The following is a 144179-nucleotide window of genomic DNA, read 5'->3' as shown; positions in this document are numbered from 1 at the left end:
GCTGAGAGATGTTTAGCCTAGAGAAGAGGAGGTCACTCTCTACAACTGCCTGAAAAGAGACTGTAGTGAGGTGGGGGTCAATCTCTTTTCGCAAGTAATGAATGAAGAGGTAAGAGGAAATGGCCCAAAGTTCACCAGGAAAGGTTCAGATTGGATGTCAGGAAAAATGTATTCCCCAAAAGGGTTGTTAGGCATTGTAACAGGCTGCCCAGGGAAGTGATTGTGTCATCATTCCTGCAGATATTTTAAAGCTGCATGGATGTGACACTCAGGGACATGGTTTAGTGGTAGATATGGCCGTGCTTGTTTAATAGTTAAACTCAATCATCTTGAAGGTTTTTCCAACCTAAACAGTTCTATGATTTTATGATTTAAACTGGGAATAAATAGGGAATTTGAAAAGAACTAAGTGGGGAAATGGACATCAAAAGCCCAATTGAATTTCCAGCATTCATGGGAAAGGAATGCTCAGCAATAGTTGGAGCCTAGGCTGAGGCTGAAAAATATATAGGACCTATTAAACACAATGCATGTTCATGGAGAGAGAAACAAATGTGAAGGCTGATAGCTAATGAAATTTCCAGTATATGAAATGACAGGACGATTCAGCATGGAGAAGAGAAGCCAGACTGAGCTATACTATTTACTGCTCTGAGCTGCTCCCAGGAACTTTCCCCTCTAACCACGCTGAAAATAGAAAAAGCTGACCAGGGAAGTAGAAGGGGCTTCCAGACAGAGCATTACATGGGCACTCCTAAGGACAGGTAAAGATGAAGGTGCAGAACACTCCTCTGTACTGCAATGTGCAGGCCACATCTGGAGACAGAGCAGTGTGGAAGGCATCACAGCTGGGAGGTGAGATAAGACTACACAGCCCCTTGGCCATCATAGCACAGCCAGTTGGCCAGGACTAATCCTAACAGCTGAGTTACAGAAAAGGAATTGAGATGAAGCTGAAACACCAGGAAGTCTCATGAGAGCCTGCTATTCCTAGGTCTACCTGGAGGCATAGAAAGAAAAAAGCTTTCCCAAGAAATTAATTTATTGAGGTTTTAAACTGTGCATAGGCAAGGATCCAATCTACATAGAGAAAACATGCAAGATTCATGCCAAATACATGCTGAGTTAAAAGACACTATGTGCTGGAGCTCCTCCAATCTTCAATATACTAGACCTGAAGGGTCCAGGCAGCACTCGTGGTAGAAGTCTCCTCACTCCTGCCTGAAGGCTGGTCTTGTCCAAGTGCCATTCTTTGAAGAGAAAAGGCTGCATTCCCTCTCACTCCCTCAAAGCAGATGAATCCAGGATTTCCTGGTTAGGAAGGACTAGACGTTCTTCAAGACAAGCAAAAGTCTTTGGACAAGTTTAAAAGCCAAATCAGTTCTTAACTTCTTCTAGTAGTCTCCTGGGTTCCTTAGAGTTACTATTCTGTATAAATATATGCTTTAATTAACTGGACTGATTGCCCAAACATATATTTACTGCTGCAATGCCAGCAAGCTTCCTAAAGAAAAGCCACAATCTGCTCCTGAATTGTAGTTCAGTGATTTACATTATATTTATGCTCTAAGATCAATGTCTCTACTCCATTTTTTCCATTAAATCATTCTTGGCTTTTGCATATAACTGACTCTTGCAACAGATCTTACTCAGCACTGACTAGAGCCACTCAGGACATTTTTACTTAAATAATATTTCCTTCACAAGATTGAAGTCAACTTGGGTTGTTTTGTAGTGATGATGACTTTTCTCACCAACATTTTAAATGCTTTTCAGCAGAAAAAAATAAATATTGTGCATTTTCTCTTCTCTGTTTTTCAGCTGTTTGTTGACATATCATTCAGTCTTCCAGCTGGCCTTTCATAACCTATTGTAGAAGCTGTGTGGCAGTTGCATTTTAAGATGAAAAAAGTAGGTTCATAAGGCAATGAAGCAAACGGCAAAGTGGACACAAGCACACAGTGCAGTCATCAAGAGAGATGACATATGACACAACAGATGGCACAGGATGTGATAGTTGTTTTACAATACCTGCTATAACAGCCATTATTTTTATCAACTATTATTTTATTTCTAAATAAATAAAGGCAGCTACTACTCAGCAATGATTGAAACATCCTGTCTTTTCTGGATTATGTTTCCTATCCATGTTAGTATATTGTAACATTTGGAACAAAATAGTACTCATAAGTTGGATGAACAGCTTTTGTTTAAATATTTTAACATTCTCAGTGAAGTCAAGAATGGCTGTGTCTCAAAAAATGATGTAAAACTAATAAAAGCAACATAAGGATAAATGTATGTGAGAACTTCTCTTTTTTTTTTTTCCCAAAAAAGATGTTTTTTTCTGAATGTATAGATCACAGAAGAAAATACTCAGAGCTTCTTTTCACTCTGGCTCAGAATGAAAGGAGAGTTTTCGATTTTGCACTGGTGATGAAAACTAATAGTTGTACCTATATATAGAACTGCCATGTTCATACAGAAGTGCAATGTTTTGTTGCTACTGGATGACTTGTCCTATTTATGTATCCAAGGGACTGATGCAGCCCCTAGACTGAGGTAGACCTGTTATGATTGAAGTTTGTGTCCTCAGGAACAGCCAGCACCTACTTCTCTTTTCAGTAGTTAAGGTTCATCTTTAACTTAGTTTCTTTAGGGCTGAATGTTCCTTTCAAAATACATGTTATTAATATCCATTATAGGTTTGAGTATTGCTGTTATTTCTGTAAAATCTACTGTTTCTGAGTTTTGTCCCACAATGACATTGCCTGGCAACAAATTACATAACACAAAAATAAAGCTAAAATGCAAAGCATGTCCTTTTACTGGCTTTAAATTTGTTTCGTTGAACTGTCTTGTTTGCTTTTTTGGGATGGTTTTTTTTTCACATTATGAGCCAAGGGAGCCAAATCTCTCTGTCTCCCTTCCCTGACACTTTCGTTGCTCATACAGTTTTATCATACTTGCCCCCTTCCTGAAAAAAAAAATGATGTTAAACAGTCTCATCTCAGTGATCTCTTTTCTAGTTCCTTTGTTATTTCAATTACCATTCTACAGGCTCAGTGTATGAAGGATGCTTCTGAGATAAGTAATCAGGAATGCACATTAGATCTGGCTGGAAATCTGCTGTATTTTCATCAGAATGATGAAAATTATTTATGCTGGAACAACTTTTGATGTTGGGACACTGAAAAAATGGTCAGATGCATTTTTTAATTTGGAGTAACTGAAAAAAAAACAATGGAGCTATGTTTTGTTGTTTAAAATTAAATAAGATACTTATTTCATTTAGTAGATACATTGTATTTATATTTGCTATCAAAATTAAACATTTCCAGATGACTAAAAAGTAGGTTTGGGGAATCTAAGGAGGCTTTTTTCTAGATAATCCCTTCAGGATAAAAGTTACATGCCCAATCGCTTGTCCATTTCCGATGGGGAAAATGTCAGTATATAGTTAATTTCTTTCCCGTTTGCCCACATTACAGCATCTAGGTAAGGCAGTACCATTAATTTTATATAGTTGTATTACAATAGTCTTTCGTATTCCATCCTACCTCCAGCTTCATGTATTGTTTGCATTTTGATTTTGTCTATATATTCCTGCCTTTCTATTGATTTTAAGTATTTCTGAAGAAAGTGTCAGCTCAGTAATGAAAATCATAGAATCACAGAATCACAAAATGGTAGGGGTTTGAAGGGACCTCTACAGATCATCTAGCCCAACCCCCTGCTCAAGCAGGTCCACCTAGATCAGGTCACACAGGAACATGTCCAGGCTGGTTTTGAAAGCCTTCAGAGAGGGAAACTCCACAACCTCCTCGGCAGCCTGTGCCAGGGCTCCCTCGCCTGAACAGGAAAGAAGTTTTTCCTTAAGTTTAAGTGGAATATTTGTGTTCCAACTTTTGTCCATTACTCCTAGTCCTATCACTGGATACTACAGAAAAAAGGTACACTCCAGCTCTCTGCTGGAGCATGCTTTGACCTGTTAGGGCAATATGATTTCTATCTGTATTCTTTTGTTTATGTGAGTCTCAGGAAAATTTTACTCTCTGATCCCACAAGTACTTGTTGCTTGTCTTTACTCTTTAGGGTGAGTCACAGGCCATGCACTTTCCCTTACAGGAGTCAAAGACATCTGTTTGCAGTGTTAGTTCCTTAGTCTCACAGAGTTTCCAACCCCTGCCCTGCTGTTTGCCAGTCAGGAGCAATGTCTCCCAGTCCAAATACCTTCCCATGGGTCTATGGTGCCTAGCAGATTGTAAAAAAGGTCTCAAAGCAGACCTCAATCTCAGGTGGTTGGGCTGCAGCTCTCAGACTGTGAGGACCAGCCATTGACCCCGATGGAGGAAACCTGTCCAGTGCTGGGGGCAGCAAGGAGTGGCCATTGCCCGGACAGCAAGCACAATCCTCTCCTAAACCAAGGCAAACCTTTGCCAGTTTATGGCTATTAAGTTGACACTTTGATGTCACAAAACTCAGCAAGTCCACCAAACACCCTGAAATTGAAACTATTGACCTTGCAGAAATTATAATGTTATTAACTTCTTAGGAAGCAATGAGATGTCTTGGTGTGGCAGATAGACAAAGCAACTGATGTGTGGACAAATGCATCATGAATTACAGGAAGAAACCAAGGCCCTAAAGCTATGAAGTGACCAGCATTGAAAGCTCCTATGAGTTTTGGAAGGAGGTAATTTTGTCCAGAGCACAACAGCATTTGACTCATTTGAGTCATTTTAAGAGGTCAGACAGCCCTTGCCAGGCTGTTCTCCTTGAGCTGTCAGACCTGTGGAGTTCTCCAGGTGTTATTAATGCTGAAAGCTTTTTGCTTGGACTAGCATAGAGAGATAGGGATGTCTCCTGGGAAGTTAAAAAGCTGCTTTGCACATAATAAAAGATGCTTTAATACTGTCCCGTGGAGATTCATCTTGTTTCTAATCTATCAAAACTAATTTGTGCCTCAGGGGCCTTTGGACCATTGCCCAAGTTACCTTGCCCATCTCTCATCTTAAAAAAAAGTAAAGTTTGGTACCATCATCATTTCATAAATGAAGCAGATTGATGTAAACAACTCTGTAAGTTTAATGGGGTCCATACGTACAAGCATTAGTCCCATTCTGACCCCATACCCTAGACTCCTACTGACCTGGGGGTTAGGCTTGTCTGAAGATAACATGAGTTTCTACACCAGTCCCCGGATTTATTCAAGCTTGTATTGACTTTCAGCCTGTCTGACTAAAATATATATGGGGAAGGACAGATTGCTTTCTGCACCAAGTGCTGTCTAACGGAAGTGTCTGCTGAGGTTTTGGTTCTGGGCCAAGTTTCCTGCTGTCTAGCATTAGGACTTTGGCAAGGCAGTCTGGGCCCTGTCACAAAGAGAATCTATAAAAACGTTTTTTCCTTGTCATCACACATAATTAAGGACAATGGTTTAATCAGGCTGCTCCCACTTAATTGCACTCCTTTGCGTTAGCAACCCTGGACCTGCTGTTTTAAGTAGATCCAGTGCATTTGTCAGAGTGGGTCAAGCTGGGAAGGTGAAACCTCATTGGAGATATGGAGAAGTCCATTATTTTATAAGGAAGGAATGTGCTCATGTCATAGTGTGTTACAAAATAACCATGGTTAAATGCAGGAGGAATTGATTGCTGTGGTACTGGAAGCAGTCAGCTTTAAACTCTGGTAGCTTGCTGTGGTGGTTTAAGTGACCACGTGCAGAGCTGAAACTTTCAGAACCAACTTTGGGTCTCAATAGGCACTTTTGATTGATTGATGGTTTTATTTTCTTTTAAATAATAGAGAAATAAAAAGCATTTGTAGGTACCTTGCACATGAAAAATATCCCTAAAAACTCAATACCTATTTTTATTTTAAAAATATGCCAAATAAAACCTCAACTGGGAGGCCATGAATGGGAAACCTTTGATCACTCACAGTCCAATTGCTCCAAAAACTTTTTTGCCAAGTACTTTTTCTGCAGCACTCCTTGGAAGTCACCATTTTTGTACCCTGTCAGCTCATGGCATAGGAGATAAGAACATTTTCCAGCATTGTGGAGGCTTAAAATGTGTTTAGTTGATAGCCAGGGGGATCCTACTGAAGCACTCAAGCAAAGCAAACTCATAAAAGGAGACAATCCTTCCATTGCTGAGCCATGGTGATTTCAACAGCTTGCAGTAAGTGCTGCAGAGAAGCCAGTGAGCAGACCCGATATCCTGAGCTCGTTGTGCAATGATCCACTCAATTCAAGATGCATTTTGCTCCAGCTTCAGCTTGTGAAGTACAAGCCAGTACAAGGTTGTTATAGGAAAACCAAGAACAGGTAGGATAGCTGAGAGAAGCACATTGGCTTCCCAGTGCCACTCACCGTGTCCTGTGTTTTTGAAATTCTCAGGAGTGTGTCCTAGAGACATACGGATATAAATTGGCCTTGCACACATGTATGGTCATTGTGGGACACTGAGGGCGTCATTGCAAGCCTGTTAAATTAGTTGCTATGCAAACCTGATCATTGAAAGATTATACTTTGAAGGATGCAGCCAGAGACGTTGGTGCCAGCAGTAGTCGAATGAGATGCTTGCCTGACCATTTTAATAACACCAGTTAGTTGCTTATGATATATTTTAGCTAGCTCAGCCATCAAGAAACACAGGGACTAGTTGGCATCCAGGCATGAGGTGGGCTAAGGCCAAAGTTACCTTCTTTCTTCAAGTATATTGACATTTTGTAGTCTATTAACAGCTGTTGGTGTCTGTTACTGTTCTTTACCTTTATCTGAGAGAGACAAATATGAGGAACTATCGCTTTCAATGAACAACTTCTGAATCCACCTGGAGCCACAGTTCCAGTGTTGACAACACTGTGATAACCAGTGAATCTGATATACAGAAGGTACAGCACAGACATCCTAAGAATCTGGAGCACCAGCTTTACGTCCTAGTGATAATCAACTAGACTTTCTGCTGTCTGAATGAATGGTTGCTTGAAAGACTATCCCAAACCCAACAGGTCTCACATGGAACTCTCAGACCTGTTGAACTAGATGATCTTTTGAGGTTCCTTCCAGCCCTTAAGATTCAGTGATTCTGTGATCTATGTGAATGTCTGCAGCCAAAGAAGCCTCTCTCCAGCAGTGCCCTGTACCAGATTTTGCAGAGAGGTGAAAATAAGACATGTCTGCTTTGCAGGGGTGGTTTTTCATTGTGACACATCCCACTCTTGATTGTCCAGGCTGTCATCTTGTGCATGCAATTAGCAGCTGTGGCATTATTGTGTTCATTTTAGCCAGGTCTGGATTCATAGTGAAAAGGTGGTGGCATGAAGATAGCTTGAGACTCTTGTCCCACTGTTGTCTTTGAATGATCATCAGTGCTTCTCTTCTCACGGGATGGGATGGGCTCTGCTGTGGCACATGTGCAGGTTTCTATCAATTGCAAAGGACTGGTCCTAGCTGTGTTCTTCCCTGTAGTGTCTACTTAGGCCTCAGCAGTTTTTCAAAGGTTGGAGGGCTGGTGGTGAAGAGATGCTAAGCTGACCTGTATGCTACCTGGCTTGGCTGACAGTCTACAGTGTGATTCCAGGCCATGGACCTGTTTCACATGAGCTGGCTCAGAAGAGGTAAACCATATCCAATGTGATGGGACTTACAGATATTTCAGAAATACACTGCTAGCAACAGGACAAGGACGAAGTTGGAACACAAAAAGTTCTATTTAAACATAAGGTAAAACATATTTCATTGTGAGGGTGAGGGAGCCCTGGCACAGGCTGCCCAGGGAGGTTGTGGAGTCTCCTTCCTTGGAAGTCTTCAAAACCCGCCTGGACGTGTTCCTGTGTGACCTGATCTAGGTGACCCTGCTTCTGCAGGGGGGTTGGACTAGATGATCTCTAAAGGTCCCTTCCAACCCTACCATTTTATGTTTCCATGATTCTATGATCCTCATTCTCCCCTTGTTGGTCACATCAAGTTATTAAAAGTCATGCCTGCCAGTGGTGTTGATTTCTTGTCCATGATTTTGGCCATCACCCACTGGAAATCTCTTTCAAATTCCTACCCTAACCACAGATATTCACAGGAGAGGAATAAATAATTGGATTGGCCAGAAATAGGAGCCTGGGAAATCAGCAGTGGAAATCCCCTTTTGGCAACTGCTCTGTCTGTGGATAAATGCTGAAGGAGAACTGTGCAAAGGGAACATCACTGCTGCCAGCATTGACCTCCACTGGACATTCTGTACTGAACCATATTTCAAGGACAACTGTAAACATCAGCCTCCTTCAAGAATGTCAGACACTTGACAGCATCAGAGAGGATTTACATCTAGGCAACATGAGAAGGATCAGCTGAGGAGATGGTCCTCTTCTTATTCCAGGACTGCATTCAGGCTTACTGAAAGGTTACCAGTGTTAAAGTCCAAGTATTCACAATCCCACATTGTCCTGATCTTTTGCAGCATAAAGTCTGGTGCATGCATTTATTTTTGCAATGAAGCACAATGGAAAGCCAAGAGCTGTTATGGTATCTCACCAGCAGTGAAAATAACTCTCCATAGTATTTCCTCAGTAAAAAGAATGAACAGGTGAGCCAGTAAATTCATGTAATTCCAGCTGGATCTTCAAAATTACATGACAGGGCTAAAAGTTTTGGATTTTTTTGGGTCCAAAGAGCAAAGAGAAGTAACTCAATTAGTCACCAGGAGACAGGATGGAAATCCCAAGGTCTGAATTCTCTTCTGCCTCTACTATTATGTGCTCTATAATCTGTGGCAAGTCAATTGATTTGTTCATTTCCAAGTTTATCTTCTGTAAGATGGTAAGCTTTTCTGAGCAAGGATCTGGATCTCATTCAGAGCCTTTAGGTGCTACTAAAATACAAAAATACAGCACTGAAACTCGTCAGAGATCCTGTTCTTGCTCTGTCTGCAGGCAGTCATACCTCATCATAGTACTGTGGATAAGGTTTGGATGTGACAGCAGGGTGTTTAAGAGCCCCAATATATGCATTTAATGAGATGATAATATAATATACACATACTTTATGGCTCTGGACAAAGGTACCTGCACGGACGGTCACAGGAGATATATAAGGTGCAAATCACAGCAGACAGGATTGTGACTGGGACTGGTTGCCCACTTTGCTAGCAGAAGCCTCTGGGAAGCTTAGAAAGCGTCTTTTGCATTTCATGGCTTCTTGAATGAGGAAAGTTTAGAATTATACAATCATAGAATTGTTTTGGTTGCAAAAGACCTTTGACATCTTCAGGTCAAACCACTAACTTCACATTGCCAAGTTCATCATTAAACCATGTCCCTCAGCCTCTCATCTACACAGCTTTTGAATATCTCCAGGGATGGTGACTCCACCATCTTCCTGCGCAGCCTCTGCCAATGTCTACTCTCTCAGTGAAAAAGTTCTTCCTAATGTCCAATCTAAACCTCTTCTGGTTCAACTTGAGGCTGTTTCCTCATATCCTATCACCTGTTACTTGGTAGACCAACCCCTACCACACTACAAACCCCTTCCATGTAGTTGTAGAGAGTGATCATGTCTCCTCACAGCTTCATCTTCTCCAGACTAAACAACCCCAGTTCCCTCAGCTCCTCTTCACAAGGCTTGTGCTCCAGACCCTTCCCCATCTTCATTGCCCGTCTCTGGACACATTCCAGCACCTCAGTGTCCTTCTTGTAGTGAGGAGTCCAGAATTGGACACAGTATTTGAGCTGTGGACTCATCAGTGCCGAGTACAGGAGGACAATCACTTCCCTCATCCTAGTCACACTATTTCTGATACAATCCGGGATGCCATTGGCCTTCCTGGCCACCTTGGGCACACTGCTAGCTCATATTCACAGAATCACAGAATCTCAAGGACTGGAAAAGACCTTGAAAGATCATGTAGTTCAACTTCTCTGCCAGAGCAGGACCTCCTAGAGTAGGTCACACAGGAAGTCACCCAGGAGGATTTTGAATGTCTCTAGGGAAGGAGACTCCACAACTCACCTGAGCAGCCTGTTTCAGTGCTCCATCACTCCCACAGTGAAGAAATTCTTCCCTGTATTTCTCTGGAACCTTTTACATTCCTCAAGCAGATCTACACACCCACCTAGTTTGGTGTCATCGGCAAATTTACTGAGAGTGCATTCGATGCCCTCATCCAGATCATTGATAATTATGTTAAACAGAACAGAACTGATGACAGGTAACCAGATGGGTACAGTTCTATTCATCAATATTCTTCAGGGCTCTCTCTCCTTTGGCCCCTGGAAGGATATGGCTATAGACATAAGTGGTAAAACCAGTCATGTTCTGATGAGGGACAACTGTTTCAATAGATCAGTCCTCTCATGCACATCCGTTGCAGCGTGGTCAGAATTAGTTTTTGCCAACCAGTAAGCTGTAGGCAAAACTGACCCCTGGAGAAGAGCACACATCTGAAAACCACTGGGTACCACCTGGTTTGTATAAAATATGTACATTGCAGGACATGGGTTTATCTGCTGACACTGTGCATTGTGGGAAGGTTTGACTGTATGTTATTTGCCTTATGTTGTTGACATTTCCTGGGGATTCCTCTTTTGTTTGATGAAAACCTGTGCTTTTGAGGAAAGAGAGTCAATTTTATACCTACTAGTCCTAAGAAGGCCTCAATGACTTCAATGGCTAAATTTCATCCTGCCTCAGTGTTTTGGACTCTTCACTTTAGAAAACTCATTTGGTTAAATGCATACAGTTGTGTTACTGTATGTGTGTACTGTTATCATGTGATGGAGAGTAAAATCACAACCCTACTGAGCCACAGAGAACCAAGAGAATCAAATCGAGTCTACACACTTTACAGTATCATTCAGTTCCTGAAGCCAGCAGCCGATTTCTTACCTCTGAAAAGCTCTAAGGTTATTCAATATATGACTATCTCTTCAGATTTGTTTTTCTAATGGCAAGTCAAAACATGGTTTCAATTTTGTCAGAAAAAGTCCTATTTGCACAAGTGTTTGCAGTGGAATTTTATTGTCTTTTCCCAGTTGGATCAGATCATTACATTGCATTATGCCGAAGTTTGTGCTGTGTATGCTGCAGCCAACACTGGTGGGCAATGAATGCACCTTATGTTCCGCACATCGCTCTTCCTTTTTCTGCTTCACAGTCACTGAGGGAAATGATTGGGGAAAAGCCAGGAAGACTTCTTAAGGCACGTTTCCAAGCCAGGACCTGGGATGTGGCCAGGTAGCTTTCAGTAACATGACAGGGAGCCAGTTTCCCACAAACCATTTCAAGAGCTCACCCTCCACCTTCACAGTCCAGTTTCATCACAGATACGGAGGATCCATGTACACATACACCCACACAGAGAACAAAGCAGGACAGCACATGGCAAAGCAATCAAATATAAAATATGGACATTCTTGAATTTCATTTTGCCTCAGTGTTTTGGACTCTTCCCTTTAGAGAATGTATTAGGTTAAATCCATACAGTTGTGTTACTATCATGAACACTCAGTCTATGATCCACACATCGGTCTCTGACTCTTTTTTCTTTCATTTCTTTTCTTTTTATTTTCCCGTGAGTCATAAGAATGGGTTTTTATTTACCCACCAGCTTGTGAGATGAGAATTTGCCTCACAGATCATCAATTACTCCCATCACTTCTCCAGTCCCCTTATCAGCAAATAAAAACAAATCAGAGGATTTAACCACAGTGAGAGAGCCACTGAACGTGCACACACTGTTTTTGTTCGGGGATTTATGAACAGCAATGGTTCTTTCAATGGGAAACCTTTTCCTTCCACCAAAACAGTCCCCATATCTGTAGCACTACTCTAGTGCCTAAGTAACTGCTTTCTGCAAATGCTTTGTCCCAAGTAAATCAAAGAATAGATTTCAAATTGAGAATGACAAATGTATTATGAGAAATTTATTTCTTTAGAAAATAGTGTCCAAAAATAGACCAAAATCTCTTTCATAATCTAACCATAAAGAGCAACTTGCTGATCTTTCCTTCTCAGTGGAACATCAACACTGCACAGCAGAGTGCAAAATTGTGCTTTCACAATTCAGCAGGTTACTTCCTTGGCATGTACTCCCAAGCAAATTATGCTTTAAATTCTATCAGCATCTAGTGAAAATAAAATCAGTTTCTCAGTTGACTGGCCAAACAGAAAAAATACGTTTTCAAATCACCTTGAAATGCTTATGATTATTATTAGTTTTCCCACTAAAAGATAGATATAAAAAAATCTTGTACAATAATGTATTTTTTTAAATTCTCCTGAATTTTTCTTTTATGATAATTTTATTAGCTTTAGGGACTAGTCACAATTTTAAAAAGTAAAAACCTCTATTTTACACTATGTTACTGCAAAATTGTACAATTTCTCAATATTTTCTCTGTCAAAATTTAGTTACTATATGAATTTGTATAGTTTTTGTCATCACAAATAAATGTTTTTCAGTGGAAATTGGTTTGCCTAAGATGATATGTTTTGCTTAGCATCTATGACATGGAGGAAGGAGACAGAATTTTGAGTACTTAATTATTTCAATATTTCAATTAAAAATACTTTTTCATATAGAGATTTTCTAATCAATTTTTCCCAATTTCTCAAATGAATTTGAGGAATCAATTAAGTGTATCCCTCAAAGACAAATTTAACCATGAATTAAACATGTACTCACAAATCCAACCCATTGCTGTGTCTAAATAAACACGAAGTTCAGCAGCACAGCTTTGGTATACACACTGCTCTGAGCCAAAGCTCTCACTAAAATATATTACTCCCTGTATAAATGACAACAGTAAGAATTTTTTAACCTCAGTTACAATGCAAAAACAAAGCAGGAATCCCTTTTCCAGCCCTTACCATGTTAGATTTATGATCAAAAATACGATGTGTCTCTCAACAGGGGGAGGTCACAGAATGGTCTGAACTAATATCGGAGCCTGTGAAAAAATACATTGTTTGGTTAACCAGTGTCACACAATTAGGGAATGCTCAAAAATTAATTAGTCATACACTGTAGCCAAAATGGCATGTTTCTCTAACCATGGTATATTTTATTGCCTCTTGAAGCCCTGATACTAGTTCTAAACAAGATGTTTTTAAGTCCTATATGACTTTAACATGGTGCTTTCTTAGAGAAAAAAAAAAAAAAGAAAGTTTTTCAAATCTGGAAATGATAGAGTTCCTAAAACATCCAGAGCAGCTTTAGAACAATTACTTTTGTCTGCCCTGGTCTGTATTTTCAAAAGCTTTTGGGTCAGTTTATCTTTCTCCTTTTTATTATTTTTTTTTAAATTTAACTAAGATGCAGCTGTGAAAACTGGATTCTTCTTTTGAACTCCTGTATTTACATTTGCTTCTGGCAGCCCTGAGGAAATGTGATTGTTTTAAAGCTTGCTGCAGAGTTTAAAAGGTTTTAATGCAGCAGGCCAAAAGTAACGTGTTCCACAGTTCAGTGGATTTAGAGGTCCATACTGACTTATCTCTGTCTGTGATGATCAGGTGAAGCTGGGGTGCAATTACAGCATTCACATGCTGATGATTCCTAGTGATTAAGGCAGTTAATAAAAAGATTAATGAATGAAATGTTTTTGAGCTTGACCGGACCTTCCCCAAGGTCAGGATTATTTGTCCACAAGACAATGCTTCTGATCAGTCTCAAAGGTTTTGGTAGACACAGCATTTATGTAATTAACCTACATTTCAAGTTAGATGGAAGATAAGACTGTTTTGGTCACGTACCAACTAACACATTGGTCAGCATAACACATGAAAAAACCCCACCTCCTGACACAGATAATTCTTACTGCAGAACTACCATTGCCACAAGGCAAACTGGTCACACTTATGGCATGAATGTCAGCAGCCACTGGTCCCAGGTAAGTGTGTCTCTGGGCAGAAGCAATGTCAGTCTGCCATCTTGTTGCCTTTGGGGGCTGGAGCACTCTTGTAGTTTTCAGCAGAATGTCAAGTCTTATATCTTAAAGTGAAAAATAGTCTCAATCCCAAGCAAAGAAAGGTTTAAATTGAGCTTTAATCTGCTAGTTAATGCAAATCAACACCAGTTCATTTAAACACTATCACCATATGAAAATGAACATACTTTGCTGTTGAACTAAATGCCTTCAGTTTGCTCCAGAGAAATACTTAGGCACGTCCCTTAATGCTACATGTGTAAGTAGTCATACAGTGGAGCTACTCATCCACCAGGAATGTCCCTTTGGTACACTGCTGGATCAAGAAATCAAGTGACTGCTGGTGATAGGTTATATGTTCAGCACAGGTGGTATTACGGGCAAACACCTGTTGCCTTTGGACCACTGAAACTTTGATCCTATTTGACTGTGCCTTGTAATCAGTATCACTCAGCTTCACATGTGCAGGTCCAGCGTCTGCCCTGCTGTGAGGTGGTGGGAAACACTGCCACAGAGTCTACAGCTGCTTCCTGCAGAAGGAAAACCCTTGGGATGACTTTTCAAAAGGTATTAGGCTAGTAATACAGGTGAAGAAGGGCCATAAAATGCTATAAAGATCAACATAATTTCTACAGTGTTCAAATAATTGACTATCTGTGTCCAGATCAGCTTCCTCTTCTGGTTTGCTTTATTGATAGTAGAAAGAGATTACATGCCAGGCTCTCTTTCGTCTTTTTTTGTCTTAATTTTCTTTAGCTGGAGGATCCAAGCAAAATCTGATGGCCAAGACATAAAGATGTGTTGCATCCTACAGCAAGTGACTGCTCTGCATACTCTGGCTTTTGTGGTCCTAGTTACAAGTGGTGTCAAAAGCATGGAAGTTCATAGTGAGGAGCTCTGTCTTAATTCCAACGGCATCTCCTCATATTCAATTCCATGAGCTTCTGAAAAAGTGATATTAACCTTTATTGAAGCAAAGTAAGGTGACTGGCACTTAAATACTCTTTTTTTCTGTGTGTTGATGCAAATCAACTAGATCCAGTGAGGATTCCCCAAAGTTTTCACCAATGTAGCTTTATTAGCTGTGTGAATTGTACAGAGAAGAGTTACTCCAGGTGAAATATACATACAATAGCTCTAAATTTTTTTAGGATTCAAAGTACTTTTCTCTACGTTTTGGTGCTTGGAACAGGAAAAGTGCCTGATTGTTGACAGGATCCATTTTAAGTCTCCTCGGTACAGTATGTGCCTGGCTTAGCTGGCCTTAGTGTCACTGAAGAGGAATGTGTGTGGGCCATGGACTGCTTTCATCAGCAATATTTGCTGATCACTGTGGTGCTTACAGTGGCAGGAGATCACAGCACTGCTGCTTTTGGGGATATGTCAAGGAGCATTTAGGAGGTAACTGTCCAGAACGGCATGCTCTGATGTGTGAAAAGGCAGGGGAGGAAGCTGAGTTATTATCAGCCCCCTTTATTAAAAGAAAAAAAAAAGATTTTCATAAGAAAAGTTGTCCCAGGTAGAGCGATATGAGAAGCCATGGTCTTTCTCTCCTACTATGCTTAGCTTTCTATTCCAAAGACTATCACCCTGTCACAGAGAGGTCCCAATCTATCAGGACTCGGGCTGATCATTTCAGAGGTTAAAATACAATTTCGTTCTCCAATGACGGTGAAGAGCTGAGTAAAATCACTGTAACTCAACAGAAAATGGAGCAAGATCCTGCATTAAGTATGATAGAACTGAGTTCACAGGCAGCCTTTATACTTGAGAATACAAAACAGAAATGTCAATTTAATATTTAAAATGTTTCTTCTTAAAAGACCTTTTTTTAATGTTTGTGTAATCTAAATCTAAGAGGAAATAAGGACACTGGAAAAGAGGAGACACCGCCCCCACCACACAGCTGCCCTCTGTAGCTCATGCTCCCTGTGAGGAGAGCTGCATGCAGCGAGCAGCCATAGCCATGAGGTGCACCACAGCTTGCACCTGAGGAGCAAAGCTCTGGCTCAGCCAGCCTCCTCAAAGTACGCATTTTCCTCACGAATGGAAGCTGTGCAGAGGTCATGGGGATCCCAATCCCTCTCCAAGAGTGGAGTGACTAAATCTTTTCCTTCTAATCAGTATGCAAGAGGCCTGTTTGATCTCTTGTTTGTACATGATTTCCACTCATCCCCTTCCAGAGGAACTTGCTGTCCTGTTGAAGAGAGCCCTCCCTCTCAGGGCACAGCACAGACCCTTGGTGGGTGTTCCTCTGCACATATGTTTCTAGACAGCAAGTTTGCCAAAGAGAAGTACATACTTCCTCCCCCACTACTCTTATGTGTTAGATTGGGGGTTTTGACAGCTGCACTGCAAGTTCCTGTTATTGGCAGGAAGGAGAGACTGACAGAGCATGGAAATCTCCATCTTGGATGTATAACTTCTCTTCCTTTTAAGATATGCAAAACAGACACCTTAAACTAGACATGAGCCAGAGCTGAATGCTTAAGATTCAGATTTAGCTTTCCTTTGGAGTCTAAACCTTTAGTTCAATCTTGTTTGACAGCAAGATTTGACCTGGCTTTAGGACACACAAGCAGCATCCATCCCAGCCCTGGAAAATCTTTGCAATTTCTATGTCAGCAGCTGGGAAATGACTTGTGGGTCTCTTCCAAATTGCTCACGTGTTTTCAGTACCTCCCTGTTGGTTCCTGATATTCTCTTCCCTTTCTACAGTGAAGGATCTCTTGAGTCCTCAATAGGAGGTTTGGAAGACCCTGGAAAATCATGTGGTGGCAATTTCTTATTTTTCCTAATTTCTCCTTATCTCCTCATTAACCTTTAATGTTTTACCCACCACTTATCTTCTGTTTTGGAAGATGTATTTTTGCAGGCTGGTCTTGGAGATAAAAGAGAAATTAGACTTTCTTAATGTTCTGCCTTAACTGTTAGTTATTTGATTTCTTCTATTGCTTCTAATTGGACAACTTGAGAGAGGTCCAAAGAATTTCACTTCCTCTTGCAGTGTCTCCACTTCAGACACCCAGAGATGACTGTCTTACCACTCTGCAGATCACTCCTTCTCCCTTGCGTTTTGGCCAAAATAGAACATGCAATTATTTTGATATAACCCCATATAAATCAGTCTTTCTAGCCACTCCATCATTTTGCTGTGCTTCTCTGAATTCCTTCCAATTTGTTCTCACTACTGTTACTGAGATGTCCAGAACTGAAAGCGATATTAATATTCCACACTGTGTATATAGTGCCTGTCAGGCAAAGATTAGGAGCTTTATGAAGATTGATTATATAAACCTCCCAGTACCACCAGTGATGATGGAGTCAGTGACTATTATTACCTCAAATTTGAACAATTCCACTCATCTACTTATCAAGGTCAATTCATGTTTCTGATGGTTGAGTGAAATGTTAGCTTTTCTTATCATCGCTGCAGTGAAGGGTAAGCCAGTAGACTTTGGCATCCAGCCACAAAAAGCTTCATATCATAATAGTATTACGGTATGTGCAGGCGCCTAACGGAGTTGCTAGCCCCAGGTTCAGTGTGTGCACTGCCTATTCACTGCATAGGAGAGTTTGGCACCTCAGGAGTCAGCTTCAAGCCAGCATGGTGGGAGAGGGGCAGCTAAGCCAGCAGATAAGAAATGATAATGGTAAAGATGGTCTCAAATCCTTCTTCCTGTCTGAGACTGGAATATATGTCTGTCTTTTACTCACCAAAATGGAAATGGGAGATGAGAGAACAAAGTATTTCACACAACCTCCCTGAGGTCAATGATCTTTGTTTTGCGTGTATCAAGCAGTTCAAGACAGCTGCTCCACCTTCCCATGCTGGTGCTTATATCTAAGGAAACATAGCACTTTAGTCTCTAGGTCTTTGGTTCCATTGATAAAGTACTTTGTAAGAAATGGATACAACTAAAATGTCAAAGCTCGATGTTAGAACAAATACTTTTATGTAAACCTTATTGTAATAAAATCAGTATTTTACGGTGGGACATGCTATGTTATACAAATGAACAACTTTTTATAGTTACTACAGACAGGTGGAGAGGAGAACTAGGCTTCAAGTTTGGCTTATATGAAACCTAGAAAGATGCCAGAAGCAAAAATCCCAGATCTGCATTGTGTATGTTGCAATGATTTCAAGGAGGCATAGTTATGTTGTCTCCTTCCCCAGCTGCCTCATGCTAGGCTTCTGAGGGATGTCACTTGGTCACAACATGGAGAGGGGCTCCCATGATGGACCCATACCTCTGTGCAGTAACACAGTGATATCATGCAGGCAGTAGTCAGACTAGTTTTGGCAATAGGAAATGCTGGATGTGTGTCCTATCCCATACATCCTTCTCTTCTGCATGAGATGGGGTAGAGATGGAATGAAAAGTTACAGCATTCTGTTTTCACAAAAAAAACCCCTTCCAACAACAAAAAAACAAGCACTTTTGCATAGAGAATTTTAACAAAACCAAATATTTCTGCACTTCTGCAGAAAGTGGAGTTTATTTTTTAGTGAAATAAACCTGTCTTATCTGTAGGCTTTCTCCAATAAAACCCTGATTCTATCACACACTGGAAGAGATTGATCCCCATCTCTCTACAACCTCCTTTCAGGTAGTTGTAGACAGCAATAACATCTCCCCTCAGCTTCCTCTTCTCCAGACTAAACAATCAGTTTCATCAGACTTTTGCTCTAGACCCTTCACTAGTTTCATTTCCTATCTCTGGACACAGTTCAGAACCAAACACAGTACATGAATGTGGCCTCATCAGTGCTGAGTACAGGGACATAGTCATACCCTGGTGCTGCTGGCAAAGGAGCGTGTACTAGACATTTCCAGTAAGGGGTTGTCGGTGTCTAAAGCTTATTTGTTCCCTTGTCATTGGCAGATGAACGAGATTTTTTTTTAGCTACGACTGTGCTTGGGAGATTCTTCTTCTATCCTCTGCCCATAGACTTAGGCACTATCACAAATTGCTACATAACTGTTGCCACATAGTCTGCTGAGTTGATGAATCTCATTGTGCAATGAGTCATGCTGATACACTGCAGCTTCACAAGTCTGACCCAGTGCTTGAGCTTATAAGACCCTGAATTGTAGAAGGGGGAATGACCAGAAAAAAAAATGTAGATGATTTTCTGAAAATTAGCAGAAAAATGTAGATTTTCTATGACAATGTAAACAAAAAGCAGCTTAACTACTTCTTGGCTTTCCTCAGCATCTTTGTAGATGATGTGTGAAAGTAATGAAAAATAAAGCAATGTGAAGCTGGGGTCCTCATTGCTAGTGTCCACTTGTGAGTACTCAAGACAGTAACCTGTAATACTTAAATGTTACTAGAAGAGACTCTATTTTCAGGGTATCACCTGATTTGAGTTCATATGTTCATGAATTCCACATGAATATTACCACACACACACATTTCTCCCTCATTTCATATGGACATGCACACGTACCTGAAATCAGCCAGACTAGCATGTAAATCTTGTGTCTGAATTCACTGTGAACCATGTGGCCAGCACCTGCATGGAGTAAATGGAGTAGTTTGTGTAGCTTCAGAAGCATGATGATAGATATCTGCATAAACTCACGGTGGAGCCACTGATCGAGTAGGAGGCTGTAAATTAGGATGATGGCTCAAGAGTGTCTGCTCTGAATCTCTGGTGGTGCTGGAGGATGTTTCCTGCTCTGGAGGAAGAGGACTGGTCCAACACAAGTCCAAATTCATAGTCAAGTCTCTGTTCTGAAGGAAGTAATAACTGATAAGGGTGAGATATGAGACTGAAACTGTGGGCTGCTAATGACACTCAAAAGCTTCTAGATTTAGTTCCTGGAATTATCATGGACCAGATGCTCATGCCAGCAAGTTTCCTGTAGAAAATATATCTGTTCTACACATAGTAATGAGGGAGCACTGCAGAATTGCCACAGAAAATCAATAGTTTTTAATGGAGAAAGTCCAGTGGTTTAATTGTACATAGTCCATCACTCCTCTCTGAAAGGTTGCCTGGCTTCATTAAGCTCATGAAAAGCATTAGACCAAGTGGTCCTAGATTGCAGACCTTAAGGTAGGCAGGGGAAATTCCCAGTTGGCCTCTGGTCTGTTTCCAGCCACTATTAATCACAATTCTATCACTAATTTGCTGATTTAATGACTTCTTCAGAACATCTTCTAGAAAGCTGTTGTACATACTGGAAGGAAACTTTGGCTTTGTATGGTCTGTGTATTTTTTTTAGACATGAATAGTGATGCCAACTTGCATCAGATACATAAATTGTAGAAAGAGAAATTGTTAATGTAACTTCACTATTATGAGTTCCAAGAGAGAAAACAACAATATCTCTCAACTTTTCAAAGTCAAGTAACTTGATTTTTCCTACACAGTTCTCATGCTATGAGAGCTAATTAACATTTTCCCAAATAAAAATATTTTTAAGAAAACCCAAGGGAAACTTTGGGGCTTCATTTTTAATCAATTTGTCCTACAGTGGCAATAATACAATCTTGTGTATGGTACTGGCATTTTTTCAGAGGATTCAATCTGTACAGTATCTGTACCAGCTAAGGATTTCTGACATTTTCACATAGTTTCTGCCAAAATGCAGCTGCCTGCCTGCATACATCATTTTTCAGGTAAAACAGCATTTATACGTGTTGGTCTTTAAGTATAAATTGGAAATTAAAGAACGATAGTGGCTAGAAAATGTATCAACAACAGTGTGAAAAGGTCTGCCTTCGGGATATTATTTCTGTACATAGAGCATTAATGTTTGGAGTATTGTGCAATCCATGACTGAGAAACTCTCACCTCACTGGTTAGTTTTTGATATCTCAATGAAGCATGAAGACAGCAAATCCCTTGGTGGTTGGCAGGAGACATTGATTCATTTCACGGGTCTCAAGAGGGCAAAGACCAAACTTAATAACCTGAGAAGTGAATGTTTTGAGAAGTCTGATGTGGAGCCGGGCCTCCTATTTGAGTTCCTGACGCTTACTCAGCTGAAAGTTGTTCACTTTGTGGAAAGTTGTTCACTTTGTGGAAAGTTGTTCACTTTGTGGCCAAAAATAAAAGCATTCTGTTCCTCTTTGGAAATCCTTATTCCCTATCCCCTTCCTTTCCATTTGGGAGTTCAGGATGCTAAATCAAGGGCCCTACCTAACCTCTGCTCCTTCCCTTTCAACCTTTGACTCCATGGAAGGGTGTCAGTAGAGGTGAATTACAAACACAGTGCTAAGGTAGTCTACCATGTGCCTTACTTGTTCCTGGCACATGCCACTAGCTCTCTCCTACCTGTGACCAGTAGAACACAATTTCTGGGGCATTGAGAAGCCACCACTCATAACAGATCATCCTCTTTTTTTGAGGAAAAAGGAGTAGACAGGCAATAGTGGAGTTTTTATTTTCATCTTTAATAAACCAACAAGAAGTTTCAGTGAGAAATAGCAATTAATTACCAAAGAGGACAACCGCAAGTTTCTTACAAGCAAGAATAGGGTGTTTCAGGTTTCTAGTCTACTAAGAGGAAACAGAAAGAGACAAAAACACCAAGGAAAGTAGATATTCTACAAGAATATTTAATCAGAGCTTTCTTCCCCAATTCCACACCATTTTCTCAGCCTGGGGGTTTCTATGGACAAAGCGCTCTAGAAGACACAGAGAAAGCTGGTAGGAAAATCACGAAAACCCAAGGAACCAGATGGAATATGAGCTAGGTGAATCTGAGCTGTAAGGATAAAACTGTGAAAGTGAACTGAGATTTTCTTCTTGTAAAGCTCTGAAAGATAAACCTAAATATTAAGAAATTGTCATGAATTTATGTCTAAACTTTCTCTTAATTTCCAGGGGTTTTTGTTGCTGTTTCTATGATGACTTCAGTTTATATTTGTCAAACTGGACCACCTTAATTTGAATTGGTATGTTTTGTTGTGGTGCAGGTAGGAATTTGTCAGATGCATAGAAAATGTAAGCATACTATGAAAAAAAGCATGTTATGAACAGAAGCCTCTCAAGGTGTTTAAAGTTAGGCTTATGGTGTTTCAATAAAGTTTTGACCAGTGGAGTGAACGACATTAAAGGGTACAGAAAAATATAATGTCCTTCCCATGGGAAAAATGGAATTTCAGCACTAAGGACAAACAAACAGTTGGGACAAGCAGTTGAAATAAAACTTAACAAAGTTTATTTTTTAAAGAAAATCATAGGTTTAGAAATGCTGAAAAGCTGCCTTTGGTTTTAGGTTTGACCTTTTTCTTGGCATATCCTTTTCCCACAAGGGTCTGTGGTGCCCCATGGCCCATGAGGTCTTGTGGCCACCCCTTGCCACCCCTCGTCCCGGAGCACAGGCCAGGCCATGTAACAGGCTGCTGGGCAGGGTTGTGTGTCATGTCCCTGCAAGACTCCCACGGTGCAGCGCAGACACCAGACATCATGTTAGCTCTGAACAAGATGCTATGGGCCTGCTGCACTTTGTTTCATGTCTTCTGTGGAAAATTCCACTGGAAGTGATCCATTTCAATGGAAAATGCTTGTAATATTGAAACAGACCCATATTTGATAAGAGAAAGTGTGGGGGTGGATGAATGGTCTGCTCAAAATATTTCAACTAACTGTACTTAACAGAAGAATTACTCATCTAACAGTCAAAAAACAATGGATTTACTATATTTGTTGTTAAAGAGAGTTCCATGGAACTAAACCCACTAATGAATCGGGAATAAAACTCAGCTTGCTTTTATTTTTCATCCAAAACTAACAAGCAACCGTAACTTTGAAAACAATGAGCTATACTGCTGAACGACCTAATTTTTGATTGGTTTGTTTCAAAACTGTGTGCTGCCAGTTAGTAAAATGACTTGCTTTGGAAAGACTCAGAATAGCTTTTTAAATGCTTCAAGGTGATCAAAATGTTTTAGGTTGATCCACGTTAATTCTTTCAGTATGTCTTGCTCTTCTGAAAAATCCAGAAATGTTTTTGGGCCAAGCAGTGTTAATGCAGCTCTAACAATTACAATTTAATGCAATTTGTAATGTGCTTAAGAAAACAGAGCTTATCAACTTTAATGAGACTTTTCCTTCTCTGGAACAAAAGATCTTAAGTCACACCTGGAAACAAGATTCTTAAATCTCTTGGATGATTCAGAAAATCTTACTTTTCTGCATATATTTCCTGTAAAGTAGGCCGATGACTGTGCACACCCTATTAGAAGTGCATGCCTGATCAGAGCAGGCAAGCTGCAGCAATGGCATATTAAGTTCTCCCAAAAGACCATAATACCAGATCTACTACTCCTGATGACATCAGGCCACAGTACAGAGGTCGTTTATATTCGCCTAGTGACTGACTGAGCAAATGATGTGAAATGATCCATCCGTGCACCCTGACCTCATGGTACTATGAGGGCCCAGAAGGAGACAGAGTTCACCGAGACATCTCTCCAAAGTTTATTTCAGATTTGGTGGAGCATGAGGTCTCCTGTTTAGGATTTTATTATCTAATCTGTTCTCTAACATACTGCATTAAAAACAAACATTTGTCATCTGTTTCCAGACACAGAAACAGTCCTATATTCCCTCCACCTTTATACAATGCATTCCAGCCACAAACATTTCTTTCTCACTATCCCTGAAGTCCTGTTTAGAATGAAGAATGGCTCCCTGTTTGGCCTGGGTACAGTTATTTACAAGTGTTTGTAAAATGTCTAGGACCAAGAAGCAAAGGGGAGAAAGAAGGCCAAAGGGACTGAAGGTGGGAAAGGACCATTAGCAATCGTTTGTTTTATTTAAAGTAAAAGTTCATTCTGGTGTTGTTTTAAAAAAATAAACCCACATATTTTATTGCATATGCTTGGGCCCAGCATGGGCTATTTTGGCCAGAACACTGCAGTGAAAGGTGGGATGTTTTTTCACTAGTAATACGTAGGATCTAAGTGGCACGTTTGCTGAATAATGCTTGTGAGACCCATCACAGCTGAGCCAGCCGAGGCCTGGCATTAATCTTTTGTGTTTCATTCCTGTTTCTTTTAGTGAAATCTCTAAAGGATGTAGCTCATGCATGCACCAGCCCCAGGTGGTACTGTGCTGCAGGCTTTGCCCTGGACAGTGAGTCACAGGCAGCAGTGGATTGGCAAAGCTGGCTCAGGGGCTGCTACTGAGACAGGCCTGACACCTTACTCCAATTGGGAACCTCTCATAGTGTTGCCTAACTCAAGTGTTTGGGCTTTCCCTTGGAGAAGGAGCCACACTGGCAGGGTGGCCACCCCGAGCCCCCATGCCAGGGACAGACCCAAGCCTTGTTACCTGAACCAGATGACCAGAGCCAGGCCAAAAGCCTGTGTCTTTCTTCATTTACTGCTATCCCATTAACATCCTAAGCAAAAATCCCCTCTTGAAATAATTAATTCCTTTAACATTCCTGGCTTTCCTGCAGAAATGTGCACTTGCTTTTCACTGTAGAAGGTGATTTGAAAATAAACATAACTTTTAGATCCACTTAATCAAGAAGTCCACAACTTTTATTTATTTACTCAAATTTGGGACCAGACCAGTCATGAAATTCTCAGTTTTCTGTGGTTTTAGAGGCATTTCAGTCTTTCTGTAACATTTTTGTTTGCTTGGGTCTCTTTGCTCCTTGTCTACTGATGATTTTTTTCTTCAGACACCTCCTCATCTTCCAAATCTCCCTTTCTAGAGAATAATAGGTGTTATTTACTCAGGCTGGGTTTTTTTCCATCTTCACCTCTTTGTACTCCTTAACCTCTTTGGGTGAAGGAGAAGGGAAGGAGGACAATGAAAGTGAGGAGTGGGGTAAGGAGGAAAAGTGAAATCCTGCCTGCTCCAAAGCTTAGCTCCATATAAAGCTCAGATTCCAGATATCAGCCCAGAAAGATGTATGTCTCAGTCAAAAATTGTCACTAATCTGTGTTTCCAACATACAGATTCTCTTCTCAGTTTCCATCTGGCAAATTCAACTTTCCTAAAGTTTGATATCTTCAAAAAGCTTCTGTTTTTGATGAGGTTGGGATTTTCTGTCAGGAGAATTTTTCAGTTAGGTGCGTTAGGTCGAATCCATCATTGCACGTACCCAACTCTGCCACTGTGCCTTGGGCACCTTATGGAAAAACATTCAAAACATCCAAGGGCCCTTTCTAGTTTTCAGCTTATTGTAAGGTAGAGAATTCCTTTATTTTTGACCGAAGGAGGATAGAAGAGCACACATGCCTTGTTCCTGTTAAGTTTTTTCCCAGACATTGATATCTTCTAAACAGTTCAGAAAATATTTCTGTTCATGAGACAATCTTGCACACTCACTCTCAGTCTTGTCATCTTGCTAGATGGCATCTTACTGTTGCCTAGAAATGTGAATGGATAAGTATTTCTTTGTCATTATTCCTATTATTCCTTTGAGGCAGAGGGTTCGTGATCAGTCAGCAAATAGACTTTGTTGAGGGAAAAGAACAGAACCAATGTTACCATAGCAGTTCTGTCAGAAGGACGAGCTGTGGAGTTTACTGAGCCATACCTGTTATAAACCTGCTGCAGCCTGACCAATGTGACTGCTGGTAGGCTTCCAGCTATTCATATTGGCCAAATACATTTAATTTGCAAGACAAAACAAAAGAAGTCAAGAGTTTTGTGTGTGTGGTCTGATTGAGGAGCTCTGTTTTCTGAGTTACTTAATTTGGACAGTGGAAAAATATATTGTGTGCCAGTTTATTTTATCATTTACTACACAGTAAAGAAAAGAAATGCCTTTGGGGCCCCAATTAACGTTCAACAGAATCACTTGGAGATTGCAATGTACAGGACACAAAAGTAAAACATTTCCACTGTAGCAATGAGGAGAGATTCTCTTAAAGGAGGAATACCTGAGCTGGGGGTGGTGTTGGCCACCCCAGGAGGCCTGCATGGGCTTGATTTTCATTTTTTACTACGTGCTGTTCAGAGCATCTTCCATCAGGCTTGTTACATTGGATGAATCAAGATGATTGTGCTTGAGAAGCAAGCAAAGGATTTATAGTATTGATACCTTGTTTGAGACAAATCACTTTCACTGGATTCCTACAGCTCTGTGGGTCTGTGCAGAATGTGCATTTCCTGCAGTGGGCAACAGCTGTCTTTAGCCAAAAAAGGAGAAAATTTGGATGTGCATTTCTAGCTTAGCAGTTTCAACAGACTCACGGGGGAAAACAGGTCACAGGAGTGACAAGAGCATTGAGTCTAACAATGATAACATTTCCCTTGGCTGAAGCCAATGCAGAGGACATCAGTTTTGTTGCTACTTGGCAATGAATTGGGTTTTCAGTGAATCAACTTTTTTTTTTTTTTTTTTTCTGATGCTGAGACTCCAAATTCTTTCAAAAATTACTCTTGGAGGTTTTGTGGTACCATTGCCCCAGTGTGAATGCACCGTGGGGACAGAAAGAACCAGGAATAACGGATGAGGGAGGTAAAGAAAATATCAGTAGAGTTCTTGGAGTTCTTGGAAGATTGCAGTGTCCCCAGAAGAGCTGAGGGCAGTGCAGCCACTCTCTGTCAGGCAGTCACAGCCAGTCCTGTCTCTTGGGTCTGCCATCAGCAGCTGCAGCCAGAGGCAGCAAGCCAAAGCTGGCTGTAAGTTGGGATGGGAATTCTGTATTTATAAGAAGCAGGATTGCTACTAGGGGTGAGTAACTGTTTGACTCAGAAACAAGAGGAAATGCAAACATTTATTGACTTTCTGCACAAGCACTTATAGTTGCTAGTATAGCACATGCATCCCTGTGTTAGCTCAGACACCACTCAGAGTTCACTCAATATGGGCATAAAATTATTCTTGCGTTCATGGCAGAATGGTTTAACCAAAGCTAATGCACAGTGAAATTGTTTTGGTGACTGACTTTCCCAAGAGATTTAGGGATACTGTGATTGCACAGTGATGCTCAGCCAGGTAGTAGAAAATGAATCTGCCTGGGACAGCTCCACTCTCAGTCCCTGCATGCAAAACTACACTGTTTTTGCTTTACTTCTCTACGTGGTACTACCATCTTTGGACAGGAAGTGTATGCTGCTTTCCTTCAATGCTTTCAGGCATGAAAAATACCTTAGGGAAGACACAGTTGGCATTGGAGGGCTTCCTGTCTACAGAGGGCTGGTTTTCCCAAAATGCCTCATTTGTAATGGGTACTTGGGCTCACTGGACTTGTGCACCTTGAAAGGGAAAGGGAATGTAAGGAAGCCTTGTAATGGGCTGCAGTGCCCACCTGTGCTCAGGCAAAAGCCTTGCTTTTCAGGGCTCATAGCATCTGAGGTGCTGCTGATGCTGGAGCTGCAGCCTGGGAACTTCAGCTGGAGAGTAGCGGCACTGCCAGGCACAGGAGAACACAGGAGCAGGAGGGCTGAAGCGTCAGGAGCTGGAGTCTGGCCATGGTGCTATGCTGAGCATTTCTGCACTTGCAGAAGTTGCCATGGTATTTTAATAACCAAGGGTGATTTAATGGCCCATCTGGAAGACAACAGCACTGATACAGTTGGGTTCATGCCATGCACATCATTACCTACAATTCTCTAGTGAGGCAGCTTTCTTTTAGAAACCAAGGGAGAACTTATTTTATGCCTCCGTTTATACCAACACTTTCACACATGTTGGGAGGTGTGTCCTCCTTTTATCCCTGGCTACAAGCACTATGTGTCTTCAGTTTGCAATATTTCTATCAGGGGATTAAGGCAGATATAGAGACAAAGCAACTGTGTACACCTGCAGCACACAGACAAATCGTCCTCTGCCTTTTCCCGTGTCTGTCGTTGAGCTCAGATAGAGCCAGAAACATTGACTTCCATTCATCAGAAGCATCTGTTCTGCTCAACTTTCTGTGCATAGAAGCACAGAATAAGTGACTGTTCCCACTCTTCACTAGGCCTTTGCAATTGCAAGTAGGAAGTCATCAAAAAGTCCTGTTCTAGTGTCCAAAGCCCACTTGATGCATGGTGAAAGTGGTTTCTCTGATTTAATACAAACTTCTCCATTTCAGGTTGGTACAGACTGTACTGAAGAATTCAGTTTCAAAACGCTGCCCTTGCAACTGTTACACAGCTATTTTCTAGTCCTTTCCTCTAATTCTTCTTGTCTTTTGATAGGGACTATCAAGAGACTCAGGAAACAATAAATACAAACGTTGTTTAAGTTTATTTTAGGAGAATATGGGATGTTGGCTCCAGGAACTTTGTGATTATCTTGGCTAGCCTTGGACATTTCCTTTGGCATATGTGTAATTGCTTTAAGAAACATGTTCACACTGAGCCAACTTCTAATACTGTAGATTCAACTACTTGATTTCAGATACATGGCCAAGTTCTGCCCCCTGCCTTACTGGGATTGCCCCAGTATAACAAAAACTTAGTTTGTCCCACAGGTCTCAGGTATTTGATTGCTCCATTATAAAGTACTTATTGCTTTAAGGATGTTTGTGTCTTGCCTGAAATTTTAAACATCTGGGAGAAGTAGTTAATAGGAGGGAGAGGGAGAAAAGGAAATGGGACAATATATCTTATAAATATGTGACATCTAATTTAAAAATCTGCTGTTTTCTTTCAACAAAAGAGGAAGAAAACAATATAGCCATATTCCCTCTTTGCCCAGGATATTGGCACGAGTCCTGGCTCCACTGAAATGTATAAGGAGATGTAATTAATTAACTTCAAATATCAGATTAGCTCATGAATTCAATAGATCTCCATTCTGACATAGATGTAAAAAAGCCTTTGATTCATGCTTACAACCTTGCTCAGGTATTTGAGGGGTTTTACTTACTAATGACAGCTTTTTCTGGGATTCTCTATCATCAGCACACAAAGTGACTTCAAAGTCAGTATCTGTTATTCATTACTGATCCTGCAGATGAAGCCCACAGGCTGCAACCTTGGCCCTGTTAAATAACTTGCAGTTTAATTACTGACTTCAGCAGTATGCAGATTTCATTTTGGTGCTTCCCTTAATACATTTCTTTAATAAACAAACCAACAAAATCTACATGACCAAAGGTTATTGACTGCTCCAAAGAGCTCATGAAGTTAGGTGGAAGGCAGTGTCTTTTCTTAAACACTAATCTGAAGTCCAGAGCTGGAAGAAAGGAGAATGTGAGACTGGTCACAGAGGGAGGGCAGATGTGACTGCAGGAAACTGACAGTGTGTATAAGCTGTCATTGCCACTCTCCAGGCTTTGGGCAGTACGCCATAGCAGTTTTCTCTCTTTCTGATAAAGCCTATCACAGGATGCTCCTACAGTTACAGACCCAATCAGGGATCTTGTTGTCTCAGATGTTGAAGTAGGATAGGTCTGGAGTTCATTTATACTACTGTAAATCCAGGACTTCTACATCTAAATTTATAGCTGACCCTAGACTGCAGTTTAATTCTTTCAAAATACACCTGCTAGATGAAAGACATGATCTAGCCCTATGACCAGAAGCACAGCTATTGCCATCTATCAACAAGCAAAGTAAAACCCAGTTCTCTCTAGCCTAGTCACTCACAACATCTGAGCCAGAGCAGCCCACAGAGGCCATGACTTTGCATTATGCACAGGATGACTCTGGCCATTTGATGATGAACCATTTTGATAGTGGTAAGCCTGTATTGTGCAAATGGATGACACTGTGTCACCCAGTAAAATGTCCTCCAGCAGCTGCATATCAGGAACATCCATCAGTAGGTCAAAGTCTCTTCTGAAGCCAGTTGCAGAGACTTCCCTGGTTTATGCTTTCTGGGAATGAGGTGTTAATACTTTATCTGGAGATAGAAGGAAGAGCTGAGAAGCTCCTAGCTGTGGCAAGTCTGCTTCACTACCCTGACATCGCATGTGGGCAGCTTTTGGTGACAGTCTAGATAACAGTTGATTTGGTCCAGCAACATGAGTCATTTAACTGAAACAAGGTTTGAGCAACCCTGAAAAAGCCCAAACACAGACAATGCTCAATGCCTCTTACTTTAGTTTTGCTATTGAAAATGGAGGCACCTTCTTAGGTTTTGCAATCACACCATCAGGAAGGCAGACCTCATGTGCAGCAGATGCAGTTCAATAAAATAATGCATCTTTGGCAGTTGTAGCTCAGACACGTACAAAAACCTTAGGCTGGTTTCCCTGTTAAGCCTGGTTTCTTTCACGGAACGAAATTAGCTGGTCACGTTCCTGGCTTGTTTTGGGCACAGTGATTGTTTTCGTTTTTTTCCATTGCCACCCAGGGAGTTCAAATATGCTATGGAAACCATAGAGTGTCTCTGCAGAATAGAAGAAAATAGAGCTCCCTGATGAAATTCTCCTCTGAATATTGTACCAGGATTCCAACGCAATATGGTACAGAGAACAGACACTTTATTAGGAAGTCCTTTATTTGTCTAATTGAATCTGCATTTATGATGTGAAAATTGCATATCTGCATTTCTCTGCATTTCTGATGTGAAATCTATATTGTGATCTACTGTCAAGCATGTGAAACATGTTCCCCTTCTGGGTCCAAATGATAGAGTTTGAAAGGCTGTTACAGACAGACTTGTGAAAGTAGGTATTTTTTTCAGTTCAAGCTGCAGTACCAGGGACGGCAATGACTCAGTCTCAGGGGTTGTCCCATTGTACTCGGCGCTGGTGAGGCTTCACCTCCAGTACTGTGTCCAGTTCTGGGCCCGTCACTACAAGAAGGATATTGAGTTGCTGGAGCATGTCCAGAGATGCGTAACAAAGCTAGGGAAGGGTCTGGAGAATAAGTCTGATGAGGAGCAGCTGAGGAAGCTGGGAATGTTTAGCCTAAAGAAGAGAAGGCTGAGAGGAGATATGATCACTCTCTACAAATGCCTGAAAGAGAGCTATAGTTAGGTGGATGTCAATTTCTTCTCACCAGTAAGGAGTAATAGAATACAAAGAAATGGATTTAAGTTGCGCTGATGGAGGTTTAGATTGGACATTAGGAAGAACCTTTTCTCTGAGGGGTTATTAAGCATTGGAATAGGCTGCCCAGGGAGGTGGTGGAGTCATCATCCCTAGAGATATTCAAAAGATGCATAGATGCGACCTGATCTATGGACCTGCTTCTGCAGGGGGCTAGGACTAGATGCTCTCTAAAGATCCCCTCCAACCCCTACCATTCTATGAATCTATGAAGTACTGAGGGACATGGTTTGTTGATGGGCTTGGCAGTGTGAGGTTAGTGGTTGGATTCAATGACCTTAAAGGACTTTTCCAGCTGTAATGATTCTATAATTCTATGATTCTATGGTACTTGGCAAAATGAGCACTATGGTGTAACTGCATTTCTTTTTAACTCCAGGCCTGCATTTCCTTGCATTAACATCGATTTTGCCTCGTAGTTGCTCTGTTTGCTTCCACTGAGATTTTTAAGCAAACCAACTTTTAGGGCTGAACATAGCTGTCAGGTTTCCTGGCTGCTATTAGGAATGAACTGTGTAATTATTTTCTAGGTGTAAATAAACATGGTGTTGGGAGAGCAGTCCCATTAGTCAAATGTGAAGTCCATTTCTGTCACCATGGTCTGGTCTGTCGTGATCTATTTTCCCACTTCAAGGCCTAGCAGCAGCAAAGAGTTTTAGAAAGTTATTGGCAAAATTTGGAGACTCCAGCAAGACTCCAAGGCGAGAGACAGATTCTGTAAATATGCTTTGGGGAACATTTGCAGGAATGTTTATTGAGAAGTTTAGGGCAACGTGGTCTCAAACCACTTCATAAACTGTTTCCATCTTCCAGTCCCATTGCAGACCCCCACCAATCACTCAGATCTATTTCATTTTTAAGGATGATTCAATTTTAAAAATAAAATCTAGCATGTGAGTTGCTTCCAGCATGTGTCAGGAAGAGATAAGTCACTCAAAGTTGTGATGGCCCACCAAGGTGCCTTGAATGGAGTCAAACTCCTGTCTACATAGCCCTTATTAGGATCTTTCTCTCCCTCTCTCTCTCTCTCACTTCCTTTTCTCATTTACACTGTAAACTAAACAGCACCTGAGACAGCATCTTAAACCTCACCAGTGTTTGTGGAGTTCAAATTGAGTTCAGACCTTCTAATTAAAATGTGCCCTTCCTCTCCATCATTAGATGGCTGCAAACATATGACTGGGGTTTCCTGATGGGGAAAGATTGGTCAATGGCCTTGTATCCAAGGGCTGAGACATCTCTGCTGGGAAATAAATCTTGACTTAAGTGGTCTGTGAAAGGACATCTATTAAGTAGGAGCAGTAGCAGCTGCAACAGGATTTCTTCTCACTATGGTCACCATGATTTTGTCCTCTAAAGTTAGTTTTTTGGTCTCTGTCTTCCTTTTCAGACCTGATGTATGTGACCAGCCCTTTGCCTCCAAGCAGCCAGGATGGTGAGCACACATTAACTGTTTCTTGTCTTTCCTTGGAGTGAGATTTGCTCTTCCCATAGAATAATGCTGGGAACTGAAAGTAAAAAATAAGGAAGAGAAGCTTTGTGAACAATTGGCTTTCTGCTACAGCTGCTAAAAGAAAGAGCTGAGGTCATCCCAAAGTGAAAAATATGCCCTTTTTTCAGAAATTATGCTGATCCCAGACATACTACAATTTTTCTGCCCAGAAGCAATGACTCATTACATTTCTGGCACTTTTCTTTCGTTACAGAAACGAAACACAAGTCTCCATGGTCCCAAATTTGTTTTAGAATGCAGAATGAAAACATATCCCCTTGAAAACTTTCTCAGTTAACTTTTTAAGCCAAAACTCAATATAGATCTGCCACTGGCAGCACTTGCCCTAACACAACCGTTTTGAGGAAACTATGGTTGCAGCTGAACATTTTAGCCATTCAGAGTCCACTTCAGCTGGAGCTTGTGCTCTTCTTATTTCCACATTGCTTCCTTTTACAGAGGGTAAATGAACACAAACCTGTCCTATGGATGGGCAAATTTTAGCCCAAGTCCTTCTCAAAATTTAAACTAGAAATGAGAGAGATCTGTTCTCAACAGAAAGCACAGAGGAATTGTTTCCTATCAAATTTTAGAATGTTTCTAATCTCAGGCCTAATTTCCCATTTGCCCCTTAACCAGTGCAACACAATCCCCACCATACCACATATGTCAATTCTAATCAGAGATCTCTAGAGCAACAAGCCTATGCTACTACAAGTTTGCATCTTTATCAGCTATAGTAGGACTGGTCCCACTGCCACTTCTTAATGAGCAAAAGTACAACTGTGCTCAGCAGTAAAACAATGAGGATCTCCTCTTCCCAAGATTCATTCATCCCTTGACAGATCATGTGCTAGATATTTGCTTAGGCTGTGGCTCTATAATCATGTTGACAGAAGCTGGGACTTATACTGAAAGCTTCTTCTTCCTTTCTTATGCCAACATAAGAGGTATAACAACAAAAAACAGAATCATCAAGTCACTGCTATTCTCCTAATCCAGTACAGGGCAGATTTTCTGTGTTTCCTTTGGGAACAGGGCTGCCTGAAAAAGCTGTGGAAGGACATTTCCTTGTCGAAGTTTCCCTTCTAGTTGCTGATGCAACCAGAGAGACTCATTTGACTGTGAAGTTTTTTTTATTGCAGTAGTAACATTGTTCAAGCCATGATGAAAGGATATAGGCCAGTCAAGCTTTGTGGGGAGAGATAACATCTTTTATTAGAGTAGCTATACTGTTGGAAAAAGCAGACACACTTCTGGAAGCAATATTATCCTTTATTATCTCACTTTTCCTCCTCCTTGATGATCCTCTATCATCCTTCATCTGAAACAATAAATACTTATAAAGTGGAAGGAAACTTGACCCTCTGGGGCAGGTAATAGACAAAGGCTTGTCCCCATACTTCTCCCACTGGAATTGGTAAGAAATCTCCTAATGCTCAAGGGCATTGCCTGGCCCTTGGCTGCCCTGCCTTTCTGTGCCAGAAACTACTAGAAATCCTTTCTTGCAGTGGTGTCAGTAATAAGTGTTTCTGATTAGGGTCCCGAGTCTAGCCTCTTTGTGCCCCTCCATCAGCACCCCATGGGTCAGTGAGAACCCATTGATAACTGGAGGTTATAGGCTTGCATTGTGCTTAGCATGCAGTGAAGGAATTTTAGGTTAGCATTGTGCTTAGCATGCAGTGAAGGTATTTTAGGTTAGATATCAGGAAAAATCTTTCTGGGGCATGGTTACAGATGCACCAGAGAGGTTTGTCTGGAGTCACTACAGGATCCCCTTGAGCCAAAGAGCCTCAAGAGGTTAGAGGAACATTTGTCAAAAATTACTTTACCTAAAAATACCTTACCCTGCCTGGGGGCAGGGAGATGCACCAAGCTAAGGTGACATCACCTCCTTTTCTGATAATTCATTTTTATTTCAGGATTGTCCACTTCCATGCCACATCTTTGCAGACTCAGCTCTGCAGTTTTGTTCTGCCAATCTGGCATGAGGACCAAGGATCTAATTTCAGTGCTCTGTGAATTTGGGGCTGCATCTTTCCACCTGGCAGGAAAAGGAGTCACTAAGAACAGCAGGCCTCTGTAACCTAAAAAGGGTGTTTTGTTGGTCTTCTGACGACTGCCACCCAAATGAGGCATCTCTTACTCAGGATGATGTAGCTACCAAGACCTTTCTTAGATAAATGGAGAAGCTTTCTCCACAGATCATGATCCCATCACTCTTGATAAATTGCCAGCAGCTTTTCAGGAGAAGGTCCCAGAGTAGTACCTTGTCAGAAGCAGCAATAACAGGAGGAGGGAGGAAAGGTTTCGGTAACACTTTTCAACACCACCAGAAGAGTATAAAAGAGGCCTGGCCCTGTCCTGCTTTAGCAGGAGAGTTGTACTAGATAATCTTTAGAGATCTCTTCCAACCACTACCATTCTGTGGTTCTGTGATTCTGTAATTTCCTTTAGACTAGGAATAACACCAACAGAGCTGCAGAATCTGGGGTAACTGTTGGATGTCAATAGGCATGCACGTAGTTTAAATTAAATCAATAAAAATATTTTGAGAGTGAGGACAACTTTTGCCTCATATCCATGGGGACAGAGAGGCTGCCTAACCTACTCAGGGCAGGCTTTCAACAGCCTGAATGACCACATGCCATGTTATCTCCAAGTTAGTTCATACTACAGTAATTACCTTTATGCTCTGATTGTTGCCCAGAGAAAATGAAACTCATGAACCCCGCTCAAATCGGGAAATTTTGCCCCATTTCAGGAGTCTGGGACAGTAGAGGACAGGCCATCTGGCTCATTTGTAAATGAAGCTGGACATCATTATAATGTTTTCCTTCTCTAGACACTATCTTGAGCTGTCTGGAAACTTTTTGGCAGAAAAATTCCTAGTTATTTCAATAAAAGGAAGGGTGGAAGGAAGAAAGTGATGGAGAGGTTGTGAAAACATGACAATTTAAACAGAAACTTGTTTTCAGTAGTGTTAGAGTTTCTTTTTAGCCCTTGTTCTGATTCATATCAGCTTTTTGATTATATTAAAAATCTAGATTAATTTCACGTTAGTGGTTTAGGTTGTGTTGATGTTATTTAAGCTGTACAATATTTTACAAAAAGAAAAAAAAGAAAAACAAACCCTAAACAGCTATCTGCCCTCTCTTAGGATGTTATTGTTACCTTGAGTTCTTACAGTCATTGGTTTTAAGTCCTTTTGGGTTAAGTAAAACGTCTGTCTTTTCAGGGCAACAAGTATAGAACAGCTTGATCCCTTACAGTTGCTACTCTTGACACTGTAAAACTCAGGTCCTATTTGGTCCTTCACTTGTGAAGTTTCATAGTGTACCTCTTCATGAAGAAGACGGGTTTCATTGGAGCCTGCTGTCTTGTCTTGCAGATCCCTGAGGGTAAGCAGATGTTTTTCATGAAAGTATTTGAATAAGAGGGTAATCCACAAGATAAAAGTAATGAAACCAAAAAAAGGCAAATTCAAAATGGATCAGAGAAAACACTTTTCTAGCCATTATGTGATCAAGCTACAGAATTAATTTCCCATAATATTGTTAGACAAAAAAAAAAGGTAAGATCCTAAAAGAAATGGATTTTTCTATAGATAATAAGCCTATCCAAGGCTGTAAATAAGGAATGGTAAATTTGTTTTAAAGAGTTATTAAAATCTCTGATCTCACTGTTGAGACTAATCTTTTATAGGATGTGTTAGAAGACCTTCTTAAAAGCTGATAATTTCATTATCTCCTGCTTTGGGGGGTATCGCTCCCAAAAGCACTAGTGCCTGCTAGCTGTTGACATGAAGTTTCTTCTACAATGTAGTCTTGCTGCTGTTCCCTAAAACTGAGTAGACATTGAGATAAAATATTTGGCAATATTTTAAAAGTACTGGATAAATTTTTAGATAACAAAAATATCCTGAACCTCAAGAGCAAGAAGTCAAGATCTCTCTTTTCAGGGCTGAGATTCTGCACTAGATAAATTAAGATCTTCATACACACATATTTTTATGGAGCAAAAGACTCCTTAAGAGGCTCAAAGATGATCTGTACATTTGCAGAGTCCTGTGGCAGTCTATCTTTCAGTTATATAGGCAAAACAATCTCAGCAGGAACATTTTAAGATTAGGACATTGCTGCCTGAAGGGGGATTTTGTTTTTGCATGCACCGCAAACATCTGAAGCTAAAGGAAAGACTAATTTTGACCCCAGAAAAACTTGTGATCAGAATGACTCGCAGGATGCTCCAGCCCAGTCTCCCTGTCAGTGCTGCATGTCCCCTTTCACAGAGCTGATATGCCGACAGGCTTTATATTATTTTACATTATCTCGTCATCTGGCTGATCTAATTGGAGCTGTCTGTGTTTCTGAACTATTGAGATTACACATCTCTGTCTTCACACCTCCCTTGGCCACAGTAGCTGCTAAAAAGAGCCCTAGGGACAACTGACATTCTTGATTGCCAGCCCAAATGTGTCAGCTGGAAGGAAGACTATTTCCCAAATGACATCTCCTCCCCCACAGAGTTCTTGGCAGTTACCTCGCTACCATCTCCAGTCAAGAACATCTGTCTGTCAGATCAGACAAAGACAGAGCTCTCTGTGACCCCTGATCCTGGCTGCCCTGTTCCTACCCCTAAAAGGGGGGGGCTGCCATTGTCTACCAAAGTGGCCAGTGGCCTCAGGCTGATTCCCATGACTGTCCTTCCACCTGGTGCTGGCTGACTAGGGGCCGGCAGCCCTGGCTACAAGGACAGGTACTGGGAGCAGGCACAGAGCCACCCACGAGGCAGCATCCCTTCCAAGATGCTCCAGGGTCCCTTCCCTACATGCTAGTGCAAGCCATATCCAACTGCCTGTGTTGCAGCCTGCTCTGTGCTGTGCTCAGGTGGTCCCAGGCTCTTGTCCTGACTAAAGCATTTGGTAGCTATTTAACACACTCTCAGTCAAACTCTGCTGTTGATGGTGTTGGCAAAAATTCAGATCAGCTGAACTCAAGTCACAGGAGTCCATTCCTGTGTAATCAAGAAGTAGTGTTTGTATGCCTGGACTTGTGTCCTTATCACTGAGAAATTTCTGGCTCTGTGTCTGCACTGAGGAACAGAAGAGACAGAGGAATTAATGCCACTTTTCAGGTGTCTAACAGATAGAAAAAATTGCTAGTGTATCTTAGTTTTCTATCAAGTTGCATTTAAAGAATTGTGCATCAGCAAGAAAAGTCTGATAAGAGTCCTTAGCTGCAAAATTTCCTTCAGATCCCTTTCCATTGTGCATTTGGGGGCTCTAAGCCTTCCCTTTTTCTTTGTCTTCATTAACACTGGAGTCCATCTTCTCTGCCTGCTGCAGTTTGGGGAGTCTCACATAATTTCTGCCTCAGCTAGAGAAGAGACTGAGCCACACGTTTTTGGATAGAGCTGCCTCTGTTTGTTTCCCAGTTGTAGATTTATGGGAGGAGGCAGGGGAATTCTTCTCAACTTTGTCCCAGATCCTTAAAAACAGAAAGCCAGTACAGAAAGACTGCTGTGGCTGTGGATCAGGCCCCATCCCCACTCTCCATAGCGATGGGCTGCTGTGTCATTCCTGGGAAGCTACAACACCATTGGTGCAATGGGTAAATAGGGAGTGATGTTTTCTCACGAAAGGGCAGCTCATGGCAAAGGCATCAGCTCTCCTCCACTGCAGGGCAACCTCTACTGCCTGTACTGCCTGGGCTGTGAAGAGACAAGGAGGACCAGGAGACAGGCAGCTGCCCCTAGCAAACAGCTGAAAAAGCCAAGGTGACAATACATGGATGACCTGAGGTCTCAGCACAAGGGCTGGAGACAGGCCAAGGGGTCAGTGCTCTCCCTAGTTCCACCAGAAACTGTGCCTGCGGCATGGTGAACCCCCCAGACCCCTGTTTCTGGAAGTCTACCTTCTGCCCACTCTGCTAGCCCCTGCTCTGCTAGCCCCTGCTCTTCAGAAGGGCATTAAAACTGAGGGGTAAAACAATCCAAAGAGGGAATGAGTCCGAGAAATTACTTTGAAGCAGATGTCTGGGAATCATTATAAGAACACTCTCAATCTTCCCAGAGCAGCTGAAAGCTTTATTGCCAACAGCACTTGGCTGCCAGTCTCCCATTGCTGTATAAATGATGATAATGGTCTTTGCTACTTCTCCACACGTTTTCCTTCTCTCTGTGGGGGTGGGCTCTCCTTGGCAACTGCAAAGCTCTTGTTATATGTAAGGAGTTGTTGGCAGCATAAACTGTGATTGGACAGAAGAGGGAGAGATGGTAAGGGCCCTTCTCAAGAAAACAACCACGAGTGATGGGCCCCTGCTGCGGCATTTTGTGTTCATTACATAGCTATCCTGGGTGCCTTTAATAGGCACCACTTGTCTATTGACAAGCACTGAGCTTTGATAGGGAGTGAAGGGTCAGAAGTATTCAGTGCTTACAGAAAAAAAAAGCCATTAACCTCTCTCCTTGTGGCAGCATTGACCCGAGTCCATTGACTCAGTCCATGTTACAAAAGCTTGAAGCAGGTGCCAAGCATGGTCCATCACTTATGTTAGCAAGCAGCACATACCTATAGCCCTCTAGTTACTCAAGGCCTGCTCAACTTTGTGCAAAGGGTCCAGAACTTAATGTAGCACTTTCCTCATTTTGTACTTCTTTTGGTGATGCTTGGCTGAGGTTCAAGGATTTTCTCTGCAGCAACTCCAAAGGATCCTTTCTACATAGTACCCTGCTGGTGAAGGGCTGTCTTAGCACTTTGAGATATTCCCAACAGCACACTGAGCAATAGTAACTCAAACTAACCAAGTAAAGCTCTTGTGACCATGAAAATATTCTTTACTTCAGAACAATAAAGCAGAGCTCCCTGTCCTGCAGCACCTCTTTCTCTGAGTGCATGTGGAGTTAGAGAGATCCAACAGGCTTCCTAGAGGTGAATTTCTCCCCACAGCAGTAGTCTTCCTGCACTTGCCTGATGTATGAGAACAGACAGCTTTTCCACCTGTAGGGTTGCAGGCTCTAGTGCTTATGTTTCAGACAAGAAACTTGAAAAATAATAGCAACAAATAATCAATTATACACAGATTAGTGGACACGTTTAGATTGTGCCCTAGACCATATGCCTGGCAGACCTAGACCATTCCAGAGGAAATGCAAATTCACAGATGACACCTCTGAAGATGACGGGATTTGTGTCTAGAGAAGGTATAGAGACACAAGTGTCTTCCTTTGCAGAGGACAGGGAGCTATTCTGATTCCCAGATACAAACTGAAGATATGGATGTTCCAAGTTTGCCGTTTTCTTGGATTAAAAAACCCCAAACTTCTCCAGAAATTTTCAGTGCTCATAGACAGGTCTGTTGAGCACATCTGATAGCTCTAACATTAGCCCTACTGAATAAACAGAAAATTAATATCAGAGCTACTGAGCAGAAAACTAGCAAGTCAAATCATCTCACTGGAATAGCAAGATAAGAGTAAATCAGCAAGCCTTGAAATCACTTTCCACAGTAGCCCTCTCACTGGATCACTGGTGGAGTGTTCTGCATGGATTTTTCTTCATCAGCCACCCAGGCTTGAGCACTGGGCCCCTGGATCCCTGTGGGATGTAGAATTGTTGGATTTCAGTAGGCTCTGACGTCAGTAAGAGGCAAGTGATCGTTCCTTTGACTTACTCAGAAACGAGAAGCAGGCATAAGCAGGCCTGCACCAGCCAAGAAACATTTCTCTGTAAATCTCCCCATGCCTTATTGGTGCGATTGGTAACAGCAACACTGTACTCATGTACTCATTTTGGCAGCTTTGGTGGAAACATGCAGGCAGCTTCATTACTCACGGAGAAAAGCAGGCTCAATACAATTACTGGTCTTTTTTTCAGATCAAAATGGTTCGGTGGAGCAAACAGATAAACCCTGTGCTAGAGCATTTCCTAAAGAAAAGTTTATTAAAGCTAGGCCCCGCTCTCAGAGACCTTTCATGTTCTTTGTATTACAAAGTCATGGACTGAGTTATCCAAAATGACTTCGACTCTAGAACTACACTGCTTTTTTTTTGTTGTTTGATTACAAAACCTCAAGTTTCTCAAATCTCCTTAATAAAAGGGGTTGACTGGAGAAGATAGAAGCCAGCCAAGTGCATTCCAGGACCAGCTCTCCCCTCACACAGGGAAAGACTTAGAAACTGAGGTGAAAGCCAACTGAGTCTGCCAGACACAGAGCTATCTTTGGCTACAGGCCAAAGATCCACCTTGTGTTTCTTTCTCTACACACCCTCTGCTTACGTTCTGCCAAGCCCATCCTTTCCGGATGCTTACAAGGTTCTGAGCAGAGTATGTTTATTCTAAAGGCTCAAAAACCATGTTTTTTACTGAAGCCATGAGAGCAACTCAGTAGTTCATCTTGCACTGGTGTTTGCAGTTAAAGAAAGACCTAAGATTCTTAATGGTGGAAGTGCTGTTTGGAGCACCAGTTCTGGGGTGTTTTCATAGGAATATGTCCAACAAAATGAAAGTTAATCAATAAACATTCCACAGGAAATTTTTCATTAATGATAAAAGGATAAGTCACTTAGCCAAAAGTCAGACCCTTGCTGATCTGAGAAGTCATCATGTTACAGATACACAATTATTTTAGTTAACAACTTAATATCACAATAACTATTTAAGCATTTATTAAGCAGTTGTTAATCACTTAGTAATAGTTCAATCAATTAGCTAAGCACTTGCATATAACTCAATCACCTATTGATTAAGTAAGTATTTATTTGAATCACATAAGGATCAAACTGCAAGAGTTACATACCACACCTGATAAGGACCTGTTAAGACAAGACCCTGGGACCTGTTCAGACAAGACCCTGGTATATGTATTTGTTAGGTTACCTTAGCTGTTACTAAAACAAATATTTTTTTGACCAATCACTATTATATTGGAAATTTTATAATAGTTAGGAACCAATCAAGGTAAAGGGCAAATTAAGAGATGGATATTTTATGCGTGCTTTTGTTGGCAAATGTAGTTCTTTGTTTGAGGTGTATAAAAACCCTGAAAATGGTAACTAACAAGGAAGTTTGGAGGAGCTATCCCCAGTGTTTCCCAGCTCTGCATAATAAAGAAGTGCCTGTTGCTCTGCATTCCTGTGTAGATAAGTTTTTGCCATTGCGGATCCATTACATTCATGAGGCCTCATGAGAGTAGCAGCTGGAATGTTTCTTGCTGGTCACTAGTGGCAAATGTAGTGGTGTTCCATGGGGCTCACTGTTCTGTTTAACATCTTTATCAATGATCTGCATGAGGGGATTGAGAGCACCCTCAGTAACTTTGCTGATGGGGTCATCAAGATGGGTGAATGTGTAGATCTGCTTGAGGGCAGGAAGGCTCTTCAAGAGGGATCTGGATTTGATGGGCTTCTGGGTTCAGACCCACCTCCAGCCCAGCTGGGCCAATCTGGTGCCTCTGCGATCACTATTTAGGGATGGGAATTTGAAGTGCTGGCAGGAGGTGTAAGAGTGATACAAGATGGAGGTGACCACATGGACCCTACAGTCAGAGGAGGAAGGAAGGAGGAGCACCAGAACAGAGACCCCTCTGCAATCTGTGGTGAGAACGCAGCTGTACCCGTGCAACCCATGCAGGGCCATGGCAGGACTGAGAGCCACCAGCAGCTCCGTGTGAGTGCACCCAGACAGGTGAGGGACTGTGTGGGAGGTGGCCATAGTGCAGGCCGTGCTGGAGAGCCTGCAAGCTGCAGAGCAGCCCCACACGAGAGGCAGAGAGGAGCTGCAGCCTTTGGGATAAATGCACGTCAGAGCAGCCCGTGCAGGGCTGCCGTGTGTGTGAGGTACCCCAGAGACTTGCAGGGAGGACTGGTGCTGAGCCCACCTGCCCTGAGGAGGAACAAATGGCAGAAGCCATCAGGAACAGACTGACCAAAACCCCCATTCCCTGCCCCTCTGAGCTGTTCATGCAGGGAGGAGGTAAAAACACTGGCCTCTGAGCCCAGGAAGAGGGGAGGAGGGGGAGAAGGTGGTCTTAAAGGGCTGGTCGGACTCTTTATTGTTGTACCACTCTGTGTTGTGTTGTTTTGGTTATGTTTTGGGGTTTTATGGTTATGTTTTACTTGATGTTGCATTAAATTATTTTCTGTTTTCTTCCTCAAGCCCAGTAGCCTGGTCTGTTTTGTCCTGGACCTTAAGCGGCAATTAAGCTCTCCCTGCCCTTTGGCAATCCTCAGGTCTTTGGTACTTGAGGCTAATCATGGGCTTTTGTTCCTTGATGGGCCTAAACCACACCAGTGATGAATGACAGGACAGGAGAAAATGGATTTACATTGCACCAATGGAGGTTTAGATTAGACATTAGGAAGAATCTTTTCTCTGAGGGGTTTTTAAGCATTGGAACGGGCTGCCCAGGGAGGTGGTGGGGTCATCATCCCTAGAGATATTCAAAAGTTGCATAGATGATGTACTGAGGGACATGGTTTAGTGATGAGCTTGGCAGTGTGAGGTTAGTGGATGGACTCAATGATCTCAAAAGGCCTTTTCCAACTGTAGTGATTCTATGAATCTGTGATTGTAAGTTCTCTCCCTCATGGTCTAAGACACATGGCTGCACCACATCTCTCAGGGTGCAAGGTAACATGGGCTCCTGGCCTCTCTGGTGAAGTTACTCACCCAAACATAAACAGTTGTGCTTGGACTGCTTTCTGAATACTGAAGGGTCATCAAAATGTAGTGATGTCAAAGGAAAGGCAGGTGGGTCACAGGCAGTGGCAATACCACTTTTGTCATTTTATCTTCACATGAAATGCCTGACTTTTGCTAGAACATGGAGTAGCACAGTATAACCCAGGATTAGAAAATAATCTGGTTTTAGATGACTATGTTTTCCTATTGTTTGTCAAAACCCATTTCCCTTCTCTGGCTGCCTCAACCTAAATAAAGCACATTTTAAAAATACAGACAATGCATATTACACATGTTGAAGCTGTATTAGATCATCCCACGTGGTTCTGAAGCAGTAATGCTGCTGTGTCCTCGCCGGTCACCCCTGGCCCTTGCTGCCCCTGCTCACCTGCCTCTCCTTTCCCCTGTAGTGATGTGCAGTGTGGCACAGCCACGTGGGTGCCATGGAAAGCCAGACAAACGCACACAAGGAACAGGAAAGGGGAAAGGAAGCCAGAGGAATACATTGGTGTGCTGAGCTACCTGACAATCTTTCTGGGAGCTTTAAATCTTTTGTTTCAAGTAGGGGCTTTCTTTGAATTACAATGTCTGAGTTTATCTAATACACAGGTGTATGAACCTCAGCATGAACATATAAGGTATAACAGACAACTCCTGTGTCCCCCAGGACTGAAAGTAACAGCTGCTTTTGCAATGCTCTTTGTGACCATGTAAGTCATAAGGCTTTTCTCCTAAGAAACGCTAAAGAAAGTGTCATTTTGTTCAATGAAGAGAATGCTAGAGAGATGGTTTTCTCACACGCTTTCAGGACCCAAGGTAGTACTCACTGATTTGCCTCCCCCAATATGTAAAAAATTCGTCACTAGGAGCACAGCCCTGAGCTGAAAGGCAGTAATCAGCAAAACAGCAGAGAAGACATTTGACCTGCAGACATTGGGACGATTCCTCATGTTGCAGTGTAGCACTGCTTTTCAGCAGTTGTGGGAGCAACAGTGATGTGGGAGGAGGATTTGTGGGTCTCTGTGTTTTTGCTTGAACATTTAGAAGTTTGCATGGTTTACATTTAATGGGAGTGGTGAATAGTCAGATTTGGCTTGATCTTTAATTAAATGGTGTCAAAATTTTCAACAAACTGAAAAGATTAGAAATCCTGTTTTAAAGTATGCTTTCAGTTATTTTTAAAATGAAATTAGTTTTTTCCAAGATGAAAAACTCTTTCCAATTACTTTTTGTTTTGAAAATGCAAAAAAAACCCAATAATCTCTGTTGTGAGTGGTCTTTAGAAGTGACAAATTCTATGAAAACTTTCTGGAAATATTTTGATACTACTAGGTATATTTGTTTTGCAGAATCATGCAGAAACAAGACAAAGATTTTTCCAGTAAAAGGCTAATCTGTGGGTATTTCATAAAGAATTCTTTCACTTGCCAATACTATGGAGAAAGCTGAGCAGCCTGCACAAAGACCTGCTATTGCAGAAGACACAATGTGTTTCAAAACTGCCACTTCTCACATTAGAACAGCCACTGCAGCCTTTTAAGTACTGCCTCTGCATGCAGTGAGCAGGCAATAGCAGCACCTCACTATACCACAAGAGTTTTAGAAAATAACTATGCTTGTTACCCACATGTTGCTTGTAGTTTTTTCTAGCCAGAACATAATTTGTTACACTCAAGCCATGAGCATCTTTATTGCTTCATATTTGTATCTCATTTAACCCTGTTTTTCTCATCTGGGTCCCAGGCTTGGGTGCTGCAGTAGATATGCAAGTGGAAAGTCCCTGTCAGGGAAAGTTGTCAACGAATCTCGCGTTCTTTGTGTCCTCAAAAAGCAGCAGCAGTCCCCATACCTGGCTCTTACAAGCTTTTATCACAGTTTCATCACTCCTGTTTGATCTCTGCATTTATCTCCACCTCCTACACTACTGACCTCATCCCCTATTTGTTACTATAAAACAACAGATCTGCCCATCACATTCAAACGTGCTGAGAACCCTGAAAATGTCCCTGGACCAAAAAAAAGGTTGCCTCCTCTTTCATTAAAGTTACCAGTGTTCTGTTGTGAAGAATTTTTATTTAGAGATATTTGACTCTTTTTTGTTTTGCTTATCCCAGTGCAATTTCTGTTTTCCAGTGAGATTCAAAGTCTTCCTGGAAATAATACCTAGAAATATTTCACAGCTTCCTGCCCACACCCAAACACTTGTGACTCAGATGTTGATTGAACAGAGAGAATGGTTTTTAATTTCTTTTTCAGGGCTGCATTTGTACAGTGAGGAGAACAGTAATTCTCTGGCTAATGGAGAATAATCTGAAATGCATGTTAAGCCTATACAGCCTAGGTCTGCTTTCTTGTACACCCACTCTGTCCTCCCCAATTTACATGTGGTCTTATTAACAACCTGTGTTCGAAATAATATTGTGTGATATTTTTTGCAGCTGGAGTCTGGCCTGACTCATGCTGAAATCAAAGTGTGTTTAGTCCAGCCCTCTTTTTGTCTCTTGCCTTGCTCTGCTTCTGCAGGTTTTGCAGATCAGGCATTTATTTAGAAATGTTTCACCATGTGACCCTCATGCCTGGGTTACTAAAGCATCATGAGCACAGAGATGCCTAATGACAGATTTAGTGGTGGAACACTTGGCATGAGAAGGATTGTCTGATGTGGGGGATACCACCCTGGATTATGAAAACCTGTGTTTAGTTCCTTGCAAAGCAGTCATGGACTTCCTTCCTTCAGCTAAATCACCTCATCTGGCACATGCTTCCATTCCCCATCCATTCAAGGTGGATTACATTTCCCCCTACCTCCAATGAGTGCAGTCAGCTAAATTTTTGCAGGTCCAGGCTAATTTGATATGATAAAGAAGAGGACAAGGACCGGGTCCATAGAACCATAGGTCATTATTAATATTTACAAATATCTAAATGGTGGGTGTCGGGAGCTTGGGACATCCCTTTTTTCTGTTGTAGCTAGTAACAGGACAAGAGGTAATGGGGTGAAGTTGGAACACAAAAAGTTCCATTTAAATATAAGAAAAAACTATTTTACTGTGAGGATGAGGAAGCCCCGGCACAGGCTGCCCAGGGAGGGTGTGGAGTCTCCTTCCTTGGAGGTTATGAAGACCCACCTGGACATATTCCTGTGTGACCTGATCTAGGTGAACCTGCTTCTGCAGGGGGATTGGACTGGATGATCTCTAAAGGTCCCTTCCAACCTCTACCATTCTATGATTCTATGATTTTCATTGAAATATCTGAGTAACCCCTAAAATACAGTTAGTAAATAGCACAAAAGCAAGATGCAACTGATAACTAGGTACATCTGATCACTGTGCACAAGGATCATTTCCTAAGTCTGAGAAATTACTAAATATTGCAATGGGGAGAAAAATTGCTATCAGAAAACAAGGACTTAAGTGAATTTCATGTAATTACTTTCCTGGGAGACATTTAACTTAAATGGATATAAAAGTTCAGTTCTTCCTGCATCTGGGGCTATGTGAAGGCAATGAAAACATACATTAATAGTTAAGGTAATTTTCACATTAACACCTGCCCCTCTCCTAGAGACAGACATCCTGTCTGGCTTGTATACAAAGTCAGTACACATCACTAATTACCACATACTGATGAATTTGTGCTGCTGTGTGAAATGTGGAGTTTCTAAATACTGAGAAGACCTGACACTGGTCTCCTTTGGATCAGAGATCCAACTGTCACCTTACCCTGCAGCTGCCTATGGCAGTGGGATAATTTACTGGGGATAGAGATGCTCAGTACATAGCAAGATGGGATCTAGGAGTCCCTTTCCTAACCAAACTTACCACCCATCATGTAATCTCTGAGTTATTGGTAGGGCTAGTAGTTTTGTAACTCCACATTAATAAATATCTCTCAACTCAGCCTTTTCTCCAGAAAGTATAACAAATTTTTCACAGCTTCAGCTTCTCAGCCATAAAGCCTAATCTTTTGCAGTGACCTGTGTTTCTCCTCATAGTGATATTTCTCCTCTTATTGTTCCTGTCATGGCTTTTTCTGCACAGCCCATCAATTAACAGTGGTGCTTACAAAGACAGGCTTTTATACATAGAGTTAAAACACAGCCACCAGGAATGGGGATTTTAATCTCTCCTTGTATTTCTGTGCAAGTGGCATGAGGTGGAAGTGGCAGGAAAGGATATTCTTGGTGGAGGGTGTGGGAGGTGACAGCCAAGATAAGTCTTCATTTAACACCATTTAAATGTAAGCTGTAGGTGTTAGTGACAGAGGGGAGGTTATGACGGATCAGATAGGATGCTTTGAATAGTTTGCCAAACCAAACTTGTAGGTATTTTCCTTCTTTCTTTTTTTTCATTCTCTTCTCCCCACTTTTGATCAGTGACATATTCAGTGATGGCTGCTGTCAGAGAGTCAGCAAAGGAAGGTGCCCAGAGCAGGATCAGAAATATTGGATACAAAAGGAAATTTTGATATATCAAAGGTATTCAAGCAACCAGAGAACTTCAAAGATTTCCTTCTAGAGATAACAAACAAACTGTTGAAAAGTGCAACTCAAGCTGAAGAAATAAAGTGAAAAAGACCTGAGACTATTTCTACTGGTAAGTAAAAGATCTTTGTTGAATTAAAAAAGGATCAAATAACAATCCTCTTTCACAGTTAAAAAGCAAACCCAAATGATACTGGCATTTTGTTTCTATTCATTTCAGATGCAGACCTTGAGCTCAGAACAAATCTAGAGCTAAATTCTGACAGAAAAACATTCTGGGAATTCACAAAGTGGAGAAGCTCTGTTCTACAAAATTGGATGATATCTTGATGACAGAACAAAGAGTAAAAACATCAGATTTGGAATGTAAGATTCTCAGAAAGTGAAGTTATAAATGTCAGGTTTTGAACAAAATATATCTCACTTTTGCTTTGCTATGTCACTATATATCATATTGATATTAGAAGTAGTATTTTGTTATTAATACCCTCTGGGGAAGTCCAGAAGAAGCCCTTGTTTAAAGTACAAGATTTTTCACAATGAAAATTTTGAAGGGCTCTGCATGTAATGAGTGAGGTCACCTTGCTAATTTGCACAAGTTGCCCTCTAGTTGTCCAGCTGCAGTGAATGAGTTCTGGACTAAGCTAAAATCCTCTGTGTGCTATTAATATTTTTCATGACATTCCCACAAGAGAGATATATTTGAAGAAAAAGCCTTAGCTTAGGAGGTTCATACAGATACAAGGCAATAGTGTAGACCTAGATCTCTATGAACGTAGACATGACTTTCCTAAGTTTAGATCTATTTGTTTGTTTTCACCAAGTCTCATAGGAGAGCAGGTGTGATGGAAAAGAGAGATTAAACATTTGCATGTCACTTGGTCTAAAAAAGCAAAACTAAGGAAAACCTAAATGGCAGCTCTAACTGAGCATCCTAGTGAATGTTGTGAAGGGTTATCCAGACCATTTTGTTGACAGAGAATTGAAATCTCTCTTACAAAATGGAGTAATCATTCAGGCACAACAGATCAGAGAGAGAGATCTTCCAAGATCCAACCTGCTGTCTGTCCTGCTGAGCCACCTAGGCACTTCATGGCTTCTTCCTGTGTTTTCAAAGCCAAGACACAGTGGTGTGATTCAGGAGAATCTGCTTTACCTCATGGATGATGTAAGGTATTCAGAATCCAAAAGTCCTGAATGATAAAGACTCACTTGCTGGTTCCTTGAATACAGATAACTCAGTGCCTCCTAAGTCAGAAGTTGTAACAGAAGTGGTAACCGCCATGCATTCTTAAGTACAGCCTTATGTTCATCTGTGCCAACTGTCCTGAGAAAGACTTAATCACGCAGGATCTGTGTGAAGATGCTGATTTCAGAGTTCTGCAGAGACTGATTTTAGAGTGCTTTGTTTTTTACACATGCAAAACAAAATACACTCCAGGGACAAAATCCACAAGTCATCACACAAACCTATATCAGGAGTCACTAAAATCCATGGATTTTTTCCATATTTCTGTGTGTGTACATAAGATAAGGCACTCTTGGTCCTTGAAGTTACTGAGACATTTAACTGGCATGATTTAATTTCATTTGCCCAGATGCTGCTTGAAGTATTAGATTTCTAAATCCCACATTCACCTATTTTTCTGATGTCTTGAATTTAAAAAGCCACCAAAGCCTTTTTTCCTGGTCTGTGTTTAGTGCATTATCTGTAGCTCAAGCTTGCTCTGAAGGATGGAGGTGCACAGATGTGATACTTGAAATAGATAAAATTCCCGACAGTATCATATATCCACTGTGGACATTCTACTTGCTGAGACCATGATCATAGACATTAAACTAGAGTGGTCTGTTACGGCATTTCTAAAGATCCCACAAAACCTTATGACTGAAAGACTTGCATGAAATTAAAATCTGGTCCCACAGAAAGCTGCTTATGCAAGCAAATACATTTCCTATAGACTTAAAGAGCATCATTTTTTCTAAGGAAGCCATTTTAATGTGACTTCAAATCCTGATCCTAATTGATTGCAAAAATTCTAATCCTGATCAGACATATGTTTATGGGATATTCAGTGAAACGGGATTGTCCCTGAAGAAACCCGTGTGATTCACAGTTACACATGTTACTTCTGAGTTGTGAAAACTTTCAGTGATGGGTTGTGATAAAACATGGTGTAAGTTAATGTTCTGCAGTCAAAACATGGATGCTGGCACAGGACAATGTAAACGCTACCTACTCCATGCAATAATGCTAAAAACACCTTATCAAATTTTGACCCAGAAACACACATGTAGCAAGATAACAAATAACTCATTCTTGGAGAAAGGCCCAACACTGATTTATATCTTGCAACCCAAATAAATATAAAAAGCCTGCCAGAGCTGACCATGTAAATCTTAACCACCTCATATGGTTTCGCTCTATGAAGTGAAAAATATGAGGAAGAAGGTGTTTCTGTGCTGTGAATGAGCTATTCAGGAAAAGTGTTATTTATTGAACTCTATGGGAGGGAAGTTAATTTCAGAAGTTATAAACATGATGAATTATAGCTAATATCTTGGAGGACTTAACTGGAATTGAAAGAAAAAAGGTCCCTGTTTTCATTTAAATAACAATTGGGGTTGAGTCATTTTAAATATAGGCTTACACCTGCCAGGAACTGTCTGATTAGCAATCTTTGAAACAATCATTGAATAATCAGAATGGGAACCATTTCACAAATCAGTGGCACTGGTGTTTTGTGTGTTCAGTTCTCATGGGGACTCACAGGACAGTGATGGGTAATAATTTCAGACTAGGAGTGTTTTGTGACCTATTTGCTTTCTCTCTTTGCTGTTCCTACAGTGTGGATGATCACCTAAGAAACCTGGCAGTGTCGCTGCTCCCAGAGTGAATATTTTCAAGCTAGAATCTGGAAGGAGGTGGGAAAAGAATAATACCTCATTTATTGTCAGGCTCAGTGCAGTGCAGTTTGATTCCCAGAATTTGTGAATAAAGATCCCAGGGTTGTCAGGTTGGGTCACCTAGGGCAAGTCACCTTCAACCCCATTTCTAAAGTTCCCCTCAACTTGGACACTTGGTTTGAGATGCTTTGGGCCTGATTTTCAAGGGGACTGAGTACTTGTAAGGTCCCACAGATACCTCAGGTCTCACACTGTGAGGAGGGCAAAAGGAGATGTGGATATGTGGATGTAGAAGCAAGGATGTTGCATTAGGAAAGTTGACAAGAGACTGTGGTGGTACTGTGTTGTGGTTTAGGCCCATCAGGGAACAAAAGACCATGATTAGCAGGGCAGGGAATGGGTGTTTCAGTAAGTCTATTCTTGATGGCTTCTGCCATTTGTCTCTTCTCAGAGCAGGTGGGCTCCGCACCAGTCCTCCCTGCTCCTCCACGGGATACCTCACATACACGGTGCCCTGCATGGGTAGTTCCAATGTCCATTCATCCCAAAGGCTGCAGCTCCTCTCTGCCTCTTGTGTGGGGCTGCAACAGAAGAGCAGAAAGGTAGAGGCAACTTAGTGTTGAAGAAAGCCACAGAAAGTACCTCCACTCACTGGATTTGTGAGCTGCTGGGTCTTATATTCAGGCTAAAGAGTGTTAGTATCTCCAAGCTACATTTCTTTCTCCATTTACATCACCTTGTCCATGTCCACCACTGTGCACGTGTACACATATATTCCCATTCAGACACCCTCCACACCCCACATGCACATCACCTATATTTGCATCAACAGGCACCAATAGGTCCTTGGACTTTCTAACACACAGATCCCGTTGCTCACAGAGTTGAGACCTGCAGGTGTTTTTTATAACTTTACGGCCTTTAAGATCAAATTTTCATGGCTCCCAACACACAAAGATGTCTCAGCCTTGCATAACCTTGATGTCATGAGCTTATGCTAATAAATCTGAATAAGTAATGGACAGATACAAATCTGGGTAATAGAGTTAAATATCCCTTCTTAACTCAAACATAAACCAGATGTTTTCCATCTACCAGCAGGCCTCCACAATTATCTACACTGCCCCCCCAGCTCCCTGCCAGTCCCTTTCTCCTGGGTATGGATATGATGCATTGCCATAGCTAGCTCAGGGATCAGGTTGCATTAATTCAACAGTACTTTTGTCAGGCAGGTTTGTTGTGTGTCTTTATTCATCTACTTTAAAGAGCCTCCTGTTTTGTTTTGCTTTGTTTAGTTTTGCTCCTCACAGTCACAACCTCTGCTTGGAGTCAGCGCTTTGCATGGGAACTCAGCCCAGACACCCATATGGAAGCTGGAATAATATTTGGTGGTGTTTCCACAATGCAGCAAGTGATATTTACAGGAAGCATATGACCAATAGTTGATACTTGATGTGGACTGTGAGAGAGAGATGTTCGGGTAGAATCTGAGACACGATGTAGTTGTTACACAGCCCTTCATGGGCAGGAGCAGATTTCAGATGTATGGGCTCTTGCACAGCCTCTTGGTGTAATGTAAGGCCACTGGCCCTTTCTACCATTCAAGCAGCTCAGAAGAGCTTTCAAACAGGTGAAATTTGGCAGGCAGAGACCTTCACAGAATCATAGAATCATTTAGGTTGGAAAAGACCTTTAAGATCATTGAGTCCAACCACTCATCTCACACTGCCAAGCCCATCACTAAACCATGTCCCTCAGCACCTCATTTACAGATCTTTTAAGTATCTCCAGAGATAGGAATTTCACCACCTCCCTGGGCAGCCTGTTCCAGTGCTTAATAACTCTCAGTGAAAAAGTTCCTCCTAATTTCCAATCTAAACTTCCCCTGGCACGACTTGAACCAATTTCCTTGTGTCCTATCAGTCATTACTGGAGAGAAGAGACCAACCTCTACCTCACTACAACCTCCTTTCAGGCAGTTGTAGAGAGTGATCATGTCTCCCCTCAGCCTCCTCTTCTCCAGGCTGAATAATCCCAGCTCCCTCAGCTGCTCCTCATCAGACCTGTTCTCCAGACCCTTCATCAGCTTCGTTGCCCATCTCTGGACACACTCCAGCACCTCAATGTCCTTCTTGTAGTGAGGGGTCCAGAACTAGACACAGTGTTTGAGATGCAGCTCCACCAGTGCTGAGTACAAGGGGACAATCACTTCCTTGGTTATGCTGACTACACTATTTCTGATGTTACTATACAATCAAGAGCCCCATAATTTTTACTGTATAACCATTTAATAACCAACAGTGAGTTCTCATAATGCTCTTATGAGCTACCGTGCAGAAAACCATCACTGCAAGTACCACTGGACAGCACTCAGAGAGCGTTGGCAGCCTCACAGACAGCACTCACTGGATTCTTTCTGGCCAGCTCATGGCTGCAGCCCGGAGACCACCTTTACCTGCTGAAGTGGAGAAAACCTGTTGATCTGTGTATCTGGGTTCAACATGATGGAGATGAAAAGATAATGCTGACAATAACCCGCTAAGAAACTCTCAAGATTGATTTAAATTTTTAATAAATAATTTATTTTACTTATCTATTTTTAATTAGAAAAACACTTTCTCTCCCTATCTGGAACAAATTGAGGCCAGTCCAATCTTGTAATTGTATTTCCACAATGTTTTGCCAAGGCAATCAGAGTTGTCAGGACCAAGCTGGCTGCTTTAAGAGTTAAATTTTATTAGCAAGCTTGCTCACAAGTCAGCTGCATGAACTCAAATTTATCCCTTGGATCTGCACAGCACAGCCTCAGCATGAACCTCATGGTTGCTCTACATAGAGAACCCTCCCAGCAGGATGATTAGAATAACGTGTGCAAAGATAGCACCAAAATTCAATTAAAAACTGCACTTTTTACTGGAAACAGATTAGGGACAGCAGCTCTCATGTCAAAAGCCAACTTGCTTCACTGGGACAGAAAATATGGTTTTACAGGAAAGGCCTATTAAGGGGGTTGCATGACTTGGACAGCTGACTCTGGAAGATAGGGGGTCTAAAGTCTGGCACACACTGTATATTTGCTACCAAATTCAATTTCTGGCTTTCAAACTCTGTCATTGTTTTCTTTCCCTTTTCCCCCCTCAAATTCTTTGGAATTTAAGGAGTAATCTTAATTGACCTTGGCTGGCAGTGCAGCCAATGCCTTCAGAAGGTCAAAGCTGGTTGGATGCAAACCAGATCCTAGAGCTCTGACCTCACCATACTCAATAATCTCTAAAGAGAGTCCAAGGAAAAGTGAAGAGTGAACATACTCTTCTCCAAATAGAAATTCCCTCCAGGGCAGGATTTAAGACAGAAAATTTTCCATTCCTGTAGCCTGAGTTGGATCTGTCCACCAAATATTTAGAACTTCAGGATGGCTTTCTGACTTCAGTTGGACTGAATTTTGATCAGTGCTCTTTTCCTGAGGATTTCAGAGATTTCTTTCCTAGCACAAAGTCCAAGGAAATGAATAGCATTAAAAAGAAAAAAATAAAAGAACATGAACATCTGGAATTCAGTCCTCACAAATGGCTGTATATAATCAGGATTAAACCATTACTTTGTCTTGCTTCTTAAATGATGGAAAATTGAATTGTTTTGAATTACAATTCTCTTCGCTAAGAACCTGCTACAGAGAGAGAAGCAAAGAAAGCATTGCTTAAACAGCAGCAGAAGAAGAAGAATTTCAGCTTTTGTAAAACTCTGGTTTCCCCTGCGTAAACTGTTCAAACACTGGAATGTAAAGTAGTGATGAAAAATGAAAGCCATGTCAGCCTAGAAAGCGATATATTAAAGCAAAGTGTTTGGGAGTCAAAGGCCCTTGAATAAATCTATAATACATACTTTATTTTAAGCTCTAAATCTGCTGCTGCTAATCCCCATATGTAAAACCAGAAATCTATTTTCCTGGAAAGCAGCTAAAACTGGATGGAATTTGACATGTCTAACCCAACACTAAGTTATTGTCTTCAATATTTGTTGTATTTCTCACAACCAGCATTATCTCTCTGATGTTTTTAAAAACTACTCTGATACTTTCTTGCATTCCAGTTAGTACAACATAAACCTGGAACCAACAGCTGAGCTCCCTCTCTGCTGCTGCAATAAGCACAGAACTTGTAGGTGGTATCCTAACCTGCTAAACTGCCCCATTTCCTTTGCTGACAGCAGTCAGCATTCACACCTTGCCTTTTCATCAGACTTTGCACACTTTAATGCTGAGCCAATGGTGAAGCCAAGTCTCTTTGTCACCTTTTTACAGTGGAAGCAACTGGGAAAAAGGAGGTTCAAGGAAGTGCCCATGGGCACAGAGTGATGCTATAATAAAAGTAAGGAACTGGAAGTAACATGATCCCATTATTATGACATATGCCACACTGGTAGCAAGGAAATTTGTGTTGGGCCCTTACTACAGCACAGAGGTGATGCGACTTCTGCCATCTGGTTGATGGATCCGCAATCACAAAAAACTTATCTACACAGGAATGCAGATAAGCAGGCACTGCTTTATTATGCAGTGCTGGGAAAACACAGGGGATAGCTACTCCAACCTTAGTTACCATTTTCAGGGTTTTTATACACCTCAAACAAAGGAATTACATTTGACAACAAAAGCATGCATAAAATGTTCATCTATCAGTTTAGCCCTTCACCTTGATTGGTTCCCAACCATCACAAAATTTGCAAACTCACAGTGATTGGTCAAAAAAAGATATCAGTCCCTTTGTTTTAGTAACAACTAAGGTAATAGCCAACTGTAACCTAAGGAATACATTTACCAGGGTCTTGTGGTTAAGATAACAGCTAAGGTAACCTAACAAATACGTTTACCAGGGTCTAAGATAACAGGTCCCTATCAGGTGTGGTATGTAACTCTTGCAGTTTGATCCTTATGTGACTCAAATGAATACTTACTTGATCAATAGATGTTTAAGTTATTTGCAAGTGCTTAGCTAATTGATTGAACTATTACTAGGTGATTAACAAATGCCTAACAAGTGCTTGACTACTTATTGTGGTGATAAGTTGTTAACTAAAAGAATTGTGTATCTGCAAACAATCTCTCACCTTCTCTGAACACTACTTTTGTTTTATGCTGGCACCTGCCTCATCCAACAGCCCCTGGACAGGAGAGGTCAACCAAAGAGAACATAGTGCAGGGGAACTTTCATCCAAGTACCTCTGTGTATGTCTGGGTTATGGATGGAGAAGTGAGAACAGATGCAGTGAAAATATTCAGTTTTAGTTGTTAATCAGAGCTTTAGAAATTATCTTCCTCATTGTGTGAACAGCATAGAGAAAAAAAAATACCTGTTACTGTGAGATTCTGTTACATGAATTTGTGTCTTTTGTGCCCAGCAACAAGAGCTTTAGCCTTGGGTAGAGCTGCTGGGACCCCATGGCCAATGAGGGCAGCAGGGACCTCTCCACTCATCAGTACAAAATAAAAACCCTTCTGCAATGTGGACCTCTAAATACAACATCCAGCTCACTCCCAGAACGGGAGGATTTTCTAAATTTCTTCAGGCAGAAGGCTTTGGTGAAGAGAAGCCCAGTCATTCGGAGGATAAGGGGGATTCACAGACTACCAGCACTCCTCCTGTCAGAGCTAATTCCTCCAGCTTCAGTCCTCACACTTCAGTCTCACCAGATCCTTCAGTCCCTGTTTCTCTCTTCTTTTAATAGAAAAATCTATCGTTTTAGGTTAAAATCAGCAAGTCCCAAGAGGTTTAGTGGTATGGGACTAATCAGCCAGCAAGGACATAATCTGGTCTACACAAGCAGTGACTAACTCCTGACACACTGCTAATGAATAGACCTGATCAATAAATGAAACAAGGCAAAGTTTTTCTTCTGCCAAGTAATACATTATTCTGCCAAAAAATATTTGAAGCAAAATAATCCAAATAATTCTGTTGACTTTCAGTCCCAAGTTTTGATTTTCACTGGTTTTAAACTTCTCTGATCGTTGTGAAGAGGAGGGAGGAGGGGGGAAGAAGGGACAAAGACTCATATTCCTCTCCTTTTTCCCACAGATAAGGGAAACAGAATGGGAGCAAAAAGCCAGTTTAAAGGTCTCTCTCCTTATGCTCTTGGATATTTTATTTCTTCCTCATTTCTGGGCAGGAATTACAGGGGGATGTAATGAGTGAAATGAGGAAGGAGTAAAGGTTTCTTTCTTTTGTCTCCTCTTGTTTGATTTCTTACCCTCCCCCCCACAGACTTTTTACAGGAAGGTAAGAGATTGGATGAAATGATACTAGAAATTCACAAATTCAAATGCTAAAAGCTAAATCCAGACAAAGATGTATTAGGTGATATTGAATTAAAATGTTTAATTTTGATTTACTGAAATTGTTCATTGAAATAGAACGCTTATAAAAATTTGCTTCAAAATAAAATACATACTCCATTGGTAAGGAGACTGTAATTGATCAAGGAATAAGATTAAGAAAGAAAGACAATCATGAAGGAAGCTTCAAATGCAGAAGCAAAGTATTATGGACCCTGATTTTGGATTTCATGACATTTCCGATAATATTTTCCCATTTTCTATAAGGAAATCTAGAAATACCTGTCAGTCTAAACCTTCAAGGCACTGACTTTCCTCAGCACATTGTCATTTCCACTGGAGTGAAGGATCATATCACACTGTGTGCCACCCACTCACATATGTCTGGTGTGAAATTTCTTCAGGCTTCCTCCATATGGGACTGCAATGCTCTGATCATGGAAAAGCTGTCCCCTGTCTCCAGCCTCACTGTGTCACTTGCTGTAAACATGTCTGGTCAATGAGTCTTATTACCATAGGAGGAACTGAGCCATCTCCAGTCAAGTTGTGAAAATTACAAACCTTGGAAAAAATTAAATCACGTTTAATCATTGCCACTGTTGCTTTTACTATGGGAGTCTTTATGCAAGCGAGTCTTCGATTTGTGTTTCTGAGTACATGTTTCCCAACATTCACCTTCAGAGATTTGTTTCACAGGCATCAGCTACAACCACAATGCTCCTTTCAGAGATGCTGCATTGAATACGGAGCCTTCATCACCTTATGTCTAGGAGTCTGTAGTGTACACCATGAAAGCAATGCTTTATGTTGTTAATGGAGCTAGAGGTGTTCTCTAATGTGTTCTCAGTGTTATTGAAATGACTCTATTGTGCTTGAACCAGTCATCTGATATTCTCCAGGCTGAGGAGATAAATGTCAGCTCAGGATGGTATTCCTTTTTTTGTCAAAAGAAGGAGAGGGGACTACCATCTGAAACCATTCAGTTATTTACTAAAGTATGAAGAAAGGGGAAGAAATGGATGGCTTAGTCAGTCTTACCACTTTGTCCTTTAGCACCTCCCTGTTGGAGATAAGGTCTCAAAACTGGGTTGCCTTCTCATCATAGATACCTGGAAGCATCTTTTGTTGCTCTCAAGAATCTTTTGCCTGTATTTGGCAAGCTATGAATTGCTGAAATGTTTCAGTTCCCTTCCTCTGAGTAGTGGCTTCCCTAACATCTCATTCTTGTCCCAGAGATTTTGTCTGCACTGAACACCTGTGTGTCCCTCTGGGGCGTGAAGAAAGGAGACAGATTTTCAACGAAATTTCTCCCCAGCTTCCCAGCCATATTCTGGCTCATGTTGGGCCAAGCACTTCAGTTTTTCTGGCCCTTTTCCCAAGGAGTTTTTCTCTGGTAGAGTGGACTGGGCTGTTTCTTTTTGAGAGATTCTTCTAATCAAGCTTATGATTTATGGTTTAGTTTAGTGATGTGCTTGGCAGTGTGAGGTGAGTGGTTGTACTTAATGATCTTAAAGTCTTCTTTAACCATAATGATTCTATGATGCTTCTATGATTCTAAGCACCATTGGTAGACTTGAAACAAGTCAGGGAGATTTAATGATCTCTTTTCAAGTATTCATGCATCAGGAATCACCAGCACCTCTGAGAAGCCAGAACTGTGGGGAACTGGGGAAGCTGAGCCCAGGGTAGCAGTCTGGGGAAGCAAACTGAGTTGTGTGGATTCTATGTGGGTATCTGTGCTGCATGAAAAGTGCTGCTGAGCAAACAATGTGCCTTCCTGAGTAGTGAGACCAGCAGGAGATGCTGTATGATGTACATGGAACTTCTTTAGCCCAGGACTTGCAGCTGGACTCAATGAGGTGTCTGGAGAGACCTTCCTCCCAGAAGCTCCTCTTTTCTGCTCATGTGCCAGTTTGATTGCTACACTGGCAGTCAGGGATTTGTAGCACAAATACAAAAACTGTGAAAAAGTATCTCCCAATGACCTTCACACCAAGGAAAAACATTGCCTTCCTTATCCTTGGGCCATACACAGCTTTCACAGCTTCAGTACCAGCTTCTGTGGAGCAGACATCATTCTTCTCTTCTCTGCTTATACAGCTGCTTAGCAGTCCTAGGCACCAAGGCGATACAAGTACTGACAGCTAAGCCACAGTAAAGCACTTTCCCACTCAGTTTAACAGCCCTGAAATCCATTTGCCAAAAGAAACTACTGTCTGCTCCACTCACTTTCCTAGTAGCCCATTTTAGAGACAGAGGTCTGTGCCTGTTATTTCTTTGCAAGTTGCCTACCTCCATCAGTAGCCTCTGGAGTGAGCAGTGCTGGTCCCACTCAGTCTACAAGAGAAAACAGGGGACAAGGACCTCCTTGAATTATTTAATTTCAACAGTAGAAAGGCAGAAAAAAATCCTCCTCTTGGTGAATATAATGGGAAAAATGAGATTCATATATATTACCTCATCTCCTTTCCTGCCCTCATGCATTCCTGGTCTGAGCCAGGGGAGTGAGAGCACTAGAATGTAACTTAAAGCCCTCACTTTATTTCATTGTTGCTATATTTAAATATTTTTGGAGGGAAATGTTGCAGGTGGCCTTCTCAAACATGTTGACTGCGTGTAGGGGAAAGGACTGAGAAAGGACGTGATAAGACTTTCAGAAAGGAATTGATAGTCCTCTGGAGGGCTGGTATACTACAGCTGTAAATATTTTAGCCCTCCAATCAAGATGCAAACAGTAGTATGTGACTCAGACACCACCATCCTTACTAGTCAAGGAAGATTTTATGAGTTAGTGCAGTGGAGCTAAGTGAGAAATGCATAATATGCTTGCAGAAAGCAGGATCAGCTCACAAACAGCAAGGAAAGGGGCAGAGAAGAGTTTACCACATTTATACCAGATGACAAGCTTCAAAGTCTGTGCTGTCACATCCATCTGCCCATGCTGCATTGAAATGCACCTGATGATACCAAACATAACATCAGCTTGGCCTGTGCTCTCACTGAGCTTTTCAAGCAGCCCTATACAGCACAATGCACGTGCTGTAGGCATGTAACACACTGTAGATCTGCTTAGTATTGGCAAAGAAAGGGAACATCATGTCTTTTCCAGCTGTAACTCTTGAAAATCCATGGGAAAGTTTTCCTCTCAAAGATATTAATTAGTTTGTTATATTCTTTCTTGCTGGCTGGTTTCTGTTTCTATGTGTAGATAGTTCCAATGCACTTGCTTTAGCTACACTCCATTTTGGTATAAAGCCACATATTTTCAATAGTCTAATATTCCTAATTAATATAAACAGAGGTTGTGCACATATTTATATGTGTTAAATGCCAAATTGGCACATGTTCTCTTGGCTCAGCCAAGGCCTGGAGACTTCCCTGCACGGTGTCCTCTCCAAGCTGCAGGAATTGCTTCCATTTCAAACAACAACTTTTCCTTGAAAGCCTCGGTGGCACCTGTGCTGTATCAACAAGGGAGACTCAGGATTGTGCCAATGTATACATGGTGGATGCATAGCAGGAAGGGAGTGCTGGCTTTCACTCCCCCAAACTGTGCCATGGGAGCACAGCCACACATGCAACCTCTTAGTGCCACAGCTTCTGGACCACCACACGCCAGCCCTGGAGCACCCCTTCACACCTCCTATCTACAAGCTGTTTTCACTGCCAAGGCCAGAACATCTCTTGCCTGTGTTGGGATGTTGTCTGAGCTCTCAAAATAGGTGGCAAGAAACTGTGTCCATCTCTCCCTCTCTCTTCATCCTGCTCAATCCTGCTCTGGCTTCGCCTGCTGAAGTGTTCAAGCACCTCCCAAACTGAGCAGCTGCCTGATGAGCCTTCTACCCAGGGCTGCCAAGTCTGCAATATGTATTCTTGTGTTGTTCCTCACATGTCATCCCAGACCAGTAGACTCTCTGAATCCAGTGTTGAAGCAGTAAGTAACAAAGGAGGTGATTGCAAACTAATCTTTTCAGTATCTGTACATGTGAACATAGACTTCTATTCAAGACTGGAAATCTTAAAATTATTTTCTTAATTCCTTGTGAGTTTCATACTCATTTCATGTTCCGTATTTAGCTGCACTTGCAACTAATTTGGAACTTGCCCTCCTAAATCACATGGATGAATTATTGCTTTGCTTTATCTGGGAGAATAATACTATAGAACAGTCATTCCAGCATACTCAAGTACTACTGGCAAGGAAAACATAGGTAGTTTAGATTTATGTGACTGTAACTGAAAGCAGAACTTGGCTATATTCTACTAGACTGTAATGAAAAGAGATAGTCACAATGGGCTTTTGTATGGACTTGGCTCCTAGAAATTATGGCAATAAAAATAGCAATGCCATCATTTGTTAATTCTAATTATTTCAAAAGTCAGACATACAAGTCTGTTCTTAAAGAGATGTGCTGAACTGAAATGCCTAAAAAGAAACTAGTAGTTCTTTTACCAGCAGAATAGAGGCAACATCAGTCCTCCAGGAATTTATATCATGGCCATCAGCACATGGTTTGAATACTACAGGTTCTTCTAGACAGAAACAATAAATGTTTCACTTCCAGCATTCTTGGGATAAGTCTTTCTTTTCATGTCTGCAGGTTCTGAAGCAAGCTCATGTTACTATGTTGAATTGTGCGTAAATACAATGAGGCTTTATAGTAGCTGACCCGTGCCTTGATCTCCTGAACACAGAAATGCCACCAGCCAGGTTGTGAGCCTCATTTCTTAGCAAAAGATGGACAGTAGACCACAGCCAACAGGAATCAGAAGCAAGAAAGCAGCTACAAGATTATTTTTATTTTTCATCACGATTTTCCTGTAGAGCCTTGAGACTTCTCTCACAGCTTTGATCAGTATCCAAGCCTTGTCCACCTCCTGTTTTGCTTCTCCTATAGACAGTAGTGGCATCTATTTGCCACTTTGCATCTGTCAGTCTTAACAGCATCTCAGATCTAAGCAATTCCAAGCAGGTCCTGTTCTGTAGTCCGTCCATTAACAACCCTGAAAGGGAACAAAATGTTTCATTCAAATGCCATGTGCAACTGTTACATCTTGTTCATTTTTTGAATGCATGTGCTTACATTCAAGTTAATTTAAGGGCTGATGATAAATACCACACTGACAAGCCCAAAGTTCAACACAAATTCCCCATATCTTCATGAGGGAGCCTGAACATCTTCCATGAATCCATGTGACTCATCCATCCCATATAAGATTTCTTCCCTCACATCCTCTCCCTGGGGAAAGTTGTGCACACAAAGACAACATGTTTGGGTAGTATTTTTCTGAAGATATGGACTTTTGCAGCCAGTTATGCTGCACATGTTATCAGTAAGTTTCCCTCTCCCTTAGTTGCTTCCTCCCCTACAATTTCTGAATCCACTGGCCAGTTTCAGTCACATTTGCTAAAGTGAGAGGTATCGAAGATAAGAAATTCCTATAAATCAGCAAAACTCAGTGTCTGGGTAGCGGACGGAGACCCCAGATAGTGTTCTGTATGAGGGAAGGGCTGCAAGGTGGGAGCAGTAATTATCTGTCCTGTTTGCTGACTGGCTGGCAATGAACAAACATATCCCAGAGAGCCAGTCAGCAGCACATGGCTCAAAACTGGCTGCAGCATGTGCTGCTATTGGCTCCCCAGAAGTTAGGGGACTACTGTTGAAGAAATGAGAGTCTGTGAGGTATTTTGGGCAATGCATGGAAACGTGAGATCATGGGAAACAAGTATGCTGGTTGTCATTAAACAGATGAAATACAGAAATCCCCTAGAAAAACAGGCTGCATCAATTTGCATTGTCAGGAAACAACTTGTTCTAATGTTTGCCTACTTGTTCACTGCATAAAAGGTGGGTTATGTCAAATACCTGTCCCTGGGAGACAGAAAGTACTGAGCTGCAGAGTATCCCTGGGGGCTGGTGGAGAACGGTTTGTCCTCTGTACAGATGGGTTTCTCTGTGCAGCACTGTCATGGACCTCAGGCTCCACAGCAGACACAAGGCAACTGAAATTATTTTAGCTCTACAGACAGACACTCACTCAAATTGCCTTCTATTTATGGTGGGCAGAGCAGACTGGGCAGTCTGGTGGGCAGTCCACAGACTGATGCCACAGATGAAGCTTTCTTAAACTGCAGGCAATGAGTTACTCTAACTTTGCTGTGATGGTGGAAAATACAGATGAGATTAGATGACAGTTTAGCCAGAAGAGCTCACCTGCTAGGCCATTAATTGTGATGTCTTTTTAGCTTTTCATTGCCTTTTGTACAAAATAGTCTAATCCTAGAAAAATGACATATTTTTCTTCTGATGTGCTTAGCTTGCTTTTCCCTGTATGTTTCCCCATACAAACAGTAGCAATTGCAATGAAATGAGTAGAGAATTGGGAGAGGAGGATGAGGCTACCAATATATATGCTGTGACAGTATTACTTTCCCTAAATGAAAATCAGAGCTCTTTCCTCCCGTGCCCGTGTTTCTAAATGGAAAAGACACATGAGTAAGGAAGACAACTGCCTACATTGGCTTTGCATATGATTTTTCATCATTTAAATTATATATTTAATTATTTTTCATCATTTTAACATAAAATCCATCAAAATCCTTCTGTCCAGCTGATTCTTATGAGGTATCCTTAGGTCTCTCAGCTGGATGTCTAAAGCATTGGCCTATTCCCTGACCTTAGCATCCATTTTATTATTAGACTTGAAAAAACAAGCAATTCTTCAGACTGGCAGGACAGGCAACAACCCAAGCTCTAAGAAAGAACACACTACACATGTTTTGTTTCTACTAAGATCACTGGGCTTGGCCAGCTGCTGACTCCTGGATTAATGACCAGTACCTCCTCCCCTCAGGTATCCCACTTAGCTTTTCCCTGGAGAAGCCAGACAGCCATCAGACCTGCTGGGATCTGAATCCCAGACTACTTTGGACATTGACCTTTCCAACACTGAATGAATTTTTTAAAACAGTTACTGAAAGTTCAACTAATGATTTATTTATTTTTTAATTAGTCAGCCCTTAGGAAGAAAAAGCGATAGACTCTGATAGTTCCTTGGTCCCAGAGCTGCTTATCAGCATGTGCAGTAAACAGAGAAAAAAATCATAAATATTACATTCTCCCTCAAGATAAGGGATTTCAGAGTGAAGGATTGCTTCCCAATAGCAAACTTCAGGGCAATGTCATGGAAATGGGTCACAGATTCCCGGAATGCAAAGTCCATCATGGTCTTCCCTGGAGCACGGGATTCTTTCCTGCTCCTACATAGCTTCCTTACAGCTCCCAGGCAGCTCCACTTCAGCATGGAAGGTCAGGGCTGCAGCCTGAAGGTATCTGCATCAGCACCTGCATCACTGGAAAGTAGTGGAACACCATTTTGTTTCTCATTTCAGAGAAATACAGTTTCCCAGTAAAACAACTGGTGTTCAGGTTTTCTGCCTCTGTAGAGATGAGGCATTTTTGCCTGCTTTGGGAAGGAGAGTATCTTGCAGGCTGAAGGAACCATGCTCCATACAGCCCAAGCAGTCCCTGACCCTGCCAGAGGCTCACTCCAGCTCCAGCTGCTTTGTGGTGGGAACTCAACAAGGTCCAGATTCAGCTCCACCAAACTCGGCCAAGTGGGAGACAGGAGCTGCCAAAGGCCCTCCCACCATGAGGCCCTCTGGGCAGAGGTCCTGCAACTGACAGCGAGAGGTGGGCAATGAGCAACCCCTGGGAGAGAAACAATGCTCCCCTATGGCCACGGGAAGCTGCTCTGGTTCTTGGCTCAGCATTCACAGTGATGGCTTGGTGTATTCATGCTCTTTACATAAATCCTGATAAACCCCTAACCTCAAAAACATCCTGTGACTAGGTCCTCCTGCGTCTAGTTGCCATATTGTGTGAAAAAGTGCTTCCCCTTATCATTATTACATTTGCTGCTGCTGCTGTTTCACTGAATCTCTGCACTCTTGAAGACAATGTGAATATTAATTCCTGCCTCTCTTATCTATCCCACCCACTCTCTTGATACATTTATCATATCCTCTCTTATTAATCTCCCCTTGAATGCAAACCTCCATAACTTTTTTCACTCCCTGCTTATGGAAATGTTACTTGTCCACATCAGCAATGGCATCGGTCACTACCTACCTGCCTCAAAAAGAGACCAAGAAGCCAAAAGATCAAGGTGGCTCTGTGTCCTATTATTCAAAAGTTAGAGCACTGCTTCCTTTAGTATGGCTACAGAAATAATTACAGGAAAGGCTTACAACAGCATCTTCTGTCTCTGTTTGTAGTATAATTTTACTATTATTATATTCTGTACAGAAAGGCATATGGTTTATTAATTGTCAAAAGCACAAATAGCTCTTTTAGCTTCTATTTAAAGAGCTTTTGGCAAACAGTGTAAGGGCCAAAAGAATACAATTTTATTTTACATGCTTTTAATCCCTTCCCTAAACAAATCCTCTGACTTGAATTTTTTACATTTAGAAGGCTCTCGAGTTTATGGTTTGCTCACTGTTAGCAGCACCCATCACATTTTTGTGGTATTGACATTGTCTGTTTTCCATAAGCATGCCACCATAATTCAAAACAGCAGCTTTCAAATATGTTTTGCCTCTGCCCAAGGGAGGTCACATCACATTTTCTTACACTCTCAATAGATCTGCAATAACCAAAGTATAATTTGCATGGCTCTTCCAGTCTGTAATGTTTAATCAAAGTGCACTGGCGTTGTTTAAATACCTATTAAGTTTGCTAATTTTCAGCCTAACTGTTAAGTAGCTTCAGCTGCTTTACAAGGAGACCGCACTTCATTCTCTTAACGTAAAAATATATATGCCTGGACCACAGGTTCAGATTGCAGAACCTCCTTGTCTGTTCCACTATGACACGTCCCTGAAGTTCCCCCTTGAGAGAGGAATCTGAGGAAATTACATTACTGCTCTTCTCTCTTCATTACAAAAGCCAGACTCTTCCCTTCTGTCTCCCTATCTTCCAATCTCTTCCCATCATAAACTTCAACTATCAGCAGCAAAAAGGAAGATTAGGGGGAATGTGGGCCCACTGCTGAGCAGAGGGTGCCCTGGTGACTGAGGATGGCAGAGAAGATGGAACTACTGAATGCCTTCTTTGCTTTGGTCTTTACAGCCAAGGCCAGTCCTCAGGAAGCAGCGGGAACTGGGGCTGTTTAGTCTGGAGGAGTCTGAGGGGGGATCTCATTAATATTTACAAGTATTTAAATGATGGGTGTCAGGAGGTTGGGGCATCCTTTTTTTTTATTGTATCTAGCAACAGGACAGGGGGTAATGGGATGAAGCTGGAACACAAAAAGTACTGTTTAAATATGAGAAAAAAACTATTTTACTGTGAGGGTGAGGGAGCCCTGACAAAGGTTGCCCAGGGAGGGTGTGGAGTCTCCTTCCTTGGAGGTCTTCAAGACCTGCCTGGACACCTAATCTAGGTGGACTTGCTTCTGCAGGGGGATTGGACTAGATGATCTCTAAAGGTCCCTTTCAACCCCTACCATTCTTTGGTTCTACGACTCTACGATTCACTTCCACTACAGAAATGTGACGTAAGACAGAGCAAAAGAGCCTCAATGTATGTGTGAGCTTCAGTTGCAATGTGTCAGTGTAGTTTAATAATGCAAAGGAAAATCAAATATTTACAGGTTTTTGTAGGATGTGAAATGTTAGTTCTGGAATGAGGAAGATCCCCTGAATTTCTGAGATATCCTCTCAAGTGTCCTTCTTCCCTCTAAAATAATGCCCTTCTACATTCCTATGAGTATTTGCATTCACACCAGGACTAAAGCTATCGATGAAAAAGCTTTTAGGCAAAGCCTTCACCTTGAAATTCATGTTTGTGTCAGTGTCATTGCTAAGATTAAAAGCGATCCCCTGACATAATTCTGTTAATCCTTATTTTTATTGGTTTTTTTTAAAAATAAAAAGGGCACAATTCAAAATAATAATGTATGAAAACACAAGCGAAGAGGAAATGAATAAGCGTTAAGCTCAGAACAATGGGATGGGTCACAAATGACATGCCAGGCCAAACAAGGATTGCATTCTCTCCTCCAGTCCTCCAAGGGCTTCTGCATGTGCTTAACTCTATTTCCTTTGGTCTGATCCTGCACTGATTATGTCATTAGGGCCCTTAGTTCAGTAAGCACAAGGAAAGCCCTAATGAAACCATCTTGCACAGGCATGTCTGTAACTCAGGGAGCATATAAGTGCCTCTGAAGTCCATGTATCATGGTGTCCCTGGGTATGTTTCTTTACGGTGAAGCTGCTACACATTGGAGTGGATTGCCCTTAGGTTTTACCACAGTCATATTACGTCCTACTCTAGGAGCCTGTGCATCGTGTTACAGTTTCAAGAAGGCATTAGGCCAAACTGTGATCATCTCACTCAGGCTGAGCTGCACATTGATCCAAAACAGCCCCACAGAAGCATGTCTGTGGCTGGGATTATAGCAAACTGGGGTTATCTCAAACTATTAGATAATCTGACAGTGACTTCTTAAGCAGACTTGGAGAAGTCTGATTTCAGAAGCCTTCTGCTAACTGAAAAATATACTGTCCTTAGCTGCAGCTGAGAATTGAAAATATCAGTTATAGACGAAAGACAAAATACAGAATTGACCACTGCAGGCAAATGCAGAGAGCCAGGGGAACAGAAAGAATTGTAAGTCTTTGTTTGGATGCTGTAACATAGTCAACCTCAGGGAAGCTTAAGACAGAGATCTGCTGTGGGCCATCCAACCACTAAAAGGAAGTAGAAGCTTTTATGAGCATTTGTACAAGATGTCCAAACAATGAGATAGGATGAAAATAGGAGATTTTAGTTATCTAAAACTGTGTACATAAAACAATAGAGTAACTAAAATATCTCCAGTTTTCAGCAGTAGAAGAGTGAGTAGATCCTGAAAGACCACTATGTTGAACAATATTAGCACATGCTACCCCATGTAGAAGGACACTGGGCACATAGAGGTATGATTCAGCTGCATCAGTAGCTTTCTAAGGACTTTTTGAAAAGGAGATACTACAGAAAGGAGTAACAAACACACAGCTAAGTACAAGAGAATACAATAAACTATTGGGTACAGAAGTAGAGCTGCAACAGAAGGTGTTTCAACTAGGAAAGGACATAAACGGGAACTGGGAAAAGTTCTATAAATACATTTTAATTAGAGGAAGAAAAAGGAAAGTCTTGATCCACTGCTAAACAGGAAAAGAGAGCAAATAACAAATGATGCACAGAAGCCTGACATGTCTCTTGATCCAGCCCATATTTTTTTAAAAAAAAGCTGTTTGTGACTGGCTAATTAACGGAATTATTTTTAAAATGAGGCAGGGCCGCAGGCCAAAACAGGAAAAAACCAAGTTAAAGAATACTTGGATGACCTAACAGTACACAAGTCAGCAGGACCTCTTAAAGTTCACCTGAAATTGTAGGAATGAGATGAAGTAATCTGTGACTTACTAACAATTATTGTAAAACAATTATTGTACAGGAGTCACATAGAACAGGATGAGCCCTAGAGCACAGAAGAAGGATGGCTAAAGTGCTGATCTCTGAAAACAAATAATGAGACCCCAGGAAGCTATAAACCACTCACCCTGATTTCAAAAAATCTGGAATGAGTTATTAAACAATCAGTTTTTAAATACCTAGAAGACGGTGTGGTGATAAAAAGCAGTCCATTTGAGTTTGTCAAGAACAGATCACGTCAAACCAATGTAATTTCCCTTTTTAAGAGAGCAGCTGCCTTAGTGAATAAAGAAGAGCAAGTGAATGCGATTTATCTTAGCCTCCTGACATGGTCACATTAGGTATGAGCTAAAATGTAATCACAGCAGGATGGGTGCACAACTGGGTGAACTTCACTACAAAAACAATTATCACTTGTTCCTATCAAATAGAAAGTTGTTCAAGTGGGATTCCTGTGGGATTTTTTCTGGATCTGCTTCCATTCTTTTCACTAATGATGCAGATGAATAGATTTGTGGTTATCATTAAACTTGAAGGGGCTACAGGATAGAGAGTTGGAGAATCAAATTTGGAGAATCAAAGTGCAGAAATGACTGGGAAAATGGTCCACAGCCAACTTGATTAAATAACTGCCAGCATAAAGTACTACTTTCAGGAAGGAGAAATCAAATTCCCAACTGTAAATTTGGAAGAAATTTTTAAACAGTGGGATGGCAGAAGATAGTCTGAGGTGTGTAGCAAATGACAGGCTGGATTTGTGCTGACAGTGCAGTACCCTTGCAAAAAATATAAATACCTGGGTTGTGTATATGGAAGCCTCACAAGTAAGAGAAGGCAATTATTCTGCTATGTACTTTGGTGTGGAGGTCTCCATTGAAAGGATTTATCAATCTTTGGAAACTGTACTTTATTAAAGATATAGATATACTAGAAATAGTCTAGAGGAGATATACAAGTATGATCAGAGATTTGGAAAATGCATTCAGTGAGGTAGAAAGAATTGTATTTGTTTAGTCTATAGAAGATTGTTTAGTTTAGAGAAGATGAAGGCAAGGCAAGACTCAGGTTCCTAAAGGCACACAAAACTAATAAAGATGACAGCGAGTAATTGTTCTGGTTGAAAGTAAGGACACTGAGCACTAAGTCACAAGCATAAGGCTGCTTGAGCTGAAGCCTGAGGAAAGCTGTTCATCTGTCAGTGCAGCGAAGCAGAAGATTGTCCAACTTCCTTCCCTAGAGAGGCTTAGGTAGAGGTGAGTCAAATGCCTTCTAGAAAGGGAAAAAATATACTAGTTTGGGCACCAAGAGAGGTTTCTCCCTGGACACCCTTCCCTGCCTGAGGCTCCTGCAGCTTTGAGACTTAGTAACTGAGATTGCAAATGTGTCACCTCTGATGCTATAATGCAGTAATTCTGCTTCCCCCCTGCCAAATATTCCGGGCTATCAGAGTTCGGCTGTTGCCAGGGTCATAACACAGATGTAATGAAATAAATTAATGTCCATTGATTTTTTTTTGCACTAACACAAGGAGGTCTTGACAGAAAAAAACCCACCTCAAATCAGTATTGGTTACTGATAAGCACTGAATGTATGTCTGCTTTTTGTGGCCCAAGGTATGTAGCCCATCAGTGTGCCAAACCCATATCAGGGCAAAGCTCAGCTACACATTGCATTTTTTCCAAATGTAATGAAAGAGACTGGGCTTCATTCTGGCCAGGATTCACAGCACACTCTGCCAGGCCAGTGCTCTGCACTGCCAGGACCACAGAGGGCCTCCAAAGCAGGTGAACCAGGTAGCCAAACAATCCTTTATCTTCAAGGGATTGTCTGGGCAAGAGCAGAGAAAGAAACAGAGCCTATAGGAAGGAACAGTGGGAACATGGTCACATCTGAGTCCAGGGCAGATCCTTGCCCTGTTGCAGCCTCTCATGCTGTCATCTCTCCTCTCATCCTCTGGGAGAAATTGAGATCCCCTGAGATCCCAGCCCTCCCAGAGGCAGCAATGCTCAGCTCCCACTGCTTGGTGAAAGGTGTTAGTGCTCCCCAGCCATGATCTATGCTTTACAGGATGGTGCCTCCCATGAAGGAGGCAACTGCTTACAGTCAATTACCTATATGAGGGTCCAGAAATTAATACCATTTTCCAGGTATGGTAAGAAGGGTGGGGTGGCGTGGGGGTGGAAAGCCCTGCCAGAATCATCCACCTTCAAGAATCTGTAACTCATACACAGAGCCAGGTGTAACTTATCTTCAGCACTTGTTATTTCCCAATGTCAGGAGTATTCAGAAAACACAGGATAAATATAATCAATGAACTGAAACCATCTTTCCCCTCCCTTTTTTTAATATGCTTCTATGTAGCTCTTTAAAATTTATAACCTAACATCATTTAAAAAAAATAAATTAACATTTCAGAGCTGAAATTTTACTGCTAATTTATTGCAGTGCCACCTTTTGTTTTCCTAACTGCTCAGATCTAGCACATCTGGTGAACCAGCAATGTTTTGTGGGGGCCCAGCCATTTCCTGCAAGGCTATAATATGTTTTGTCCTATCAGTGCACCGGTCTGCAAGAGACACTGAGGTAAGGTACTCAGGCTGTTTTCCTGTCTTGAATGCTGTAAATCAGTGCCAAAAATTAAGGGCGTCAGGAAACTAATGAAGAGGAGAAGTGGCAGCAGTCATTAGATCAGAAGCCTCCAGGTGATGGCCAAAGATAGTACTAGGGAAATGATGGAAATTTCTGCAAGGGAATCAAATGAGAGAGTATCATCAGTGGATAATTGTGTTTTATAGCTAAACTGGAACTGTTCTAAAACAGACATGATTTTGGATTTCACAGTTGAAGCAGAGTTCCGCTTTGCACTGAAAACAGGAATTCAGCTGCTTTGTTATGTTTGCAAAATGGGGTCTCCTCCTCAAATTGGCAGCACTTATCCCTCTGGGTACGAGAGGAATGGTCTGGTAATTTCTTAGTCTGTGATTTGAAATTAATTACAAACTTGGTCCTTTAAGAAATCTGTTCTGATTGTTCCTTTGTTTGAAACATCACAACAAGGAAACAATGCAGACCACGAAAATGTTCCATCTAGTCAGAATTCATCAAAACTGCACATAGACAATAGCTGAATAATTTAGTTTGTAATTAATTTTTTTTAAACTAATTTCAGACAGGGAATACTGTGACTTCAATGAAATCTTATCCAGTTATTTGGTGTCCTCTAGAGTGAATTTGTACATGCCAATCCCATTGGCTGTAAGGATTTACATTCATTAATCCCATTGACTTAGAGAGGGCTGAATGTATCGAGAAAACATTACTTGGCAAGTTCTATCAAGTGTTTCCATTTTGATTTGCTGCATAAAAGACTCCCCTCAGCACTGTTGATCCGGTGTATATTTAAGAAGCGTTGCTGAAGAACCTGAAGCAATAGAGCTCTTAATACCAAAGTAGTGGGATCTTGTGCACCCTTCACCCAAGTATCACCTTCAGTTCCATCACTAACGCAGCACACTTAAACCATTGGTTTCAACCTGTGGCTTAGAAATCCCTAAGAAGCCTTAAGAAACACCATTTCAAAGGTGTACTACACAATTAGTAACTAGGAATTAACCTCTTGCAGGAGGCTTACATTTGCCACACGGGAGGATTTCCTTTAGAAATCTTGTAGTAGTCCACGAACTGAAAAGCAAAATCAAATATATCAATAGCAGATTTGATTGAGGTGTCTTCATTATTTGTTTGGTGTAGCAATGCAGTCTTGGCACAGAGCAGGACAAAAAATGCAGGAGTATAAAAAGAGATGTAATTTTAAAAATAGACATATAAGAGGCACATCAGCAGAAAGAAAAAAAAAAAAAGCAAACAACAACAAAAATCTCATGGGACTAGCCCGGGAGAATAAATGTAATGAGTTCCTTTCCCAGGAACTGTGGCTGACAACAGATTCAGTGTGTTGAAGGATCCGCAATCTACACAGGAATGCAATGTAGATAACAGGGGAGGACAGAGGTGTCCTTGGAAGGATCTGTCCAGCTCAATGCAGCCAGGAAGGGTGTCCCTTTGCCACATGCTAAAGAGAGTTAATGAAATGGATGCCAAGGCTAAGAAAGTCACTGTGGCAAAGAGGGGGAACACTTCTTCACACCACATTGATTTGCAAATCAAAGCACCAAGGACTTGCTTGGATTCTGGTAAGGAACTGAAAAATGAAGGGAAGAAGATAAATCACAAAGACTCTGACTGAAACAGCAAATGGCTTATTTGGGCAGTTTTATACAAGCTTTTGGAAAATTTTTTCATAATTGATGCCAATTTATAAATTAAAATGTCATTCAGAAGCAAAAGAATGTTTCTGTTTAGAAAAAGTTAAAAAAAATAGTTTAACATTTAAACAGACTTTTTTTTTTTTCTTGAAAGAAAACCATTTTATTGCATTTATCCCAATTCCCCTCTACTTGTAGAGTGGGATGAGTTCATCTGCCAGAAAAAGAACCAACTCTTTAAATCTTAAAATAACTAACATCCAAAAATATCACACCAAATTGTCACTCGGCCAATGAACTACATTTAACAAAGATCTAATACAGGAATGACCCGATGCTTGGGAAGGAGAGTGGTCCCTGGAATGGGCAGGATCTCTGCTGGTCTCAAAGCAGTGATACCCTAACAGTGAGTTCCAATAGGGAGCAAAGCAGCCTGTGTGTCGTGGAGACTCTGCCATGATCACTAGCCAGGAGAGGAAATCGGGAAGCATAAAACATGAGGGAAATGCAGAGTTGCACAACTCCCGTGACAGAGGAAGAAATCCCAGAGCTGCTGAAGCCGATGGGGGATGCAAACTGATTTCTTTGCGTTATCTATTAGGAAAACAATGCCCAGCGGAAAGCGTGGGAGGAAGCTCTTGGCCCACAGCAGGAGGGAGGTGGACACGGTGGCGGCTCCACCATGTGTGACCTCGGGCCTGTGGGTTGTGGTCCTTCAACACAGAGGGCCTATGACAGAAAAGGAGTCCTGAAGAAGTCCCAAATGGCAGAGACAGCATGTGCAGGCAAAATGGTGAGAAGCAGTCAGAATATAAGGGGAATATCAGCTCTGTGAAATGCCATCGCCAGGAGAGTTGGACAGGGTGTCCTGCACATGGGTACTGGGACACATCCACAGGTCAGGAACCTCAGGAGCCCTAATTTTCTTCCGGTGCTGGAAATGTTTATCCTGGGGACTAGCACAAAGAGGTTTGTATTTTCTCCGTGCTTCCGTTAGGAATTCCTCTGGATCTCATATCCAAAAATAATAAGAGGTTACAGAGGAAAATGGAAGAAGATTCTTTCTGCTCTGAGGCAGAGATGGATTGGGCTGATCGAGAGGCACTGAGTCTGTGGGAGGTGTGCATCCTCCCAGCTCCTCCTCAGGGAAGGAGTATGACTCTTCTTCCTTTGACTGGACACCTCCCAGCTGACCTTCCTGCTTTGGAGGACAGGGTGGCCAAAGCTCGTGGTCCTCAGATTGCCCCCTTGGTAAGATGAAGCTGCATCTGAAGGTTGGAGGTATGATTTAGTCAGTCAGTTCCTGTGTGCACAGGTCTCACAGCAATTCCAGTCTGCACAGAATTCCAGGTTATAGTACTGAGCAAGCTACTGCAACAGCTTGCACACAAGACCACACAAACCCCAGAGATTATAAAATACTGTAATAATATAAAATAATCTCTTGGAAGCAAACCATGAGCTGATGTGACTCTCTCTTTGGGTCTGGCAGCTGGACCAGTGGTGAGGAATCACACAATAAAGTAGGTCACAGGTTTCCAAAAGATGTTTTTTTCTTTTTCTTCTTTAAGCTTATGAGAAAATGAAGATTTATGAAAATCAGCTTGAAGCAGGCAGTCATTTTGATAATAAAACCTCAAAAGACTATGGAGGGCTCTGTCATTACAGTAATGGGCCCCGGATAAGTACTTCATCAAGAAGTCTGTATATCATTACAGCCTACAATGCATTGAAAAGATGGGGCAAAGGGAGAATGAATGGCCTCTGCCATAAACTACAACAGAAATGAAGCTCAGTGCTTTTATATTGTATACCATAAAATCCTCCGTTTTGGAGCTCAGTTAAGCCAAACGTGCATTTTTTCACTTACTCTCCTCACCTCAGAGTGCTACTAAATGGGAAGACCTTGGTGCCACCTGTGGGTTGAGTCTCCCATGAGGGAGGCTGAGGCCCAGCCTCAGAGGACCCCAGCCTGGGAGGGCCCTGTGGCCTCCAGCAGATCCATGCAGCAGTGCAGGCCCTTCTGCCATGCCTACAAGCTGTGGAGAGAAGCCATTCCCCGACTCATTGGAAAGCATGGAGGTGAGAGACATGATACTGATGGAAAGCAAACACGGCACAGTCAGAACAAAATTTGTTCTCATGCCTGTTTTTTCCCCATTTGCCTATGCTTGCAGCTGATCATTAGTGCTGTGGAGGTCAGGATGTGACAAATGGTTGTAGAGCTTTACATTGCTCATGTTTTTTGTCAGATTTATGTAAAAGAAAACACTTTTTCTTGGATTGCTGCACATCTGCCTCAGTTGCTGCCTGCTTTCCTCAGGAACCCCAGCAGGTGAAAAACTGCTTAACCATTAAAAGCTGTTCAGCCATGGAAGTGGAGGAAAACCAGAGGGTGACCTGTGGGAAGGGCATGCTGAGAAAGGCAGGCTGCTGGGGAGCCCAACCAGCAGTGCTGATGTACCTACATCCATGGGTAAACGCAAACAAAGTATGGATTCAGACTCTAAGACAGACTGTTTCAGTGCTGCTTTCTAGTGTTTGCACTAGTCTAGCAGCAAGGAAATGGGGAGTTTAGGAGTAACAATAACACCAGGTTTTCATTCTATGATCAGGTATCATATAAATAAGACACAAGTTCTCTTGCTAGGCTGCACCCCCAGTGGTATGTGCAACAACTTTTGTTTTCTGACTATTTAAAATGTTTCTTAACAGTTACTCATCTTCACTAGCAGCAAATTTTGAATCATAATTTATGCAGTGCTTTTACAACTTTCACCCAAAGGAAAATGAATGTACCAGCTGGTGAGTTTGTAGCTGAGGAGAGCGATAGAAAGAAAGTAAAGTATCTCTGAAATGAAATTTCCTTTCCAGCACATGCACTGGGCTCAACATAAAAAACACAACAGAAAGTTCCACTTAAAAATAATTTACTGTTGGAATGTTATCAGAATCTCAATGAAGATTAATAAATCTACATGACACTGAGAAAAAGATCAGCTGGTGAGGATGAAGGGTACCAACATAACAATCCACAGCCGGGGGAAGAGTTACAAAAACTGGAGTACATCAGCAAAGCCAGAGTGAAATGTCCCCTCCGCAATTTTGGATTCTAAAATGAAATCATTTGAGGTTAAAATGCTGATGGGTGCAAATATTTGTTCCTTTCACAAGAAGAAAATACTGGATTTTTGACCGTGAAACACTGCCTTGGCTTCATGCTTCTGTTTCCCTCCATTCTGAAAAAAAAATTACAAGTAAGGAGCAAAGAAACATGCCATTTTGGGGGTATGCTGACTGAATTTCACTAACACTAGATTTATATGTTGCTCAATGTTAAGGCAAAGGAGATGTAAATCAGAGGGCTTCTTGGATGCTCTAAATCAGAAGGCTGTGACTATTGTTTGTTTTTCTGGAAAGAAGGTCTAAATGAATAAGAAGCAAGAAGAAAAAAAAAAACAAGAAAAGGTTGATAAAATTTTCTTCTGGCTCAAAGTTCAGCCAGATTCTGTCTCAAGAGGAGACACAGGCTTTTGGCTGAGAACCTTGCCAGAGGATCAGAGGCTGCACGCAGAGATATTCCATTCAGTGGTGCGATTCCTCTTGCGCCCAAGGAAGCAGAATTTGTATGGCCTTGTAAACAAGCAGAACTGGGGAAAAGGTGCCTGTATCCACTGCCCATCTTTTCTCTGCTTGTGGCATCCAGTGGGGTCCTATATTTTGGGTGGCTGTTTTTTATTACATGTTTCACTCAGTACTTTGTGGGTGTCTCAGTGGAAAAGAGTCAGAGTGCCCAAGAATACGTTTTACTCAGTATTCCCTTTGCAACCAGAGGCATGAAACACTGAACCTTTTTGAGGAGATCCTGCTGTCACAAAGTCTCCAGTCTACACTTGAGAGGTTTTAATTTTGCATGAGGCACAACTACTTAGTGATGCATCCCATAGCTTGCATTTTGAAGGATGCACTTTGTTTTAGCAATAATGACCACAGAGTTATGAACAACAGCTCCAACTCAGTTCATGCACAATCAGACACAATTGTATTTAATCAACAAATTCACTCCTGTGTGAACCAAAGCTCCAATCTGGCCAAGGTTTTCTTTCCTATACTGTAACAAATTATTCCTATTGACTGAACAGAACTCCTTACACTCTGATTTATGTGAAATAATTAGCATTATATTGTCTGGGTTTGAGGTCAGTCAGCTCTTTTCCCTGTGTTTTAGCATCTGCATTCATTCCCATTCTGTACCAATTAAAACAGAGGAAGGGAGATCCAGCCATAAAGGACAGCTAGCTTCTCTGATTCACAACATTCACTTTATCCAAAATTTCCTTCCACAGCTTCTTACCTTTCCAGAAAGGACATCTTACCAAAATAACAAACCAACAGTAAAAACAACCCTGATATGTTGGGTTTCTTTCATAAGAGCAAAAATACTAACAGAAAGAGGAGTTCTGCAGAGCACATGACTTTCAGTTAAAGGAGAAGGAGTGATTTGTTCTAAAAACAAACTGCCCAATCCCATTGAAAAAAGACAATCCATACCTATTCCTTGAATCATGATCTCATCAGTCCTAAGGGATGGTGATTCTCAGACTCAGTTTTTCAGTCAGGGTAAATCCATAACTCTCTACTTCAGCATTGCTGCTTTGTGCCAGTTGAGCTCTTTATGGAGCTAATTGGGCCCAGTTTTAAAAGGGCAGAAGTTGCCATCGATTTCATAACAGGAGGGTGAAATGAAAGGGATATAAATTGGTTAGGGAGGGCATCATTGAGATTTCTTGATGGTTAGCTGTTTTTCTGGTGGAACTTCCCTTCTTTAGGTAAACCACATTACTACTACTCTATTATAAGAATTTGCAATCATTTTTCAACAGCAGGCTAAGAAGAGCTAAATGGGGTGTTCTCTGTAAGATGTCCTTAGCTTAGAAGCCAGCTCTCTACCCTTTCCTTGGCATAAGGCATCCCGTCTGGTGGCCCTTGGGATTTCATGGTAAGTCCTGCTTGTGTAGCTGGATTTTCAGAGGGGCTGCTGTTTGTGCAAAAGGAAAACTAAAAACTGCTGCAATTAAAATTCTGGTTGCATTATAGTGAGGTGCTCATGGCAGAGAGATAAGCCCATCTGCTGCACAGAGCAAAGTGTCTACACCAACCAATTAAATCAGGCTACGTGTCATTGCCACCATTTCTGCCAGGGATCTGCAGCCTTTCACTACACATTAAAGTGTTTGTTAGAGACAGATGAATACAGACGTATCCAGATCTGGGATACCTAGATGGGAGCTGCGGTAGGGCAGATTTTACTCTGAGAGAAATGGGACCCCACAGTAACTAGGTTCACTTCACTGGGAGAAGATGATATTCAGCATAGTTCACATGCATCCCAAAGAATGAGTGAAAGAAGTCTTTCCAAAGATACTTTTGAAAGAATGCAGTGTCAGTAGCAAAAGTAAGTCTGGGAAACACTTGGTTTTTCCTCCCCCAAAACAATAAATCGTAAAGCTAAGAGCTGTAATTTATCAAAATCTGTGGCTGGAGTTTGGTTTCTCATATTAAATAAACTGCAATCATCACCTTTTGCTACAGTTCCAGCATACCACCCTCGTGGAACGCAAAGTCTGACCAAAGCAATCTTTTGTCTGCTTCTTTTATAAACATTGTTTTGCATCAAAGTGAAAAGAAAAGAAAACGTGCAAGATAAGCTCACACCACACCATGCTGCATTCAGTCTGAGCAGTTGCTGGAAGCCAAAGTTCATTGAAATAGCAAAGTGAAATATTTAACTTTTAGATACCAGCTTCAAAACATCTGCCCTGTTATTAGGACAACAACACTTTATTAGGACATCAACATTTTCACCAAACTTTTCCAGTAATATTGCTACTTTGTTGCAAATATGGTGTGTGCCTATTTCAGGGTTTGAGAAATGATGTAACCTGAGTGAAAATTTATTGCTTTTTCTGCTGTTTTGCACAAGAGCTAAGCCAAATGGTGCTGCTGAGGTGAGTTGAGCAGTTGTGAACCACGGACGGTAAACATACCATGTTATTAGCAGCCCACATTTACCCTCACCATTCTTGATTAAATTTTGTTCTAACCTCTAGAGTAATTTCCAGACTTCACTGAATATCTGGTCATTGTTTTCTAAATTCATTACAGTAGTGACGTGTGCCAGGGTTGTGGACAGGCTTTTCATCTCTTTTGATGAAAAATACAGTGGAGTTATAAGTGGTTAAGGAAAGACATTCCCTAAGTGGGGCTGAGGGGCTCACATCCCACTTTTAGGCATTCATATCCCAATTTTCATATATTTTAGGACACCGTTGCCACAAAGAAGATTGATGGACTGCAGACAGTTTTGCTGGCTGCCTACTCTACACTGGCTTTTTCCCAAGGAGGAGCAGGTGGCACTTTTGATGTTAGAATAATTCACAATGAAAAAGAGACGCCTGCAGATGGACCTGGAAAGGCACAAGTAAATTGACTGTTAACAGATTAATGTTCTCCAAGTTTCACCTACACAAATGATAGAGAAACACAGGATCAGGTTGCAAAGTGGCTTCTTATCAAGTGATGTCTCCTACTGATATCACAGAAGGCTCCAGGTAATAAGACTTCAGCTAATTTGTCCTTGGTGTTATATTTCTGATGAAGTTTAAATAGCACATTCCTAGAGTGAGCTGTTCTGTACACCTAACACAAGCTGGACACACTGTGGAGAGAGGAGACCTGCCCACGATGTTTCATCTTGTAATGTATGACATGTTAGAGAACACATTCAGGGGCCATAGATCTGTTGAAGGTTCAGAGTTTTCTGTTGTACTTTATGGGATAAACATATCTGATTTTATTTAAAACAATAAATGAGCCTGAAGAGGATTTCACTTCCAGATGCCCCTGGGGCAAAGATTAAATGCTAGATTGCAACATCTTAGTCTTGACTCTTCAGACATCCCAAATCAAAGTACTCTGAAACTATGACGTTAAACCCAAGAATTTGACCTTCCCCTCCTACTCAGGATTTCTACACCATTGTAAATTCATTGAGTGACTGTTGCTGGTTTTTGGTGGGAAAGTAGAATAAGTGAGGAGCGGCGTCCTGGCTCTGAATGCCATGGTTTGGGTAGGTCTCTATTTCCAACCTGTTTCTCATAGCTTCCTTTAAGGCCTCCATGGCCATAGAGTGGGAAATTTACACACATATTAAAGAGCAAGATTTGGTCTTATGAGTTTTTTAAGACTAGGATAACAATAAGCATCTATTTTAAAGTCTTATAGCCAGACTGAGAAAGAACAGTCCTCATCAAGTTACTTATGATAACAAATCTGCATACTAACTAGTCTTAGATGAGGGACCAAAACCTTACGTTACTTGCTATACTCTCCTGCTACTCTGAAAAACAAAATAGATGCATTGGTAGAGAACTGTGTCTACAGCCTGGCTGCTCTGCATTGCTTCTTATCATCTGAAGTGTTAAATGACCCAACCATAACCCTTTAATGCTCTTCAGAAGGTAAAATGGAGTGCACTGGAATAGTCATTCTAACTGAAAGAGTGGGAAGGCATTTGAAGGAGCAAATAATGGTTAACTGATAATGTAGCCAGTGTTAGAAGATGACAGGGGAATCAACTTTCTCTTTCAGCACATGGGTTGCTTCCCAGTCTTTTCATATATCTAGGCGAGAACAGAAGACCTTCTCTGATAATAAAGGCCTAAAGATCTCTTCCTCTGACAGCTTACTCCTGACCTGTGAGCCAGCAGCCAAGGGTGCTTGCCTACTCTTGCTTTATGTCTGGGAACTTGATGTGGTATTGGCTCATACAGAACTAGTGGTGGGAAATTTCCATGGAATATATGAAGATCCTAACACTGACAGGCAGTGCCTCCTCAATTCTATCTGCACAAGCTAGCTGTGACTCTTCTGCTGTCCTGCACTTGCTCTGGATTTTGCCCTTGGACTATGCTATCCATTTATATCTCCAGTGACAGTTTTCAGTATAGACAAGGTTTAAGAAATGATGACTGATTTGAGGTTCTCAGTCACAAGGCCTCCTGCACAATACATCTTAGAGGCACATATTTTCACTGCCTTCTTAAAATCAGGCCAGCAGAAGATGTCTCAAGGCAAGTACACACAATAATCCTTTTGGAGAACATGATCAGTCACAACTCACTGTTGCATCCTTCCAAGCTACAAGCATTGTACTGTCTTTCTCGCTTCATCTGGAAAGGCCAGAAAGGCACTTTTCTTCCCCCTAAGACACAGGGTGACCTGACTTTCCCAGATTACCATTACCCTTGTTACCCAGTTTATATGTGTAGTTACACTCTGCTATCATGGCTGCTTCAGTAAGCTGAGCTTCTGCAGAGCCTTCTTCCTACCCTTCAGAAGTACACATGACATATCCCAAATGATAGAGGGGAAGGATTTCACCTTTGGTGATGAGAGAGTGATAACACTGACCCAGCTTACCAGTACCTTGCAGGTGTTAGGTTTAGGGCTGTCCAGTACCAGCAATGTAGGGAAAGTTACCAAAGCAACAGAAAGCTCCTCCTCATCTGCAGATGCAGCTGCTCCCAGAACTTGGCCATCCTGGGACTGAGGATTGGAAAAAGGAACCCATGGATGTGCACCATCCAAGCACAGCAGCAGGGTACCTGCTTCTAAGTTATTCTCTTCAAAGTGTGCTTGTAATCTTGTAACTGGCCAGGGACACTGGGCATCCTGTGCTAGAATTGTGTGGGGCCTTTTCATGCCTGACAATAAAATCTATTCTAATTATAATTCTCTGCACATATACTCTCTGAAGGGCAGGGAAAGCTTTCAACACTTGAGGTCACAACTGAAAAATTAGCTGATGGGTTCTGAGAGGGTGGATTTGAGGAACACCTGCTGTAGGAGGCTTTTGCAAGAGCAGAGATGGCAGTAAAATTGATGACGACCTTGCAGCACATATCCAGAGGATAAGACTGCAGTATGGGTTTTGGAGCTTGCAGATCATGCAGCAGATTCAGCATTATGTCTCCAAGCAGCCTTGGTGATGTGGAAGGAGAGGAATCCTACCATCAGGCTACAACTCTATGCATCTCTCTGCACCTGAAACTGCTGCAGAGCAAGTCCTAACCTCTCAGCACTGGGGCTCCTTTTCGCCTTCAAGGGAGTCCCAAGGGAACAGAAGTAGCAATTTTCCATTCTACACACTATATTAATTTTTCATGCAGGAATTTTCATTTTTCTTTTACAATTCTAATGGGAAATTCAGAGGTTAGTGCTTGAATATGTTTTAAAATGTTACAAAGAAGACGAATTTTAGATGTTAGCTTTTTTGGTAACACTCTTCCTTTGGACAAATGTCTACTTTGGAACATACAGAATGGCAAAAAAAATGGGGAAACAAAATTAGAGCCCCTCAGTCTTATTCATTCAATTGCAATTAATGGTGAGAAAATAAAAGAACAGGGAATAAAAAGAATTCTGAAATATAAAAATATTTTTAATATTTGAAAAATAGATATAAATTTACATCTAGTCTGATTTAATCAGTGTCAAGATATTGCCATCAGACTGGAAAAAGTATTTGAGACATTTCCTCAATGTAAAAAAAAAAAAAAGATACTTTTGCTGTTTCTATTACTGCTTGTGTATTTATCCAATTGGCTATATGAACTACTCTTGAGGCAAGGAAAGGAGGTACACACAACATCAGTAGCTCTTACAATAGCCCCAGGTGTCAGTTTCAGCTGACAAACCTAGGAGCTTCTGACAACATTTCAAGATGTTTTATAGAAAAACATGTCTAAGTGTTTACTACCTTAGACCAAGGAAAACAGAAATTCTGTGTCAATGAGCAGTACATAGGGAAAAAAACAAAAAAAAACCCCTGAAACATCTATAGTTTTTTCTCCTTACATTATGTATTGTCCCCTGATTGGAAGGCAGTTGTGCAGTGGTTTGCTGGTGGTGAGAGCAGGATATTGGGTTTCAGGACTCTTGGGTTAAATTATCGAATCTGCCATTGATTTGCAATGTGACCTTGGGCAAGCCATTTAAAGGGAAATATGTAATTATTGGTTTCAATTGGCCAGGCTCACTTACTGTCTATGGCTTTACAGCTACTTTTTATTAGAATGATTGCGAGGGAGGGAGTCTCTTTTTTTGCAAATGCTACTTCATTCTTCAAAGAGTTTGAGGGGTTTTTAAAATTATCTCTCATAACATACAGAATATTCACAAAAATCCAACAGACAAAACAAAGAATCTGGATTCTGCAAGTAGTGTTGTGTACACTGCAAGCTGTATTTTTAAGGACTCAATTTGAATAGAATATCTTTGGTTAGTACAGAATATAATCGGATATGTACAGTATTGTGTGATCAGTGCTTAAAAGAACAGTAAAGGAAAAGCAAACTGAACAAATACACAACAAGATGAGAAGTATTTCCCTATCTAATAATTTAAATAGAGAAAGTGCCAAAAAAACCCAACCTCTCTGGCATTTGGGAGTGAGAGGAATTAATTATGGAAGGCTTTTTCTTAGAAGATAATTTTATCCAAAGTGAAGAGGGCAAGCAGACATCATCTCATATTTTTGTTAAAAACAAGAACTTTCCAATAATTTAAACAAAACAGTTTTCTGGACGAAAGAGCTGCCCACATGTGGGTTCAGGCATTTAGTTACTTTTATTTAAAACAGTAGTAGCATTTCAAAATTCAGAAATTTTCCATTTTTCACACCTTGAATCAGATAAGTTGCAAAAAGGGTGAGAAGGGTTGAGGGGGTTTCCCATGTATTCTCATGCTTTCTGACTCATCTTTAGACCTTTACAAAATATTTCCAGATGGAAATTTCAATTGTGAAAAGTGCTGGGGGGAGGAATATTGTAATTTTGAACAATATGATGAGAAGAAACTTTAAGGTAGTCCATTAAGTTAGGATTTGTTCTAACTTTTCCATATCCTAATGGGACCATGCAAAATGCAGTATAATACTTGTATGTCCTGCAGGATTATTTATTTTGAAGATTAACTGTTCTTTACAAAGTGCTTAGAGATCCTCTGATGAAAATGCAATAACTATGTCATCATCATCATTGTTATTATTGTGCATATCACTATTTTTATTCCCCTGGTGAAATAAGAAATCAGTCTGTAAAGATTACAACAGCTGCAGGGAATGTGCCTCGGTAACTTCTCTGTGTTTTGTACTGTTGCCAAAAGAAGTTTATAAAACGCTGCAGGAGTAATAGTGTTCCTAGTTAATGGGCAGGAATTACTTGGGCTGTCAAATGTTCACTCTATATGACAAATAAAACTAATGGGTACACAGTGCACCATTTTTCATCCAAGTGATGCGTAAAAGTCTTTATATAAATGCTCTGGGATTCACGTTTTTTAACCTCAGACAAACATGGGTAATTTGTAGGGGCATGCAAGGTGCAGTTATTATGGGTAACATGTGGACTGTTAAGGGTGACATCTGGCAAACAACATAATGAAGAGGTCCTCTGTCATGCAAGCACCAGCACACAGCTTGTTACTAACCCTAAGCTTGGGCTGCAGGAGCTACCTGAACCCACAGCTGCCACAGTAGCTCCAACTCACCAGAGGCTTGAGGCGTGGTTTTGTCTTGCAGAGCAGTAGATATTGCTGTCCTTTGGAGGAAAAACAAGTCTTGATTACTCTTATTAGGAATTAAGAGAGCATAGAATTTCTGAGGAATTTTTCCCATAAACTCTCTATGGTCTAAATGTTACATTCAGGACTTCTCGCTTGAAATTAACTGTTATTTGAGTGGACATTTATCTGACAAGTTTATCCAGTGATTATTCTATGGCAGCAATATGAAAAGGCAGCAATGACTGAGAGTGTGAAGAAGAAAATATTACCAAAAGTTAGGGCAGTAATCTGAATCTTGAATACCAGCCTCTGCTTTGCCACAAACACATGATATTTACTTGGTTCCTTAATTACCTGGTGCAACAATTGTCCAACCTGAGGCTAAAAGTGTTGCCTGGCTTCATTTCCAAATGAGAAGTGGTGCAAGACACTGTGGGAAGAGTTCAAACAGATCTCTTCAGTGGGGTAGCCTCACCAGGTATCTGAATCAGAGGGCAGTATTGAAAAGGGGCCAGTGTTCACGTGAAGGAATATTTAAATGCTGGCAGATGGAAAGTTCTCATTCTAACTAGATGTCACAAACAACAGGAAAATTAAATCCACTTCTCAGGATATCTCCCTGTACAGGAAATGCATCGGAGGGATGCTTCTCTGATAAGAGCTTTCCCTGGGAAGAAGTTGAGTCTGCCTTTTGTAAGGCACTCTGAAAAATAACTCCCAGAATCCAGATCCTGTCAAAATTATGTGAGAACATTAGACATTTACTATCAAAATATTTTGGCTCCAGAAACTAGCAAATCTTTCTGCCTCCCTATGAAAAGATGCAGGGAAATGAAGCGATTGCTCACTGACACGGTGCTCTGTGGCATGAGGAAAATATTTTCATTTCCCTTGGTTGTGAGACCTCACAAGCTCCTGGCACCCTGCCTTGCACTCTGCCCACTGCCTCCTGCCTCCTGCTGAAAGCCTTGTAGCTCACCAGCCAGTTCAGAGATGGTTGCTGGAGCATTCTCCTTTTATGTCTAAATTTCCCTTATTAAATTATACCCCACTGGCCCCATAAAGATGAATTACTGGGAACACAGCTTATACACTTGAATGTCACCTCCTGAGTTCAGTTGTGGTGAAAGGACCCAGAGGGAGCACAATGAACACACCGGCGTCTCACTTACATGGGCACAGGGGTGATGCCAGCCCCGCTGGCTCTCTTCTCCACCCTGGGACAGCATTAGCTTGTACCTGGTTGAGCTTAACTGCCATGTGACCTGCCCAGCATTGCCTCATAAATAATTCACACATTTCAGATTTGTTTTGACACTTTGACACACAGTATTTTGCTGGTTTTAAACAGGAGGTTTCTTAATTTCTTGTTATAGTGGCAGCCAGCATTTGGAAGTTTTTCTTTATTAACTGAAGCTTAGAGCTATAGTTACTCCTAAATCCTTCTGTTTAAAATAGCATAGCCAGATGTTTTCTTCTGAAGTCTTGTTTCAAAAAGTCCCAGTGGGATTTTGATGACAGAATTGTTTCCAGAAAGCACCTTGTAACATGTGAGCTCTGAGGAAGGGGTTAGCCCACCAGCCTGATGCTCCCCTCTGCAGCCAGCAGACATCACCAGACCCATAAAAGCAGATCAGGTGTCAGTTCTGCGACTGTGTTTGACACCTCTCTGTGCTGCTGTGGGTGTCAATACTCAGGGATGGGCTTGTGGACAGGTGGGAGAGGAGTGAAGCGGTGTTTGTACAACCCACAGCAGGATGTGTTCTTACCCAGATGACACCAGGGCAGCTGCAAAATCCATAATGTTAAATTCAGACTTTTGTAAACCCTTTAAATTTCTGTCCCTGGGACCTAAGAAAACCCCGGTTTCAATTCACCTGATAATACTACTGTCATGTCCAAGAGTTAGCAGGTAACTGGAGAGATTTCCTGAGACTGCAACCTGCACACTGGCCCAGAGACGCTCACTGAAAAGTACCCAAAGGGTCCTGGCATGCCAAGGAGCCAGGATGGTGGCCCTTCCCATGCAGCCCTGGGACCAAGACCAACTTTGCCTGCCCTAAACATAGTCAATTTGGGGTGAGAACGTGTGGGTCTCCAGCCCAGGTCTGCTTCCAATCACTGAGCTGTGCTGAATAAAAGGCTGCTCACATTGGAGCTAGTGCAGGTCAGAGGTGGGCAGGGCAGAGTGCATGAGAACTTCCCTCTGTCCGGGAAAACATTTTTAATGAAACAAATCTGGTTCCTCACAGCAAGCAGCTAGCCTACAGCAGAGGGGAGGGGGGAAAAAGCAGAGGCTGCTCCCACTGCTGTCAGCCTGCTTTTATAGCAGCAGCTATTAAAGCTGGTTAATAGAAGCCTCCCTTCCATGCAGCACTCTGTGCTCTCTGGCAGCTTGGATCCAAGGCAAGAGAGCTAGATGGGCCTTCCAGCTTAACTCCACACTGATGCAAGGGAGAGAGATGTGTGTCATGAGGTGCCTTGGTTTTGCCCTCTGCCAGACAAGTGCAAGGCCACACTGGCACCTTCTGCAAAGATGGGGCAGCACTGAGCGTTTATGGGAGGGTAGATTCCAGGCCCACATTTGCTCTGAGTTAAATCCCCAGCCCAGTACTAAAAATCAGGTGGTCTACAGAGTGAATCCTGCCTGACAGAATGTGAGTGAGCTCCAGGCCAAGTCCCAAGCTCTGGTTCACAGGGGAAATCCTGCAAAGCCAGCAGCTGCTTGGGCACAGGGGCCTGTAGTCTGCCTGCAGCCAGCCTGCACTGGCAGAGCCAGGCAAGGGCTGCACCCAGGGGCCACAACCTGCACAGGGCAGAGACCTGGGTAAAGGCCACAACTCCTCTCTGAAAGGCAAATACTAGACAGAGATATGTGGCTGATCTTCACATGAAGCTGGTACCTCATTACTGCTATGCCACAGTTTTTGTGTGCTTTCTGGAAGGGCAAGCTGTGCTGGCTCAGGGACACAGCTGAGACATGCATTTGTTCTTTATTATCAGCCGTTAGTTCTTAGGAGATGCTTCTCACTCATCAGACAGAAACTGCTTCCTGAAGCTTAGGGGCTTAGTAGGAATTTTCAGACTGTACAGATGGGGAGGCATCACAGACAAAGTGACCTGGACAAAGTCACTTGCTGGCTTATGAGACAGCAGAGAGGAACACAGACCTTTCGAAGCCCAGTTAAGTGATGCAGCCTCTAGACCCAATTACGTTTTCAATTCATTCCCAAACAAACATTCATATGGGATCTCTTCAACCTAGTTAAGGCTATGGCTGGTGGTTTGATTGGACCAGCCCTCATCAGGCAGCTGAGTCACCCAAAGATACACTCCATCAGAGTGAAAGCTCAGCACTTGGCCATCTAAAATCAAAGAGCAAGAGTCACCTCCCATGGGGCTTTCCATCCCACTTCCAGTGGCATGCTGGGCACATTGAGTCAGCTGGCTATCAAGAGCAGAAAGGTGTTGAGATAAAGTAGGTGACTAACATTTAAGGTGGCTAAATCTGAGTGTGCTCTGTCCAACCCCAAAAGCATTGCCACTGTTTAAAAAGACTCTTTCTCATCAGCTGAAGCAGAATGATGCAGAACACCTCATTTGCTCCAAACTCTTTGCGGCCATCCTGTTTTATCAAGGTCTGGGGAATTTTTCATTTTAGAGGTACAAATATTTTGTGGCTTTTTATTCACAGCAGCTGGACTTTATCAGCAGGTCACTACCTTGGAGAGATAAGGTGGCTTCTTCTCTTGGTGCATTAGTAGGAGTCTCAGGTTGGCTTATACAGCCTTTAAAAATCTCTCTAAAGTGGTTTTGACCTCAACACCTCTGTATCAGCTCTGTGGTTCAGCAGACCCCTGTGCTGACAGAGGAAATTGAGCCTTTTCAGCTCTATCACAGATTAAAGTATAGACATACAAATGCATCCTTAAAATTCATTTAATTGCCTTTCACATAAATTTATAAGATGGGGCTGCATAAATTTGCCATCACTTACTGCTGTGCCCACTCTTCTCACACCACCTTGCAGCACATAGCCCATCTCCAGCAATGGTTCCTTGTTCCACCACAGATGGAAGTTTTGGTCAGAGGAGTGCTTTAGGAATCTTCAGTGAATTAGATGACTTGTTTCTGTAAAAAGAAAGGAAAAGAAAGGAAAAGAAAGGAGAAAAGAGAAAGAAAAAAGAAAGAGGAAAAATAAAAACATTAAAAGGAAAAAAGAAGGGGAAAAGAATGGAAAAGGGAAAAAAGAAGGGGAAAAAAAGGAAAGGGAAAGGGAAAAAGTTATCCTCCTTTGCCCAATTTCAAGACTTGAAGTATTTTTCAAATAAAATTGTAAGGAAATTTCATCCTCATTTGAAATCATGGGTCCTTTTAGAACCATACTTATGAAAGGTCATATTTCAAACTCATATATCAGTTTTTGAAAATGCAAACATGGCTGGAATTCTTTTAATATTGTGCATTTCAAACCCCTCAGACATCTCAGAGGTGTTTTATGCACAACATTATTTTTTAACTTGTGAGCTCTTTCTGTCTGCCTGGGGATGCTGGACACTCCTTCTCGGCTTCCCTCATTGTGGCCAGGAGGTACAGTGAGGCATGTCCTCTGCCCATTGTCCCTGCTACCAGTCCTAGGACCAGTGGGCTCAATCACTGAGGCAGCTGGTGGGAGACCTGTATCCGTGCCCAAGGCCCTGAACCCGCGCTCCTCTGAGCTGCCAGCAGAGGGAAATCAGACCAAGAAGAAAACCATGGACTTGTGCTGGTGAAGTGAGTATTGCAGCTCTGATATCCATTTCAGCAGATCTGCATGCAAGACCTTTGGTTTTAGTAAGATACAGTCAGGCAGAGATTTCTTTGCAGATTGTCTCCTTCTGGTTTTTATCAGCATGTCTTCCAAGAGTCAGTTCTCTATGCTCAGGAGTTAGACTTAGGGTGTCATTAAAAAAAAATATTTTGGAGGAAAAACAGATTTTGCAGTAAAAAAAATAGAAAAGTACCTCAAGACCCTTTGAAAGACAAAAGAAAGTTACTGAAGCTTCCTCACTCTCTCACGTCTTGAGGAACAGTAAAGGAAAAACTATTGGAGCCAAAGTGGAAAAATTTGTGGCAGATATTTTGAGGGCTTCCAGTTTTCTGATCAAAAATAGTACACCTCCTAAGAAATCACGTGCTTTCCTCAAAATGTCAGTGCCAGCAAATGCCAAAAGCCCACAGCCTTTCTGCGGGAGCAGGGGTGACAACTCGGGGCAGGAGTCTGGGCAGGGTAAGGCAGAGGTAGCTCTCAGGGCCAGCGCCTGGATTCTGTAGGGGAAGGGGAGCTGATGGAACTAGCCAGCTACAGGCTGTCTGCCTTAGAGCATTCAAACAGCCTTTTGCCATCCTCCTCCTTGCAGCCCTGGGGAAATGGGCCAGCCTACTGTAGTCCCACTGGGATCGCAAAGAAGAAAACTGCAGCGTTATTCATATCACTTCAGCTGGCTAAATCAACCCTTGCCTTCTCTGTATGTGTGTATACATCATACCTTTCTATTCATGTTCCTCACTGTGGCTTCAAAGAGTTCATCTTGACTGCTGTCTGTCAAAATATTTCCTTACTCTATTAATAACAATTATGTTTACAGAGCAGCTAACATTTGCAAAATTCTTTACTCATGAATACATATCCTAATTAGTCACAGAAAATAATTTCTTTACCCAAAATTACCCCTATTTGTTTGCCTGACTTGCTTCCAATAAGATCATGATTACAGAAAACTTAATGAATGCTCCACACAGGCACACTTTATCCTGTGGCTGTCTGCTAATTGTGTGATTGCTCTGAGTTTCACTGCGTATTCTGCACTTGCTTCCCAAAATCCATGCACTTTTGACTAGACAAATAAATCACTGGTATATCTCTGTTATGACATTTTTTCCTAAAAAAGAAAAAAGTAGATAATTTGGAATTGAAAGCTGTCTTTCCATAACTGCCATGCAGTCTTCAGGTACTATTCATTGCCTGGCCAGCTTTCCTGACTGTAAAACCTTATTTTTTTCACCAGCCTCCCAATACAGATCCAATCAAACATGCACTCGTTTTATATATGCTAATATATAAACTATATATACACATATAATTTATATGTACTTATAACAGTCACAGGAAGATAAAAGCAGAAAAAAACCTCATTGTGGGGCAAAAATCATAGTGACATTAGTTCACTTGCTAAAGTGAAACGGATTGCATTTAATACCAAGCAGCCCTGAAAATATTCCAAAGGGCATGAGCATTTGGTGAAGCAGAACATCACTGACAACTTAGGCTGAAATTTGTCCTAGATCACAAAGCCAAGACTGAAACAATGCCCTTAAAGCCTCTCAAGGGATTCCTTTTGTACATGTTACCCTAAAATTGTGTCCCTGCTGTTGAGTGCACTTGCCACCAGAACCACAGTCTTTGCAGTGCGGGACCTGTGGAACCAGGGCTCCAGCAAAGGGCAAGACTTGCTTTCCAGAGATTTTGAGCCTCTTTATCTCCATTGATTTAAAATGGAGATGTGTGGATGGTAAAAAGGGGAAAGAAGGAGAGGGAATATACTCAGATAGAAACATGACCTTTTGTGGTTACACTGTTGGAAAGCAGTTCATTTGAAGTCAACAACAGGCAAAGCCAATGCTTCAAGGCCAGCATGTGGCAGAAACAACCCCCACTGAGATGCACGTGCAACTTCTGTATACAAATCCCCACAGCTGCCAGCTTTGCATCACAGCAGCTTTCATCTTGACTTGGGCATGTAAGGATGGTGCCAGTGAGGGGAGGGAACAGGAGAGAAACAAACGTGATCTATCAAAACACCTTCAAACAAGGAAAATGGACAACAAGCATATCACACTGTACCTGGAAGGAACCCAGGCCTGCCACCTTCTGAATGAAGTTAGGTGCCACCAGGCCCGATCCATTGAGAAAGCAGCTTTCAGGGGAGAGCAGACACAGGATAAACCCTATTGTTCAGCTGGGCTTGCACCATCTGTTCTGTCCCGGAGGTATAACCCATCAGGCGTGCTGGGGGACAGTGCCAGAACAAGGCAGGCAGTACCCGCTGGGTGCTGGTACGGAGCAGCCCCTCGGCACATCTCCAGCCTGAGAGGGCACGAGGGGACAAGAAGCACGGCTGCTGTGCCCAGCCCTCCGGAAGAAAAGGAAACCAGCAGAGACAGGCAGCTAAGGGACAGGCGGGAGACAGGAACAAGGTCAGCACAAATGCAGGAACCCCGGTCTCAGCTGCAGACAAAAGTAATTCGACAAGCGGTATTAAACTCCCAAGTGAGTAAGAGTTTTATTGGGAGAGTTCCCAGCGGGAAGTAAGGAGAGGCTCCAGGTCTGGCACCACTCAGTCCAGATTTGTAGAGGGAGATCCCAAGATCAGGCTTTGGGTGTCCAGGTGGAGCCAAGCCTTGGGAACTGGCGACGCCGGCATCAGGACGTCTGGCATGTCCCAGAGTGATTTAGATACTTGTCACCAGGAAAAAATAGACTTTCCTTGAATTGGGCAAATAAGCTCTCCTCTGGACATTCATTGCTAAAAACAGGCAGGTTTTAGAGCAGTAAGGGTTGGATTTACTGTAAAGCTGTGTCCTCCCTGCTCCCCATAAAAGCAAACACCCACGGCCAAATGGGCTCAGCACATGCAGTGCCAGAGCAGCTGTACAGCTGTGCAGCCCCTGGGGGCTGCGCCAGACAACAGTGGGATTAAAGCCCCCACTCCTCCACCCAGCATTAAGCCCACCATTTATCAGCAGTTAATTAATAGATTACTGAGAGACTGAGAGTCTTTTTAAATAGATAGCAAACTGGGTTGCTTGGCCCACAAACATAAAGCCATTGAATTCACTTTGGGTCTAATGCTATTTCACACGGTTGTGGGAAGTGCAGATAATCACCGAAATTTGACAATTGCTCCATTTTTCACAAATTTTCCCACCAGAAAACAGCATATGGGCTTTAAAGATCTCCTCCTTTGAAAGGCCTAAAGCAGGACAGATACAAAACTGTTGATGCTGAGGTTTAACTAAAAGCATAGTTTGCAATTAATGAAAAGTTTAAATGAAAACTGTTTACTTTCTGTAGAAAAGTTTGGCTTTTGGTTAAAAGGGAATAAATAACCAAAATGGAATGGAAAGTTTTCCCTTTTTTGTTTTTTTTTTAATTCTTTTCCAGCAGAGAAGATCATTTGCATGTGGTCTGGTGCTCCAGTGCCTCCCGGGAGACGGAACTGAACATCTTTTGTGTGGCTCACAGGGAGGTTGTGGTGGGGCAGCACGGCAAGCGCTGCCCCACAAAGAGGTCACAGAGAAGAAGGCCAACAGAAAGGTCCCTGGGGTACCAGCATGACTCAGGGATACATCAGAAAAAGGAGCTAGCTGGGGTGCAGCTTGGTAGTTTTTGGTGACAATTCAAAATTATCTCTGGGAAAGGGGGAAAAATAATGAATGAATAGTTAGTTCCACTCTTCTCTCTTTTTGGAAAAGGCAAAAAATTTCTGACAGTAGGAAATAATTATAGCAGGTGTGATCCTTTCTCTGCTTTGTCCAGAGAGCCCACCTGAGGAGCTGGAGGCCCAGAGCCAACTAAGAACTTTACCACACAGAAATTCAGTGTTCCAACACTAATGTCCCTCCAGGCACATTTAACTAGTTATCAGTTTTGATCCTAGGTTGTGAAAAAACAAGAGCAAGCCAGCCTGGAGACAGACATACTCCAAACACTGCAGGAAACTGAGATCTGGATCCTGTTAAAAGACAAAAGGAGATACTACTCTGATTCCAGCAGCATTAGCACTCAGCTCAGAATAAGTACAGCCGCCACAAAATCTATTAGGAGTCACAGGCGAAACCCATCCTATCCCTAGTGCTCATCCAGGGCTGTAAAGGATCAATCTCCCTATTATTCTTTACTAAGTGATATCTTTCAGGGCCCCACTGAGGAAACAGCTGTAAAATCCAGCTACAGCTCCCCCATGTGAAAGGGACAATCTTCAGGCCCTGCAAACATCTCATTTCTTACAGCAGAAAGCTGGGCAGAAGGGCTGTGAGGTTGATCCCCAGGTTGCCTTGAAGTCAGTGATGCCTGAGCTCCCGAGGTGCAGTGGTACCCACAGGGTCCACAGCTGAGCCAGCCTGAAGTAGCAGTATAAAGAAGGAGCTGCTTTGGGAAAGGGGGATACTTCTGCATTGGTCTCCAAGGAAGAAACTTCCCATTTGAGATTGTATTCTCCTTAGAACAGAAACAAGACCCTCCCTGAACTCCAATCTACTCTTCTCCCTCTCCTTCTGTCCTTGTTTTTTTTCTCCTTTTTCATCACACAGTTCTATTTTCTCAAACAGGCATGACAATTTCCACTGCAAAGCCACCCAGCAAGCACAGGAGCTGAGGTGCCAGTCCTGCAGACTTGGTGTGATGCACAGGACTGTACCTTGCTGCTGGCAGCTTAACCTGCCCTTCGCTCCCTCAAGCTAGCCTGGTCATGCATGGAGGCACATCCTTGCAGGTCCAAGGACTCATTTTGCAGCCACAGGACAGGCCTAGCCAGCTACATCCCAACAAATCACCCCAGTTTTGATGTGGAGATGTCAGCATTTGGAGATTTCCCTATGTACCAGAGCAACACACAGCCCTGAGGCAGGTAAGGGGCAGTGGACAGTGAAAATGTCACAGGGCACCAACAGGCTCGTTCCTCAGACACAGCAAGAACTCCCTGCTTCCAGGAGAGAACAGCAACATTTTGCAGAGCAAGGACAAAGATTCAGGTAAAGAGGGTGACTTGAACTGGCTGAGCAAGACAGTCAGCCTGGAAGCATTTCCAGAGTAAACTGTTGTGAAATTTCCACCATTCCTCATGCGAGGCAGAATCCCATAAAATGGGTTTAATCCTCTTTTAGGGAAAAATGTAGGTTGAAGTCCACAGACTGCTTTGCAAACTCATGTTAATTTTGTGGCCACTGTAATTTTGAAGAGTACCACAAAAGGCATGTAGAAAAAAAGAATAAGTACTCCAATTAATTCTTTTCTAAACAAGCCCTTTGGGACTTTTGATTCCAAATGGCTTTCCATTTTTTAAGTTCCCCTTAGAAATTTCATGTCAATGTATTTTTATGATTGAAAAAGTATGATGTGTTCCACAAAGTCACTGCAGAAAAGGTCTGTTTCACCCTCCAATGTTTTGTCCTTTACTTCTCTATTTTATGACTTTAAGAGACCAACCTCTGCTGCTCCAGATGCAAACTGCTGAACTGCTGAAACTCACTGTACTTTCATTTGTCCTGCACTTTCTTCCTCCCAACATGCCTCCAACAATGTTATAACTGCACCCAGAGATTTGCCCTGAGAGCAAGCTCTCCTTGCACTTGGCATCACACTAGGTACGTACCCAGCGGCATTGGTTTGATGCTAAGAGGCAACTTGGAACAAAACAGGACTTATTGGAAAAGATTTACTTTATGCAGACAAATTTTGGAAGTGCTGTCCTGGTTTCCCCTGGCTATTCCTTAAAAAGAACAAAAAGGAGGGTGGAGGTAGAGCTGGGGGGAAGAATATATCAGTTATGCAGTAAACAGTTTGGAAGCCAAATAGAATTGGCTGTTGAGTGCATATTGTGATTCACGAAGGGAAGGCTTTTTTTAAACTCCAGGAGCCACAGAGCAAGGACAGCCATGCAGTCATCTTCCTGTGCAAAACAAAAGCTCTGAGCCAGTGAAGTGCAGCACCAGCATGCAGGGACAATGGGGATGCAGAGCATTACCTCAAGCCTTCAACATGCCGCTTAGTGACTGGCTTGATGTTTCCCCAGCCAGGCTGTTGCTTTTGAAATCAGGGTTCAGTGATTCAAACCCCCTTCCCTCTCAGGAGCTCTGAGTGCTGCAGATCATTCCTATTTGGGGAACATACCTTATCTAAGTCCATTATTGCCTTTGCCTAGTATAAACAGTATTTGACTCCATACAAGGTCTGTGCATTGAAAGTTTTCTTAAACCAAGGAAACTTGAAATAAATACCTCATTGTCTTGAGGACTTTATCATGGTGGTATGAAAGAAAACCAATGTGTGACTGTGTTTTCCAGCAATAAAGTTCTTTCAGTGTCAGGAAGGATAGTTTTGATTTGTAAATTTATTGCTCTCACAGTTAAGACTTCACACTCGACCAAAGTAGCTGATATACTGTCAAGACTCTGATCTGGCACACACTCTGAAAACACAGTGTGTTTGTTTGACATAAAAAGAAAAAAAGGGGGACTTTTTCATCCAATTTTTTACACTTTTAACTTTAAAATATTTAGAAGGTTAAAAACTTTCTCTTTTAAATCAAGAAAAGAAAATTCAACAATACCAATATGTTTCACAAACTTGTTGCCAAACTGCCAGACTGCTGCTGTCAGGGGAAATTAATTCTGTTCTTGCAAAAGTCAAACACTGTTTTTGAATGAGAAATTACTGTTACGAAGTATTCTTTTTTTTTTTTTAATGAAAAGGCCTTCAAAATTTGCTGAATTTGAATTGAATGCTTTATTTCATTCAAAACTTTAGTCTTTCTTTTTTTACTTTTTGGCTTGCAATTTTGGAAGTGATGACATACACTTAGAGCTGTAGCAGGGGAGAACTGCAGAACTTTCTGAGTCTCTGTGGTGGCAGAGATATGCCCTGCACATATCCTGTTGCAAAATCACAGCTAAACCCCAGCACTATCCCAGGCAAGGAGAATCTCTGCCTTTTATCTCCCACCTTCTGTGCCTTCCTGATGGCTGAGCCCAGACTTTTTCCTCTCTGCTTACAAGAGTGCAGATGTGGGGCTCACTGTCAGCCAGGAGCCCCTGTTTTCCTGCAGGACAAAACAGTGTGGCACTTTCCTTGCATACAGCAAGACTGATAGTGAGCTCTTCTGCAGGAGAGAGCTGACACAAGGGCCTCAAAGCTCCAGTGTAGCTTCAGAGAATTTTCTGAGCAGCCCTGATTATTGATCCAAGGCAGAGACCCTGATGGCACTGCATGATCTCACTTCAAGTCAGTAGGCAACCTTTGCCAACCATCGAGTGGAGGAGATGATAAATTAAGTTTCTCAGTAACAATTCACAGAGTCTTATCTAAAACAACTATACTCTGAAATGCCCAGGCCAGAAGCTCGTTTGTCTGATTCAGACCAGAAGTCGTTCTCCTGGAGACACAGCTGAAGGGATTCCTGATCCCCAGACCATACTAGCATACTTGTTAGGCCTAACATTTTGCATGCTTTGTGCTTTTCCATGGCCTGCCAGACTCCAGCAAGAGCCATAACTCCAGCAAGAGCCATAACTCTGTCTCTGCACTGGAGGGGCAAAGTGCAAACAGTCAAATGTCTTAAACTGTGTCTGAGCTGGTGGCAGTGAAATCCCACCCTGACAGGGCAAGCAAGGTCCATCTGTCAGGCTTCCAGTCCAAACAGGAATCCCAGCTGTCCAGATTGGTTCATAGCTGATGTATCTCAGTAGCGTTGAAAAACATGAGCAGTCCCTGGAGTGAGTGGAAGTGCCGGGCGGAACGGCTCAGGAGCGCTGGCCCTGATGAGGATGGACTTGTGACACAAAACAACAAACAGGGTGTCTGGTGGGCCAACATCCCAGGCACATGTGAAGGAAGAATCACTCTAAACATGAGAATGGGACCAGATGACTTGATTTCAATGGTTTATTGTAAGAAAGTTCCTTAGATTACACAGATTAAAATCTTCATGGAAACACTTCTGGAGACTATGTGTGGCTCAGCTTCCTGCACAATGCAATGCTTGGTCATGGCTATGTGAAATAGCAAACTTAGGAGAGAGGAGTTATTAGTTTATTATTATTATTACAAGGCTACAGAGCTCATGTGTCTCTGTATTGGCTTCCTCTTGCACTGGAAGGTAACTCTCTACTTCAGAATCACCCCCAAGTGAAAGAAAAGACTAGCAAAGGATAGGCACTCCGGGGAGCTTTTCCCCTCAGCCCTTGCAAAACATAATCCAGGACAACCAGGCTGGAGAAGAAGAATAGCCAGACTGCGGTTTTCCCTAGCTCTGGGACTCCATAATGAAACTGAATAATCTGAATTATTCAGCTGTGGGATCAGGGAAGGAGTTAAGGCTTCCTGGTCCAGCCTGGTCCTTAGCACAATTCCTTCAGCTGGCTGGTGCTGAAGTCAGAAGATGAATGGCTGAGGCTAAGGTTGCATGTGATGGCAGAAGTTCCCACAGTGTGGTTGAAGCTTTCCTGCAATGCCTCTGAGATCCTTCTTGGGAAGACGAGCCCCTGTCTGCCCACTGTCATCTGCTTGGTGAAAAACCTTTTTTATTTTGTGAGTACAGTGCGCCCAGTGATTCGAATTGTGTTGAACTCTACTTCTGCTTTCTCACTGAGCAAGGCTTTCAAACTGAGCAACAAATGCTAGAAGTTAAACCTCCAGTGCTTCACATCTAATTTCCCCTTCACAGCCCCCTCCACTTCCTGTGACTTTCCCAGGGGCTTCCCCAAGGGGCTCCCAGCTCCTCCCCTGGGCTCACCCGCCTGACCTGCCTTCCTCACTGTCACCCCAAAGCCTGCAAGATGTACCAGCAAATCCAGCTTCAGTAACTTCTCCAAAAGCCCAGCAACAGCACGAATAAAGGAAAACTTCATCACCCCAATGCTTCACTTCTCCCCATTTTCTCCGTCAGGCAACTCCTGCCAGCTGCCATCTTGGATAGAGCCAATATTGATCTGTAGCCTTGACAAGACCTCTGCCTGCAACAGGTCATGGAGCTTCCCTCCGTAGCCACAGAGATACATGGACACGTCCTTCCATTGCTGTTGGAGACAAAGAAGGGGAAATGTTCTCCAAAGAGGCATCTCTCTTCAGAGGCCACAGAAGAAGTCAAGAACAACTAGCTCACAAGAAATGTTTAGCTTTTAGAGAGATGATGTTAGACATGGAGCACTCTGACCAAGCTTGCTTGTGATTGATGCTTCTGAATGGAGGAGTCTATAGCTAAACTGTGAAATGCAGCTGAGAGGCCACAGACAGCTGAGTGAGGGGGTGGCTGGGGAAAACTGGGGAAAAGACAGAGGGAGTGGCAAGCTTGGATGAAACACAAAGGAAAAAATATGATAAATGGAGGGGACAAATAATTTTTACTAAATCCAAAATCCAGGGCTTCCTTTTGCTTTCACATTCTTTAACTCTTGTAAATGTGGCTTTTTATCAGGCCTGTTTCTAAATGAAAAATCTCCTTTCAAAGTGAAAAGCCAAGTCTCTTCAGTTTGCAGCTATGCAAGGGAAAGAAACTGTTGCTTTAAAATCCCACCCTGTTGTTTTTCTTCCAAACTGCTTACCAAATTCAGCATGATTTTGGAAATCAATCCAGTCACTCTGAAACATCCTATTTCATTTATCTTCCCCACCCTACTATGCTCCCCATTTCTCTTCCCCTTTTGTTTGTCTTTTCAGACCTGCAGCCCCATGGGACTGCGATTTGGAATCCCGAGGTATCCTCCAGCAAGTGGGGCTTGACCTCAGTGATATCTGTAGGTGCTCCTTGGTCTAAGTGCTCTCTGATAACACACATGATTATTTTGCAAGGTGATGTTGGAGTTGGCTTCAGTTATTAACTATTCCTTTTAAAATTAGCAGCCCCACAACCTTGAACCCATACAGCAAATCCCGTGGAGGTTCTGTGTTCCTTTGTGTTCTCCTGAGGTGGCATTTTTCTCCCACTGAATGGAAATGGAAAACTGCTATGATGGGATGAAGTAGCTAGCATTCAAGTAAACACCGGAATTATGAATCCAAAGTATCAAAGCAGCAAAACAACACCAAACTCACTGCATCTCAGGCAAAACTCTTTTCAATGTTTTTCCCTCAAGCCCTACTGGGGATATTGGGAATAAAACATGCCCTAAAAACATGAGGTCAGAAAATGCCATGTCAATCTCAGCTGTCTCTTGAACACTGAAAGTGTCTGTGGGTTTTGTATTCAAGTATTCACACTCCTGCCTGCAATCACGAGGGACAGGAAAGGTTTGGGGGGCCTTAGTGACAGCTGTGGTACCACCTGACCCCACAGGAGGCAAGGCTCCATTCAATGCCTGGCCCACCAGCAGAAGACCTGCACCCTTGCTCCATGCTGGCCCTGCCTTATGCCCTGGCAGCTTGGACATCTGAGCACAAGGAGAGCAAGAAACCCACCCAGGTCCTGAAGGCAATTAGGAGGAGCGCTGCAATGTGAGGGTATTTTTTTCTTCAAACAGCAATCGTGTTTCCTTTCAAGCCTCTTCCTCCAGAAGAGTAGGGACAGTTAAAAGGCCCAAAGATTCATACATATGAGCTGATGTTGCAAACTTCCAACAAAAGCTTAATAACCTTTCCTTCACTGCAGATGTCATTCCAGAGACATTGCCTGCCAGAACACCAAAGCACCAGTGAAGCACTACATTTTAAAATATTAAAAATTATGTTCTACTTTTGACAAAGAGACAACCACTTTTTGAGTCTTTTCCAGCATTTCCATGGCTGATAGAGTTGATGGAAACAGGCAGAAAACGATAACAAAATTATGGTTAATGATTTAGGTTGAGGGAGGGGTGAGCAATTAATTTTTATTATGTTTGTCAATATGTTTGATCACAAAGTTATGTAGAAAGTGCTTCTTTTGTGACCCGGGAAATGGAAAAGCCATTTGTGGCAGCATGTTTTAGTAACATAAGTAATTATATATTTGTACATATTTTATATTACTACAATATTGTAATTTTCTAGCATGTGGCTTATACATTCTTATAAGCATCTTATTAGTCCAGTTTGAGTTTCAAATAGCACCCTATATTGCAGCGTTTAAGATGTTTGCTTTGGAAGGAATTGTAGGACATGAAAACACATGGATCACACTATCATGTACAGAAAGCATATAGTAAAAAGCTGGCTTTCATTACTCTGTTAGCATGGATCTAGACATGCACTCAGTGTTGAGACTTGGTTATTCATATGTTTATGGCATTTAGGGATGCTTTGTGTTACTATGGATCTACTCTCACTCTGCTGGAAGCACAGCACATCTCTCCACCAAATGTTCCTTCTGGTACATACCTTGAGACCCAGGATAACTGAAATTGGGTCTTGTTACTGGTTAAACAGATGAGCTTCCAACTAGCTGATCCCACACTATCTCCCTTCATCTCCCTCCTCCATCCTGGTGGAGTGATGCCTGATACACAGAACAGATGGTCTGCTCTAAGTAAGACCCATAAACTTTGCCGTCATTCCCTCTAGTGGTTAAATCCATAAGCAGCAGGAAAAGTTTCAAAGCATGGAGCTTGTTCTCTGTTCTCAAACAAGGCAGACTCACACTTTCAGCACCGTAGATCATGGTCTCAATTGTGCTGATGGATCTGGTAGTGTCATTTACAGGATCACACTGCCCTAAGAAATCTTTTGGATACTTCTAGTTTTCTAATAATGTCCAGGAATTGAGTGCCCTGTGTACATTACAACAGCCAGTCTTTGTGAAGGCCTAGAAAGATGCTTTCTGGGATACTTCCAAGGAGTCACTGACTTTTGCAGAGTGAATTTATTTAGTGCTGAACACATCTCCATAGCCAAATTGGAGCAAGGGTGTTGCTGCACACCAGCAGCTGAGAGGAAGCCTGCTGAGGCTGTGTGTCAAGGTGCTGTGCTGATCAGCATACTTTCTTCTGGCAAATGCTTTCAGCAGCCAAACCCACTGCACCATGAAACACTATGCTTCAGAAGCTGCAGCTGCCTCAGTTTCCCAGTATGTTTACATGATGGTAACAGCAGCATATAGTCAATTCCACTGAGAGCACCTGGCACTAGCAAAGCAAAGCAGCCAAGACAGAGAGCTGCTGAGCTCAGAATTTCTGCCTGGAGGCACCGTGACACTTTTGTTACTAATGGTGCATAGTGATGGTAAAATGGTCTTTGCTTACTTACAGCATGGGCCAGTAGTGGTGTCTGCAAATCACAAGCTACTTTCCATATACCTGACAGAAGATTTTATTACACAACAGATAACTTCTGACAAGGCATATCTCCTCAGAATGCTTCAATATGCAATTCTGCATCCTCCATTGCATCTGATTGTAAACTTCCTTTTGCAGAGCTTTACAAAGCAAGATGAAGCCAGCTGTTTGACCGTGCCCCCTTGCAGCTCTGGGGAACTGCATGGGACTGCTGCTCCTGTGCAATTTCTAGCAACACGCAGAGGTTGTGACCTTAGAAGAATCGTCTTCTTTCCTTACATATGTTGCCTTTATTGAAACAAAATCAAAAGCTTTAAGCTCCTGAGAATTCGGTGATTTCACACACTTCGGCCCACTCTGATTTCTACCTTTATTAATGCAATAAGCAAACACTATATGGCTCTGTTGGCCTGATTTTCAGTTCCCACTTAGCTGTCCCAGTGTAACCATCAATGATGAATGCTTTAAAAACTGTCCCCAAATTCCCCTCTGCCTCTTACCTTCAGGGCACAGTTGTTCTATTTGGTAAAATAAGAAAGACACGATGTACAACTGGACTTGTTTCTCTTTGCTGTGTCATTTGATCTAATTCTGAGACCACTTTGCACACAAAGTCAGTGAATAACAGACTTTTAGTTCACTTGCTGTTCCAGTGGCTGAGTACATTTTTTAACATAATGTGGATTCACTTGATTAAAAAAAAAAAAAGAAGTTTTCATCTAATTTTGTTTTGGATGAGATGAAAATTAAAAATAAAGAAAACATGCTGGGATTGACCCCTAAATCACCTTCTGTTTCGTTCCTGATTTTTTTAAAGTATCTATTTTAAAGCAAGCTAATTTAAATGTTGACCTAGAACATTTATAACGAAGGAACTAAAATGTTTCACTTAGAAAATGCTAAAAGAAGATGTTTTCATCTCTTCATGAAGGAGAGGACTTAGGCAGAACAATTTTATAAATCTGACACCAGTTGATATGTATCAGTCTCTCCAAGCCTATAGCAGCTAGTGAAAAAACTCTACTGTTTGAGAAGTTCACATGGCTCTATTTACACATCCATTCTGGTGGCAATTTTACTCCCCATCTTGAGCTTCTGTTATTCAAAAGATCTTAACCATGACAGGAGAAACAATGATCCTGAAGTTCACCACAAAGACCCACAGTCTTTGCTGGTCTGAAATCTCCCCCTCCATTCATAACTTATCTTACTCTGAAGCCCACTAATTTGTAAACTGCAAAAACAAAGACGGTGCCCCAGAACTGTGCAAGAGATTCCAGTTCTTGGAGTGTGCAGGAGTTCACAGAGTCCCCTGAGATGTCCTGTGAACTCAGCAGCACAAGTTTAATGTTGCCCAATAGCTTTTACAACTTACTTTCATGATCTTTTTTTCAATGGCAATATAATAAATAATGTCAGTTTGAGGTTTTTTCCTTCCCTTTTTTTCATTTTAACAGACATACAGAAAATCCATGATAAGTATCTGTTGTGGAGAAAAATTAAGTACAATATGTATACACAGAACACATTACTTTCCCAAATCATCTTAATGATGGGCTATAAATATTTTCTTGGCCTGCCCACAGGCATGTTACTTTTGTCTATGATCATGTCAGCTTCCATTAGCAGAGCTGGATCTGTATTCTTAATGGACAAGTAACAAATGTAGCTACAAAAAAGAGCTCTCTCTCCGTAGCACTGATCATAAGCTCCGCCGTATTTCACAAAGATGTTGAACTACAGAAGAGTCACCTGTCTGATGAAGGTATAAAGCAGATGTTTTATTTGCACTGAGGATCACATGGCATTATCTTAAGAGTGCTGCCAGAACATGACGTTTGACCGAAATTGTAACTTGAGATGCTAAATGTTTGCACTCAGCCTCCTGAAAGTCTATATTATGGTTTGGTTACATCTATAACCTCTGTTTCCAATGACTAAGTGCCAAATAAACCCATGCAGCTGCTGTTCTCCTCCCTAATAATGGTTGGTTCCTGTACCACAGCAAATAATCTCTCATCCATCATAGAGTGCTGCTATGAAACTTATGTAGGTAAAAGTCTATAAGAGTAATTAGATGAAATATGAAAGAGTAGGAATTATCTGCAATGGTCAGACTTAATTATATTATTAAATATTTAGCCACAGCTGGAATTAAGCAGTTGGACAGCTTCTAGATAAAGAGGAACTCCAGAGAAAGATCATAAACATTTTGTTCCAACAACAGCATTTCATCAAAATTTCCAACTCCCAAGCAAGTCTGAGGTGACTGCACTTAATAGTATAAAAAGTAGATGCTGCTAATTCATGAATAGAAGAGGTACTACCGGAAGCGGTACTGGAATTGCAAGGGATTGGAGGTGGAAGAGAGGTGACATGTAGAGGAGAGGAATAAAGCCCACACAGTGAGGCAGCAGTGGAAATTAATGGACATCACATAGCAAGACAAGCAAATAAAATGAGTTCTTCAAAGGAAATAAAGATGCGGAAACAAGAGACAAATCCAATCTGTTAAAACAATGAGCTAGTCACTTGACAGGATTGGTTCTGGATTTCAAAGAATGTGTGAATCTGCCTAAAGTACAGAGTATACACCCTTAAATCCCACTAACTTCAGCAGGACTATGCTTAAATGTAAGCACCTGGTTAAATGCCCCGCTGAGACAAAGGCCGTGCCTGGTTTCAGGCACACAAGCCCAGTTAAAGTAAAAAAATCAATATTTAACTTTGCAGCAAGCTCTGATGAAAAGAAGCCAGGATCACAGTTTACTAATGAACTTTATAACTTTCAAAGACTTTACAAAATACTGGTTAATTCCAACTTCCATGGTGCCACCTAAGTATAGTTGATTACATGATGGTTTCACACAATCTTAATCAAAGAATCTAAATGGCTGGAAGAGACCTTAAAAGATCATCTAGTCCAACCCCCTGAAACCCCCAGGTTTCAGACAGGGAGAGAAAAAAGAAAGTTTGGGTGTTTGGGTTAAGCAGTTCCACTCAGTGACCTCGGCTGGAGGCACCTTTCTTGCCTGCAGGGCTGGGATTAAGCTGACTTGAGCAAGGGCCCAAGTTCCCTTTTCCCACACTGAAAGAAAATCTGAAATATGTCAACAATATCCAAGGAGATCAGGGGAAGAGAAATGAGAACAACTGGTGACTGATGAGGCTGCCTGGAGGAATGGGGCAGAAAGCACTGAGGAGCTGTTGAAGTGCCCAGTGGGCTGCTGAGCCAGCGCATCCCTTTTCAGATGATTATCTCCACTGAAGGACACCCAAGAATGGTTTCAACAAAATCCAATGGATGCCCAAATCCCGAGTCAACTTCAGCTTGGCATCAGTGTGGTGGTATTGGCATAAAAGTACTGGTAAAACAGAGCTAAGTCACAGGGAACAGCATGATGGACAAATTTAGCTTTGTTTGCTCACAAATAACCTGGGACAAAGTTACAACTTTTAGTAGGGTAGTCGTAAGACATGTTGGCCCCCAGAAGCAGGATGTCGTAATAACAAGAAAAGGCTGTTTCACCTGGACTCATGTTCCATATGCAATTCTAACAGCAGTGTGTGAAGCAGAAAAAGCCCAGAACAACTCTGAAATATCAGGCTGAGCTGCTGGGGCTGGGAAGAAGGTTTTAGCAGACTTTTGAGTCCTTTTGTCCGCTTTGGTGGCAGACTCAAACACAAGGCTAAGTGCCTGCCCTGGGTGTGAGATAGTGGTGGAGGAATGTGTTTTCCAGTGCTTTTAATGCAAAGATCCAGGTACAAGTTTTATCAATGATCCTTGCAGGGGCATTAAACTGTAAGGAGAGAGAGAAAGGCAGTAAAGAAATGATGAGTGTCTGAATGTAAAGCATTGCCTTGATCAGGAGGTAAATCATGTGTCCAAAATAGGGGATGACCTGTTTTTGTTACAAGTACAGTCTGTGCCTGCAGCAGCCATGGGAGTGTTGCAGGCCCAGGGCAGAGGTGTGAATGCCTGAGGCATGCCGAGAGCAAGCCCTGTCCCCAGGGCTTCAGCTGGCATGAAGACAAGCACATAGAAGAAACCAGCTCCCTCACACCCTCAAAGCTCTGAATGGGTTGAAAGGCAGCAGGAAATCCTGCCCGATTCCTATGCTGGCGGTTCTCTCAGGGAGGGAGAAGTGATGAGAGTGGCAGTGACCTCAACACAAGCAGAGGGGCACTGTGTGCAGATATCAAGGACCACCCAGGAAAAAAGCTGGGCAGCACTTGGAAACCACACAAAGGCCAAAGAGATGGAGCCCCCAGAAGAGAGAGAGATATGCAGACATGTGGTGTTTTTTGAAAGGTGTTAATCCAGCTAAATTGATGACAGTGTTTCACAGCATAAAATGTAGTGGTATGCTGTGTTAAAAGCACTCTTGGTACCCTGAAAATTGAGACCTGCTGTCAAGGCAGTCTGGTAGCAAGAGCTGACAGTCAGGAGTATGGGAAAACCAGCAGAGACATCGGGGACAATATCTTGACTCTGTTGGTAATTGCTAAGTGCAGCAAAAACTCAGCCTTAGCTGGAATGGCCTAAGGAAATTCTGGGCTCCAAATCAGTCTGTACCTGATAAAGCTAGCTATTGCTGCTGAAAGTGGACCTGAAATGATTTCCCAGAGAATTCTTACCTTCCCACACAATAACAGGACAATATCCATTGCAGTTGAGGGAATTCCCTACTGGAATACCAGAGCTTGCCACATTAGGAAGAGCAAACTCAGCTTATATTCTTTCTTTGTGCTTTTTGGAGCTTTCTTGATTGAATTAGATTTCTAAATCCATCTCTGTCTGGTGCCTGTTGTACAAGCAATCCAGAGGACAAAGCCTGGAGGGCAACCAAGAGAGATCCTGGAATCTGTCCCAGAACTCACCTGCTTTAGCAAGGTGTTGGACTAGATGATCTCCAGAATTCCCCTCCAATCTAAATTCTAGTATGACTCTAAGAATCTCCATTCTGGTAAGTATCAAATGAATCTCCTCATCTAAGCCAAGCCCAAAGCCAACACACAAACTGGAACTCCAAGTTTTCTTCTACAATCTCAGACACTTGGGGAGAAAAGCCTTGAATTCCTAGAAACATGGAGGAGCCCAGCTAGAAGCTGTGGCTGTTACTTAGCCTTCCCTCCCCTCCCAAGCAGCTGCTAATGACTCACTCACCTCAGAAATGCTGCCAAGAGCCATAGGAGCCATAGGGACTGGGGGAGAATTCCTTTCTCTTCTGTGTCCAATAATATTTATTGAATAACAATGCTACCAGCTCTGAATCACTGCTCCTGTCAACAGTCAATTGATGCACAAATGCACTCCTCCTCTGCTTCCAAACCAACCTCCTTGGCACAATGCTGGTACTAAAGGGTTCAATGCTCGAACCCCATTTGTCAAAAATCCATCTGGAGATTAAATCTAGAGATGAGTGACAGTTTCATTTCAGATACTGAGCACATGAGCAACTTGGCTAGGTCAAGGTTTGAACAGAAGCGAAGCTGTCTGACTTGTGAAAAGAGGCTGTTTGTCAGAAGACATTCTGCTTGGGCCTTGAACAATAAAATGTGCGTGTGATGGTTTCTATGATAGGCTCACACTACTAGTGAGGGAGAAGAATCATCTGGCTTTTTAAACATCTCCAAGATAAATCACAAGTAGTTTACTATTATTGATTTATTTCTATCTCAATGGAATATTTCAACTATAAATTACAGTTGAATAAACATAAACTGTGCAGAATTTTGTATTGTTTGAACTTGTCAATGGCGGGTCTTTCTTGTGTTTTCATTTTAATGTAAATCAAACTGTGAAATGTATGGATGCAATTTATTTCTAGTTATGTTTATTGCACTTGGGAATGACTTATTAACCAGGGGCTTTACTCAAATTCTCATTTGATTTCCGTGGATTTGACTGCCCAGCCTCTGTGGAGCTTTCATGGCTCGAACACTGCAGACCCTAAATCTGATATAAGAGACAACAGTGGTTTTCTCACAGTGCCCTCATGGAGTCCTGGAGTGAGACTCTAATGGAAAGAGAACATCCTGCAGAGCAGAGCACTCAGAAGAAAGGATTGATGTCTGGGTGAAATCCCTGCTTGGCTGCCAAGTCTTGCCTTCATTGCAGTAGGGCCAGGAGTTCAGTTCCTATGTGTAATTTAACTCTGTGAAGAGACTCACCCTTCACAATATTCTGTAGATCCCTCCTGCGTCAAGGAAAAGCCTGCAAGGATTCAAGAGAAGATAGTCTTCAGGCAATTTTGAAATAAGGGAAACAAACCCTAATAACACTAATCAAATCCAGACCATGAGGAAAAAAAAAGGGTCAGGCTCAGGAACTGATGGTCTGTGAAAGCAGTGGAGGTATTTTTCAGCCAAGGTAGCCCATGACTTTTCATGCCCTGGCTGATGAGAGCCTCTTTCTAAAATGGAACAGACCCACCAGCAGGGGAGGAAAGGCAAGAAGGACATAGATATTTCAGTCCTTTGATTTCACCAACTGAAAAATCACGATCTTGACAGTAGCTGCCCTAAAGACTCTTCTCCAAATCAACACTTCCCCAAGTCTGCTATGGGCCTTGGAGAAGTCCAAGTGAAATCTTGGCCATGATGAAGTGAATAAGAGTTTTATCACTGCCCCTTGTGACCCTCAGGAAGTTTCTCATCCCTGTGTACCTCAGTTTCTCCAGAGTATATAATGCTTTCCTGTTTGACTGAGTTGTCATGAGGACAAACTCCTGGTGCCTGGGGACCAGTAGCTGTGACGCTGATAACAGGCACAGGAAAGTCTGTGTGGGTCAGTGGACACATTCCTTTCTTATGACACTTGAATCCAAAAGAGCATTTAAATCAAAACATCACTGGTTAAGCTCAGTCCTTAGTGAATGGCAGCCTGTAAATTTCTTAGCCTGAATTATTAAGAGACCATTGCATACTTTATAACTGCATATTTGAAAATACTCATGGGGTCAGGCTCTCCTTTTAGCCCCAACAACATAAAGTTGGAGTCATTGCCTGACTCCAAGGCAGTTACTCCAGGTTTATTTCAGGGTAACTCTGAGCAGGATCCTGGGTTTTGTTTATGACTTTTCCTTTGCATTTTGTGAAAACTTAATAAAAATCTTTTAAAACTGAAAAAACATGGTTCCATAAACCCCACATATGGGATCTTTAAACTCAACCAACTTATGAACTTAACCCTGACTTGTCTTCGTCCTCTTGGCCTTTTCAGCAGCTAGAACTCTTTAACCATGTCTGTATTTACATAGGTCAGAAAACCCTTAGACAACCATCTCTTTCCGTTGCCTAAAACAATAACAGGAACATATGACAAAACTGAACCACAATGTCCAGAAATGAAAAAAAAAAAGTAAAAAATGAAGCTAAACAGCTGAAAGAATCAACTTAATGCCTGCAAAGCAGAGAGCCTATCCAGGTTGAGTGAGACGTGCCTTTGGGTAACACTTCAACCTATTTAGAGGTGCTGGTACACACCAGCAACATTTTCTTTATACCTTTGAATTAATGCAGTGGAAAAAAATACATATCCTATATATCTTTCCCTCAGATTTCTGTTTGTGACTGGCTATATCCACACTAGTGACAGTTATCCAGAGATTTTTAAGGCATGCGATTTTACAATACATAAATATATAATAATCTACCTGAGCTGCTTGAAGCTGGCCATGGGTTTTCCCACAGTGATTTCCACATTAAATTCACCAATATATAGCTGATAACAGAATATATCTAACACAAGGTATCTGACTTTGAAGGACAGAGAGTTCACAATTTACTACATTACCTAGCAATCTTTTCCAAGATTTGGCAAACATCCTTGTTAAAAGTTGTGTTTCTGAACATCCCAGTCCAATTCCATTGTTTTCAATGAAGTTTCTCCTGGGTAAAGGAAACTTTGAAGAATAGAAGGGTAGAAAGATTGGTTTAGATTCAACTGTGCGATAAGCCCCTCTGGTTCAAGCTCAATCTGCCTCCTTGCGTTGCTCCTGAGGGGGGAAAAAAAGGTGTTGCTGGCTAAGACGTCAAAACTGCCTAAGAAAAAATTAATTAGATGGGAATTGAGAAAATAGATCTCTCCAGAGGCTTTGAAAACCTTCATTTCAGCTTTTACAGAAGCGGTAGAAGAGTGAAGAATGAAAGGAGTAATTAAGAGTCTGATCAACATGCCTGGAAGCCCAGTGGCAACACATCCCAAGGCATTCAACATCAGATTTGGAAATGAAGGAGAATAAAATAATATTTAAAAGAGTAACTAAAGATGCTAGTTAAATGCAGATGTGGTGACACTGAGGTGCTCCTCAGCCAGCATCAGTGGAAAAACATTGATCTAGTCCACAAGGAAACCGGCCACAAATGCACTGTTAGTCACAGGAGACAAGCTCTCCTCACCAGTGCTCACAGGGTTGCCCTGGACTCACTTCAGTGCTCCTGGACAGACTTGAGCTCTTCAGACTTCCAGATTTCCATAATCCCCACATAAGGCTGGCAGCATTTTTGGTACCATTTGGAGATGCTCTGAGTGCTGCAGACTGCCTAGTGAAACTGCTTATGCTTGACAGATGCAGTCAAAGGTCAGACAAATAGCAGGAACCATCTTCTCAATGTTGCAGACAGCAGTCTGCCCAGGAAACCAAGGTCTTGATCTCTCTGGGTCATGTAGGCAAGTGCTTTCCAAGCTCTTGTATGCCTTGCTGCAAACTCCTTGGTGACCAGCCTACCACTTAGTTCTTCTTAAGGGAGGATCTGACACAATGAAACCTTCAGCTACTTTATCACCATACAAGCACATATTAAATGGATGGAGAACCAGAGAACTGCTAATTTCAGAAAGCTACTAAGAACAGATAACCAGTCTAGGGTTTAGGAGGTCACAGTGAGGCCAACTGAATCACTAATATTTGCCTGGATATTACTAAGCACTTAATGATCTGTAAAGGACATGAAAAGCTGGATCAGTTGTTCAGGTAGGATCATTTAAATGAAACAGAATTGACTAGAAATTAAAAAGATGTCTAGAAAAAAACATAATTGTTTGAGAAATGAGTGCCAGGCATCTCCTGAGAGCTTGGGAATGTTACACTTGTTCCATAGACTGGAGGAAGGGAGGCAAGCAGAGGAACAGAAAAGCATGGACTTTACTGAAGGACTCTACAGCCAGAGCAGACAAGCTCAGTCTAAGCATGCTCTTCTGGCAAAAAAATAGCAAATGCCATGGCTCAAGGTGCAGTTAGAGATGATGTGAGGCAGGAAAGATGATTTTTGCCATGTCTGTAATAGTCACTGCCGTCACTTTGGTTGTCTTTCTGAAAATGATGCTGCATGTTTGGGAAAGAATCAGAAAAGAGACACTGAAATGATTTAAGGGCTGGAGAAAACATTGTCCAGTATAGGTCTTGAGAGATGTCACCAGAAGAGAAACTCGACAGGCCGCAGCTCCTGAAATTCATCAGCAAATATTCTCCTTTAGCAAGGCATCTGAACAACTCCACATACTCATCTTCTCAAAAAGAAGATTTAGTGGTGATTTGATTTTGGTGGCTGATTAATCCTCACATGAAGGATATATCAGCCACTAAAAGATTCTTTTAATCTAGAATGTAAAACTGTAACATGAGTCAATAGCTGGCAAATCAAAGCCATAGCAAATGTAGTCAGAAAAGCAGACATATTTTTTTCTATCCATATCTGTCATTAGATGTTGAAGGAAATGACTTAAAAAATTGGAGGATGCCTCCATCCCTTGAAGTAATCAGTTCACAACTGAAGCTCACCCTGGAAGAGACACTTTTTGCTAGCACATATTACTGAATTTTGTCCAGGAGTAACTTTGCAAAATGAAGTGCCTTGTGGTGTACAAGAAATCAGACTCAATGACTCCTGTGCAGGTTCAGTAGTGCTCCAGTAATACCAGTGAGCTAAAGGCAGTTGGTTTTTTTAGTCTTTGGCAGGCAAGAGCAGGCAATCAAGCATCCCCATACAGCCCAGATGGTGGGGTCAAGATCTCTCTGGGGGCGAACTATCCGAATAACTACCTCAGTGTTGTCATAATGTTCCTTTCCTAAGCTTTCTGGAAAGTCAGTTTCAAGCTACAGTAGACTGACTTTGAGGAACAAAAAATAGCTTCTTCAGCTTATGGTCTGTGGTCTGTTTTTGAATTAATCAGTGCAGCACACAGATGGTGGAGGGAAGCATTCTAGCCCATGGCAGGAGGACTCGGTGAGTGCAGCCAAAATAAGCTTTTATGTCCCAGCTGACATTTGTGGGAATGGACAGGTTTTTGAATGTTGGGACGTACACAATTTATACGAAGGGATCCCTAAACACTTCAGTATTCATTATTTTTAAAAGAGGCTAGATTCTGCAAGAGGGAGGGAATATGTTTTCATACCTTGAGAACATTACTCCTTTACATGACAGCAACGTTTTAATGACTCATTCATTTTCTCTTGTCTAGTGGAACAGAAAAGAGCTAAGGAAGCATTTATTTACCATCAGATTCTTGTTAATTTTCTATAGATTCAGAGAAGAATAACATTTCTTACTCGTGTTTATTTTGTAAGATCCTCCATGCATGTTATTTTCTGAGGAAATATATTTCTTTTTTTTCTAAGCAGTGGCTCATGGACATCTAATCTTCAGCTGAATCTGTAATGGCCTTACAGAACTGCTGGGTGACATGCTCCAGACTTTAAGCCTTACATAACTCAGGCACGTTGCTGGTTGAATATATATAGTTGCAATTTATTTTGTACATGCAAATTAGGAATATAATGAAAACATTTCAAATTATGAAGCTGGAACCCCATTTATACAGATGTCTTTTTCTGCCAGCAGGCAATTTGTTCTCCTCATATAAACATTGGGAAAGTTTAGGCATCTGCTCCTAATTAGTTCCTTTGCACAAGTTACTGATGCACATAACTCACACTTCCCCAAGCTCATTGCTGAGATCTCAGATGATTAGTTTGTTTGCACACTGCTTCTTGGAGTTAGACAAAGCCAAAGACCTGGAATCACAGCTGTGCTCTCTGTATCAGAAATCAAACCCAGTTTTATTGGAATGATGAAAATTGCTGAGATTTGATGACCCTGGGAAGCTAATAGAAGTTAATTGGGCCCCAGTTGACCCTAACATAACCACATGAATTTGGGGAAAATCCATCCAAATTTGATTAATTTGTTTACAGAGCGTTGTTTGAATGAATTTTTTATACTAAAGTAGATCTTCCTACCCAGGAAATAGTTTGTGAGTTTTATCCCTCTAGCCATCATGACTTCCTCACTAGAGCTGGGACAAAGCCATGGTACATCTTCCAGAATACATTCGTCCCTAACCCTGCTCTGCCATCTAACACATGAGCTTCAGGTCCAGAGCAAATTATGGTTTTGGTTCTGGACATGTTATAAAATTCTGTCACACTCAAGTGACACAGAGAATCAACAGACCCATCCAGCAACTCCTTCTCTACAGCTGATTGGAGAACTGTATGGTTTAAACATTCCTAGAAACCATCACTCAAACTCATCTGTAGTATCTTTAATGATGTCACTAAAGCTTTATGCCTTCCTTAGAAGCTTCCAAGAAATGTTAGCTCTGGAAAGAATTTCCTTTAAAATTTTTATTCAAACAAAAGAAAAATAAGTTATTAGTCTGATTTGGAGAGACATAAAACACAGAGTCCCAAACCACCCTATGTTTTAATATCTGGCAGAAATATCTCATATGATTTATACCAATACGGATCCAGTTAACAGAAGTGTAGCTCAAAACCCTCATGTCTATAAGACAGCACAGCCACATTCACCCGTCATCCATGATCATATTGATCAGCAATGCATGAAAACTTCACTTTACATAAGAGCTAATCCAAAGTGTTTCCTATGTCTTGCATTGTGTTCACGGCATCTTTTGACTTTATTGTTCATAAAGTGGTACAAAAAGGAGCATTAAAAGAAGTTCATTCTTTCTGTGGCTCCTCATGTTTTAACATCAATTAAAGTGGCCACCCTCATATTTATTAAAAAGAAGTGACTCAAAGGTCTTACAGTCTAATGCCACTATAACAAGAAACTAGATTTTAAAGTGTAAGGAGCTTTTAATTACACCTACCTCCAGAACCATTTCTTTGCAGTAGTTAACACACTGCAAAGCACTTAAGTATCATTAAGTGAATTTTTAAAACAGGTAAGGGCCCCAGGAATGGAGGATACTTACACAATATCACCCAGCATATCATTGTTGAATCACTGTTACTCAGAGCCTGCTTCAGTTCTCTGTTTACAGAAAATACTCCTCTTTTTTTTTTTTTCCAGCAATGCATAATCACTTAAGATTTTTTTTAAGAAAAAGATGTTTTCTTAATCTTATTCAAATACTTGAATGTAGATAAAACAAAAGCACCAGAATCAACAAAATCAGTTTCCTTTAGATTTGTGTCTCATGGATGACTGATATCTAAAATTTTATTGCAACTGAAACATCTGTTAGAGTTTTCCCCCCATATGGATTCTCTTCATTTCTAATAATGTGCATTCTCATTGTGCTCTTTTCCCTACTGTCAGATCCTCTCAACATTATTTTCTTACACTTGGGCATCTGCTTTTAGAAACTTACTTATCTTAGATATCTTTACTCCTCTGACAAACCTGGTGGAAGCCAGCCAATGAATTCAAAAAGTGTCAGGGACACACAGAGTCATACACACGTACACACAATCCTCTCTTCTGCAAGAAATCAGGGCTCATTTCCTTAGAAAAATCTAAAACATTATACACAAATAAACTTGACTTCTACAGTTATTAAATAATTGTGAGAAATAACTGTAAATTAGTATGACTGGTATTTCAATTTAAAATACTCCATCGTCTTCTAAGGGTTTTCTAATAATAGAATCATAGAATCACAGAATCATAGAATCATAGAATGGTAGGGGTTGGAAGGGACTTTTAAACTTGAGTCTATTAACACATCTGTTTAACACTGATGTGATCTTCACTGACATTGCAGCAGTCTTATACGGGTCATCATCTCGATTTGCTTTAGTACAAACAGTAGGACACTGACTTCAGTGTGTGATCTACTAAATATCTGGGATAGGAAATAAAATTTACCGTTCTTCCTTGATAGACCAAGGCAAAATCCACCAAGTTTGTTTCCCAGGGATCTAAATAGTCTTGTGCTATTTATTTTCCCAGCAATTTTCATTGTTTCTGTGTGGTCAAGTCTGCCTGATTATGAAAAGGAGAAGTGATTCTGCTAGAAATGTGGTTCCACAGCAGCTCTTTAAGTGTGTCTTGGTTGTGAAATCCAAGGGACCATGCTGCAAACACCACTATGAAGGGCCAGAATTGCAAAATTCATATTCAGCCTTGAACTTCGTGGCAAATAAAAGTGTTGGGATGTGATCTGGACTGGTCTATTAGAGATTAATGTAAGCTTCTGTTACAAGAGCTTAATGTAAAAACACCGATTAACTGTGCACAAAATACTTTATTTAAAATACTTGCAGTTCAAAGACTCTTGCCTGAACATGCCTCTTGATGCATCTCAGGCCAGAGATTTCCACAGCTACTCAGTGAGATGGATTCTCTTACCAATTCCACAGTTAGATTTTCAGTGAAAAAAAAAACAGCAGCTGTCAGTTTGGTGAGCAGATTCTCCAGATCACTGGAAATGTATCTGAATTTGGGTTTTAGTTTGATTCAGACTGAAATTAGTTTTAAAAATACATATAAATCTTAGCAAACTGGAAAACAGTTTTTGTTCATCTTTAGTGCCCACTTCCACCGTGGGCTAGTCAACCATTTTCTTAAAAATATCTGCTTGAAGACAACATTTGTGTACCCATTTACCTTTCAGAGAAAATAAAACATTAGCTGCAAGCTACTATTCCACAGGCAGTAAAATATCCCCTACCTTTTTACTTGGTTTTCATGCAGTGCTTACTAAGGCAAAAGTCCCATTGACATTTGGTGGGTAACTGGTACACAAGTAGGGACTTCAAGATTTGGCCAACATATGTTTTGTAAGTAAACGCTAAAGGAAGAGCAATTTGATCTCATTTCAAAGCCTGGCAGAACACAATAAAGCATAATCATAAAAAATATCTAAGACAGAATTTCATCAAGGAAAAACAAACACTGTTCAGAAACTCAGCAGGAGACAGTCAGTCCTGAGCCTACAGTAATTGCAACTTTGAGAATAGGAGCAAATTCCCTGAAGATGCTCCATACAGTAGCAAACCATCTGTCTAAACACTTGCAGAAAAGGCTCATGTTTGAAAACCTTGTATCTCACCAAGGCCTTTGCCATTGGCTTTGGAAATGTAATGACATGGGATATTCACAGATGTTCTTTCCGAACAACCCCCACTCCCTGTAAGTCAATGGATCTTGAGACTGCAAAATGAACTATGTGGAAAGACAACAAAACCTTTTTCCACCTCCAATTGCCTTTCTCTACAGTAGAGACTGCGGCTTCAAAAATCAATTAACATTTTTCTGCTGATGGGCAACAGAAATGAAAAGGTTCCTGTCAAAGATTGACCATCACTGGAACTGGCCCCCACACAGAATTTCGTCAAGGTGCCTTTATATATGGCCCTGGACCACCAGCCCTATCCTTTAGAATAAACATCTGCAATTCACAGCAACTCCAGAGAATATTTTGTAACGGATCTTGGGGAAATATGACAGCTGTTGAGACCTAGCAAACACTGAGCTCTGAGATTTTGCAGAACAACTACAATTCATCACTAATACCTCTGAAAACTCCAGTCTGTTGCATGGTCTTTAGTGAATGACACAAGTTTGTAAAGCAGAAAATAATTCATAGTGTAGTATAAAAGCAATGACATTTGAAGTTAAGGGTCAGCTGCCAATTCTCTTGTGAGCTCTATTTTTCAGGGCCTTAGAACATGAATAACTACACACAACATCAAGCTGACAGTCTAAATGATTTTTCAAACAAAGGATTAACTTTCTTAAGCTTATTTCAACACTTACTTACAGTAAGGTTTAATGGGAATTTTAGGAGTTGTGAAAAAAAAAGCCCACTGAGAATCTGCTTGTCCTGGTACTAGACACAGTGTTCAGCAGCAGAGGAGGCTTCCTCTGCTACTGCGCCACTAGGCTTCACCCCACAGAAGAAAAAGCCAACAGCAAGTTCATTGCTACAGGTTCCTGCAAGTGGCCCTCACAAACAGATAGATGAAGATTGACACTAAGGGAATTTCATGCTGTGGAAAATATAAACGGCATATTTCACTTATAGTCAGCTCCTTTCAGCATCTGGCTGAAGCCCTTGAGTTGGGATTTGAAGCCTTACCTACTTGTACAGGCAATCGTTGGTGTCTAGACTACAGCACCCACGCTGCCTCGTGGTCTCTCCCTGTAGCCCAGCTGACATAGGATACTAATTTTCCATGTTTTGCTCTCTTGACAAAACAAAGCTGTTGACAAATGCAAAGGCTTTGGGTCAGAAAGGAATTCCAGATAGTTTTTTGGCTTCAGCCCAGGCATGAAAGGAGGGGAAGGAGGGGCTAGTAACCACTGGGTTACGTCCCTTTGTCATCTGGCTGCTGTCTGGCTAAACCTGCTCTGAAAGATTCACCTCAGCCTTTACTTGTTGCAGTGTGGTTGTTGGGATCTGTGCTAGCCATACAGTACCTGTATATTAGTAATTGGTGGAGACAAATGTTTCAAGCATCAGCATGTGTGTTTCATAAAGGAACATGAGGATCTGATAGAACCAGACTGCAGGACCTCCCAGAGAAATTATGAGAACCATCTCAACTCTCCTTGGGCTCCTATATAACTGCAGCACATTTTCCCCACCGTGACGACAGGGAGCAGTCATAGCTGCTTTATGGCCCTTGTCAATGTAGAATCTCACTGCCTCCCAGATTTTATTGATGTTTCTTCAAAATATTGCTTTGAGGTAAAGAAGTCTTATGTCCTTATTCACCCACCAGGACAACAAGGCCCAAGTTTGATGGAGAGAAAGCACCAGAAGACCAAAGGATGTATGCACACATCTGTCAGCTGCATGAGCATCCACCAGACTGTGACCTTCTAGGAAGAAGCATCAGCCACATCAGTGCCTCTGCCATATGTTGACCATAGGAAGGGTGTGAGGTATCTGACAAATGGTGGAAACATTGGGCATGACACTGTGGCATCCTCTAAAGACTGAGCTGGAGCTTCTTCCCAGCTTTACTCAGAAGCTCAAGTATGGTCCCAGATGATTAGGCCACTAGGTAAGTTTGGGTTCAAATGTGTGTTCAAATTCATGCTTAAAAAGCTAAGCAACAGAATCATTTAATCATGCTCTCTTGGAAGGTGTGTAGCAGAGCAGGGGTTTGGTCCCAGGCTTCTCTTCTGTGACTGAGCTTTCTCCTTATATCTTGCTTTACTAGTAGAAGTCATTTCCCTCACTATTTGTTTTTTACCATCACAAAAAAAAAAAAAAGAAGATAATAAGGAAAAAGGGCAGGAAAAGATGAAAAGGAGAAAAAAAATGGGAGAAAAAAGCAGTAAAAGAAAGAAAACAAAAAATTTCAAACTACATTTATTCTAGATAATGTTAAATGAATACCAAAAGATCAAAAACTATAAAATCTTGAAAAAATAACACTAGTACCTTAATATTTTCGTTACAGCAACCTTTGGGTTAAAAAAAAAAGTGAGAAAGAAAACTGTGACCAGCTCCCACCAAGAACCTTTAAAAATTTCTCATGATAGGGATTACAGCACATTTATGAGGTGACCATTCCACATGTAATCAAGCCAACTGGCTCTCTGTGTTCTTAATAATAAAAAAGAGGTGCTGCTACACTAGTGTAATATTCCTGATGAGAGTGCTGAGATAAGGTTCCTTTCAGTCAGGTCCTTCTCAAATAAGTTTTATAAGTTATGCTTGCAGCTTTTACACCAGAATGTATGATCTGCTTTATGTCTGCGATGGAAAATGTGGTTATAAAAAGTCTTCTTTACTCTTGTTTTTATTTAACATAATACCAGAATCAGTAGCATGGAAAATACGGACCCAGGTTACACGCCAGGAGCCTTGGAACAAAAACTTTGCTGTGGGCCGATAATATCTCACTGATTCTTACCAGTCTCCAAGACTGTCCACGACCCTTCTGCAAAATAAACTCTATGAAATTAAAACTTGCACCCTTCTCAGAAGTCCAGTCCCTCCCTGTGGTGAACACTGCTTTTGCGATAACCAAAGGAATTCTATATTTAGGGACAGCACTTATTCTTGACTTCAGAGGATTGTTTCCATTGACACATGCTGAAAAGCAAAAGGATAAAAATCCCCTTTGGGACTTCAGTTCAGATCCTACAGTTCTAATATGAAATTTAAACTGCCCCAAGATGCTAGTGTTATAATACCGCCTGCTAAGTATAAAGCAGAAAGGGAAAAGTCCAGAAGACAATACTTCATTACATGAAAATTCTTTGAATCCCAAAGCCATATGAGATATTAAAAGCTTTCCTCAAATCTCTTTCAGATCAATGGAATTCAATAGTTGTACAAAAATGATATTTGGAAGAAGAAGAAAATTGTGATTATCTGCATTTCTGGGAGTTGGGAGCTGACTGAGATTCATCTGTAACTAGGAAAACAGTTTTTATTTTCAAGCAAATGTAAGAGCCAGGAGACAAAACATCATTTAATGATTTAATCAGCAGCTTTCACAGGGAATTAGGCTGTGTGCCCTCCTCCAGTTCAGTAAGATCAATGCTTCCCAGTCATAAAAGATCCTTTAAGACCTTTTGCAAATCCTGTATTTTATAAGCAGTTTCACAAATAGCTCTAGTTTGTGAGCATTCCTACAACAGTACATTATGAGCAGCCCTGCTCAAAGCCATCTTGGTGGTTTTCCTCTTCTGAAGGACAGAAGCTGTAGTGACTCCATCAAAAAGTCTGTATCTTACACAACTCACCAGGTGTAAGGGGCAAATTCCTTCATGGACATAAACAGGAAGTAGCTCATATACAAATGAATTTGCATTAAGTCATTAGTCAATCCATCATGAGAAATTAACAAATCTAGAAAGATGATTGCCTTAGTCTGGGAAAGTCCGTGGGCAGAGAGTTTGCATCAGAGAAACACTATGATTTTCCTACCACTACCTCAAGTTCAAGAGCCTAACCTGCTGGGCTGGGAAAATGATGTGATCCCAGCTACCAGGTCAGCTCCTGTTCCAGAAAGGACATGACTCTGCTTTAGGGATTTCTTAAAAAACAATTTAAAAAAAAAAAATATCCCATGCCATCTTCAAGGGCTGGTGGGATTTTTACATTACAAAAACTTTTCACAGGACACACAGACTTTGTTTTCCACACAGGCAATAGAAGGCAGGATTTGGTAAAATATCATAGTAACATACTAACTTCCCTGGCAATGTGAGTGACCCACTCTTTAGGGTGCCACAAAAGGCATTAAAATAGTAAGACATTTTAATGAAACTTTCAGAGCACCTCTCTAGTGGTTCAGGGAAGAGTGTGCTGCAATTTTTGCTTCAATTTAACTGGAACAACTCACTCAGAGGAATAGCATGCTGTGCTTGTTGGCATCCTTCCATTCAAGGTTATGAATCAAAGCTGTGTTAACGAACCCAGAGAAATCTCCTTCACGCTGAGCGCAGCAGAAGACCAACAAAGATTTAATTGTCCTTGCTATTACTCTTCTCTGTTAGGCTTAAGGTGGAAGCTTCAAGTGCTGGGTGGCATGGCTATTCCCATGACACATTCCCCATCGCACAGAGCCCATGTCCAGCATGAAGACAGAATGGAGCATGACCAACGAGTGTGAAGTCAGATCTTTGCTTGCCATCACCTTGACTTTTTGATGTGTCGCAGGAGATGTTATTCATCCATTCTATTGCACCCTGGGGTTTGCATACACCTACCATCTTTGTACCATCTGGCAATGATTTTCTGCTAACAGCAACATCATATACTCTTGCTGGGAATTTGTATGAACTACAGAGCTCTTGCTGCTCCATATTCAGGAAATACTTTCTCTTTGGTAAGATCAGTGGGCCAAAATTTGATGTCAACATTCAGCTCTTTTTCATTGTGCAGAAGTCCACATAGTCATGGTAAAAAACTGCCTCAGCCAAGACCCTCCACATCCTTTCAAGATACATAATAAAGGACTCTTACTTTATGTCAAGCTTGCTTCTAGCAGTTTTTCCTTAAACATGAAAGGATGATATGCAAATAGCTACATAGATGAAACTTTTTGTGGTCCTTTGCCAATGAGGGGTTATCAAGCTCTGAGTGATCTCTGATGCAAAAGCAGCATTCACATTGCAAGAGCATGACTGGCAACACAGCAAGTGAGGCTAAGGAGAGACAGGCACAGAAAACACGCTTCCATGCCATGGTAGCAGAGGGCAATCATGAGGAGCAGTGAGCACAATGGTATGTGTTCAGACAATTAGACATAATTAACCTTTGGACAGTCTAACCAAAGGACTTGGTGGGTCTTTTGCCTCTCAAAGACTTGCAATCAACATATGATTTTTAAAATGTACTTCACCAGAACTCAGACCTCACAGATGGATCACAGAGTAGCCCAGATGTATGCTATACAGAGTCCACCTAGACAAACATAAAACCCCCTATGGCCTTAAATGCAATCAATCAGGCCTTGTTTCACCTACACCTGCATTGCTTGCAGGGCTAAAGCCAGAGCACTTGCACAGTTCCAATACAAGATAACAGAATCACAGGATGGTAGGGGTTGGAAGGGATCTCTTGAGTTCATCTAGTCCAATCCCCTGCTAAAGCAGGTTCCTCTCAATCAAGCCACACAAGAACCCATCCAGGCAGGTGCTGAAACCTCCAGAGGAGACTCCACACCTTCTCTGGGCAGCCTGTACCAGGGCTCCTTCACCCTCACAGCAAGGTAGTTTTTTGTTATGTTTAAGTGGAACTTTCTGTGTTCCAGCTTTTGTCCATTGCTCCTTGTCCTGTCACTGGATAGTACAGAAAAAGTGCCGCCCCATCTTCTTTTCATACATCCTTTAGGTACCTATAAATGGGGAGGAGATACTCCCCCAGTCTTCTCTTTTCTAGTCTAAACAGCCCCAATACATTTCAATACACTGAAATACATTTGAGTAGAGTTGTGCCTGCTTACATCAAGTGCCTACACCCCATCTCCACAGAGAGATGTTTTTTTTACTCTTTCCAAACTTATGAAAAACTTCCAGGCATCGTGAATCTTCACTTCTTACAACTGAATCAATGTCTAATGAATTCTATCCAGAGTCTCTCTGTTAAACACCCAGGTTTCTCTATTGCCCTGACCTATTTACACCCAAGAGTTTATTTTAACATGGGATATTTTTTTCCTCCTTCTCTATTTTTTTTTTAGACAGAATTTTAAAATGGAAGAAAGTCCTTGGCGATATTTGGTTACTCACCACATGCTGAGTTGAGTTTCCTGTTTAAAGAAGAGAGAGACTGTGTGTGCGCATGTGTGTGTGTGTATTTGTGCATGTGTGTGAGCCAATAGGCTTAGAAGAGCCAATACTCAGGCATGAGATTTTTCTGAGATATTTTGACCCAACTAGCACCAAACACAGCTTATGCACTGCAAGCAGCCCTGGGCAGAGGTCCCGACAAATGCAAAACAGTATTTTTAATTCATCTGGGGGATTTCCTGAAGCAAACCTTGGCATGGAAAGTGCAAGATGCGGTACAGGGAGAATGGCAATGTTTGTCTTTGAGGAGGATTTTGCTGGTGATAGATGGCTTTAGAGGAGAACAAGTTCTTCCCAAAGTTTGTCCCTGAAGCGGGGGTGCATGGAGTGCAATGAGAGCTGCAGAGCATGAGAGACAATTAATAGCAGATGGGAAGAATGAAGAACTACTTTCGACAGGCCTCTAAAACTGTATAGAAAGAAGTAGAAATGAGAGGCTGCAGAGAAAGCTATCCTGCCCTCTGTAAGAGCTGCAGAAAAAGGGGCAAGGGAGAGTGGTGTGCCTTGAAGAACTAGATTTCTCAATATACAATGTATACAATACATACATGACCCTGAAAAAGAGGGTCACATGTGAAGGGAAGGAAAATACCAGCACTTAAGAGTCAACAGAAACAATACTGAAAAAAATCTTTTCAGTTCCGAAGGGTCACCATCACTCACAATCTGATTGTGAGGATTGCAAAACCTGGTGATTTTTTAAAAGTCCAGCTTGTGAAATCCTGGGATTTATGTGTGAACCTTATCCAGCATTCTGTCTCCACTTCACGGAGACTTCTCGCCCCCGTGCTTCGAAATGTAACTTGCAGGTTACCTAAAGGCTCAGAAATCATCTGCAAGGAACTGAATACTCGTGGCTCCACTATTATAAAACTCATTTTAAGTTAAGCTCAAGACTTTTCAAGGCTCAATATTTAGCAGTAGTGGAAAACAAGAAGATGAACTTTGCTCCTTTTTGACAGTCAGGGACTTGTGTATCACTCTGGCAAAACAAAACTAGCCTGAAAACAATGTGATTAGGTAAAGCCCTTTCTATTAATGTCCTAGCAAGAAATCCACTGTGGCAGAAACAATGTACTAATCTCTGATCTGCCTCTAACTCTATAATATCACACCATGCACTATATTAAGCCTTATTGTTCCCTTCAGTAAAAGGCAGTTCTAAAACAGTGTTTCTGGGGACAGCTTCACACAATTAGAGACCGAATAGCTGTAAGCATGACTCCTACAACTGGAGAGGAATGAGGATTTAGCATGGCCCTTCCTAAAAGACAGAAGACTTGAGAATAAAGGTCAAGTACTTTGAACCAAAGGCTGGGAAAGAAAACCAGCTTCTTGCTACTGTAGGCGCTGATACTGTCATGTCTGTTTCGTAGATCTGCTAAGCTCTCTCATAAATGAATGCAGAGTGCATGTGACAACTTGCATGCCATTTTCTTATGAGGTTCCACTTTGCTTCCTTTCTGTTAGGGTTGTGTTTGTAGTCCAGAAAGAGGGTTAGAGAACAACAGACCCTAATGTACATTTGTTTTAAAGAGTGGGAGAAGGAGCAATGTGAATAGAAAGTGAAGGGATAGCACTCTCAATTCCAGAGCCTTGCTCTGGCTGTCACATCTGCTGACAATCAGGTATATCACCCCCTCGGTGACTTTGTTTCCTGAAAAAAACCTGTACTTCTATGGTAGAGAGAACATTAAATGTGGCTACTGCTTACAACCTGCCATGTACATGTGAGTTAAAGCTTAGTAAGCAGCATTTACTACTCATAGGAAGGGCTGTATTTAAAAACACAGACTAATTTTCAGATATATCCAAGACTACTCTGAAGTTAGCAAATACGTTCCATTTTGGTGTGAATACAAGCAGGATTGGGTCAAACACCTTTCTCCACAAAACATCGATTCTTTCGTGGTGCTCACTGCCAATCCAGCATTGACTCTGGGCATGTCTACTCTGCAGATTGCTCTAATCACAGCACTATGGGATTTTACATATGTATTTTCAAAGAAAAAAATTTTAAAAGATATGTACTCTCTGCTCTTCCAAGGAGCACTTGTCTTGGAAGGAGCAAATTAGTACAAAGGAAAGGCTTGCAGGTCTAATACTCATTGTTGTCCTAGTACCGAATTCTAGTTTGTATCCCATTTGAAGGCATTAGACACTGAATAAGGAGTTTTGGCAGGTAACATGAGATTACAGTTACTTCCCTAGGTAACAGGAGGTAACTCCTAGATTTATTCCATGGGAGTAGCCAGAAAGGTGGCAAAGCACCTCAGATCTTCCTGGAACTAACTAGAATCAGAGATCATTGCAAGGAGCCTGAAGCTCTTCATTTCAATGCAAATTGGTCCAGTTCCGCCCCTTCAGCTGAAGGGATTTCCTATTTCTAATCAAAAGGAAAAGTCCAGAACTAAACCCGACCAAAAAGCTGCCAAAGTCTCAACCAGTCCCACATCTGCCTTTTTCCTGCAGGTTCATCCAAATCCCTCACAGAGTAATTGAAATATCACTATGTAATAAAATTATAAAACTTTAATATAAGGTTTCTACTTTTTCATGTCTATTATTTCCAAAGCTTGCCTCCAAACCTTGTCAACAGGCTTCCCCAAGTGTATGGGTAAGGATCTCAGCTGCACCTGATTTGACTACATCCTAATGAAAATGGTGACTCAATCAGTATCAGATATATCTGAGCATGCTCCCAAAATTACTTTTGACATTTACAAGGAAATAATACTGTAAATTCAGCCTTAGGATCTAGTAGTTGCTTGTAAAGCAAGAATTGGCATTGGCAGGCTCATGTTGATCTAGAAATTTCAGGGAATATAAGATTTTTTCAGCAGAAAAAATCTGTGTCTGTACTGGCAGTAAATTTTAAGCCTCCAATGTCAATCATAAATGAACTGCAATGTAATTCAATCCACCCCTTGAGATCTGGGCCAAAAGGAAAACTTAAGCAAGTTGAAGAGTAGGTATTAACCCATCCTCCCTTATTGCATAATGTAAGCCAGCTCACATATGGTTCTGCTCAGTGTTTATCAAACAACACAGACCCTTCCACAAGCGCAAAAGAACGTCCTAGGGACAGACTGGGGCAGCAAAAGGGAGATCTGTGACAAGCTGCATCACCTCAAGATGAACTCTTGGAAGTACAGTGCTGAACACCATCCCTTTCCTGAGACAGCTGTTGGGTGGGGAGAATCAGGGTCTTTTTCAGGGTTTCATAATGCAATGCCATTTCATTGCAACCATTTTTGTCCCTAGGAAAGTGTTTTTTCTTGTACAGTTTCCAGCTTGAAGTTTCTTCCTCTTCTAAATTGCTCAAAGTTCTATTTTTCAAAGTAGCTTTAATTTCCAATTTTAAGCTAATTGTAGTGGTTTTATAAATATCCAGAACAACCTCAAAACATTTGAAAATTATCTAAACAAAGTGCTGCACTTGACCTCAACCTTACTGCCCTTTTGCAGATTTGTAGTTCATCATTACATTTCAGATTTTTGCTTTCCGGCCTCTGTCAGGACAAAAAAGTTTTTCCAGTACTTTGGAAAGCCTCACAAATAGATAATAATTTCCATCCTAAATCTAGTGCCATACCCTTGCCTTTCTCCCTGTATAATTCTCAGTTTTGTTCTAGTGTCAAGGATGTTAAAAAGGAAGAGTTTTGCCATTCAAGAGCATGCAAAGACTGTAGCTGCAGCGAGAATAAAGGAGAAGGAACAAGAAGGGAGATGACTTCAGACAGATTGTACCTCCCATGAAACTCAGTCCTGCCTGTTTCAGTTTTCTCTTCACCCTCATTAAGTCTCTGTTGGAGCCAATACAAGAAATCTCCCAGGGCACTATTGCTCCAGCCCACATGAGGTCCTGGTGGCAGTTCTCTTTGTCTTCTGCACTTGATCCCATGTGGATCAGCCATGAAGCTCAGAACTCAGTTAAGGTCAGCCTCACCCACAGACTCATTGCTTGCTCTGGGTCAGATCCACAACTTCAGTGCCAATTCTTACTCAGCCAAAACTCCCAACTGGCTCCCAGAAGACCTGACTGCAAAGGATGTCTCTGCCTTCACTCATAACTCTTGCAAAACATCCATGACCTTACAAAAAAAAACCACTCAGTGCCCTTTTGGATTTAGAGAAAGCCTTCGGAAGAAGAGAGTTTTCATTCACATCACCCTTGCCTCCCCAGCTGCCGTAGAACATCATAGCCAGCCTCTCCAGCTATCAGAGTGGGAGCAGGAGGGGATAGCACAGCCACAAAATTTTGAAGTAGTTTTGGGGTTAGATTATTGTTATCTTTGCTCCCCTCTCGTTCTGCTGCACTTGGCAATATGACAGGATGGATAGCCATCTTCCAGTTAGAGATATACATACACGTATTTCTCTGCTCAGGGACTACTGCCCCTCAAAACCAGTCATGGGCCAAGCTGGCAGAGGTGAGTGTTCATCTTACCTGGCTGTAGCCATTTAGAATAAAGCATATAACATAGGCTCTGTTTTCACTCAGTAGTCAAAAGAAAGGTAACCTCAGGACAGCAGAAACTTAATCTAAAAAACATCATCTCCTTGTCCACATCTACTTTTGTCTGGAAGACCAACACAGACAGGTCTTTATAAAGCTGCCTATGGTGCACCAAGCCAAGCCTCCTTGGCTTCACTCCATGCCCTTAGGGGTGTCAAGAGAAGCCAGCCCAGTGGGGAAACAAACCCAACTCCAAACCAAGGGTGCCACTTGGCACAAAACCAGCCAGATGAAGAGGCAGGGGTGGGCTGCACTCCCTGAAGGCCTATAAAGCACCAGCACACATTGCAAACAGCACAGCCCAGCATGGAGCGGGGCCACTGTGGCTCAGTGCTACCAGGACACCAGAGAACTCACCTCTGAGCTCTCACAAGAAAGATCTGCCACATCTCCTCACTAAGAGTGACCTTGCTTACAAGCCTAAAGCTGAATGGCCCTGTGCAACGGGGCAAGGTGCAACACAGCAAGAGCTCTGGGAACCTTCTCATGGGAGCAGTTCCTCCAAGGCAGCACACAATGTTTTAGCAGTTAAGCATGAGGACGAACAGGCTGCTTGTTCTGGCTTCTCATGCACCTCATTAAGCCAAAGAAGAAGCAGACACTGAAAGTGGCCTTTGCAACTCCCTAGTGCCTCCACTTCTCACCATGCTCTTTGTAACGACTGGAGTTGTGTCATAAGCAGGCTGAATGCAAACAGACTGATTTTCACCCAACATCTTAATAGTACAGCAGATCTCAAGGCGGTGAGTGGCTGTGAGTGCTGTGAAGCACCTATGTGAGGTTTAGAAGGAAAGAGTTCTACTAGACTTGAATGTGGAGAAGTATGTGTTTCTCACTAAGTGGGGCCAACCCTACCATTCCAAACCATACAAAAGTTCACCTAAAAAGAGCAGCTTAAAAATCACTGGATTTATCAGCATAACAGTAATGTTTCTGGGATTATTTTTATTTGCCTTCTGCTTTGAGGGCTTTTTATATCATATTTATATGTGTTTTTTTCTGCAATCATAAAAGCTAAAAACCATGTTGAGATTTTTATTGTTCCCATGAATCGAGGAGCTGGAGGTTCACAGAATGTTCATGGGACTTACGGTAAAACTGATGAACTAAGAATGCATAGGCTCACATGAGAGAAGTGGTTGTGTTGTGCTAAGCAAATTTAGTCAGTATAACAATACTTGAAGCATGTGACAAGGATGTAAGTTAGCATGACGTGTCTGTGGGGGAGATGATGGGTACATAGGGGATTGTTGTACTTTAGTACTATAAGTACATCTCTGGCAAGCATGTTTACTGAAGTGTGCCTGGTTTGGGGTTTTTTTAGGGGGTTTTTTGTTTGGTTATTTTTTTTAGACTGAAGTACTTGCTACCAATTTGCTGGCTGCATGTAAGAGTTGACAGAGTACACAAACACAGACAGGTATTTTAGGGCTACACGGGCAACGCTATGACCAAGAACAGATGTAAATGGAGTTGGCTTTTGGGTTAATCCAGAATCACAGAGAGGATTCATTCTCATTGAATCACATAGTGATGGGTAATGGTGAATCAGCTCTTAAACTAGAAGGAAAAATACCAGAATCAGCTATTTTTGGCTGTTATGCATCCTTTTAGTCCTCAATGCTGGCAAACCCTCATCTTCTTCTAGTAAGCCCATTTGCTCATGCTACATGGATCTAGGGCACCTAGTGCCTTACACCGTCTGACCCAGAGCTGCCTACATGTGAGGCCTCCCTGTCCCCCACACCCTGCACATTTCAGGAGCTCACACGTGCTGTGTACCACACAGGCACACCTCTCACAATAGCACAATGTTTATCTGCAGGACAAACCCTGTCACAGCCTCCCTGAGCTCCCAGAGCCAGCATTGTGCTGCTGCACAAGACAGGGGAAGGCAGCCAAGACCGCCCTGACAGGCTTCCCTGTCAGCCCTGGAGTCACCATGCTACTGGGGCTGCTGCACTGGAGTATCTGCTGCTCCGATGTCCTGTATAGCCCCAAGGGCATTGGCAGTGGTGTCACAAATGGAAACAGTCAGCATTCACCACTTATTGTAATCCTCTGAAGGCCACTCGATCTTTCATGGGATACTGCCTGTTCAAGCCTCAGAGCTGAATATCTGCTTACCCTTATCTCAGGGGCATAACTACTGGGCTATTATCAACCATTAAATTGGCTTTTTAATATGCTGCCAACACAATTGACCTGGTGACCCATCCCCTGCAGTGAATACCACAGGCAAAAACCTCCAGGAGACCCCCAAGAAACCCAGAACTCAGTAAGCTGCCCCACTCCAGTTTTCTGGACTGGCTCTACAGTTTAATCAGCTCAATTCCATCAGGGTTTAGTTCTTTGGAAAATCAGTTCTCAGAAATGCCTGTCTCATCTTCCCATCGAGACACAGTACTTGGTCATTTATCATTTGTCTTCTCATGGATTTCTGCCTGAGGGCTAGCAGCTCACTTGTAAGTTAAGTCCTAATTGTATTTCGATACTTATCACTTTACTTGGTGAACTCAGGTTTCTCAATTAGGTATCTTGGGGATTTTCACTGGGAGCACATAGAAGTGACCACCAGGAACATAAAATATTGCAGACTTTCACATTACTCACCCAAGATTTAGTACTCTTTTAGGCAAATAGTAAAAAGGACTCTGTTGCTAATTAATCACCTGATTAAGGTTCTGGGCTTGTAGATCTCATTTTTTCTATTGAGCCATGCTTTCTTTCACTGCCTGTCAACATAGCTGTTGAACCCTAGCCCAGTGTAAGCACAACAACACACTCTTCCCAGGCACTGCTTTAGCGAGCATCAGTGAAACAGTGATCAGATCCTGCTGACCTAGAGGTCTACATGGGGATGTTAGCTTCCACAGGACAAACTGTTTACTTAGAAATATTGTAACAAGTACAGCAAAATAAACATTAGAAAAAATAAGACTTTTTACATATGCACAACACTCATAGAAACTTAATCAAGACCTTACATGGAGTTTGCAGGGCTGGATGGTGAAATATAACGGTATTTTTTCCCTGCTACTTCTTTTGTCTTGCATTGAGAGCTGAAGTAGAAATGGCAAAGGAGCACAAAATCCTGCTTTGGAGGTGGGCATAGCTCAGGACCCTTTCAGACCTTGAGGCACAGCTGGTCTGGTCCTCTTTAGCTTAACCCATCAAGTTCAGTGATGAAATTGCATTTCTCAAAATTACAGGGATGGCCTATGCCAAAGATAGAGACAAAGAGCTGTATGAAAAAGTAATCTTCCATGGAGTTAACAGTTTCAGTGATTCAATCATGTTACTGGTGAGTGGGGAATGATCCCCTTAAACTTATGGGCAGCTGTTTTTCAGCATCAGAAAATTTCAATTAGTGCAAAATTACAGGCATGACCTTTTCGACATGTATTTTAGCTCCTATATAAATCCTTTTGGCATCATCAGAAGGGAGGAAAAGACTCTTTGCTTAAACAGTTTGAAACTTATTGTTTTTTTAAAGTAAATACTTGATAACATCTATTTAACACAAGCTCTATGTGAATATGTGTATAAGGAAAAAAATATCTGTGTGAGAGAGATATAAGGCTAACTAAAGCTAGTTTGCAGATTTCCGTCTAAACAAAGCTGCCCCGGTAAACATTGTTTCCTTGAGTGTTTCATCTGCAGCATCTCACGTCTGATCAAGTTTTGCTGAAGTTGAGACATAGCGAAGTTTTAAGGGATTGACAATGAAATAGCTCTGGGTTGTCAAGCAGCTCCAGATGACTTTCATTTCTTGGATGTTTTCTGAATTACCAGTACACAACAGTAAAGAGTAATTTGGAAACTGAAAATAGGTGCACCCCAGAAACCTTTCCCAAGAGCCAGAAATGCTGATTTTTGGTCATATTCAATGACCACATCTTCAGTTGTGATATGAAAAGTTCCCATCCTTGTTCTTGATGCCTTAGAAAAGTGAGATCAGATATTACTAAACAGAGACCAGTTATAATAATACAATATTGTCCTTTCTGCCAGAAATGTCAGGGGAAAAGCAACTTGGGGGAAGGAGGAGGAGTAAACAATTTCCCAAGTAGTTTCTAATTCTCACTTCTGTATCACTGTGCAGAAACAAGGCAGACTCTGGTATATTAAACAGAAATAGCTGCAAGTTCCTTGTTTATTTATATTTCTTATTTTTGACCTCTGACAAAGCAGTCAGTGATCCCAGAGACACCAAAGATCCCAAACAAAAAGCTGTAGCCACTTTTTTAACAGTGACTGGGAATTTAGAGAAGCCTGCAGTTCAAAGCATATCACAGGTACCAACACTCAGGAATTACTGAGAAGTCATGCCCTGGAAATCAGCCTCATTGCAGTATCTCCATTCAGAAACGCAAACACCAAGGCATTCAACATTACTACAACATGGGCTTTTTGTAGTCCTGAAAGCTCAGTCTCTAATTAGATTAATGAATAGAAACACCATCAATTTTGCTGGTTTTAGAAACTGTTCTCTAAAGACTAACTCTCCTAAAGGAATTCACCTCCCTCTTAGTTAATCACCTAAAATACTGATAAAAACAACTTTGCAAGAATGTGCCCGATCACCCTGGGAACTTTCAACATAATTTCATGTAAATCAGCCTCAACACTTTCATTGGCACCCTGCATCATACATGTAAGTGTGTGTGTTCGTGTGCTTGAAAGAGCCAAAATACACCAAAAGGCCATTCTGGCATTACAAAAAGAGCTATATGAAACAAAACAATTTTTCTTTTTCAACTTGTCTCAGCATCCATATCTGTACTTCTTAAATACTATGTCAAGCACTCACTATCCCTGTTTGTGTGCATATATATGTGCTTTGTTTTCCTTTCTACCTGGGTCATTAACTGGAGTAAGCCAGCTCATGTGCAAAACATCTGGTTTTCAGTGAAGTCCTGCTTTTCCTCAGCTTAGCAGCTGCATTGATTGAGGCATGAAGCTGTTGCTGAATTGTTCACAAGCGGTGTGACATGGATAGAATAGCACCCTAGACTCCTTTCCAACCTCAGTTGCTTTCTTTCTGGTGCCAACTCAGAAAAATTAGCATCTTGAATGATTGATAGCATGCAATCAGCTGCTGCCAGGACTGTTACCATCTCCAATTCAGTGAAGGAGGAGGTGACGTAGTCTTGTTTATGCTATTGAAATCTGTCTGGAGGGCTTTGTCTAGGCTGTAGAGTCTCAGTTCAGTCCATTTGGGGATTTATGTCAGCATTTCACACGTTCTGGGAAACTTCATTCACCCTGTAGACAGTGCCTCCAGCCCTAGAAGTTAACCTGTGTTATAGCATTTATGACAACCACATCATTATTCCAAGCAGTTTCCATCTCAAGTATAGTTTATGGATAGTGTTTTTTATTTCTAGGGCACCACACGTATGCACAGAATGCTTTATGGCCAGGTACAACGGAGAAACTAGTCCTACCATCAGGTCTGGGGGGCCATCAGGATCTGAAGGCAGGATGTATGTGGAGGTAGGAAGAAGAAATGTGCTAGGCAATAGACAACTAAATGTGGGTCAAGGTAGAGAAAGGATGAGTCATGAAATCCTGGAGTGCAAAACAGTTTGGTCATGGGTAGTTTCAGGTATTACTCTGCTGGTTGCTATTAAAAGAAATGTTAGCTCATTTCTTTTTTTAGTTACAATAAAGCCATTCAGCCCAACTAACATCTGGACTTGCCTTATTTATGCCTGTCTCATCTTGAGTGAAAAAGGAGACAGAGACAGCAGAGATCCTATTTTTTTATGTTAAGTATCTTTACTTGGGCTGAATGGATGTGGGACGTTGTACTGAGGAGACTTGAGAAAGTCAGGATTCCTTTGAGAAACTATCAGCACAACTACAGATGATCCCATCAAAAAACAGAAAGGAGCAGGCACAGACAGGGTGTTCCCAGGAAATGGGAGAATGATAGGCAGAGATCTCAGCACATCAATATTTAATCTTAGCAACCAGCCGGCCATATCAACAAAGGCTGGCCACTACAATTAAGGGCTTCTTGATGTGATGACATTATTGCAAGTTTTTTGCTCAAATGAGACAGACTAACCAGCAGCCCTGTTCTGGCTGAATTTGAACCATACTGTTCCTCTCAATGTAAATATGAGTTAGCTGTTCTATAATAGCAGTGCCTTTAACTTTACAGGAAGCATGAGGCAATTGCCACCTGGTCATCTGTCTTTCAAAAGGAACATATATAGGAAAGGAAGCAGGAAGACTAGGTGACATATGACAATACTGAAGCCACAAAGTATTGGTGACCTCAGTGCTTTAAGGTTTGGTTTTGCCCAGATGTATGACGTATTCGGTCACTCTCCCTTGCTCGTGGGGTTAGCAACCACATGCACAATTACTGCTGGCCTGGAGGCCCTCTCCCTTTTCATTTGCCGTTAATGAAATTGTAGGCAGACACAGCTGTACAAGTCACACTTGCTGCCCTGTTTCTACAGTGTTTACAAAGCTGTTACCTTGCTGGGTTCCCAGTTCAGTGCCAAGAGGAGGAAATGTCTTTGAGGTTGCATTTACTTGGATATCCTTGGATAATGTTATGTCTGGTGACTTGAAGCTGGATACCAGTGCAGACAGAACCAATTAGCCAAGCCCTTCTACATCTGGCACACAAGTACCTGCATGCTGCCATAACTAAATGGCATTTGACCTGGGAGCTTGATCTTCCATAGACAGCAACTTTATTAAGAACAGTTCAAGGAAATCCCTCCCCTCAGGCTGTGCTGTGCAAAGTTGCCCTCTGCTCAGGCACTTCTGATAAATACTGGATTGCTAACAAGACTTTGGGGCATACACACAAAGCCACTACAATGGATTTTATTGGCATAGTCAGCCTTTTCTGCTGTTGCTTATTGCCATCTTTCAGTGGTGTCAAGGGATGTTTGTGTAAAAGGCTTAAATATCCATCTCCCTGGAGGTTCATTTGCACTGTAACATTTCAGAATTGGATTCTACCTTTTTTAATACATTCTGTAGGATTTGCAGTGTATAAACCAACAGAGTGGTTTATGAGAAATTTCCTCTGGCAGCCAAAGTTTCTTGGAGCATGGAAGCTTGTATGGAGGGTGTGAGTTTTGCTCCTTGAAGGATTGTTTTTGTTATTTGCAGCCTGCTTACCCCAGCTTTACATGGCATTTTACATCTGAGCAAAATCAAATACCCAAATTGAAGAGAGTTTCACAGGACAAAAAAATCCAATTGTGTAGTTTGGGTAGATGGATGAGTATGACACTAGCAGAAGGTTCAGGAGATATACATCCAAGTTATGTTTAAAAAGCTGCAAATATTCGTGACTCTGCTTATCTGTACTAACTGCAGCCTCTCCATAGTTGGGAAAAATTTCCAGATTATCTGATGATAAATGGCACACCAAAAAATCCATTAAGAGATGACTCATTCTAATTATTTATATGACTCCACTGTAGTAGTATATGAAAGTCTGTGTCATTATTCCTAATCTGTACTCTTCAGATAGCAAAGCTGGAGAAAGAAAAATGGCACAGTCAGAGCTTCATAGGCTGCTCATGGAGTAAAAATTCACCTTGGAGGCCTGAAGCACAGATCTAGCCTCCTTTCCACTAGACTGCCTATTGAGTCAAGAAGCTTCAGTTGCAGATAAAGATGTGGACTCTCTCTCTGTATGCACAGCAGACAATAGGTTTGTACAAAAGAGACACTTTGTTAAAAGTCACTTGAGGCTGAATCTGAAGGGATTCTAGATCCAGTGGTAAGTCTCAACTACAAGGCCTAAAGTGAAATACCACTTGACTTTTGGATGTTGTTTGTTCATGTCATTCTTCTTACAAAAATTGAATTTATATTTTGAGAGGAGAAGGGGTTACACTTTTGAAACAATATCATTTCAATATTATTTCCTGCTATGGGTGGACTAGCTCAGAAACACAGCAGTAGGAAATATTCATCATGAGCTGTCTTGGCAGATGTACTATAGACTCATGACTTAAAGCAAGTTCTTCAAAGTTTGTGGGCATTTTCAAGTGACATCTGCTCTCCTCCCAAGCCAGAGCTGAGTAAAATGGGATCAGTTTATAGCTCCAAGTCAGAACTATAGGAAATTTTGTCTTTTAACCTCAAAGCTGTTGATTTTGAGCATGCCTTGGCTATGCAGATCAAAACCAAGGAAGGCATTTACAACTGAAACCTTTTCACCATGAATCTTCATAGCTTTTCTTGTGAAATGAGGGAAGTTTTGTCCATTCAGCTTTGAAGCAAGTGCATAATTTGTTTAGGATCAATAGCGTTAGAGGAGCAGGATGCCGCAGTGGTTGATTAATCAGGCTGGGATCCAAGACATGTACCTTCATTTCCCACTTGTAGAACTACATAATGTTGTTTTCAACTAGTTTTTTTTAGATAATAAAGAGGTTACAAGTGTGGTGTATTCTGAATACCAAACTTGCCACTGGTGAAGGAAGATTTTCATCTTGATTAAAATCAGTGGGTGCTACAAGGGCAGAAATCAAAGTGGTACAAGAATACTACATGAAAATTCCATAATCTCATAATCCCATTCAAAGTTTTCAATTTAGAATATTTAGTCTCTGAAAAACAGAATGTGCAGAGGAAACATAGCTAATAAAAAGACTAACTTGATATGCTATATCTGATGTTCAGAAGGGAGAAAATCATTACAGAAGGGTTTATTCACACATTTGGATGAATGATTAATTCTGCCTTGTACTTTACCTCCTGTTGCTAATTGGTTACAACATTTACATCATCCAGAAATTTAAGAAGTAGGTACATTTATTGAGATCACATTTCAGGCAGGTATAAAAACAAGAAGCAACAACATTCAGGGACATCTACCCAACAGTTACTCAAGTCTTCCCTTGCATTGGCTTCTCTGTTTCAGAGCAGAGTAAGAGGACTGGGAAAGAGGCTCAGGTATAATTCTGAGTTTCCTACAGAGATTCAAGGTTCACATCTGTCTCATTTTTTCTTTCCTGGAAAGGCTTTTAAGCTCCTAAGACATTTAGGATCTAATGTGTAAGACAGGATGAGCCTCAATCACTATAGAAAAATAGTATTTAGACTGTGTACAGAAAAACGTCATTAGGGATGTTTCTGCCTTTAGATCCAAAAGCCCCTTCCACAGATTCTGTGACTATCTTGTCTGGTTTTCAGCAGCTCTTGGAAGCCTAGGAACAGAAGATATCTCTAGCCACCACCCCAAACAGAAAGATCTTCTCCTTTTAAGATGAAAGCTTCCATATGAGAGAATAAGCCTGCAGCAAGACCCACAAATCGATAGGAAACCTCAACCCTTAAGAGTGCCCTCTTAGGTCAATAGCAACATGGATGCAGGCAGTGGGAACCTGACCCTGTGTCATGGGAGCATCCTGTTATCCCTGGTGATTTGAGTAGACAAAGCAAGATGCCTTGAGTATCCAACAGCCCACAGAGAGAGTCCAATTACTTTGTGAGCTGCCTAACTGCCTGTATCCTCTGCAAACCCAGTATCTTTGGTCCTGAGAATCAACCTCCCATTAAGCCTTTGCCTGGATGGATAGAAGAGCTCACCTCCAGACCTCATGACAGACAAAACAAAGGGTGCTAGAAGACTCAGTGGGTTTGAATTTGTGTTTATGAGAGAGTACATCTTTTTAAAAAGAAGCAAACCAAAACAAACAAACCAACCAAAAGCAGCAAGCTGAGCAACTCAAATATTGGATGTGAAAAGTAGCTATACTCCATATTACTCAATCCAGAATACCATGAAATCTCTGGCATTTCCTTCCAAGGGAGAGGGGACCATTCATAGGCATTTCCTCAGATTTCTGAATTTCTCCTAGGAAAAGGAAAAAATGATTGGGCTCCCTTGGCTACCTAGCGCCCCACAAGTCCCATAGGACTGATCTCCTTGGAGTCTAGATGGGATGTAGCCCTTTCACCTCTCCACACAAATGAGTCTTCCCATCTGCTAAATGCAAAACAGGTCTGTTGAACTCAGAAGGCTGTTTGCTAAACCCATAGACATGAAAGTCATGTCTTATCAATAAAAAAAAAAATAAAAAGCCATTTCACTAGGTAATCTTCCTCTTTTTTCTTCTCCATCATTTACAGTCTGGTAGATACTATGTGTAGAAAAAACATGCTTTTTTTGCAATAACTTATCTTAATATTATTGTTCCATAAGCACTACAGACCTCTCTGTGGACATTTTCTATCCAACCAGTAGCATGCTCTTTGGGGCCTGTTTTTTCCAAACAATAAAGCAATGAGCTAAACTCACTCTTAAATTAACCAAGCTCTTTCTCTTCCTGAAATTCATGTATATATCAGTGCTTTATAACTGAAGCTGACCAAATGATTGGGAGTGATGGAATAATTGAGTAGGCCTAAATCTGTTTCCCCAGCTTGATTGAATGGGCACTATTTTAAATGTTAATGACTAAAGAGAAACAACAGGGCTTGATTAGCTGTAATTGGGCAGACAAGTCACCTGAGGTCATTTTACTGGTGGATATAAATTCTATATATGTTAATTATTCATGGACAGCAATATATTCATTTGCAGGTGGTTTGTACAAGCTGATGCCAGTGAAAATGGTCCTATTAAAAGCTCCTTAAAAGCTGAAAGCACCCAGCTGTTCTCTGATCACCAAATAGTATTTACTTAAACAAAAACCTTGTGAAGTGATTGGTACAACCAACATCACAACTGCTGGGAAGCATCCAGCCCAGAGAGGATCCACTCATGCCCAGCATGCTCAAAAAGCTCAGAAAGCTTGTCTTTGGTGCTGCTCCCTGTCCTGTCTTTGTGCTGGTGGGCTCTTAAATCTGTTTGATCAAAAGAGCTGAATAAATTCTGTTTCTCAATGAAAATTAGATGGTATTGGATGTAAAATTAACAGAGATTGCTCCTCTCTTTTTTTTTTCCCTTTTTTTTTTTTTGGTACAAGAAGACACCATTCAGGGTTAAGATCTAAAGAGTAAAACATTCAAACCCAGTGTAGTTTGTGTGGGAACACTTCAAAACTTGTGTAAGATATCCCATAAAAGTTTCTTTTAACATGCCATGCCAAAAACTGAGTTAAAAAACAGACAAGTTGTATGGGAACAATGGCAAAGAACTCCTCCTCCAAATCTCCCTTTTCTTTTTGACCTCTCTAGCCCAGGGCTGGTCACCCCCACAGCTCCCACACTCATGCAAAACCTGCCACTTGAGACAGAAGCTCAGTTCTCACTGAAATCAGCAGGGTCTTCTACAATCCTTCACATTCAGCACGTGCCCATCACCCATCCCTCCCTCCTCTCCATAGGGTACATCATGCAGAGCACTCCTTGAAGCGAACAGGAGTTTTGCCAAATTAAGATCTGCAGGTTCAAGCCCGACATGCTATAAATAATTAGCCTTAAAAATACCTGCACAACAAAATTCACTGCCTGAGGACTTATAAATGCACACAGTAAAAATAATTCTCTTGCTGACTGTAAAATGTGTTTCTTATTAGAGATCTCTCCTGACCCCAAGAGTGCCCACACTGTATTTCTCTCTGCCTCTCACACTTACATGCATGTGCAAGCACATGCACATACTTAGCTCATTTCTTAAACCTGGCAGTTGCAGCAGTAACAGCAGTTGTAGCCATTTTGAGTATTTATTCATTCCCCATATGTTGGGAAAATCTTTGGGGTTTCAAAATAAGATCCTTTGCCCTCATAGAAAGAAGAATAAATATATTAAAAAGAATGTTACAAATTTGGCAAACATCACATCACAGCATCAATCCAGACCCTCATCAGAGAGAAGCAAATAACAATGTGCAGATTTTATTAAAAGTACAAGAATGAAAAAACTGTTTCCCACAACTGAGGAACTTCAAGCCAAAAATAAGCACGGCTGAACTCTTGCTTTGCCTGCAGTAACGAGCTGTTCCTCCCCTGGCGCAGTGCAGAGAACTGTTCCCTTCACCCTGCGCTGCACTCCTTTCTCTGAGCATTGTCAGTTAAAAAAATAGATTGCTCTGACCAAAAAAGAAAACATTTTCTTCAGTAGCAAATGAATCCCGATCCCTCCCTCTGCCCCAGGTTTACATGTTCTCTAAGGCAAAAACAACATTTTTATGGATGAATGTTTTTCCATGCAAGGTGTCTTGTGTTCAGTTTCCCACTATGCAATGCCTGTTCAGTTTCCACAAAGATCCAACATTGCTTGATTTTGATGGTTCCTGATCAGATCTAAAGGCGATTTATCACCACATTTGGACACAGAATCAATCAGACCGTGTTCTGAGTGCAGCAAGAACAGCCATCAGCTCAAAGCATTTTTGAGGAGAAGGAAAAATCTTTTTGCTATCATTGGGATTGTAATCACAGAGATCAGGCAAAAGAGGGAGACATGGTCACACAACAGGGCAATTCCGAATTTAACTCGATTTTTTCTATTCTTAAATAAAGAAGGCATGAGATCAGAATCCCTCAAATGAAAGTATGGAATAACTATTGGTTCTACTGAGGCTGCTCTGATTTATGCTGATGGAAACAAAACATTGTCTGGGTTTAGGAGCCTTGGCTTTTAGAAAAGACTTATTAGAATGCAGACACAAAAGATTAAACAGAATAGAGTCAAGCTTCCTGCTCTGGATAGGTGCAACACAAACTAGCAGTTCTGGGATTGATGCTGAATACACAAAGTGAACTTTCAGACATGTACTCTGAAAGAAGTCAGATTAGACGACCACAGTGATTCCTTCTGGCCTTAAAACTTCTAGTCTATAAGATTAAAATTACGCAAACCAAGATAAACATTTTATGAAAGGTCCTTTGCTTAGTTCCTCTGTATTCCTTTTTATTCCCTATTTATTCACTTAATCACTGCTGTACTTTGTCTTTGAATGAAACTAAATGTTCTTCATCTCATGAAAGAAATATCACTAAGGCCAGACTCTCACTAGCAATTTGCTGCAGAATCCCTTGGTGGATAATGCTTATTTAGCAGATTTGACATTGATTTGCATTTTCAACACTTACAGCAATCTGATCTCTGCAGAAACTGGCACCTTTACGTTGTCTTTGGAGCTGAAGGGTGTTTAGAATCATTCTTCAGACACCGTAAACCAAGATCCTTATCCCACAAGAGGCTTTTACACAGAACTTTGACTGCATGTTCAAATCAGTTATATTAAACCTGAACATTTTTCAAGCAGTCAGACGAGTTTAAATTTCAGTGGAGCCAAAACATTTTCAGCCATGTAACAACCAGCTTTTAGTGCTAATAAATGTCCTTTTCCTCCTGTCTACAGTATGTCACTGGATTCCCATAGCATGAAATAAAACTGCTTCTAAAGAATGCTAACAGAGACACACAATACATTTTACCTCTATGGACTTCTGGAGTTGTGCAGCAAGGGTAATTCAAGGGTACATTCCAGTCTCTGGTGCTTATAAAGTCATTTTCCTTTGTCCTGAGACCACACTTATCTTTCTGATGAGGTCAAAGAGATGACTGGAATGGAAAGGCTCCTGAGCACAGATCTCATTTCCATCATAAATGGGACTGGTAATTCTAGGCAAGTTACCGGACTCCTGAGAACCAAAATCAAAGAGGGAGTCTACAGTGCTGTAACATCTATTTTCAGTGGCTTCTTTCAGACACTTCTGTCATTCTAAACACAGTTCCTCCAGCTTTGTTTAGACTTGGGCTCACTTTCTACCATGTAAATACATGACTCACCTTTACATAAGGCTATTTGCTTGCATTCCCTTTCCTGTGTATTTGTATGGGGTTCCACATACTAATAGCTCCCAGCAAGCACAGAGCAAAACCAGCTAGCAAGACAGTGTAGAAAGTTATAAATTAGGAGTTGAATTTGCACCAAGGTAGATCTTCAACTGCCTTGGCTGGATATAAACAGATCTACACGAAAATTGATGTAGGGGAATCTAAATTAGAACACTGCATTACTCCACTGAACATAATCAAAATTTATTTCCCAATTTACTGTCTATAGTTTGATCTAATAAGACTGTATTACCTCATAGTGAATTAATTAGTTTGGCTGAGTTTGAACCCATGCCTTACAGGACCACTTAGTGAGCTGTCAAGAGTGGTGCTCATTATCCAATGTAACTGCATTAATGGAGAGTAAATTCGGATGCCTCAGAAAAAAGCTCTAAACACAGATGAAAAATCCTCTCATAACCACTAAATGCATGCAAGCAAATTCTAATGATAAGACTATATCACCTTCCAGGTGTAAATTCCCAGTAAAATATACTACAATTTCTGAAACAGTAGTTTTAATTATAGAAAGCTAAGAGGCTCAGTTACTTTCTCAAAATCATTTGAAAGTTTGAACAAAATGTTCATCAGCTTCTAGAGCACAACAACAAATACCTTCTCCAGATTTTTTTTCATTATTAAAATAGGGGAGGAAGGGGACTTTTTTTTTTAGTTAAATCCAAATGCAGTAAAATTTTGCACCAAAATAACAAAAATCATTTAAACTCTTCAACGTACATTTTTACCCTTTCCTCCCATTAGGCTCTGAGAGTCTATTAGTCATATCAATGAAGCCGTGAAGCATATTTATTTGTGGGCACATAGCCAGCATCCACCTGCCCATAACCTGAAACTTCTCTATGCCAGCTAAGAATGTAAACCATCACCAAGTACGATGGAGCTCAAAGACGGCTTTGGGGTTAAAAAGGAAATCCAGCATTTTTTTCTCCTGTTAAATCTTCAAACGGAAGAACATGGCTCCAAACTGGGGAGGTGGCTCTTTTCACTGAAAGCTAGAGGGTTGTCTGGGGCCACTGTGCAATTCATGACCATCTGAAGGCATTAGGCAGCATGAATAACCCTGGGACTCTGGTTGGATGTAGAGTCTGATTCATCCTTTGGCAATGATTGTCCACAGAGCCTACAAGCAATAGGGAAACAGAGGAAACAACACAGGGAGAATTATAAAATATTTACATGTTCTACAGAGTTAGGTAGAGGGTGTCAGTTATATTGATCCTTAAGTCATGAAGTTCTAATTAGCCATTCCACATGTCACAGTGAGAGCTATCTGTTCAGGCAGACACATATTCACAGCAATATTTTATTACACATCTTATGATTTTGCCCTGAGGGGGAAAGGAATGTGAGTGTAATTTCAGAACCACAGTGCATACATATATAATACAAAGTTGCCTTTGTGTCATCTCCCGATACTGTTGTATCACCTTTCTACTAAGGGCAGGGAACTCCTTTTAGGAACCACAACAGTCACACTAAGCACAAGTAAGAGTTAAGATGAACATGTGCTGAGGGCAATTGGACAGTGCAGCTAAAAGTGGTTCTTAAAATTGTTCCATGGGCCATTTTAGCCCACAATCAAAATTTTTTAAGCATGAAGAAATCTCAGACCCATTATTTCCTACTCTATTTAGACATAAGTTTTCTCCAAGTGCTTTAACAATCTTGTTCCTGTTGGAACTGGAGTAGATAGAGACTAGAATTCCAGTTCAGATTTCTGACATGCTAAATGTGAGTATTGCAACACTGAGACACAGAGAGACTTTCACTTCAAGAGTTGTCCATCCTAGCCCATTAAACTAATCTCACTTTCTTTCTGACACTTCCTTGCATGAGAGAGCTGTAAACAAGTACAGCATAACAGCTGTTATTGAGGTTTATTTCCATCAAATACTTTTCTTTGGAAATTTGCAATTAAAGAACATTTTTAGAAAATGTCTCATCTTTTACTTTTTTTTTTTTCATAACCTTGTAATTTAACAAATTTTAAATGTTTCCCAAACTTTATTGATTGGAAAAGTTGGTAGAAAGAGGCAGGCATGAGTGAGGTAGTAATTGGTAGTGAAGGAGGTAAGCTATTTTCTGCCAAGAAATGTTCAACATTCAGAAACAAATGTATTTTGTGTTTTCAGAGTTTGAGGAAGATTTCTAAAAACAAGTTTCCATGGTGGGAAAGAGACATACTTTTTTTTACTAGCTCTATATGATTCATCAGTTCATTTATGTGCTACATGAACCAGCAGCCTGAAGTTCACTGCACTGCTAAGTAATGGAGGAAGGCTGACCTAATCAAAGCACCAATATGTATAAAATAAAATACATGTGGAGAAAGTCAAAGCACTGCTTGTGAGCCGGGTGTATTAACAAAAGAAAAGGTCATTGAGGGGAGATCTTCATTTTGGCAGGATAAAGTATTACCAGGCAAGTCTTATGGTAGTGGATTGAGTAGACAGCTAACTCGCATGCAGAAGCTCACGCAGCATCCACATAAACCAGTAAATCCTGCCAACAGTTTGTATAGAAAGCAGTTCGGGGCAGCCCCACAAAAGCACAACCAGTCTGCTTGCAGGGCAGTTGGACAGATTTCATGAGAAACAATATCGCTGAACCCACTGTCTGTTTCATATCCAGAGTACCTTCCTGTTCTCTAGAACTAGCGAACTTCTCCTCTCTTCCTACTTTGTTAAGAAAAAGTTGCCTTTACACATTCTGATCCCTTGAATGACCAAGCAGGTAATCTGATTGAAATACTTGCTGATCACTTTTGAGTCAACTGGATGGAAGAATTTCAGTGAGAAGAAGTACCTTAGTTGGGTCTGGTGTGGAACTTATCCTAAGAGGAGATGGGGTCCAGAATATGAATATGAATCTCTGAGATCTTAAAAAAAAAAATCTGGTCTCTAGGAAAAAGATAATGTCTAAGAAAACTGAATTTCAGATTCTCTATTGAGAAATAATGGCTTCTCTGTAGGAAAATCAAAGAAGAATTGTGGATGGGTAGGGGGAGAGAGCAAGAAAACAAAGACTGGTTTTGTTCCTCATTCTCTTACTGTCCCTAAGCTTCTGTGAGTTGAACAAGAGCTAATTTTTTTTAATTCTAACTTTGACAGTTGGAACAGAGCAGTGGAACTATGTGCAAGCGTTACTTTCTGAGTAGAAATAACACTTTCACATGGAAATGAAATTATTTTTTTAAAAAGCTGTTCAAGAGAAACAAAACTTGCAATTACATCCTATTGGTGAAAAACTTTCGTTTTTGGCAAAAAGCTTTTCTGTTCATTTAAAGTGTTTTCTAACCAGCTCTGCCTACAGAAGATATTTTACAGATCTGTTTCACAAATCAGTACAAGCCTTTCTTGGGCTCAGCAGTGAAACATGCGTTGCTTTGTCCAAAGCTATTAACCTTAGTCAGAGCTTTCTGTCTCAGCTCTCAAGCTGATCAGCTTGTAACTGCCTCGTTTCATACTCACATGCCTCATTTACATCAATGAAAACACGAGAGACATTTATGTTGGTTCACACCATTTTCTGCCACAAAGGAACTGAGGGCAACTTCACTACAGGCATAACCGTGGCCACTGTGCTGGGAGGCCCACAGCAGCTCCTGCCCACATTACTGACAGCCCGCATGCACTCCTATGCTGCTCCAGCCCACACTGCTCCAGCCCACACTACTCCATCCGGCCAGCCAGGAGGACTGACCTTCCCCTTGGGCTGTTTTGCTCTTTGTGTTTTTTTGGCTCCAGCAAGAGATCAGAGGCAGATCAAATGCAAAGGATCCTTTCTGCTGAACAGATAAAGGGCTGGGAATCACCACAAAGTCACTCTTCTGTTATGATTTGGGTGCAAAAGAGACTCTGGGTATTTTCTCTGCAATTACGAAAAGTCAAAAGCACAGAATGTAAAGATATGAATGAAGCGGTTCATTTGATAACAGCCAGAGTTTAGGTTAAGTGCCAAATTCCTAGTGCAGTAAAAATGCCAGTCTTTTAACTGCTCTAGCTTAAGACCAAATGTGATCCAAAGAAAGCCATGGCAGCACCCTAGCAGTGCAAAACAGCCCTGAACTGTTCATGGAGATGGTCTTCACTACCTAGGAGTCAGTAGCAGAGCTGAGAGGTTCTGCCTGGGATCCCTGAATTAACCCACCTATAGCCACAGACTACACAAAAAGTTTAGCTTTAAAGATCTCAATTTTAATCCATGTTGGAAAAGCAGA

This window comes from Colius striatus, chromosome 8 (genome assembly GCF_028858725.1).
Source record: "Colius striatus isolate bColStr4 chromosome 8, bColStr4.1.hap1, whole genome shotgun sequence".
NCBI lineage: Eukaryota > Metazoa > Chordata > Aves > Coliiformes > Coliidae > Colius > Colius striatus.
This window is presented reverse-complemented; position numbering follows the sequence as displayed.